A 106878-nucleotide genomic window follows, 5' to 3' on the forward strand; every position below is an offset into this window, starting at 1 on the left:
ACTGAGGGCGCGGGTGAGAGGGACACAGAAGCGTGATGACACCGGTAACCACAGGTGGCACAAGTGACTGTCAGGGGGTGGGGAGACACGGGGGAGGCCACACAACAGGGAGCGGGGTTGCATGGGGGCGTAGGGCCGCGGAGCCTGCCCCCAAGGCCGGAGGGAGGAGCAGGCAGCCCCGGGCGGCCCCGGGCGGTCCCGGGCGAGGGTTTCCACCCTCAACCTGAGCCAATCCGTCGCTGAGCTCTGCTTCTCAGACCCCGCCTGAGGCCCCGCCCACAACAAGGTACGCCCACAGCCCCTGGTCCCGCCCATAAGGCCCTCAGGTTCCGCCCACCATTCCCGTGCTCTCGCTCCTCAGGCCCCGCCCACAAGCCACGGTCCCGCCCGTCTGGCCCCGCCCCCGCAGGCCGCTCAGCTCTTCCTCCTGCTGCTGGCGCGCTGCCGTTGCGGCCTGTTGGTCCCAAGTTCCGAGACCTGGTGGCTGCGTCCCGGCCCGGAGGTCGCGGGTTCGAGTAGTCGCGTCTTCGCCGCGGCCCCGGAGCCCGTGCTCGTTCCACGGGGCGCGACCGTGGCGGGCGGCGCCGTCCCGGCTCGCGCGGCGAATCTGCCGCTGCGAATCGGCGGGCTCGGCGGCGGCGGCCTCGCGAGAGTCTGGGCGGCGCGGACGCGGCTGCGGACGGGCCCGGCGGAGGCGCGGGCCGGCGGGCTGACTGGGACCGGGGCCGGCGGGCGGGGGCCCGGCCCGGAGCCGCCGGCATGACTGGCCGCGTGTGCCGCGGCTGCGGCGGCACCGACATCGAGCTGGACGCGGCGCGCGGCGACGCCGTGTGCACAGGCTGCGGCTCGGTGCTCGAGGACAACATCATCGTGTCCGAGGTGCAGTTCGTGGAGAACAGCGGCGGAGGCTCATCGGCCGTGGGCCAGTTCGTGTCGCTGGACGGTGGGTCCCGACGGGGCTGGCGGGGCGGGGGACCGGGTGGCCCGTGGCCTCCGTGCGTGTGCGGTTCTGGCTTTAGTAACGGAACTTACCGGAACAGGGGACAGGATGCGGCCTGGGGTCGGGGTCGTGGCCCATCCCCCTCAGTCAGCGCAGTCCCTTCGCTCCTTGGGGGGACAGTTGTTTGAATCTGGGGGTCGGGGACGTCAGCGCGTCCCCCCTCTCAGTCATCACAGTCGATTCAGCTCTTTTCGGGTTGCAGTTGTATGAATTTAAACACATTTGGATTCGAGTAACACCACAGCGAGGATAGAGTTCCACAGCCCCACGCCTCCCCGCAGCGGCAGCTGCCCTCCGTCCCTGCAGTCTTGTTTTTCAGGAATGCCGCGTAAATGGAACCAGCCCGTGGGCCACCTTCAGAGACTGGCATCTGTCGCTCAGCCCTGTGCCTTTGGGATTCGCCCAGGCTGTTGCGAGGATCTGGCCTCCTTCCTGTGCACGGCCCACGATTTGCTGAAGGACCTTTGGTTTGTTTCCAGTTGGGGGTGATGATGAATAGAGCTGCTAAAAACTTCGTGGATGGCTTCTTCCGTGGACATAGGTTTTCATTTCTCTAGGGTGGTTACCCAGGAGTGGATGGTAGCTGTATGTTTAACTTTATAACAAACCACTAAACAGATTTTCAATGTGGCTGCACCATTTTGCATTCTCACTAATTGCTTCACCAGAACTTGGTGTTGTCTCTGTATTTATGTGTATTTTGGTTGTGTTTTTAGTGTGTTGTGGTGCCTCATCTCCGTGTTAATGCATTTTCCTAATGCATAGTGATGTTAAACAGCTTTTAATGTGCTTATTTGCCATCCCTTAATCCCCCTTGCTGAAATGTCTGTTCAAGTAGTTTTTTGCTCATTTTTTATTCAGGTTGTTTGTTTTCTTACTGTTGAGTTTTGAGCATTCTTTAAATATTGTAGTTACAAGTCCTTTGTTAGATATGTGATTTGCAGAGCAGAAGTTTAAAATTTTGATTAAAAGTTTTAAAATTTGATGCAGTCCACTTTATTGATTTTTTTTTTCTTTCATAGATTGTGCTTTTGTTGCAGAGCATGGGCTCTAGGCACGTGGGCTTCAGTAGTTGTGGCTCGCGGGCTCTAGAGCACAGGCTCAGTAGTTGTGGCACACGGGCTTAGTTGCTCTGTGGCATGTGGGATCTTCCGGGACCAGGGCTCAAACCCGAGTCCCCTGTATTGGCAGGTGGATTCTTAACCACTGCGCCACCAGGGAGGCACCCTAGAGTGAGTCTTGAAATGAGATGTGATTCCTCCAGCTTTGCTCTTCCTTTTCAGAATTGTTTTAGTTATTGTAGTTCCCTTCCCTTTTCATTCAAGTTTAGAATAAGTTTGTGTATATTTACAAAAAATCTTGCTGGGGCTTTGACTGGAATTGCATTAAATCTCTTGATAAATTTGGAGAGATTTGACATTTTTACTATATTGTGTCTTCCAATCCATGAGCACAGATTTGTCTCTCCATTCATTAGGTTTCCTTTGATCTTCCATCATGATTTGTAGTTTTCAGCATATAGCTCCTGTACATATTTTAGATGTTTACCTAAGACCCAAATAGAGCTATTGTAAATAGTATTTTTCAAAAATTCAGTTTTCAATTGTTCATGGCTGGCATATAGAAATATGGTTGATTTCTGTCATTGGCCTGTTTCCTGTGACCTTGCTAAACTTATTAGTTCTAGGAGTTTTTTTTAAAATAGATTCCTTGGGACTCTTGATGTAGACAATCATATTATCTATAAATAGGGGCTGTTTTCTTTCTTTTGTTTCTGTTTCTTGCTTTTGAGCAGGCATGCTTACCTTCTTCCCAGTCTTAGAGGGAAGCATTCACTCTCCTCCCACTCAATATGATGTTAGCTATAGGTTTTGTTTTTTTTTTAATATTTTATTTATTTATTTATTTATTTATTTATGGCTGTGTTGGGTCTTCGTTTCTGTGTGAGGGCTTTCTCCAGTTGCGGCAAGTGGGGGCCATTCTTCATCGCGGTGCGCGGGCCTCTCACCATCGCGGCCTCTCTTGTTGCGGAGCACAGGCTCCAGACGCGCAGGCTCAGTAATTGTGGCTCACGGGCCCAGTCGCTCCGCGGCATGTGGGATCTTCCCAGACCAGGGCTCGAACCCGCGTCCCCTGCATTGGCAGGCAGATTCTCAACCACTGCGCCACCAGGGAAGCCCTAGCTATAGGTTTTTGATACCTGTTCTTTATCAATAAAGTTGAGGAAGTTCTCTTTCCACTCCTAGTTCGCTGAAAGTTTTTAATCAAGAGTGGGTGATGAGGGCTTCCCTGGTGGCGCAGTGGTTGAGAATCTGCCTGCCAATGGCAGGGGACGCGGGTTCGAGCCCTGGTCTGGGAAGATCCCACATGCCGCGGAGCGACTGGGCCCGTGAGCCACAATTACTGAGCCTGCGCGTCTGGAGCCTGTGCTTCGCAACAAGAGAGGCCGCGATAGTGAGAGGCCCGCGCACCGCGATGAAGAGTGGCCCCCGCTTGCCACAACTAGAGAAAGCCCTAGCACAGAAACGAAGACCCAACACAGCCATAAATAAATAAATAAATAAATTTAAAAAAAAAAAGAGTGGGTGATGAGTTTTGTTTTTCTTCTTTGGTCTGTCAGTGTGGCTGGTTTTTGAATGTTCAACCTGCTTTGCATTCCTGGGGTAAACCCACTTGATCATGGGGTATTATTCTTTGTATGTGTTGCTAAATTAGATTTGTTAATATTTTGTTGGGGATTCTTACATTTATGTTAATGTGGTATATTAGTGTGCAGTTTTCTTGTAATGTCTTTGTCTGGTTTTGATATCAAGGTAATGCGCCTCCTGGAATGAGTTGGGAAATGTTCCCTTCTCTTCCGTTTTCTGGAAGGGATTGTGTAGAATTGGTGTTATTTCTCCCTTGACTGTTTGGTGGAATCTACTAATGTAGCTATCTGGGCCTGGAGGTTTCTTTTTTAGAAGTTTTTAATTACAGGTTCAGTTTCTTTAATAGTTATAGGTTTTATTTATATTTTAGAATATCTCTTTCATGTCGGGTGAGTTTGTCGTTTTGAGGATTTGGTCCATTTGATCTGAGTTGCTGAATTTATGCACGTAGAGCTTTTGGTACTATTCCCTTATTCTTTGGATGTCCGCAGGGTCTGTAGTGGTGTCTCGTTTCCCTTTCAGATATTGGTGTTTTGTGTCTTCTCTCTTTTTCCCTTTGTTTCTCCTGCTGGAAGTTTATCAAATTTTTTGATCTTTCCAAAGAACCAGTTTTGGGTTTCATTGCTTTTTTTCTCCTGTTTTCTGCGTGGCACACGTCTTTGTGTTCTTCCTGGGACTGCTGTGGCGGAGTCTCCCTGGCACTGTGTTTGCAGCTTTGTCACATGTTGCCACACTGCCCCCTCAGTCATCCAAGACTTTGATGCCTGTTGGGAAGAGAGTAACAACGGCAGGAAGAAGGAATAATCATCGTAGCTGACACTTAGGGTTTCCCGTGGGAGGCACCGTGCTGAGTGCACCCCTTGTACCTGATGACAGCCTGTCCTCCCTGCAGACGACAAAGCTGGGTGCAGAGGAGTCCTGGACGTGAGAGATGTGCTGCCACCTGTGGGCAGTGACGTTGGTCCCACTGCCTGTGAGCACAGGCTCAGAGCTGGGTGCCCGTTGGTGGTGTGATTTAAAGGTGGTATGAACCTGGGCTGGCTCTGTCTGGTGGGCTCACTCTCTGGAGGGTCCCCAGGGAAGCGCTGCAGGGGTTGTGGGTTCTCAGCTCCTGTATAGAGGGCGGAGAGGGAGGGGCGCCGCTGCCTCCAGCAGCCCCTCCCTCCCCTGGGTGGGTCCCTCCCAGACTCCTGGCCTCCTCCCTTCCCCGGCACAGCAGCAGCCATCCTGGTTGTCGGCTCTGGCTGCTGTCAGCCTCCCTGGTGCGGAGTGTGTGCCCAGCTGGCCCCCCAGCTCTTCCTTTGCTCCAGCCTCATCCTGGAAGCTGGGCCTGCTCTCTGGGGTGCCCTTGTGCAGGGCCCACGGCCGCTGTCTTTCCTAAGCGTTCTTGCTTACTCTTTGAGAAGGAGTGGTGGATGGCTGGCGCCGCAGTTCACTTGAGAATATGTAAATCAGACGTCAGGGCCCTGTGGCCAGCGGCCCTGTCACCAGCTGGGCTTCTGACTGTGACCCAGGCCCAGGGTCCAGAGGCGAAGGAGCCCAGACCCCTGGGTCCCCTGGTAGATGTTTGAGGACCGGCAAAGTGAGTCCAGCGTCCCAGGCTGGACTCGCAGAGTGGTGGCAGCTAGGGTGGTGCTGGGGACGCCTGGGCTGTGTCTTTCAGTTGATGGGCAGCTGGTGAGGGGATGGGCGTGGCTGAGAGAAGGGGTGGATGTGAGGACTGCAGAATGGCAAGGTGGTGAGCGGAGCCGGGGCAGCTGGGCCTTTGCAGGCCTGAGGAGGGTCCTGCCGGGTCATGGGGGAGGGGCTCACCAGAGCGTCAAGGAGCTCAGGGGCAGAGTAGGGCTTCCTGGCACAGGCCCACGCCAGCATCCTGTCCCTGGTGTCGGTGCTGAAGGTCTCGAGGACAGCAGGTCTTTCCCCTGGGTCTCCCCTGCAGTTGATGGCGCACGGTGAGCCTGCGGGCCCCTCCCAAGAGCTGTACGTGCTGCTCCCCAGGGTGAAGCCCGGAGGCAGAGGGAGCGCCTGCTGCCCTGGGTCCTTCCCTCCCTCTTCTGGGGCGCACCCCTGTGGGTTCCATGACCACAGCTTGTAATCGCTGCAAGCTTTGTCCCTGAAGTCAAGGTGTCTGTAAGTGCTAGTGTTCTCGTAGTTATGAGTAATGAGGTGCTTTCCATGCGTAACACGACGAGGAAGGTTCGGTGCCCAGCTCTGGCGGGGGTGGAGCCTCTCTTGCTCGCTGGGGCAGCTCCCTGGGTCCTAAAGAACAGCAGGCCCACCTGCCCTCTGCCTGGCTTGTGCCCTGCCCGGAGGGGGTTCTCTCAGGCACAGCCTACCAGGTGTCCTGGCCAAGCTCTAGTCCTGGAGTTTCGGAGGTTCTGCATCTCTGTTTCTATCTTGTGGCCCCTCAGAGCCCCACTGAGTTCCTGCTGGAAGGGACCTGCTCTCAGGAAATGGCTGAGTTTTGTCCTGGAGGCACTTGGGTGAGAGAGGACTGTTGTTCCTAAAATGTCATTTGCTGCTTTTATCACCTGCCATGCTGCATGCTGCATGGTTTCCATAATCAGACTTTTAATCGTGACAAAGCAGGCTCTTCAGTAGCTGTGTCTGGTTGAAAGAAGTTTACGCTGCTGCCGCTGTTTAGCTATTGATTCGCCGACGGCAAGAGGTCTGTGTCCAGCCACGTCCCCATGCCCGGGGCTCAGTGTGGACTTGCTGAGTGTCTTTCGGGTGCCTTAGGGGAGTTATGCCCACGTCCGAGCTCAGGTCGAGGGGCCACTGGATTTCTCTTCCGTCCTGGAACCGCCCAGCTGGACCTCGTGCAGTTGTCCCCCCTTAAGAGGAGTTCCACAGCGGTGACAGAAACCCCTCACTTTAAATAAAATGAATACAGACTTAGGAAAGGTTTTGCTTACCCATGTGGGAGGGATCTGTGAGTGAAATGGAGGACGGTGCTGTGTGCTGCTTTTCTGTTTGTGGTCTTGGGGTGTTGGTGTTGCTGGCTTTGTCCTCAGTGCTCAGAGTGGCCGAGAAGCCCCCCCCCCCCCAAGTTGCAGGGGTCAGGCCTTTGCACCTTCTTGCTTTTGCAGCCACAACTGGGAGGGGCACAGGTGCATCTGGGTGGAATTTCCGGCCCCTCCCCTGCTGTCCACAAGGGGGCAGTCTTGGCCCTGCTGCGCTGACAAAAACTGCAACCTTTACTTCTTAGATGTAGCTGGTGTATCTTGTTTGTTACAGGACCTTGTTATAGAAAATATAAAATGTTTTTAGAAGTAGAGGGAATAATATGAAGGGCATCTGAAAGACAAGTACAGCGTGCATTGATGGTTTTGGTCAGAGGTGGTACTCAAGCTTTCTTTCACGCTTCAGGGGACCCTAGCCCCGTGGTGTTAGCTGTTTGAGATTTGCTGAATAAGCACTTTTCATAGGCTCCACCACTGCTTTCCAGATGTTATCTACTGTAACCAAATCCCCAGTGGGTAGTATTTGTTGAATAAAAGAATATGCATCCATTTGGCAAGCAGGCTTTGACCTCCTGCCCCCTCCCTTCCCCCAGCTGGCTGGACCCAGTAAGGCACCTTCCTTGCCAGGACTTAGTCCCTGTTTCTCCTGGGAGCACGTGCGGGACTGAGGCTACGTACGAGGACCTTGGAGAACACCGGGGTGGTGTGTGTGAGTGTGCATGCTGACAGCAGGCATCGGGAGACAGCTCCCAGAGCAGGTGGGGCCGGAGCAGCCCCAGGAAGGGTGACTGGGGCCTTGGGGAGAGACAGGGAAGGACAGCACGGCAGCAGGAAATAGAGGTCCTGGAAGTGCAAGGGGGGCACGTGCAGAGAGTGCGGGGGGTGGGGGAGTGAGGGGAGAGGGTGAGGGGAGGGTGTGACCTCTCAAGGTCTTGCAGTGCATTTCACGCTCACCCAGAACGAGTCTCCACTCTTACTCAGCAGCATCGTTGTGTGACCTGCCCTGGTCGCTTCCCGTCTGTGTCTAAGCAGGGAGAGGTGGCTGGGAGGAAGGCCACCCAGGGTCCTTGTGCCTGGAAGGTGGGGCTTCAGGGGATTTATACCCTTACATTGTCCTTTTTCTAATGCAACATTATTGTAATTGTTTGCTTAGAACACATGCTGATTTCCGTTAAAACAACATGGTGATTTTTTTTCCTTTTTCTCAAATAAAAGTTGGGCAGCACTGGACACAGGTCAAAATGTGGCTGTCCTGGTCAGGTGACTGAGGGATTGAGGCCTTCTTCAGTGGTTCCTATGTCTAAAAGATCGCAAATATAAAAATTCTAAAGTTTATAAAAGCTGCCAGTTTATAAAAGCTGCCACAAAATAGGAGGGTACAAGATGCAGACCCCCAGTCTCAGGCCAGTGAGCCCGTGTCAGGCTTCTGCAGAGTCAGAGGCAACACTGGAGTGTTGGAAGCCCCTCATTTCTGGGCCGGGTGGACAGGTCTCCCCTGGGCCCTGCACTGCTCCCGGCTCCTCTCTAGGCCCCCAGTGTGCCCTGCCTGGCCCTCTCCCTCCCCGCCCTCTATGGCCAGCTTCTTGAAGACGCTAAGTTTGTGGTAACTTGTCAGGGCAGTGATAGAAAACCAACACACCCAGGGTGACAGCAAAACCTTCCCCAGGCACTGCCACCTGCCCCCAGGCTCCACATCCTACTTTGAGAGAGCCATGGGCTCCCTGCCAGTCCCCACTGGGGCCGGCGCTTAGACCCCACTGTCGGACCACAGGAGTTGGTGGGGGACGCTGCCCAGCCCTGGGCCTCAGCCCCAAGGAAGCTGCTGAGGCAGGGACGCTGGGTGCTGGGGCCACCAGCCAGCCAGCCCCCTGCTGTGCGCCCGGCTACTTCCAACTGCTCGTAGCCCACTAACTGCCCAGCCAGGCCTACTTGCTGCTCGTTTCAAAGTTTTCTTAGCCAATCTTATTTCTTTTTTTCCCAGCTGAACTTTAGAATCATTTTGCTGAGATCTTTAAAGAATCTTGTCAGTACTGGTTTGGGATTTGGTTGCAGTCACAGAGAAGCCGAAGGCTGACTTGTTCTCCGCTATCGGTGCTGGTAGCTGGCCTATGGATGACCGAGAGGTCCCTACTGGCCCCAGGGGGTGGGCCACGTGTTTTCCTCGGGGGACCTGTTCTCAGACTTCAGTGATCTGGCTTCCCAGATCCCTGTCACTGCTGAGTTTCCATTTCATCCTCCAGCAGGCCTTGCACCCTTACCTCTGCCACGTGGCTAACAGGGTGAGGTCGTGTCCCCTAACTTCAGGAGCCTCTAAGCCTTTGCTCTGGACTTGGTAACAGACACGCTGGCCTGTGGGATGCGCAGCACTCCCGGCCCCCCCTGCCTGTGCTTGGCCGCCTGCGCCCCTCACTTGAGCGTGGTGCTCGCTTGAAGGTCGCACTTCAGCGCTGGGGTTTGTAAGTCTGGTGAACAATCCGGATGTCCACCTGGCTGTCTTCACAGGGTATCAGGGCAGAAGTCCCCGCCCTGAAGCCCTGCAGAGTAGAGTACGTGAGACGTTCTGGGGAGGCTTGGAGTTGGTGGCAGGTTCAAAACAGAGCGCCTGTAGGTGCAGCTATGGCTACGCGTTGGGTCCAGGGCTCCCTAGGTTGCTGCTCTGTGGGCGGGCAGCACACAGATGGGTAGAGGTGCCAGCGTCTCCTGCAGACTGGCTCCTGCCCTCCGGGAACCCACCTACCCACCCCCCCCAACCCCGGCCCCCCGGGAGATGGATGCGATAATAAATGTGAATGGGCTGGCCCAGGGCCCGCAGAGGGCCAAGGTGAGGGGCCAGGCTGGGCCGGGCCAGGCCTGGGCTGTAGTTTGGAGAGCTGTGTGACAGTCTGTTCTGGGACATGGTTAGAGAATGCAGATGGGCACGGTCCACGCCCTCAGCTCCAGGTCAAGGCCACGACCCTGTTAGCAGGGCAGAGGTGTGAGTGGTGCGGTGGGATGCTTGCTGCTGCCTCCTGCTCTGAATCTTGCTCCAGAGACACTGATGCAACGAAAGGGCTCTTAACACAGATCTCTGCCCAGTTTCGGCTCATGAGTCTGATTTGTGTCTCTAGGTGCTGGCAAAACCCCAACCCTGGGCGGCGGCTTCCACGTGAACCTGGGAAAGGAGTCAAGAGCACAGACCCTGCAGAACGGTATTTCCCGCCATGGGTGCTGCTGGAAGAGGGTGGGCTCCTGAGGCGGGACAGGGATGTGGGATGAAGGATAAGAGTGGACAGCCTGCCGTGATCCCCCATCCTTGTCACCAAGCCAGCGCAGGCCCCACTTCTGGGAGGAATTGTTGGCGGAGTCCCCTCCCCGGGTCGTCAGGACCCTGCCTGGGTGCCCTGCAGTGCCCTGGGCCTCCTGCAGGGGCTCTCTGCCAGGGCTACTCAGTGAGGTCTCTGGACCCTAACGGGCCCACACCTGTCTGTTACAGTTTCAGTCGCGATAAGCACAGCAAAAACAAATTTATAGCAGTTTTGACGTGCAGTAGCATTTTCGTTGTATTTTATAACAGCCCCAGTCCACAGCAGATTGGAGAAATGTCTGTTCAAACCGTGGCCTGTTTTTAATTGGGTTATTTGTCTTCTTACTGAATTGTAAAAATTCTTTATGTGTTTTAGATACAAGTCTTCTCATCAGTTATATGATTTGCAGAAAATTTTCACCCATTCTGTGGTTTGTTTTTTTCACTCTCTTGATGGTGTGCTTTGAAGCACAAAGGTTTTTAATTTTGATGATGTGCGGTTTATTTATTCCTTTGTTGCCTGTGCTTTTTGTGTCATAAGTAAGAAAGATTGCCTGATTCAATCCAAATCACAAAGATTTATGCTTATGTTTCCTTCTGAGTTATGGTTTTAGCTCTTAGGTGGAGGCTTTGATCCACTCTGAGTTAGTTTTTGTGTCTGGTGTAAGGTAAGGGCCCTACTTCACTCTTCTGCATGTGGATATCCAGCTTTCTCAGCATCATTTGCTGAACAGACTGTATTCAGTTGGCACCCTTGTCAAAAGTCAGTTGACCATAAGTGTGAGGGTTTGGATTCTCACCTCTGTTCCATTGGTCTTCGTCTGTCCTGTTGCTGGTATCACACTGTTTTGGTTATTGCATCTTTGTAGCAAGTTTTGAAATCAGGAAGTGTGAGTCCTCCCAATTTGTTCTTCATTTTTAACATTGTTTTGTTGACTATTCTGAGTCTCTTGAATTTACATATGAATTTTAGGTTTGGTTTGTCAGTTTCTGCAAAGCAGCCAACTGGGATTTTAATAGGGATTACATTGACTCTGTAGATCAATTTGCGGAGTATTGCCGTCTTAACAAGATGAAGTCTTCTGAAACCTGAATGTGGAATGTCTTCCCATTGATTTAGGTCTTCCGTAATTTGTTTCAACAATTTTTATGGTTTTCAGAGTATAAGTTGTACATTTCTTTGCTAAATTTATTCCTAAATATTTTATTCTTTTTGGCTATTGTAAATGGAATTGCTTTTTTAATTTCATTTTTTGGTTGTTTGTTGCCAGTGTGTAGAAATATGAGAGGTATTTGTATATTGATCTTGTATCCTGCAGCCCTTGAAAAACCCACATATTATAATAGCTTTTTTAGTGGATTCCTGAGAATTTTCTATATATAAGATCACGACATCTGAAAATAGATATAGCTTTGCTATACTTTCCAATCTAGACACCTTTTAATTTTCTCCCCTGACAGCCCTGGCTAGAACCTCCAGCACCGCAGTGAATCCAGGTGTCTTATTCCTGATTTCAGGGGAAGTGTCCAGTCTCTCACCATTAAGTGTGATGTTGGCTGTGGTCAGCTCAGGCAGGGACACCCTCTGCTGGGACCTCTCAGACACTGTGAGGACGCTGTCAGGAATGTCATGGCACATAAGAGTGCCTCCGTATTGGGTGCGTCCCTAAGCTCCGCGATCTTCACTTGCACGCTGGGAAGATGGGCTTGGTGAGGTCCAGCATCCTTACCTATATGCTGGCCACCTTCTCCTTGGCTCTGGAGGACCCGCCTCCCGTTGCTGCTGTGGATGGGAGTGGCCAGCACAGACCCGGCCAGCAACTCCCCAGTCCAGCAGGGCTGACATCCACGTCGGCCGACTACCGTGAGGGCAGGTGGTGGGCTTCTAATTATGACTCGCATCAAAATGTTTTAAATTTTCCATTGAGCTTTTTCCTTTGACCCCATGGGTTTATTAGTGTTGTTGGCTCTACCAGCTTGGTTCTTCTGTGTTTAGAGCTCATACTCTGTTGGATTTCAGTCTTTTGAAATGATTTGATGCTTGCGTTATGGCCCAACATATGGTCAATTACAGTCAGTTTGGGCACTTGAAAATATTTTTCTGCAGAAAGTGGGGTGTTCTGTACATGTCACTGGGGTCAGATTTCCTCCCAGTGCTCACTGATTTTGGTTCTGTTTGTCTGTCTATCACTGAAAGGGCATATTAAGATCTCCATGATGATTGTGGATTTGTCCAGTTGTACCCATAGTTTTGTTGGTCTTTTGTTTTGCCTGTTTTAAGACTATGTGTATACAAGTTTAGCGCATACAAACTTATTTATTTATTTATTTATTTTGGCTGTGCTGTGCAGCTTGCAGGATCTCAGTTCCCCAACCAGGGATTGAACCCAGGCCACGGCGGTGAAAGCCCGGAATCCTAACCATTAGGCCACTAGGGAGCTCCTTAATGAACACAAATTCACAATTATTCCTGGCGGGTAGCCTGAGCCTCCATTGCCTATATGCTCGCCTTCAATCCCACTTGTATTGGCCTCGTTCCACCTGCTTTCTTCTAGCTGGTGCTATCACATCATCTTTCTTTTTCTCTGTGGCTGACTTTAAGATCTTCTGCACATGAAGAAGTTTATTCCCTATAGAGAATGTATCTATTTCCGGACTTCCCTGGTGGCACAGTGGTTAAGAATCCGCCTGCCAATGCAGGGGACACGGGTTCGAGCCCTGGTCTGGGAATATCCCACATGCCGCAGAGCAGCTAAGCCCGTGCACCACAGCTGCTGAACCTGAGCTCTAGAGCCCGCGAGCCACAACTGCTGAGCCCATGTGCCACAACTGCTGAAGCCCGGGCACCTAGAGCCCGTGCTCGGCAACAAGAGAAGCCACCGCAATGAGAAGCCCACACACCGCAACGAAGAGCAGTCCCCACTCGCCGCAACTAGAGAAAGCCCGCGCGCAGCAACGAGGACCCAACGCAGCCAAAAATAAATAAATAAATAAAAATAAATTTATAAGGGAAAAAAAAAAGAATGTATATATTTCCAAAAACCTAGACTAGGTGGCACATCGGACTCAAATCAGTTGTAGTTGTAAAGAGGAGCGTTCATGCAGACGTATTCATGGCAGTAGAACTGGAAACTAGCAATAAAGAGAGAGAAATAACCCGCCTAATTTAAAAAAAGACTTTAAATAGCCCTTGGTTCAAGTACGAAATCAAAGCGGAACTCGCGGGCTCCTCGGAAAGGGCCCGGTGAGGCCTGAGGCCGAGGTGCAGCCCGCTCCGCTGTTTGGGGAAGCCCAGAGCCCCGGGGAGCACCCCGTCTCGTCCTCCGCACACCTTTCCCGGGGGCTCCTGCCTGGGGTCCGCGCCCAGCGGCCTGGCCCCTGAGGAGGGGCTGGCCCTCCCTCCGCCCACCTTGGCAGGTGTCCCCTCCTGTCTTCGGCTGCCTCCCCCGGTGTTGTCGTCCTGTCTCTGTCTGGGTGGGGGCTGCAGGGACCGAGGGGGGCCATCTCTCCGCAAGGCGCCTCTTTTCTCCGGACCGGACCGGAGCTGGCCTGTTGTCCTCCCCCAGGGAAGACTCCTGTCTTTTCACTTCCCACCACCCGCCCCCAGTCTGTTGGGTTGGGTTGAAATCTATGGATTTAACTTCAGCTGTTACTATTTGTGTTAGGTTTTGGGTGCCTTTCTTAGACAACAAGAGAGTTGGGAGAGAAACAGACGGCTTGGGTTGTGATTCTGTTCACGCGGGAGCCTGTGCCTCCTGGCCCCCCTCCCTCCCTGGAGGTGTGGTGCCCGCGCAGGTCCCTCTCTTGGGCCGTCTCTGGTTTATTGGGAACGTGCTCAGGTCCCAACTGAGGTGCAGCTCAGTGAGAGAGAAGCCCTGGGCTCTGTCTTCCCTCCGGGTGCCTGGGAGGGGCTGGAGCGGGCGCCCCACTTAGCGTGGAAAGGGCATCCTGGGCGCCAGCGAGGGGATTTGGTCCAATCTGAGTTTCCGTCTCACTCTCTTTTTCTTTCCTAACTTGGACCTTTTGGGGTTTTCTCTCTATCTTTGAAGTTCTGAAATGTCTCTAGGCTGGAGCATTGGTCACTGACTTGATGAGCCCTTTCACATGGGAGACATTTCTCAGGGAAACTTCTTATTCTATTCTTTTTGTTGGTCTGTTTTTCTTGGTATAACGTATGTATAGTAAAGTGTGTAAAATGTACCAGCCTTAAGTGAACTGCTTGATTAATGTGTATGACCTAAGGCCTGGGCTCATATCATGGTCGAGCATGTTTCTTGTACCCCAGGAAGCTCCCCACTGTCGATTAGTTTTACTTGGTTTTCTGCTTCAGACAATTAGAATCGCAGAGAATGTCCTTTTGGTGTGTGTATATCAGCAGTTTGTTTGTTGCCACGTAGGATTTCATTTGTGAATATACCACAACTTATCTATCTGCTTTTCCTAGCCACGGACGTTTGGCATCTCCATTTTGGCTGCCAGGTGTGTTCTTTTTTTTTTTAAATAAGCTTTTACATTCATTTAATTTTTTTGGCTGCATTGGGTCTTAGTTGTGGCACGCGGGATCTTTGTTGAGGTGTGCAGGATCTTTCTTTGTGGCGCGTGGGCTCTTTGTTGCGGCGCTGGACTTCTCTCTAGTTGTGGCGCATGGGCTCTGTAGTTTGCGGCACATGGGCTCTCTCGTTGAGGTGCACGAGTTCAGTAGTTGTGGCGTAAGGGCTTAGTTGCCTCACGGCATGTGGTATCTTAATTCTCTGACCAGGGATCTACCCTAGTCCCCTGCATTGGAAGGCAGATTCTTTACCACTGGTTTCCTTTGCTGTGCAAAAGCTTGTAAGTTTGATTAGGTCCCATTTGTTTATTTTTGTTTTTATTTCTATTGCCTTGGGAGACTGACCTAAGAAAACAGTGGTACAATCTATGTCAGAGAATGTTTTGACTATGATCTCTTCTAGGAGTTTTACGGTGTCATGCCTTTTATTTATTTATTTATTTGGTTGTGCCAGGTCTCAGTTGTGGCAGGCAGGCTCCTTAGTTGCAGCTCTCGGGCTCCTTAGTTGCGGCGTGCAGGCTCCTTAGCTGTGGCATGCGAACTCTTAGTTGTGGCATGCATGTGGGATCTAGTTCTCTGACTAGGAATCAAACCCAGGCCCCCTGCATTGGGAGCATGAAGTCTTAACCACTGCGCCACCAGGGAAGTCCCTATGGTGTCATGTCTTATGTTTAAGTCTTTAAGCCATTTTGAGTTTATTTTTGTGTATAGTGTGAGTGTGTGTTCTAACTTCATTGATTTACGTGCATCTGTCCAACTTTCCCAGCACCACTTGCTGAAGAGACTTTTTCCCATTTTGTATTCTTGTCTCCTTTGTTGAAGATTAATTGACTGTAGGTGTGTGGGTTTATTTCTGGGCTCTCTATTGTGCTCCATTGATCTGTAAGTCTGTTTTTGAACCAGTACCACACCATTTTGATTACCATAGCTTTTCAGTATTGTCTGAAGTCTGGGAGAGTTATGCCTCCTGCTGTGTTTTTTTCCCTCAGGATTGCTTTGGCAATTCTGGGTCTTTTATGGTTCCATATAAATTTTTGGATTATTTGTTCTTGTTCTGTGAAAAATGTCATAGGTATTTTGATAGGGATCACATTAGATCTGTAGATTGCTTTGGATAGTATTGCCATTTTAACAATATTAATTCTTCCAATCCAAGAGCATGGGATATCTTTCCATTTCTTTGAATCCTCTTTAATTTCCTTTATTAATGCTTTATAGTTCTCAGCATATAAGTCTTTCACCTCCTTGATCAGGTTTATTCCTAGGTGTATATATGTATATTTTTTGGTGCTATTTCAAAAGGTATTGTTTTTTTACATTCCCTTTCTGATATTTCATGCTGGTGTAAAGAAATGCAGCCAATTTTTGAATGTTGGTCTTGTATCCTGCTACTTTGCTGAATTCATTTATTAGGTCTAGTAGTTTTTGTGTGGAGTCCTTAGGGTTTTCTATATATAGTATCCTGTCATCTGCATGTAGTGACAGTTTTACCTCCTCCCTTCCAATTTGGATACGTTTTATTTCTTTTTCTTGTCTGATTGCTGTGGCTAGGACTTCCAATACTACATTGAATAGAAATGGTGAGAGTGGGCATCCTTGTCTTGTTTGAGATTTCAGCGGGAAGGCTTTTAGCTTTTCACTGTTGAGTATTATATTGGCTGTGGGTTTGTCATAAATGGCTTTTATTATGTTGAGATATGTTCCCTCTATTCCCACTTTGGTAAGAGTTTTTATCATGAATGGATGTTGAATCATGTCAAATGCTTTTTCTGCATCATTTGAGATGACCATGTGGTTTTGGACTTTTCTTTTGTTAATGTGGTGTATTACATTGATTGATTTGCAAATGTTGAACCATCCTTGTGAACTTGGGATGAATCCCACTTTGTCGTGGTGTATGATCTTTTTTATGTGTTATTGGATTCGGTTTGCTAATATTTTGTTGAGAATTTTTGCATCTATATTCATCAAAGATATCGGCCTGTCATTTTCTTTTTTGGTGGTGTCTTTGTCTGGTTTTGGTATCAGGGTGATGGTGGCTTCATAGAATGTCTTTGGGAGTGTTCCCTCCTCTTTATTCTTTTGGAAGAGTTTGAGAAGGATTGGTATAAATTCATCTTTGTATGTTTGGTAGAATTCGCTTGTGAAGCCATCTGGTCCTGGACTTTTGTTTGTAGGGATTTTTTTGGTTTGTTTTGTTTTTTAACAGAGTCTATTTCACTTCTAGTGATTGGTCTGTTCAAGTCATCTATTTCTTCTTGATTCAGTTTTGGTGGGCAGTATGTTTCTAGAAAGTTGTTCATTTCTTCTAGGTTGTCAAATTTGTTGGTGTATAATTGTTCATAGTATTCTCTTAATTTTTTTTTTGTATTTCTGCGGTGTCAGTTGAGATTTCTCCTTTTTCATTTCTTACTATGTTTATCTGGGTTCTCTTTTCTTCTTGGTGAGCCTGGCCAGAGGTTTGCCAATTGTGTTTACCCTTTCAAAGAACCAGCTCTTGGTTTTACTGATTTATTTTTCTATTTTTTAAAATCTCTATCTCGTTTATTTCCTCCATGATCTTTATTATTTCCTTCCTTCTGCTGACTTTAGGTTTTGTTTGTTCTTCTTTTTCTAATTCTTTTAGGTGGTAGGTTAGGTTGTTTACTTGAGATTTTTCTTGTTTTTTGATGAAGGCCTGTATTGCTGTGAACTTCCCTCTAAGAATTGCTTACGCTGTATCCCATAGATTTTGTATGGTTGTGCTTTCATTGTTGTCTGTCTCAAGGTATTTGTAGCATGTTATTTAGTCTTCATGTAGTCTCTTTTTTTTTTTTTTTTCTCATTTCTTTCCTGTGGTTGATTTCTAGTTTCATTGGCATTCTGGTCAGAGAAGATGCTTGAAATAATTCCTGTAGTTTTAAATTTGTTGAAGTTAGTTTTGTGCCCTAATATGTGGTCAATCCTAGAGAATGTTCCATGTACGTTTGAAAAGAATGTGTATTCTGGTCTCTTTTTTTTTGGATGTAATGTCCTGAAAGTATCAATTAAGTCTAACTGTTGTATTATTTAGGACCTCTGTTGCCTTATTGATTCTCTGTCTGGAAGATCTGTCCATTGAGTGAGTAGGATGTTAAAGTCTTCTACTATTATTGTATTCCTCTCCTTGTGTGTCTTTATCTCCGTTAGTATTTGTTTTATGTATTTGGGTGCTCCTATATTAGGTGCATATATGTTGATGAGTGTAAAATCCTTTTCTTGTATTGATCCTTTTATCATTATATAGTGTCCTTTATCTTTCCTTATGGCCTTTGTTTTTTTGTTTTGTTTTGTTTTTATTAATTAATTTATTTATTTTTGGCTGCATTAGGTCTTAGTTGCTGTGCATGGGCTTTCTCTAGTTGTGGAGAGAGGGGGCTACTCAGTAGTTGTGGCTCACGGGCCTAGTTGCCCTGCAACATGTGGGATCTTCCCGGACCAGGGCTTGAACCTACTTCCCCTGCATTGGCAGGCGGATTCTTAACCACTGCGCCACCAGGGAAGTCCTGGCCTTTGTTTTAAAGTCTATTTTGTCTGATACGAATAGTGTGACTCCCGCTTTCTTGTCATTTCAGTTTGCACGAAATATCATCCCCTCACTTTCAATCTGTGTGTGTCCTTTGCCCTAAAGTGGGTCTCTTGTAGGCAGCATGTTATAGGCTCTTGTTTTTTTAAAAAATATATTTATTTATTTATTTTTGGCTGTGTTGGGTCTTTGTTGCTGCGCGCGGGCTTTCTCTAGTTGTGGTGAGCGGGGGCTACTCTTTGTTGCGGTGTATGAGTTTCTCATTTCGGTGGCTTCTCTTGCTGTGGAGCATGGGCTCTAGGCACGTGGGCTTCAGTAGTTGTGGCACATGGGCTCAGTGGTTGTGGCTCGCGGGCTTAGTTGCTCCACGGCATGTGGGATCTTGCCAGACCAGGGCTCGAACCCGTGTCCCCTGCATTGGCAGACGGACTGTCAACCACTCCGCCACCAGGGAAGCCTGGCTCTTGTTTTTTTATCCAGTCTGCCACTCTGTGTCTTTTGATTGGAGCATTCAGTCTATTGACATTTAAGGTAATTATTGATACATATGTATTTATTGCCATTTCAGACCTTGTTTTGCAGTTGATTCTTTGTTTCTTTTTTGTTTCTTTTTGTTTTTCTTTTTGTGGTTTGATGATTTCCTTTTATGCTTGTGTTCTTTTTGGTTTTCGTGAATCTGTTGTATATTTTTGATTTGCAGTTGCCCTGTTTTTCAAGTGTGTCAATGCCTTCTTATATCTGCTTGCTTTAGACTGATAGTCATATAGGCTTAAACATATTCCAAAAAAAAAAGAAAAAGAATCTGCATTTTCTTACTGTCCTTCCCCACATTTTATGATTTTGATGTCCCTTTTTACATCTTCATGTTTATCCTTTTGCTGTTCCTTGTGTTTATCATTGCTTTCACAAATAGGTTTTTTTTTTCTTTCTGATCTGTTTACTGGATAATTTAAGTGACTTACTGTCCAATTGTGATTTCCTCCTTCCTATATCTTCTTGTTTCCTTTATATTTAGAGATGACCTTTCAATATTTCTTTCAGGATAGGTTTAGTAATTGCTGTATTCTTTTCGTTTTTGCTTGTCTGAGAAATTATTTTTCCTATTCTAAATGATAATCTTGCTGGGTAGAGTATTCTACAGTAGGTTGCAGAGTTTTCTCTTTCAAGACTTTGAATGTATTTTACCACTCCCTTCTGACCTGCAGTGTTTCTGCAGAGAAATCAGCTGATAGCCTTATGGGAGTTCCCTTGTAGTTAACTCTTTGTTTTTCTCTTGCTGCCTTTAGAATCCTCTCTTTATCTTTAACATTTGTCATTTTAATTATAATATGTCTTAGTGTAGGTCTGTTTGGGTTCATCTTGTTTGGGACCCTCTATGCTTCCTGTATCTGGATATCTGTTTCCTGCTTTAGGTTTGGGAATTTCTCAGCCGTAATTTCTTCAAACACATTCTCAATCCCATTTTCTCTTTCTTCTCCTTCTGGAATCCCTATTATGTGTAGATTGGCCTGCTTTTTGTTATCCCATATGTCTCTTATATTGCTTTCATTTTTTTCATTTGGCTTTCTGTCTGCTGATTTGATTGGGTAATTTCCATTATTCTGTCCTCCAGGTCACTTATTCTTTCTTCTGCATTATTCATTCTGCTCTTCTGCCTTTAGCTCAGCTTTTGTCTCAGCAAATGCATTTTCTAATTTTTCTCCGCCCTTCTCTATAGTTCTAGTTCCTTTTTACAGTAATTTGCATTTCTGTCAATAGCCTTTCTTAATTCTTTCAGTATTTTCATTACTGACTTTTTGAACTTGGTGTCTGTTAGACTGAAGAGGTTTCATTGTTTGTTCCTTCAGGGGAATTCTCTTGGTCTTTTAACTGAGAGTGCTTCCTCTGCCTCTTCATTTTGCTTATGTTTCTCTTTGTGAGTTTAGGAGAAACAAATATCTACTGTAGTCTCGGAGGGCTGTTTATATGCCAGAACGTCTCTGTGTAGGTTGTGTGGGTTTAATATTTTTTTGGCGTGAGGGCTGTTCTTGGTTTGGATGCTTGCTCTCTCTTTCTTCAGCTTGTGCTGGCCTTTATCCCCTTGATAGGGGCGTGCAGGTGCATGGCCCATGCGCATGCTCCCAGGGAGGCGGGGCAGCGGTTGGCTTCCGGTCATGGGTCCCTGGCAGAGGCAGCTGGCTGCACGTACTCCGGGGAGGTGGGGCAGTGGTTGGCGCCAGGTCGAGGGACGCTTGGCAGTGGTGGGCTGCCCACGCTCCGGGAAGGTGGGGGCAGTGACCTGCACCTGCTCACAGGACCCTCGGCAGTGCTGGCCCGCACTGCCTCTGAAGTCTGAGATGGCAGCAGCGAGTAGCGCCCGCCCCTGGAGCTCTTGCAGGCAGTGCCCTGCCGCGTGAGAGCGTGGAGAAAGAAGCTCATATGGTGGGCCTGCTCCTCTCCTCGCGTGCCCCCCACAGCGGCACCCTGCCTCTCTGGCGGGCCCAGGCTTCTTCCTGGACTCCCTCATTTGTGGCGCACCACACCCCAGCCCCCTCAGACTGTCTTCGTGCAGCCAACCCCAGTCCTCTCCTCAGGGTCTGACCTCCAAAGCCCGAGCCTCAGCACCCAGCCCCCACCAGCCCCAGTGGACGGGCGTCTCAGACTGTGGAGAGCCTGTCGGCACTGACCCTCTGTGCAGGTCTCTCTCTGCTCTGCCCTCCCCTCTGTCCTGACAGATCTCCCCACCAGTGAGGGGACTTCCCATGTGTGGAAAGCTTTCCTCTTTCACAGCTCCCTCCCAGGGCATAGGTCCTGTCCTGATTCCTTTCTCTCTTTTTTTTTTTTCTTTTGTCCTACCCAGTTACGTGGAGATTTTCTTGCCCTTTTGGAGGTCTGAGGTCTTCTGCCAGCATTCAGTAGATGTTCTGTGAGAGTTCCACATGTAGATGTATTTTTTATTTTTTTAAATTTTTTGCCATGCCTCGCAGCATGTGGGATCTCAGTTCCCTGACCAGGGATCGAACCCGTGCCCCCTGCAGTGGAAGCGTGGAGTCTTAACCACTGGACCACCAGGGGAGCCCCTGTAGATGTATTTTTGATGCATCTGTGGGAGGTGAGCTCTGCGTCCTACTCCTCCACCATCTTGATCCGCTCCCTCGAGGTTTGCATTTTTCACTGTGGACATCCAGTTGTTACAACACCATTTATCAAAAAGACCATTCTTTCCTAGTCAATTGCATTGGTCCATTTGCCATAAATAAAGTGACCATAGACGGAGGAGTCAATTCCAGACTCTGGTGAGACACCACAGACACACTCTCTAACTGCTGTCACTTGGTCTGTCTGTCTGTCCTGAGCTAGTACTACATTGTCCTGATTACTGCGCATTCCAGTGAAAACGTGGTAGTGTAAGTTCTCCAGCTTTGTTGTTGTTCTTCGAGATTGTCTTGGCTATTCTAGCTCCTTTGCATTTCAAAATAAATGTTAGAATCAGCTTGTTGGTTTCCAAAAGGAAACTTGCCGGTTTTTTGATTGGGATTGCATTGAATCTATAGAGCAATTTGTGGAGAATTGTTCCATTTACTTATGAAATCTGGTAGTTTATAAATTCTCTCCTTCTTCATTAACACTCATGTGGTCTGGGACTAGACATTATTTCTTCTTCCTTTCCCCTCTTTATGGTGGTCATTTATTTTCAGGGCTTTGTTACATTTTTATTGCTGTGTGTTGCTGCACTCTGCAGTGAGGTGCTGAATAGAATGGTGGGATTGGGTGTTCTTGTCTGGTTCCTGACAGTGATGGGAAGCGGTCAGTATTTCTTTGTTACTGAGAATGATGTTAGCATTTTGTCACATGCTTCTTTGTATTATTGAAATGATTATATATTTTTTCTGTTTATTTTGTTATTGTAATTAATTACACTGATTGATTTTGTGAATGTGAAGCTCACCCCTCATTTCTGGAATAAATCTCACTGGGTCTCGATGCATTGTTCTTTTTTTGTTCTCTGTAAGAGCTATGTGTGATTTACCACTTTCTTTAAATGTGTGGAAGAATTTACTAGCGAAACCATCTGGGCTTTGAGTTTTCCTTGTAAGGAGATTTTAATTACAGATACATTTCTTTAACAGGACAATTTTAAATAGGAGTTTACTGGGACCACTTAGATTTTCTATTTCTTCTTGTCAGTTTTGGTGAGATGTGCTTCTCAATTTAATATCTGTTGCAGTAATTCAAATTCAGATTTGTTGTCGTAGTCTTTCATAATATTCTCTTATGCTTTTAATGTGTTTCCTAGATTTTTAGTGATGTTCTCCTTTTATTCCTGACATTAGTAATTTATGCTTTATCCCTTTTTTTCTTGATCGATCTTGCTAGGAATTTATCAATTTAGCAATTGTGTTACTCTTTTCAAAGAGTGAATTTGGCTTTGTTGATCTTCTGCTGTCTGCTTTCTATTTGATTGGGTTCCGTTCTTTATTATTCCCTTTCTTCCACATCTTCTGTGTAGTTCGTTATTCTTTTTTGGCTTCTTAAGTTGGAAACTTCATCAGTTTTTCAGGCTTTCTTTTTCTAATATTTGCATTTAAGCTGTACATTTCTCTAAGCTTTAGTCTAGCTGTAACCTCCAAGTTTTGAGATAGCTATTTCTTTTTTTGTTTGTTTGTTGTTGTTGTTGTTGAAGTATAGTTGATTTACCATGTTGTGCTAGAGATAGCTATTTCTCCTTTTAGTTCTGTGGGGTTTTTAAAAAGTTTTTATTTAAAATAGTGTCAGACTTGCAGACTTACAGCAGAGTCGCAGATATAGCACCCTGAGCATTCCGGTCCCCAGCTTTCCCTTTAACATAGACATGGTCCATAACCTCGGCACAGTGACCCACACTGAGAAGGTGTGGCACGTGGTACAGGGCTGCTGACGACACTGCACACCTGGCTCCCCGTCCCGGTCTGCCCACTCGTGCCCTCTCTGCTTCAGGGTCCAATCAGGGCTCCCGGGCTGCATGTGGCCTCACCTTCCATAGTCTCCTCCCATCTGTGACAGTTTCTCCCAACCTGGACACATTGGAAGAGTCCTGGGTGGGTGTTTTATAGAAGGCCCTCAGTTTGAGTTTGCTGTGGATTCTGGGGGAGATCCCACAGAGACGTGGCACCTTTCTCTTTGCCCCATAGCAGGGCTACCTCAAGTCATATGACTTGTCACAGGTGATGTTGGCCTAGATCACTGCCAGGGTCCTCCACAAAATGTCTCACATGTTTCTTTTCCATCCTCTGTCCCTTAGAAGCAAGTCACTGAGTCCAGCTGCACTCAAGACAGGGGAGGGAAACTGAGTCCACCTCCCCGGGGAGGGGGGATGTTAATGTGCACACGTTACTGGAAGATTGTAGGGAGGAACTTAGTGGCTGTGCAATACGCTGCTTCTCCTTGAAGTCTTGCCTGCTGCTCCCAGTGGCCCTCAGCAGATCCTTCCTGCAGCAGCGCCTTTTGTGCTAAGGCCCTCATCCCCACACCATTTTAGTCTTCGGAATTCTGTCAGGTAGCATTGTCCCTTTCCTGTTAGTTCTGTCAAGTTTTACTTTGTATGTTTTGAAGGTAAGTTATTAAGTCCATACTGTTGCCCACCTTCAAATAAAACAGCCAGTTACCTTACCAGCAACATGAGTTTACTCGGGAGAGGCAGGGGAATTGCATTTCGGGACCCGCAAGCTATGGCAAACCACAGGCAAGTCCTGCAACAAAGGAGAGGAGCCTTACTTTATGGAGTGGGGGGTGGGGAGGAAGTTGGGCGGGGCTGCTTTGAAGGTTTTCCAGTCTCCATTGGAGGAAAGTGAGAGTTGAGGGTGGTGGCGGTTTCTCATTGGCTGGGCTGTTGCTGGGCCGGGAGAAAATCTTCCTTCCTCTTCCCGGGGCAGCGCACCAGCTTCTTCCTGCCCAGAAGCGCAAAGCAAGCTGGGAAGGAGGGCCTGGTGTGAGAGCGCCCCCTTCAGGGCGTCCCGCCTCCGTTTTACGCGAGGTTGTCCCTTATTAATTTCCACACTGTGTAGGATTGTTATTTCTTCCTGTGGTGTTTGTATGTTCTTATCACATGCCCTCTTTATTTCTAATAATCCTTCTTGCCTAAAAGTCTGCTCCCTGTCTGGAGGGAGAGGCCTGCCCATGTCAGCAGTGAGCCTCCCTCTGTGGTTTGTCACCTGGCCGCTGCCCTTCTCCTTTGGGGCTGCATTCTGGGAGGGTCCCTTCTTCCAACTCCTAGCTCTCTTTTTATTTTTATTGATTTATTTATAAATTTATTTTATTTACGTATTTTTGGCTGCGTTGGATCTTCGTTGCTGCACATGGGCTTTCTCTGTTTGTGGCGAGCGGGGGCTACTCTTCGTTGCGGTGCGTGGGCTTCTCACTGCAGTGGCTTCTCTTGTTGCAGAGCACGGGCTCTAGGCGCCCAGGCTTCAGTAGTTGTGGTGCACGGGCTCAGTAGTTGTGGCTCGCGGGCTCTAGAGCACAGGCTCAGTAGTTGTGGCGCACGGGCTTAGTTGCTCCGCGGCATGTGGGATCTTCCCAGACCAGGGCTCGAACCCGTGTCCCCTGCATTGGTAGGCGGATTCTTAACCACTGTGCCACCAAGGAAGCCCCAGACTGTGTCTTATTAATTACAGCCTATTCATACATTTCTATGAATTGACATCTTTCTAGTATTTTGAGGTTATGATGCGGCTTGCAAAGCTCTCTTCTGTTAGCAGTTGGCTTGTGGAGCTTGGTGTTTCTCTCTCTTCATGTTGGCGTTTTCTACAGATTCTCAGTTGTTAGTTCACATTTATACGAATGTGGGTCTTAAACTGAACTCTTTACATCTATAGCCCACCTGGGGCACCCATTGGCTTCTGAGCGCCCCTGGATGTGATCATGGGAGTGGCTTCTAGTGTGTCGCTGCGTGGGGATGGGTGTGACATGCTAGTGCACCGTGAGTCAGGCCAGCTGCACAGGCCCGGCTGGCACTGTGAAGGTCCTTCCGGCCTGAGGGAGGCTTCTGGGGGAAGCCCTGTGGTGTCATGGCTTAGCTTCTTGAGCTGGGCCAGGTTAGACCCTCCTTCCACATGTTCCCGGGGCACTTGCCTGCCCGCACGCTGCTCTGTGTTCATTCTCGTGCTCTCTGCCATCACCACAGTCCTGGAAGGATGCTGTTTGGCCACCGTCTCAAAGGGAGAAGCAGGCCTTATTTTTACAAAATGTCAAAAATTTGAACACCCTGTGTGCTAGTGCATTGCTTTTTTGCATTCATTTACTATTCCAAGGAGAGGAAGCTGTGGTTAGTTAATCAGGAGTCTGTTTTACATGAGTTTGCATTTGTTAATAACACCTTCGTGCATTTAAAAGCTGCACACACGCCTGAGTCATGTGACTTGTTCAGTCTGCCAGTCGTGCTTGCTGAGCTTGCGTGAATTAAAAACTCATTTGGTGGGGGGGTGGGGAGTAACTGCCAGTGGGTACAGGGTTTCCTTTCGGGTGATGAAAATGTACCGAAGTGTGGTAAGGGTCGCACAACTCGGAACATACTAAACCACTCACCTGAAAACATTTTAAGTGGGTAAGTTTTACAGTATGTGAGTTATATTGCAGTAAAGATGTTATAACGTACTGCAATGACTTCAAGCCCCCCAAGCTGCTGGGGGGCCCTGGCCCGTGGTGTGGGGGGTCGGGTTGGGTCCTGGCCTCTGTGAGCTCCTCTGGGGAGCACCTCTCTCTCACCTTCCGTGGCGGGAGTTCCCAAATGCGCACCGAGGAGCTGGTTGGGAGCGAGCCCCCGGCATTAGCAGGTCTCCCATCGGCCGCCCCGTTTACCTCCGAGCTGGCTGGGCTGTGGCGTGGACCGCGTTTGTCTGTCTGGCGTGTCTGGCGTGAGAGCATGCAGTGCTGACGGGGAGCCAGTGCCCACCCTTCCTGTCTTTCTGTCCAGACGGTCAGTATGTCGGCTGTGCCCTGGCCTTGGCTCTGGCGCGGTGTGATCCCACGTCACTTCAGCCTGACCAGAGGCCTCAGAGCTGTGTGGGCTCCAGGCGAGCTTTGCTGGGGGTCGAGGGAGCAGGGCCACAAAGGGCAGGGACGCTTATGGGACGGGCTGACTGCCTGATGCCATGGTCGTCAGGCCCGACCCTTGGCTGCCAGCCTGCATGCCTGTGGCCAGCTCCCCGGGGCGCTGGCTCCCTGGGTGCCCACCTTTGGCCGGCGGTCAGTGTTGGCGTGTGTGGGGTGTGTGGCCCAGACCGTTAGCAGACGAGGCTGGAGGAGACCTCACAGCCCTCGCTTCCCTGAGCCCATGGTCCTTGTCAAAGAGGGCAGCGGAATCGGCTCTTAGCTCTTTGTGGGAGAAGCAGAGGTCCCTGGCCCAGTGTAGGGCGGCCTTCGCCAGAGGAGAGAGGGTCTCGGGTGCCGAGGACACTGGGTGGAACTGGAGTCTGTGCTGGGACCTGTCTGCCCGCTGTGCCAACACAGCACATGGAGGTGGGCATGGGCTGGGCCTGCAGCAGAGACGTAGGAAGCTGTGGACGCTCCGGCTCACAAGGGCGACGCGCGGCCGCGTGCTGGATGGCCCACCGTGACCCGCTGGCGTGTGGGCAGCACGTCTGCTTCCTCTCTTGCTGCTGCCTTTTGGCCCATAGCTTCTGAGACGGCCTCGCTTCAGGAAGAGGTGTGGACGCAGACTGGGGCCCGGGTCAGCTGACATCCTGGCCGTGCGAGGGCCCGCGCCCCTCCCTCCCCGAATCTGCCTGTGCTGCACGTGGCCTCACCGAGGCTGGCGTGGGGGCCTTAGGGAAGGCTGGGTGGGAGTGACCCACCCCCGGCCATGGGAGCAGGAGGTAGAGCCTGGGGAGCTCAGCCACGGGGAGCCGGCGTTTGAGGTTGAGTGTGTGGAACTTGCAGGCCATGTTGTTTAACGGTGTTCAGCGCCAGGCCGGCTGGCCTGCACAGAGCCCTTTCCAGACACCCTGAGCTCAGGGCCCTTGAGAAGGGCCCTTGCCCCCGGGCCTGGACCTGATGCCACTCCAGCCTGGAGGAGAGCATCTCGCGGCACGTGAAATAATAGGAAATTTGTATCCAGTGTCCATACATAAAATTTTACTGGAACCCATGCAGAAAGTGAACTTAAAAATGTAAAAGGAAAAGGGTAAATCTTTACTCTCCATCTTAAATGGCTGAGGCGGTCGTGTGACCCTTTTATTTTTAACGAAGTTGTCATTTAACGGACAGTTGGGAACCCGCGGTAACGTATCATGTTGTGTCCTAGGGAGGCGTCAGATCCATCATCTGGGGAACCAGCTGCAGCTGAACCAACACTGCCTGGACACAGCCTTCAACTTCTTCAAGATGGCCGTGAGCAAGCACCTGACCCGTGGCCGGAAGATGGCCCACGTGATCGCGGCCTGCCTCTACCTGGTGTGCCGGACGGAAGGCACCCCGCGTATCCTTTGGTTTGGGGACCTCTTGGAGGACCCCGTCTTGTCTCCCGGTCAGCCTCCCTCTGCTGTCGGGCTCTGTGTCCCAGTAGCTTAGTGTTTGTGTTTAATGGGAGCACCTTGTTGGGTTCACCGTCTGGACGGACACGAGACGTCCACAGACTGAGGAGCTGGGCGGCTGGGTGCCCGTCCCCCCTCGGCCCCTGGGGAGGACTCTTCAGCATCCTCCTGCGGTTGGCCAGCTGTAGCCAGGCCGGTGTCCCGCGGGGCTGCTGACCTCGCCCCCTCCTCGCCAGCCTCGCCCTCTCCCAGAGCACGGTGCTCTGCTCTCTCCTTGTGCCTGGACGGTGGGCGCTCTCGGCTGCCCTGCAGGCGTTTGCGTGCATCGGGAATTCTGTCCATTGCGCCTTCCTGAAGAGGGCCTTCTGGGGCTTTCTGGCCCCTCCACTTGGCCTCTGTTCTCGCTGCCTCCTCGTGTCTCTTTTCCCTTCGCCTCTTCTTGCGGGACCCACGCTCCTGGCCCTGTGTCCTCGTCCTTATGTGACAGCGCGTCCCCCGTGGCTTCTGAGACAGGGCGCCTCTGAGCATCTGACCTCCTGTGGTCTTCCTTCTGCCCAAGCTTTGGGGATAGTCTGGCAGGATTCTAGGTTGCAAATTGGTCTCCGCAGCATTTGGACAGTGGTGCCCGTAGTCTTCCTGCGTCCCGTGTGCCTGTGGAACAGTTGGATGCCCTGGTTCTGGGCCCTCTGTGAGGGACGGACGGCTGCGTTGCTCTCCGAGCTGCAGCACCTCCTGTTTGTCTTCAGGCTCAGAGGTCCACGTGCGGTGTCCCCAGCGGCCCTTCCCCCGTGGCCTCCCGTCTCCGGCTTCTGGAGTCACTGTGGCTTCTCCCTTCGTGTCTTCTTTGTTCACTCTGCTGCCCTGCTGACCTGTCTTCTGGTCTCCTTTCCTGTTCCCCACTTACTTACCTTTTGCTTTGGGAGAGTTTATCTTCCAGCCAGGCCTGCGTTTCCGCTTTCATGGTTTGAGCCGGAGCAGCTCCGTGTTCTCCGCACCCTTCCTTGTGAGGCGGTCCTGCGAGGCTCTCGTGGGAGCCGCGGCGTCTGGTCTCTCGTAGGAGCGGTGGCCTCTGAGCTCTCTCCTCTCCTGCTGTTCCCTCCGTGTGCCGCGCAGGCTTTCCCCGATGGCGGGTGGCCTGGCCGTCGCCCCTGTTTGCATGGAGTGCTGGAAGGGTCCTGGAGACAGTGTTCGTGGGTGGGCGATCCTCAATATCAGAATCTTGCATTAAAATGTCTTTCAGTTTTTGAAAGGTACCGTTTCAGCATAAAAGGAGCGTTTGTTGCTGGAAGGGATGAAGCTGCGCGCCCTGGCGGCCCCACGAGGTGGCGCGGTGGAGCTCCGTCCGTGGTCACCGCCGTGCCCCGCGGCGAGGCCTGCCCCGGCCTGGCTCAGGCGGGGTGGGGAGCCGGGGGGCTGCAGGGAGGTGCGGGCGCTCGGGTCAGGGCCCCGCTCTGCCTCCTGAGCGTGGCGCGAGCCGGAGCCGGAGCCGCGGGGGCCGCAGGGGCGGTCGGGGCGCGGACACAGGTGTACGGGCGGGCGGGGCTCTGGAGACCCGGCGCTCCAGTCCCCGCCTCTCGCTCCTCCCGCTCCCCTGGGGCGAAGGGGCGGGCACCTCGTCCAGGGGTCCAGGCCTGGCCCCGCCCCCGGGTGGAGGAGAGTGGGCGGGCCCAGAAGCCCCGCCCCTCCCGCCCACACCCGAGGGGTGGGTGCCTCCCACACGGTGGAGCGGCGTGCCGCCTTTAGAGGAACGTGACCCAAACGTCCAGATGAGGCAGATCCAGACAGAGAGCAGATCCGTGGGTGTCGGGGACTGGGGGTGGTGACTGGGGGATTGGGGGCTTTCTTTTTTTTTTTTTTTTTTAATTTATTTATTTATTTATTTATGGCTGTGTTGGGTCTTCGTTTCTGTGCGAGGGCTTTCTCTAGTTGCGGCAAGCGGGGGCCACTCTTCATCGCGGTGCGCGGGCCTCGCACTATCGCGGCCTCTCTTGTTGCGGAGCACAGGCTCCAGACGCGCAGGCTCAGTAGCTGTGGCTCACGGGCCTAGTTGCTCCGCGGCATGTGGGATCTTCCCAGACCAGGGCTCGAACCCGTGTCCCCTGCATTGGCAGGCAGATTCTCAACCACTGCGCCACCAGGGAAGCCCCTGGGGGGGTTCTTTTTGAGGGATAAAAATGTCCTAAAGTTAGATTATGGTGATGTTTGCATAGCTCTGTAAATAGACTAAGAGCCATTGAACTGTACACCTTGAACAGGTGCATTTGTGGCCCTGACTTTGACCTTGAAAAGCTGTTAAAGATGAGACAGCAGTGTGCGGGGAGTCCAGCGCTCTGGCTGGTGGGCCTGCCGGTGGTCCCCTCAGGATGGCCGTTTGGGGGGTGGCGGGGGGGGCCACAAGTGTGACACGGTCCTCTCCTCTTCTGGTTGACGGCACTCCCCTGCCCCCATCCCCCAGCGGGGGTCCCCAGACTTGTGCTGGCCAGGCCTGGGCTCCCACCCCCCTTCCTGCTCCTTCACCCTCCCGGCCCCCTGGCTTGCTCTGTGTCTGCCACCCTGCCAGTGCCACCTCCTTTTCTTCCACGTAAATTCCAAGCCCCTAGAGCGCATTTGAAGGCTTCATTTACTCTCTTCTCCTTGCCCCAGGCTGCCCTCCTGTCTCTGCTGCCTGGGGCTGCACTGGCCCTGAAGACAGCGCCTCCCTCTCCCCGACCCACAGAGGGTAAAGCCCTCGCTGGGACAGGCTGAGGAGAGACCTGCTCTCGAGACCGTCCGTCCCTGGGTGGGCATTTGGCAGAAACTTTCAGGCTGTGAGCAGACACCCCTGTTGCTGCCGGGCAGGTGACCCGGCCAGCGCGTCTTCCCGAGCTGTGTGTCCAGATTGTTACTGGAGCTTTTTAAAAATTTATTTATTTATGTATTTTAAAATATTTATTTATTATTTATCTGTTTTAGCTGTACCAGGTCTTAGTTGCAGCACGTGGGATCTTCGGTGTGGCACGTGGGATCTTTAGTAGCGTCACACAGACTCTTAGTCATGGCATGCATGCGGGATCTAGTTCCCAGAGCAGGGATCGAACCCGGGCCCCCTGCATTGGGAGCGCAGAGTCTTAACTACTGGACCACCAGGGGAATCCCCCCCCGCTTTTTTTTTTTTTTATTTTAACATAGACCATCTTCAAAATCCCTATTGAATTTTTTACAATATTGCTTCTGTTTTATGTTTTGATTTTTTTGGCCTTGAGGCATGTGGGATCTTAGCTCCCTGACCAGGGATCGAACCCGCACTCCCTGCATTTGAAGGCGAAGTCTTAACCACTGGACTGCCAGGGAATTTATTTATTTATTTATTTATTTATTTATTTATTTATTTGGTTGCACTGGGTCTTAGTTGTGGCAGGCGGGCTCCTTAGTTGCGGCTTGTGGGCTCCTTAGTTGTGGCTTGCCAGTTCCTTAGTTGCAGCACGTGGGCTCCTTAGTTGTGGCATGTGAACGTTTAGTTGCGGCATGCATGTGGGATCTAGTTCCCTGACTGGGGTTCGAACCCAGGCCCCCTGTATTGGGAGCGTGGAGTCTTATCCACTGTGCCACTAGGGAAATCCCACCGCAACTTTTTGTGAAACACATCCATGGGAGGTGTGTTTTTGCCCACAGCTATTTTTTAAGTCTTTGGTATTTACTGGGTTCCAGCCGAGCTGCCAGCAGGCCTGTGTATGAGCAGGTGAGCCCTAGCAATGGTCTAGGCCAGGAGGCTGCTGTCACCTGTCACCCTTTCTGTGTAGAGCGTGCCGATGGCCACAGCCGTGTCCTGCCCACCGCGACCTTCAGATCTTCTTCTCTCCCAGGCTTCAGACACCGGGGGTCTTGTTAACAGCGGTTCAGGTCTGCAGATCTGGGGCGGGGGGGTGGGCTTCCAGACTGAGCTTCTGTCCCTCTCCTCAGGTTCACCTGGGGATCTTCTTTCTTGGAGGGCAGTGCAGCTGGGGACTCCCTTCTCCCCAGCCCACCATTACCTGCTTCCCTCCGCCCCTCCCCCGCTGCTTGCCTCCCCAGGGACAGCCTAAGAATTGAAGAGAATTGTTTATTTAAATAAATTTATTTATTTTATTTATTTATTTTTGGCTGTGTTGGGTCTTCGTTGCTGTGCGTGGGCTTTCTCTAGTTGCGGCAAGTGGGGGCCACTCTTCGTTGCGGTGCGCGGGCCTCTCGTTGCAGTGCCTTCTCTTGTTGCGGAGCACGGGCTCTAGGCATGTGGGCCTCAGTAGTTGTGGCGCACAGGCTTAGCTGCTCCGCGGCATGTGGGATCTTCCCGGACCAGGGCTCGAACCCGTGTCCCCTGCATTGGCAGGCGGATTCTCAACCACTGCGCCACCAGGGAAGCCCTAAATAGACTTTATTTTTAAGAGCAGTTTTAGGTTCACAGCAAAATTGAGAGGAGGGTACAGAGATTTCCCATACCCCCCAGTCCCCACACATGCACAGCGTCGCCCGGGATGGGCATCCCCCAGAGCGGAGCATTGTTACCAGTGGTGAACCCACAGTGATGCCTCATCATCACCCAGAGTCCGTGGTTTACCTTGGGGCTCACTCTTGGTGTAGCACATTATGTGGGTTTGGGCGAACGTATAATATGATGATATGCATCTATCATGATGGTATCATGCAGAGAGTATGTGGTCAAGAGAAGGCCTCAGGGTGGCTGATTAGCGTTTATCAGCAGGCACTCAGCATCACTGGGCATGAGGAAGTTGCAAATTCAAACCCATGCCAGGCAGAGATGGAGAGGACCGCCCAGTGTTGGCCAGCCTCGGGCCTCTGGAGCTCTGTGACCTGCTGGCAAGTGTGTCCTGCCTGCCAGCGTCCAGTGGTGCTGAGCATGGGCACACCCTGGGGTCCAGCAGGCATGTCCTGGGCCGAGGCCGGGGCTGGGCATCTGCGTGGAAGGTAGCCTCCCTGTCCTAGCTGCCCTCCACCTCTCGGCAGTGTCTTTTTTTTTTTTTTTTAATTTTAAATTTTAAATTTTAAATTTTATTTATTTATTTATTTATGGCTGTGTTGGGTCTTCGTTTCTGTGCAAGGGCTTTCTCTAGTTGCGGCAAGTGGGGGCCACTCTTCATCGCGGTGCGTGGGCCTCTCACTGTCACGGCCTCTCTTGTTGCGGAGCACAGGCTCCAGACGCGCAGGCTCAGCAATTGTGGCTCACGGGCCTAGTCGCTCCGTGGCATGTGGGATCTTCCCAGACCCAGGGCTCGAACCTGTGTCCCCTGCATTGGCAGGCAGATTCTCAACCACTGCGCCACCAGGGAAGCCCCTCGGCAGTATCTTTTGATGAACAGAGTTCTTAATTCTAATGAAGTACAATTTATCCGTCTTCTCCTTTGTGATTAATGTTTTTGTGTCCCGTTTAAGAAATCTTTGCCCCAAATCCTGGAAATATTCTCCTGTGTTCCCTTCTGGAAACTTTTGGTTTTACATTTCCCATTGGATTGAGGACTTCTAAGGGGTTGGTCTGTGTGTCTGTTGTGAGGAGATGGTCAGAGTTTGCTGCTTTCCACTGGGTGTCCAGGTGACAAGGTGCCATCTGCTGACAACAATTCCTCCCAGCGCACAGTGGTGGCACCACTGTTTTGAACTTAGGTGGGGGTCTATTGCTGCCGTCTCTGACCCCTTCTGCTGGTCTGTTTGTGCCAATACCAGACTGTTATCGGTATGGCGGGTTTATAACCTGTCTCAGGATCTGTGGCATGAGACCTTGAATCCCAGCTCTTCTTCTGCCTCAGGGGTGTCTGGGCTGTTCGTGGCCCTCTGTTTTTCTGTATAAATTTTTAAATCAGATTGTCCATTTCTGTAAAAAAAACTTCTGGGATTCTGATTGGGGTTTGTGGATCAATTTGGGGAAAATTGACATTCATTTTAACAATACTGAATCTTCCAACCTATCAATATCCCTTCTTTCTTTTTAAATTTATTTATTGTATTTTTTTGGCTGCGTTGGGTCTTGGTTGCTGCGCGCGGGCTTCTCTCTAGCTGCGGCGAGCAGGGGCCACTCTTCCCTGCAGCGTGCGGGCCTCTCATTGCGGCGGCTTCTCCTGTTGTGGAGCATGGGCTCTAGGCGCGCGGGCTTCAGCAGTTGTGGCATGCAGGCTCAGCAGTTGTGGCTTGTGGCTCCAGAGCGCAGGCTCAGCAGTTGTGGCACACGGGCTTAGTTGCTCCGCGGCATGTGGGATCTTCCCAGACCAGGGCTTGAACCCGTGTCCCCTGCATTGGCAGGCGGATTCCCAACCACTGCGCCACCAGGGAAGCCCTCCCTTATTTCTTGAGGTATTCTCTGCTTTCTCTCATTTTTGATGAGGAGGTCTTACACTTTGTTCGTTAGTTTTATTCCTAAGTATTTGTGTTTTGAGCTAAGGTAAATGGTAGCTTTTGTTTCCAGTGTACAGAAGTACAGTTGAGGTATGTTGATGTTATATCTAAAAATACAAAATTCAGTGAGTAATCTTACTAATTGAACTTTGGGATGTCTTGTTTTGTTTTCTTTTTCTTTTTTAAAAATTTCTATTTATTTTTGGCTGTGTTGGGTCTTTGTTGCTGCATGCGAGCTTTCTCTAGTTGCGGCTAGTGGGGGCTGCTCTTCGTCGCGGTGTGTGGGCTGCTGATTGCGGTGGCTTCTCGTTGCAGAGCATGGGCTCTAGGCGCACGGGCTTCAGTAGTTGTGGCACGCGGTCTCAGTAGCTGTGGCTCGCGGGCTCTAGAGTGCAGGCTCAGTAGCTGTGGCGCACGGGCTTAGTTGCCATCTGCACGCCTGTGGTGCCCTGTGGGGTGTGAAGGGGTTGCGGGGGCCGGGGAGGTACATCCTCGGCTCTGTTCTGGCTCCGGAGAGCGTTTCCAGCCCTTTGCCTTAGACGTCTGCTCTAAGATACCTTTATCAGGTAACAGGTTGAAGGTGTTTCCTTTTTCCTAATTGCCAGGAGCTTTTATTGTGAAGGGTGTTGAGTCATCTATGTATGTATTGGTATGATCATCATGTGGGGTTCTTCCCCTTAATCTGTGCCGAGGTGAATTACACTGACTGATTTTTTGTGGGGGGGGGGGTTGCCACGCCACGTGGCTTTCGGGATCTTAGTTCCCCGACCAGGGATCCAACCTGGGCCCCCTGCAGTGGGAGCTCGGAGTCCTAACCATTGGACCACCACACTGCCTGATTTTTAAGGTTAAACCACCCTTGCATACCCAGATGTGGTCATGCCAAGTTACCCTCTCCAGGTATTGCTGATATTTTGGGTGGAGCTGTGCTGGTGGCCTGTCTTCTTGCAGTGTCCTCGTCAACTGGGTGTGTCGCAGTCGTGCTTGCCCCGACACCGCTGGGAGGTGCCCCCTCGTGCTCTGCACCCTGGGCAGTCCAGCGGTGACCAGTACTGTTTCCTCTTGAAATGTTTGGGAAAACTCACAGCGAAGCCATCGGGGCCTTTAGCTTTCTTTGTGGTAAGATCGTACTTGTGGCTTCAATTTCTATAGTAGATGTGGAACTATCCAGCCTTTCTGCTTCTCATTCCAGTTTTGCTAGGTTGTATTTTGCAAAGCCTTTGTCTGTGTCACTTCAGAGACCAGATGTATCAGAGTAAAGTTATCCTTAACATTCCCGGTTTCCCTTTCGTGTCTGTGGCACTTGTAGTGACGACCCCGCTGTCATGTCTTACGTTTGTAATTTTGCCTTTTTTCTCTTTGATCCGTGTTGCTAGGGGTTGCCAGTTTTATTAGTCTTTTCCTTGGTAATGGCTTTGTTGAGATGAAATTCACCCGATATGTTGTGCAAGTCACTGGTTTTCAGTTACATGCACACAAGTGTGCAACCGTCACCACAGTCAACGCTAGAGCACTGTCATCGCCTCGGAAGGGACGTCTCTCATGCCACCAGTCCTAAACGAGCAGCAGCCTGCTTTCTGCCACTCTCTGTTTGCCTGTTCTGGACATTTCATGTAAATGGAATCATATAAGCTATCACTGGAGCTCTGTGTTTAACTCTGTGAGGCACTGCTGGACTGTTTTCCAAAGTAGCTGGACTATTTTGCATTCCTGCCAGCAGTGTAGGAGGGTTCCAGTTTCTCTACAGCCTCACCAGAGCTTTTATCAGCCTTCTTAAAGAACCAGACTTTTGCTTTGTTGTTTATCTGTATTGTACGTTTATTTTATATTTCATTGATTTACTTTTATTATTTCTTTCCTTCTAATTTCTTTCGGTTTAATTTACTATTTTCAGCTTTCTTAGGTTCTTGATTTTCATTTTTTCTGTTTCTCCTAATACAAGCATTTGAGACTATAAATTTCTCTCTAGGCAGGTTTTAGTTACATCACACAGTTTTGATGTGTAACATTTTTACTATGATCAGTTCAAAATATTTTCTAATTTCCATTTTTATTTCCTTTAGATATTAAGTCATTTAGAAGTGTACCACTTGTTTTGAAAACAGTTGGGAGTTTTCTAGTTACCTCTGTATTATCAGTTTCTAGTATAATTCCATTGTGGTCAGAGGACAAACACTGAATGATTTCCCTTTTTTCCCAGTGTGCTGAGATTTGATTTACAGCTCAGCGCATGGTCTATTTTGGTGGCCGCGTCATGTGCACTTCAAAGGAATGGGTATCTGCACCTGTTGGGTGGAGCAGTCTATAAATGTCCATTAGGTCAAGTTGGTTAGTCCCGTTCAAATCATCCTTGCCGATTTTTCAGTCCCCTTGTTCTAAAGAAGAGTGTTAAAATTCCCACTGCAGATGTGGACTTATCTACTTTTCCTTTTATCTTGTTTGTTTCCCATTATATTCTTTTCTTTAAATAAATTTTTTTATTTTATTATTTTATTTTATTTATTTTTTGTTCTTTTTGGCTGCGTTGGGTCTTCGTTGCTGTGCGTGGGCTTTTCTCTAGTTGTGGCGAGCAGGGGCTACTCTTTCTTGTGCACGGGCTTCTCATTGCGGTGGCTTCTCTTGTTGCGGAGCATGGGCTCTAGGCACGTGAGCTTCAGTAGTTGTGGCTCGCGGGTTCTAGAGCGCAGGCTCAGAAGTTGTGGCGCATGGGCTTAGTGTCTCCGCGGCATGTGGGATCTTCCCGGACCACGGGCTCGAACCCGTGTCCCCTGCATTGGCAGGCGGATTCTTAACCACTGTGCCACCAGGGAAGCCCTCCCATTATATTCTGATGCTGTGTTAAGAGGATACAGATTCAGGATTCTGTATCTTCCTGGTGGAAATGACGCTTAACATTATAAAATGTCCCTCTTTATCACCAAACGCTTTTCCCCTTAAATTCTGCTGTGTTGGGTGTTAGTATAACTATACCCGCTTTCTTTTGCTGAGTATGTGCGTGGTCTGTCCTTTCCCATATTTTAAAATTCAATGCTTTGTGATATATTTAAGGTATGTTTCTTATAAGCAGCATATAATTGCTACTGAACCAAACTTAGGTCCACTTGCCCACACACAGTAAAGCCAACCTACTGACACTGGTTGTGGTGAAGGAAAGTGCAGGGTTTATTGCAGGCGCCAAGCAAGGAGTCCAGGCAGCTAATGCTCAAAAGAGCCAAACTCCCCAGAGGCTTTCAGGGAAAGGTTTTTAAAGACAGAGTGGGGGAGGGGGTTGTGGGGGCACGATCAGCTCTTGGACGCTCTTCTGATTGGTTGTTGGTGAGGTAATCGGGAGTCAGCATCCTCAGCCTTCTGGTTCCAACTGGTCTGGGGTCTACAGGCTTGTGGTCACCATGCAGTTAACTTCTTCCACCCGATGGGGGTTTCAGTATCTGCAAAACAGCTCAAAGAGCGTGGCTCAGAATAGTACCTATTGCCCTTGAGGAGGAACTAAAGGTCCTTGCCTTTGTTTAATGGCCAAATTGGTATTATTTTGTCTTGCTTGACTGTTGTCCTTTCCTTCTGCAATTTTTTTCACTGCTCTGGTTAAATTTATTCTTTGACTAAAGTTTTTCTACAGACAAAAGGCAGGTGGAGGGCTTGGGTGAAGTGGAGGAGTCCTGTTCTGGGAAGGCCCCATAGGGTCCTGCTCGGTTACATAATTATGTGTATTTGTCTAATTTTTTTATCTAGTCTTAAAACATTTTTTATTGGAGAATTTCATCCATTTAAATTCAATGTGCTTATTGATATATTTGAATTTAATTCTAATATCTTACTATTTTCTGTTTGTTCTCTGTTTTCCCTTTCTTACAACCTCTTAGAGTAATCAAGTATTTCGTTATTCTGTTTTCCTTCAAATACTTTGTTATTTATTTACTTATTACTGCTTTGGTGGTTACCCTAGAGACTGTGTCCTGTGCCCTTGACCTTAAGTTAGAAGCTGGCCTTTCCTGGCAGGACGCGCTCTCCCGGGCCCTGCTAGGGGCACTGTGGGCACTGCTTCCCCAGCCGTTAGTGTGTTCAGTCACACCTACTTGCTCTGACCCTTTCCATTCCTGTGTTTCTGTGGTTTCATCTGGGATCGTTGTCCTCTGTCTGAAAAACAGTATGCCTGCTAGGAAAAGACTCCTTCAGCTTTTATGTGAAAACATCTTTGTTTTGTCCTCATTTTGAAAGATATTTTCAGTGAGTGTGGAATTCTGGGGCAGCAGGTGTTTCTCCTGGAGCTGTACTGCTGTCGTCCCGCTTCTGCCTTCCGCCTTCCGTGGTGCTGTGGAGTGGGCTTTACATCATCTTGTCACTGTTTGAAGGTTACCGTCTCTTACCACTACCTGCTTTTAAGAAATATCTTTTTCTTTCAGGGGTTTGACTCTGATGTACTTAGATGTGGTTTTCTTTCTATTTGTCCAGCTTGTTATTTGTAGAACTTCTGGAATTTGTGACTTAATGTCTTTTGTCTGTTTTGGGGAAATCTTGGGAGGTATCTTTTCAGACATAGTTTCTCTGCCGTTCTTTCTCTGTTCCCTTTCTAGGATCCCAGTTACACACACGTTAGACCCTTTCCTCATGTCTCAGGTTGTGTTGTGTATTTTCCATTCCGTTTTTTTTATTTTTCCTGTCTCTGTTTCACTCTGAATGTTGTCCAGTGACCTGTCTTGAGTTCTTTCATCCTTTCCTTTGCAGTGTCTAACTGGTTGTTAAACCCATCTATTAACTTCCTAACTTCAATGATGGTTTTACATTAGATTCTTTTATTAGATTCCAGTTCTTTGGTAAAATTCTCCGTCTCTGCAGTTATATGAAAGCCTTTAGTAACTCCAACAGTGGGGTCATTGGTGGTTCTGTTTTTATTGTCTGAGTTTTCTTTTGGTTTTGGTTATTTGGTCCTGTCTGTTGTCATACTTGGTAAGTTTTTATCGAAGTGCTGGATGTAGTGTTTGAAAACCTGTGGCAACTGTGGATAATTTTGCGCCCGCAGGGGACTTCGTTTCCTCTGGCAGGCAGAGAGTTGTGGGGAGCTAGCCCGGGTTCAGTGGAGGCTGGCCCGTCTGGGTCCTCACTGCATATCTTGGGATGTGCTCGGCTCAGGACCTGGGCAGGACCTGGCAGTGCCATCACAGGGGTCCCTGCCCACTTTCTCTTCTCCAAGCTGACTGCCGCTGGCCGTGGCGTTAAGCCTTTGCACCCTTGTGGCCGTGCGGAGCAGGAGCTGACCAGGGCCTGGAGGGAGCCTGAGTGCATGGTGTTTGGCCCACTTCTTGACAGTTGGGTCCCTCGAGGCTGTCTTGTAAGTCCCTGAGTCCTACATTTTATCTTCCCTCGGGTGGGACTCTGTGAGCTCCAGGCTGTGGCCTTGACCTCTGCCTTCTGCTGTGGGGGCAGCCAGTGCCCTGAGGGGGAGCAGGAGCAGCTGGCAGGCCCCCTGGCGCAACAGGAAGCCCTTCCTTTTCCTAGGTGGCTCCTGGCTGCTGCCCAACCCCCCCCACCACGCACCTCCGCGTCCAGGCGCCGCCCTCCCTTGTCACACAGCCCTGTAACTCCCCTTGATGCCTGCTTCCACTCCCGGCCCCTTTGAGGATTGCCTCCGGGACTTGGGTGGTCTCTTCGAGCCTTACATCAGGGCTGCATGTCGCTGTGCAGGTACAGCTGCACTGCCAGGTGATAACCGGTGCAGCAGGACACCAGGGAGAGGTGTCCTGGTGGCCTTTGTCCTTGGTAGGGCGTGGCTGCGAGCTCCTGCTCTAAACAGAGCTGTGGGCCGGCTCGTGAATAACTGCCAGCTGGTGCTGGCTGCCTGGGGAAGGGCTCGCCAGAGCAGGGGGCACCCCGCGGGGTTGGAGGGTGGGTGGGTGCTGGGCAGGTCATCCTTCTCAGGGAGGTCGAGGTTTGGCTCTTTAGTGGTGATGGCACCGTTGTTCCTGGGACTCACCGTCTCGTGTCCGGTACGGCCCCAGGAGGGTGCTGTTGGCTCACGTGGCTGCACCCCTGGCCTCACTGTTCATCCTAAAGTGTGGCGTCCACGCACACACATGACATTTCGGACCTCTGGATGTTCAGGGGCAGTTTTTCACCTGGAGAGACACTGTATCAGAGGCAGCGTAGACGAATATCACGTTCTTTTGACCTTTACTTCTGCCTTATTTAAATCTCTGTAAACTTTTCCTTTGACCAAAAATGAGTCTCAGTTTAAATCGGGTCCTGTCTGTGATTGTTTTCCCAGCAGTGCTGTGTGGGCCCACCAGAGGGTCTCCCATCCCCTCGGGGCGGAGCTACTCCTAGGCCCCAGGGGCAGTGGTGGCCCAGTGTGGGCCGCCGCATGCTTTCTAAACCCACTGGACGCACTCTGGTCTTTGGACCCTCAGGAACGTCCAGGATCTTCTGAAGGTGTTTTATCCGCCACCCTTCTTTGTGCTGATGCACCTCTTCTAGGACAGGCACTGAAGTGGGTGTTCGTTGAGCAGAAGTGCCGCCTGCTAGAACACGACTGGGCCCCAGGAGGATGGGAGGGAGACAGAGAGGCCGACAGAACTACACTCATGCTGAGCCAGGGCTTCACGCAGGCCTCGTCTGTGGGCTTACTTACCGTCCCAGCAGGTTTGGGGGTCTGGGGTCTCTGCACTGAGGTTGGACGCAGCTGCCTAGCAAAAGAGAATGGCTGCTGGGAAGGACACTGGCCCAGGGGCCAGCCAGACAGGAGACTTTTCCAAGCCATAGAACCCCAAACGCCCATCAGTTGGACCCAGTGAGGCCCGGGGGGCGTTGGTGGGCTCTGGCCCAGGATGCGGCCTGAGGGGGGCGCCTCGTTCAGGAAGCACGTAATTCAGATCATCCTGCTCAGAGAGGAACCAGGGCTGTCTAGACATTCCTGTGGACACGGGTCAGGTGTCCTGCCATTGTCATTTCAAGGACAGCAAATGTCATTTCATTGTAACTTGGTTAAAAGTTGAATCCCAATCTCCTTTTTAAAATATACACATTTCCCCCCCCATCATTTTATTATGAAAAATATCAAACACGTGGCAAAGTTGAAAGGATTGATTATGCAGTGGGCGCCCCCCACCCCAGTGGCTCCATCCACACCTTGCTAGTCTATGCTCGGCCCCCTCCCACCCGCCAGCCGTCCCTCAGACTGTCCTTTTTTGGTGTTTTTCAAAGTAGGGTGCAGACATCTATCCAGTGCCCCCAAGCCCTTCAGCAGGCAGATTATTAACTGACTAGATACCAGTATTTGTTTATGGTTCTTATTTCCTTTTAAGGTAAAATTGGCATAAAACGAAATGCACAAGTCTTCATCATGCCATTTGATGAGTTCTGAGGAGTGCACGTGTCTGTGCGACCAGGTCTTCTGTCGGGATGCAGGGCGGCACCAACACCCCACCCCAGAGGCACCCGCTCTCCTGGTGACGCCCGTGGGTTAGTTTTGCTTGTTCTGGAACGCCCTGTCCGGGATGTGGGTGTGTGCTCTTCCTGCAGGTCTGTCGCCTGGCAGGCCTCTGCCGTCTTGTCTCCATGGGGCGAGTGTGTGACAGGTCATCGGTGTCTCTGTCGACGGACACCCGGGCTGTTCCCGGTCTTTGCTCTTGTGCCGGAGCTGCTGTGAACATTCTTTCGTCCTCTCCTCGTGGTCGGAGGCCCTCGAGCAGGGCCGGTGTTCCACTGGGCGCCCTGCCGGCGGGCGTGGCAGCTGCGGTCATCTGTTGCTGTTGTAGGGGTGCTTTAGTTTGCTTTTCTGTGATAGCTGCTGAGTTGGGGGGCTCTTTGCTTCATGAAACATCTGTTCAAAACTTTTGCCCGTTTTTTTTGCATTTATTTTATTAGTATTATTTTAAAAATAGACTTCATTTTTAAGAGCAGTTTTAGATTTATGAAGAAATTGTGCAGAGTTCCGTCTTCTCCACCCAGCACAGAGTTTCCCTATGATCAGCTCATGTTAGTGTGCTGTATGTTACAATTGATGGACCCGTGTTGATACGGTACTGTTAACTGAAGTCCATAGCTGATGTGAGGGCTCACTCTTGGTGGTCCACGCTCCACGCGTTTGACGAGTGAAAGGCCACGTGTCCGCCATCGTGGTGTCATACAAGTGGCTTCGCTGCCCTGAAAATCCCGTGCCCCGCCTGTTCATCCTCCCACCTGACCCTTGGCAACCCCTGACCCTTTCACTGTCTCCAGAGTATTGCCTTTTCCAGAATGTCTTAGAGTTGGAATCTTACGGCATATAGTCTCTTGGTTATGTTAATTTGTTCTGTCGTCACCGATTCCCGCTCATATATTTACGGTGGTCTTCCTTTCATTTCTTGTGATTTCACTTCTCTTTTTTTCAAAGTTCTTCTCACTAGTTTGTTGGTCTGCACTGTGGCATTATCTGTCTTCCTGTGACTACACTCCCTGATGAAACGTCTGCCTTCATACGGAGAAACAAGGTGCCTTTGATTCAAGGACCTTGGAGGCCATGTTCAGACGCTCGCCGCCTGGTGTGAGGCTTTGGCATTGGGACTTCCTTTCTCCTTGCTCTGTTGGGCCCAGGATTTCCTTCTGGACACCTGGTCTGGGCTCTGGTTCAGCATCATGGGGATTTCTTAGTCACTTCTCAAAGCCATAGCACATCCATGAATGACACTAATTTCACTTCATTTGACAAGTTGCCTTTCTCAGTGGCTTGTGCTTTATATTTCTGTGTATGTGTCTGGCTGAGTTTTGAATCGCTTAGGACATATTCTGGTTTCTACTTAACCATCTGCTGAGAGCAAGGACAGGTCCCACGCCAGAGTCCCCACAGCTGCCCCCTCAAGCACCAGTACCGTAGTGGTGCCTGCCGGCCACCAAAGGTGGCCTGGTGTGTGTGTCTGTCCCCCAGGAGCCTTGAGTCCTGGGACAGAGGACACTGCTGGGCACCTGGCAGCCACTCAGTGGATGCTCGTGAGACGCAGTGAGTGTGGTCACGCACTTCTTGGGCAGGCCGGGGCAGGAGGCCCCCTCGGAGCAGGGGACTCCTGGCTGGGCAGGGCCCACACAGATGCGGGGCCGTCCTGCAAAGGCAGTTGCACTCCAAGAACCGTGTTGCAGGCCCCCACCCCAGCTCCACTCCCCCTTGTCCGGTAGTGACTCGGAGGTCTCCCAGAAGGTGAGCCCTGATGCGGCTGCCTCACTCTGCCCTCATGGTCCAGTGCTGAGCTTAGGTCTGCAGCCAGGCTCTGCCTCCTGGAAGTTGTCGGGTGGCCGGAGCCTGTGGGCCTGGGCACTGCTCCTTGACTCCCCTTGCAGACATGCTCCTTGACCTCAGCGACCTGCTCCAGGTAGATGCATTTCCTTTCTCAGTCCCTTTCCTGCCCCGGTTGGGAGGGTCCACAGGCGAAGGACACACAGGGTGTGGGTCTCTGTTTGGAAACTGGCAAACAGAGTGGGTAGGGAGACAGTGGACACAGGGTGATGGTGTTGTCCCGGGGGCTGGGCAGCCCTGGCCTTAGAGCCAATGGAGAGACCCAGGTGAACTTTGTCCAAGGCAAGGGAGATTCTTTAAAAGAAAAAAAAAATGGACTCACATGCATACGTTTTAAACAATATAAAAACTTACATTTACAGTCTATTTAGAGAAACTTGCTTTCTGAGTTCCAGGAAGGCACCTCTCATTTCCAAATGCCTGACGGTAATGGGAAGACCCAACAAGAGGGACACCTGTGTGGATGGGACACTCACGGGGTGGGAGCAGCGCTGGGGCGGAGCCGCTGCAACTCCGCACTTGTCCCTGGTGGTGGCGCTGGGGCTGGGGTGAGCTTGGCCCCGTGCCCTGGAGCTGGGCTCTGTGGCGATCATTCCACTGAGGGCTCGGAAGGAGAACTAATGTCGTGGAAAGCAGCCGTGACCGCAGTGTGAGGACTCATGCAGGACTCGCAGGAATCCCACGGCCCCGGGGAAGCTTCCTCGCGAGCCTGGCGCTGTGCTGCCCGGGTGCTGGGCCTTCAGTGCCCTCGGTGCCGGCACACAGACCTTCACTGAACTCAGATGCCGCCTGCATTTGTGTTCTCTCAGGTGCCTTTATAAATGGCATCTCTCAGGAGCCCTGTTGAAACATTCAGGGGTCACGCTAAACATAATCCCTTGGAATCGTGAAAATCCAGCACTCCATGTGCCGTGTTTGGTCAGGGCAAGGCCACGTGGCCTGGTTTCCATCCTGGTGACTCCCCAGGAAGGACAGGAGTGAGGGCTCGCACAGGACAGCGCTCCAGAAGTGCTTGGGCGCCGCTTGGGAGGGAGAGGGAGGTGTTCCAGTACTTTCTTGCTTCACACATTGGGAAGCGGGACACCAGTCAGGGTTCAGGTGGGAGAGGGTGACAGAGTAGATGCTCCCACTCACCTGGGGCTGGATCAGGGCCCAGCGGAGAGTCACCGTGCTGGCCAGTGAGACCCCGTACGTTCAGGCTGGAGCCACACAGACAGTTTTAACACCTCAGGTGGAAGGGTGAGCCTCGGGCCCCCTGGTCTTGGGCAGAGCCCAGCCTGGGCACTGGGAAGGTGGGAGGTGACCTGGCCCCGCCCTGGAGGGGCTGGGACAGGCTCAGCGCTCACAGGACACACGTGTCTGCAGCTGATGTGGACGTGGAGCACGCGTGTCGGGCGAGGGTCCCACTCGGGGGCTTGCACTGCCGAGGGCTGGGCGCTCGGAGGGCGTGAGCAGAAGACCCAGGGCTCTCTCCGTTCTCGCTCACACGCACGCCCAGGGCCCCCTCCGTCCTCGCTCACACGCACGCCCAGGGCCCCCTCTGTCCTCGCTCACACGCACACCCAGGCAGGCTTCCTCCCGGCTTCAGCTCACAGCCAGCACTCTCTGCGCCCTGAGGGTCCTGGCGGGACGTCCCTTTGTGCCCCCTTATAGTGAGGCTGACACAGAGGCACTCACGTGCCTGGGCCACGGCCCCTCAGAGGCAGAGCCGGGAGCCCTCAGGGTCTGCGGAGCCTGCCCGCCATGTGCTAGGGGCCAGGGAGGGCTGGCCACCCACACACAGCCGCGGACACGGGAGAGTGACCGTCAAAGCATCTCTGGCAATAACCACGCATTTTACAGGCATATCCTTTTTAAAATTTGATTTTCCACTTGAAGTTGTTCAGAGAACGCTTTCCTGCAGCATTCAGGCTTCGTCTGCCTAGGTCCCGGGGTTGGGGTGGTGGGGGTCACGGCGTGGGCAGGCAGAATCGGGATGTGCTGCGGGGAAGGCGGAGACGGCACACCGGGTGGCAGGTCCGTTCTGCTCTGGTCTCAGCGGAGGGTGAGGCAGGAGGGTCGGGATGCAGGAGCCTGGTGGGAACCCAGCGGAGGGAGGTGCACACCGACACGCGCACTTTGGTGGCAGGCACCCCGGGAGCCCCCAGCCCTTGGGATGGGGATCTTGGAGGAGGGCAGAGTGACTGCCAGTGGGGTGGGGGGTGCCCTCTGCTGCCTGGACAGGGAGGCCTGGCCCCCGCTGGGAAGGCCCCAGGCTACCTGGTGCCCACAGGTACCCTCATCTCCTCCCCTGGGGAGACTCAATGTTGTACCATTCCTTAGCACCCTGGTCCCCTGGTGGCAGCAGGCGCCCGTGTGCCATCTGCAAGCCCCGTGATGGATATGGCACACAACAAGGTCTTCACTCTTCCTCAGCACCTTTTCTGGTGCCCTCTTGGGTGCTGGGCCAAGGGGCTCACAGGCCAGGCTTGATCGGGTGAGGGAGCTCTCTGAGGCAGTCAGAGGCAGAGGGCCAGAGCCAGCCCTCCTGCGAGGCCCGAGTCCTGTGGGCAGAGCTGGGGTGAAGACAGGTGGCCAGGGGTTTCTCCAGCTCCGGCTGGGACGGCGAAGCCCACAGCTCGGGCCTGGGGCGAGAGCCTGGGCTCTTCTCGGATCTGCGCGCCATCCACGCCTCCCCTGCGCCGCTCCTGCCGTCACTCCGCTCAGCAGCGCCCTCCCCGCGAGCTGCCCAGCCCTCGGCCAGCGCCAGGCAGGCTGGGAGGACAGTGCCTGGCCAGGCCCCGGGCTCAGTCGCGCCCGGGGAGGTTCTGGAAGATGACTGGGTCAGGGGCAGGCTCCACGGTGGATCTGGACCTGAGGTGGGAGCGGTGGAGGATCACTGAGGCCTGCAGAGCCCCACAGCCAGGACTGAGCTGGCCCGTGGGGACAGAAGAGGATGCCCCCGTGAGCCCCTGGGAACGGGGGAGAGGAGTGGCCGTGGCCCCCGCAGTCGTGGCGCCTTGCGCACTGGATGATTCTGCTCGGCCAGCTACTCTTGAGGCAGTTTTTCTTAGCAAGTTCAGTCGTTGCTGAGATAGTGGTAGAGTCTAAAAAAGCCACCTGGGAGAGGGAAGGAGTGCCCTGGGCTGCTCTGGGGGCTCGTGTGGGGCAGCAGGGGGGCTCTTAAAGACTGAACGATGAAAAAAAAAAAAAGCAAACACTTCCTGCACACGAACGCCCTTCTTAGTTGTGGTGTCTTCACGACAGGTGAACGTTTACGTGCTGGGGAAGACGTTCCTTCTTTTGGCGAGAGAGCTCTGCATCAACGCACCAGCAATAGGTACTGTGGGGCTCACGGGGGGCGCTGCCGGTGCTCTGGGTGGGAGGGTGGTGCGTGCAAGGGCAAGGGCCTCGCAGGGAACAAGCGTCGCCTGGAGGCTGCCAGGAGCCCAGCAGCCTGGGGGGTTATTTCCGGTTTAAAACCAGAACGCTGTGGTCAGTGCCCGCAGGTAGGGATGGAGTGAGACGAAAGTGCTGCGTGGATGGGGGCCTGTCTCTCCACCTCTCGAGGAGCACCCCTGGCAGCACGGTGCCTCGGGGTGGGCAGGCCCCCTGCGGACGGAGCTGGGCCTTTCCCAGCCACGGTTGGTCGGCCTTTATGGCAGCTTTACCGTGAGGACTGTTTGCACGGTTGGCTTGGAAGGGCTGCTCCCTCCTTCGCCCATCAGCGTCTAGAGGCACATCTCCTTGTACTAAGGAGGTGGTGTGTGGGGCCAGGGAGGGTGGGCAGGGCGTGCAGTCCTGGGTCACCCACAGGGTGGTCCCCTGGGGCCGGAAGGCACGGTCCAGCAGGGTGGGCCCGTAGGAGGAGGGCCGCAGGCACAGGGAGACCTGGGGCTGGGGGCTGTATCCCTGTGCCGCGTGACACGGTCCCTCCCTCCAGGGGTCATGCGGAGGTTTTTCAGAAACAAAGCAAATGCCCAAGGAGTTTGCAGCAAGGGAGGATAGAGGCAAGAGGCTCAGCGAGCCTGCCTGACGCCACGGCACGCGCGTGCAGGCTGCTTGGGAGCCCGAGGTGGGAGTCCGCTCTCGGGGGCAGGAGCCCTGGGCCCGGCAGAGCACCCCCCACACCCCCACCCAGTCGAAATCAAACAGTAGGATTTTGAGCAGCTAGTGACACTCCAGGAAGTAGACACAACCTGACACCTGGCTTTTTCTAGAGCGGTCTGGCTGCAGCCCGGAGAGCAAGCCCTCCCAGATGGCGGAGGCCCGGGCTGCCGGCAGAGGGCAAACTCGGGGACGGGTGGGCCTCTTGGGAGTACCCGCTAAGCACTGTTAGGGCAATTTGAGACTCGCAGTCGTTTATCTACGTGCGGCTCTCATTTTGTTAAAACTTTATTATGAAAATCCACTTAAACAGGTGAACTGCTTTAAGTGACTTTCCCATTTTGGATTTGAACTGAAGATCTTAAGCTTAGAACCACTTAGAATAGAATCCAAGAGGATGCGAGAGACGGCAAAGCCCTCAAAGCAGGCGGTGTGGGTGCCCCTTGGAGGGAATCTGGAGCCTGCCTTGTGCCCCCCAAATCTGCCCTCCACCTGGGACGTGCGCCCCAACGTACAAGAGATGCAGAGACCGAGGCTCTGGCTGTGCAGGAAAGTGTCTTGTGTCACAGCTTCAGGCTCCAGCCGACCACTTGCAGAGGAGGCACGCCGCGAGCGCAACCTTTGAGGTGGCGGGTCACGGGCTGCCTGTAGAGAAAGGGCCTGCCACTCGCCGTGCACCCCTGCCACCCCACAGCGCCTCAGGCGTAGAAGATGAGCTCGGGGATCTGGCCGCCCTGGACCCCGGTCCCGTTGGTGCTGTCGGAAGAGCACTGGAACTGGAAGGTCACCTTCCCGCACTGCACCTCGGTCATGCCCTCCTGCCCGAAGTAGCTGAGCTCGCTGCCATCCAGGACGGCGCTGGCGGTGTAGAAGGTGTCCTGCTCCACCTGCACGGGGTGTTCAAACCAGACTGAGAAGGTGCTGCTGGAGCCGTCGGAAACAAACGTGGTCAGGTTCTGCGCCAGGACCACCCCCAGCCGCTTGAGTTCAATCTTCACGCTGTACTCGGCTCTCCCGGAGCTAGAGCCGTACAAGCCCAGCCCCGCGATAAACACTCTCCTGTCCACGGCAAACTGGATGCTGTCGCAGCGCCCGCGGTAGCGCCACTGGTTGCTGCGGTAGGCGGAGGACTGGAAGCGGTGGCACGTCTGCGGGGCGAGGCCCTTCCTCTTGGTCAGGGGGAATTCGAGGAGGGGCTTGTTGGCCGCCGTGTACCACAGGAAGATGTTGTGGGTCTCCTCCAGCGTCAGGATGTCCGACTGGGCGGCGCCGTTGGCGAACTCCTCCAGGGTCATGGTTGGAATTCGGACCAGGTAGAGGGCTGGCCCCAAAACATGCCTCTTGTTGCGCGGGGTGACCGGCAGGCCCTGCCGCTTGCACTCTGCCTCGGCCCAGCTCAGGACTGCCTCGAAGACCACAGCCTCCTTGGTGTTGAGGGCCTCCCGCGTCACGATGATCTCCAGCGTCTGCCAGTCAATTTCACAGAAGCCTTCGGACCTCAGGGCCATCTCAGCCTGAGCATCGATGACCTCCCAGCAGCGCTGGGTCAGCTCGGGCTCCTCAAACAGCCGGCTCTGGGACAGCAGCACACAGGCGTTTTTGGCTTCCAGACTTGTCTCCAGGAAGTTGACACAGGCTTTTGCTAACGCGGGGACAATGTACTTCTTGGCGGCATACAGAGTGGCCAGCACCGTGTCAGCTTCCAGGTCAATCTCGTCACTGTACATGTACCTAGGCAGGACGGGGCCAAGTCACAGGCTGCGTGGGGCACGCCGCGCACCCAGGGCCTGGGACAGGAGCCCTCCGTCCCTGTGGAATTCAGGAAGCTGCAGGCAGCTGGCTGGCGGAACCAGGCAGCGAGGAACCGCCCCATCCTTGCACCCTGAGGAGGCAGACTTACTTCAACAAGATGAGAAAAGCTGTAGGTTCCACGTCAGGGATGTGGATTTCTGACTTGACTTCTGCCAGGTCCCCGTAAAACATGGCATAAAAGACAGAGCTACCCACGGCCAAGACATACTGTGGATGAGAGAGAGAGAGAGCTGCCCTGAGCCCTGGGCCCTCCCTGCCCCCAGCGGCTGCCACACCCGGGAAGAGGACCGTCCATACTCGGGAGGCGGCCGGTCGCCTTTGGGAGCTCAAAGGGCCGAGCCTCTACCAACCTTGTGGGCAGGCACCCTCCGGGCCGCACCCGGGGGCCCCACGACGAAGTGCACGTCGGCCATGAGCTCGTTGTTGAACATCAGCGCGTTCCTGCAAAGGGCAGAGGCACAGGACACGGCTCGGGGCTCGCGTCGGCGCGGGGCGCGGGCAGGGGCGGGGGCGCAGGCCCCGGGCTCACCTCTCGCGCAGGGTCGGGTGGAAGGACTGCCAGTTGGGGCTCTCCAAGTTGTTGTTGTCGAGTGCGGGCGGCGCGGGCGCGGGCGGTGGCAGGGCGGGCAGCGGGGCGCTGGGCCGTCCCTTCCTGCCCGCGGCGGCGGCGGCGGCGTTGCTGTTGGCGATGTCCGTGGCGGTGGCGGCCGCGGCTGCGGCGCCGGCGGGCGCATAGAGCTCCGCGGCCATCTTCGCGGGCAGGGCGGCCTCCGCGCGCGGGGGCGGCGCGCCGTGCGCCCTCGCGCCGCGCCGGGGCCTCGGGGGCGGCTCTGCGAGCACCAGGAGCGCGGTGAGGCACTGCGCCACCCGGCCGTGCAGGCAGGCCAGGGGCAGCAGCATGGGGCCGTGGCGGCCCTGCGCGCGGGGGGCCGGCCTGCCCGGGGCGGCGGGCGCTGCTCCCTCGCGCCGCCCCGCCCGCCGGCCGGAGCCTCCAGCCCGCCCGCCCTCGCCCGCACCGCCGCGGCGCCCGCGCGTCACGCCGCGGCGCGGCCCCGCCCCGCGCGGTCGACGTGCTCGCCTGTGGCTCCGCCCCCTGCCCGGCTGCGCCCCGCGCGGCGACGTGCTCGCCCAAAGGCCCCGCCCCTTGTCCGGCCCCGCCCCGCGCGGGCGCTTGCTGGAATCCGGCAGCGGAGGTGGGTGCGGGAGGGACCGTGTGGGCGCGGGCCCGCGGCGGGGCGGCCGGCGGCGGCTTTGGTGGTTCTGGCGTGGTCCGAGCTCTGCGCGGGACCCCGACGTAGGGGCTGCCCCTCTTCGAGGCCCACTCTGCAGCCTGCGCGCCTGTGCTGTCCGGAGTCCACGGGGCTGTCGGGCGGAAGGGACGGGATGAACTCCCGGAGAGACGACCCCCTGGGCGGCCGTCCTAACTAACAGGTGAGGTGCTGTCTCGCAGGGGGTTTGAGTTCCTCACGGTCAGTGATGTGGAGCACCGCGTCAGGTACTTGTTGGTCACCTCTGTGTCTCTGGAGAGAAGTCTCTTGTACTCCTTTGCCTCTTTTTGAATCGGGTTGGTTTTGTCATTGCTGAGATTTAGGCGTATTCTACGTATTCTGGAGATTTATCCCTTACCGGATGCATGATTTGCAAGTACTTCCTCCCATTTTGTAGGTGGCATTTTTCACCCTGTTGACTGTTTCCTTTGCTGCACGGAGGGTGTTAAGTTTGGTGTAGTCCCATTTGTCTGTTTTTGCTTTTGTTGCCTGTGCTTTTGGTGTCATATTCAAGAAGTCATTGCACATTCCAATGTCATGCTCTTCCCCTACGTTTTCTTGTAGGAGTTTTACAGTTTCATGTCCTACGGTTAGGTCTTTAATTCATTTGGAGTTGATTTTTGTATATGATGTGTGAGATAAGGGTCCATCTTTTTTCTCTTGTATGTGAGTGTCCAGTTTTCCAGCACCATCTGTTGAAGACGTTACCCTGTCCCAATTGTGTAGTCTTGGCACCCTTATCAGAGATCATGTGACCATGCATGTGTGAGTTTGTTTCTGAGCTCTCTATTCTGTTCCATTGGTCTATATATGTCTTTGTACCAGCACCATAGTGTTTTTGGTTTTATCTTCTAAAATTCTTTTCCTGGTGAAAGTAATTTATTTATATATATATATTTTTTTATTACTCCTTTTTTCCTGTATTAATATTTTTTCCTAAGATGGAGGTTTTTAACCTTTTTTTTTAATGTTTCATTTGGCTTTAGAATATTTCCATTTCCCCTTTTTTAGCCCTCTTTGCAACACTCATATAATCTTTTTTTAATTAACTTTTTTTGAAGTATAGTTATTTACAATATCGTGTTCGTTTCAGGTGTACAGCGCTGTGATTCAATTATACATAGGTACATATGTATATACATATATATGTATACTTTTTCAGATTCTGTTCCCTTATAGGTAATTACAAAATATTGAGCATAGTTCCCTGTGCTTTACAGTAGGTCCTTACTGGTTATGTATTTTATATATAACGGTGTATATGTGTTAATCCCCACCTCCTAATTTATCCATCCCCCCCCCTTCCCCTTTGGTAACCATAAGTTTTCTATGGCTGTGAGTCTTTCTGTTTTGTAAATAAGTTTGTTTGTACATCTTTAATATTCCACATATAAGCAATATCATATGATATTTGTTTTTCTCTGGTTTACTTCATTTAGTATGATAATCTCTATGTCCAACCATGTTGCTGCAAGTGGCATTATTTCCTTCTTTTTTAAAAAATTTTTGGCTGCGTTGGGTCTTCATTGCTGCGCGCGGGCTTTCTCTAGCTGCGGGAGAAGGGGCTTCTCATTGCGGTGGCTTCTCTTGTTGCGGAGCACGGGCTCTAGGCGCGTGGGCTTCAGTAGTTGCATCACACGGGCTCAGTAGTTGTGGCTCGCGGGCTCTAGAGCGCAGGCTCAGTAGTTGTGGCGCACGGGCTTAGTTGCTCCGTGGCATGTGGGATCTTCCCAGACCAGAGATCGAACCCATGTCCCCTGCATTGGCAGGTGGATTCTTTTTTTTTTTTTTTTTTTTATAAGCAGTTTACTTATATGTGTTTTTTTTTTTATTTAATTAATTTATTTAGTTTTGGCTGTGTTGGGTCTTCGTTTCTGTGCGAGGGCTTTCTCTAGTTGCGGCAAGCGGGGGCCACTCTTCATCGCGGTGCGCGGGCCTCTCACTGTTGTGGCCTCTCTTGTCGCGGAGCACAGGCTCCAGACGCGCAGGCTCAGTAGTTGTGGCTCACGGGTCCAGTCGCTCCGCGGCATGTGGGATCTTCCCAGACCAGGGCTCGAACCCGTGTCCCCTGCATTGGCAGGCAGATTCTCAACCACTGCGCCACCAGGGAAGCCCCTGGCAGGTGGATTCTTAACCACTGTGCCACCAGGGAAGTCCCTCCTTTTTTATGGCTGAGTAATATTCCGTTGTATACGTGTAGCACATCTTCTTCATCCACTCCTCTCTCAATGGACATCTTGTCTACTGTGAATAGTGCTGCTGTGAACGTCGAAGTGCATGTATCTTTTCCTGATATATGCACAGGATTGTGATTGCTGGGTCATATGGTAACTCTATTTTTAGTTTTTTAAGGAACCTCCATACTGTTCTCCATAGTGGCTGTACCAATTTACATTCCCACCAACAGGGTAGGAGGGTTCCCTTTTCTCTACACCCTCTCCAGCATTTATTATTCGTAAATTTTTTTTTGTTGATGGCCATTCTGAGTGTTATGAGGTGGTACCTCGTTGGAGTTTTTTCATTTCTGTAATAATTAGTGATGTTGAGCAGTTTCTCATGTGCCAGTTGGCCATCTGTATGTCGTCTTTGTAGAAATGCCTATTTAAGTCTTCTTTTTTGCCTGTTTTAAATATTTCACTTTGTTAGTTTTTTATTTAACTACTTAGTTCATTATTTTGTCCTTACCTAAGCACTTAAGTCTATTAAGTTACCTAGAAAATTGTTCTTTAATTTCCTAATAGTTTGTCTGGAGGTGAGGGGGCTGTGTACCCTTGTCTTGCTAATTTTTAGTTTTCTTGCCCTTGAGGTCAAAGGGCACATCCTGTGATATTTCTGTTCTCTGGGATGTAGGGAGGGTTTCTTTGTTCTTTAATACTCGGTCAATTTTCATAACCGTTCCACAGACTTTGGAAAAGAATGATTACTTTTTGTAAGGTATTGACTTTAAAACATTTGTTAAATTGAGCCTATGGTGATGGCATCCAGTTCCCCATTTGGTCTTTTTTTCCCCCAAGCCAGTCTGTCAAATTTGAGGGAATTGTGTTAAAAACCTCATACCATTGTGGTTATGTTAAAATCTCATATCAAGTGTGGAAATTTGTTTGCAACACTTTTTGCTTTATTTAATGCTTTCTCCTTCCCCGTGCGTCTACAGATTTGTGACTGTTCTGTCTTCTTTAGGATTATCTTGTCCTTTCCATCCTAAGAAGCATCTGTCTGTGTCCCTTTAAGATTATCTTGTCCTTTCCATCCTAAGAAGCATCTGTCTGTGTCCCTTTAAGATTATCTTGTCCTTTCCATCCTAAGAAGCATCTGTCTGTGTCCCTTTCAGGGGTCCCTTGCCCTGGGTCCCGTGTTGCTGCTCCCTTCACGGCTGCCCTTTTCCTCCTGGTGACCTGCTTCGTGGGCCCAGCAGGGCCTTTGGATCGTCACCTTTTTGCATTATTTTTAAGTGTCTCTTGTAAACACCGTATCCTGGTTTTAGCGCTTTGGTGCAAGCCGATTAGGGAATTTAACTTAACGTTTTGTGACCTATACTTGCGGTTTGTTATTTTCTCCTAGTTTTTTTTTTTTTTCTTCTTCTCCCTGCTTTAGATGCCCCAGTCCATTCCACACCGATCGCAGACTGCTGGCACGTTTGCCTTGAAATTTTTACCAGTACCACAGTTTTCTATTTCAAGAACTAATCAGCGTCCAAGTCCCACCCAAATCAGGATGAGATCTTTTAACGTGCTTTTAACTTAATCCCCAGTTCTGATGGGTTTTGTTTTATTGTAAATAATTAGAAACCTTAGCAATTATATTTTTAAAATATCTTTTTAAGCAACCAAATAACCCCCCCCAAACCCCAAACCAACCCAAAACAAAACACCCACAGTGGAAGTAGGTGTAGCTCCAGACTGCCTAGGCTCAAATGACACTGCCCTATCTTGGGCACCTTGTCGTCTCTGAAAGGGGGTTAAGTGGTAGTAGCTGCCTGTTGTCAACCTAAAACAGCCAATTACGTTACCAGCAACATGAGTTTACTCGGGAGAGGCAGGGGAATTGCGTCTCGGGACCCGCCCGCAGGCCATGGCAAGCCACAGGCAAGTCCTGCAACAAAGGAGAGGAGCCTTACTTTATGGGGCGGGGGGGGCGGGGGGAGGAAGTTGGGCGGGGCTGCTTTGAAGGTTTTCCAGTCTCCATTGGAGGAAAGTGAGAGTTGAGGGTGGTGGCGGTTTCTCATTGGCTGGGCTGTTGCTGGGCCGGGAGAAAATCTTCCTTCCTCTTCCCGGGGCAGCGCACCAGCTTCTTCCTGCCCAGAAGCGCAGAGCAAGCTGGGAAGGAGGGTCTGGTGTGAGAGCGCCCCCTTCAGGGCGTCCCGCCTCCGTTTTACGCGAGGGTTACCCTTATTAATTTCCACACTGTGTTGGCTGGGCTGAGCTGGGTGGCTGTTAGGGTCCAGCTGGCATAAGGCAACCAAGAGGCACTGCTCCCTACGCCACCACAGCCTCCTCGGTCAGTGCAGGGGAGTGTCCGCCTGAATCCATGTGGTCCCTGGACGACCCAGCCTGCTTCAGGGGCGGCTGCCAATCTCTGTGGCCTCAGAAACCTTCCCTGGGTCCTTTATGTGAGCCAAGGCTGGCAGGGGTGGAAGAGGTGCTCGTAGGATCTATGGGGCTTCCAGGGGCCAGAGCTCAGTCATGAATGCCCTGTAGATGTAGGGAGGCCAGGAGAAGTGGGCAGGCTGGGGCCCAGAAGGTCGGTGCTGGGTGTTGGTAAACAGCTGGGGTCTCTGACACGCCTGCTTGCGCTGCTGTTGGAGGTGTCAGAGATGAGCTGACCAGTCCCCTTCCCTCCTGTGCCTCCCAGGGTCTTCCCGATCTGCCCTTCATCCTCCTCCGTCTGCCTGTACACACCTGCTTCCGGGCCAGCCCGTCCCCTCCTGGAACCCCCTCCTCGGGCCTCCGCCCCGGCCCCCTGAGCACAGCCTTCCTGGATGATCTTGTCCAAAGGAGGTCTCGCCCCGCTATTCTCTGTCTTAGGGCTCTGCAGGGTGCCTTCAGTTGCCTATGGCAATCCAGACGCTTAGCTGAATTGAGTAAATTACTTGGTGGTTTTTGCCCGCTCTGTGAAGCTTCTAGCCCAAAGCCGCGTGAGGGAGTGCTGGTAAGGAGGGAGAGGGTGTGTGTGCAGGCGGCTCCGGTCCCTCCTGAGCCGGGCTGACGCCCCCTTAGTGAGAGAGGCGTTCATCTGAAGAGGTGCACACGCCCGTAGACAGGAGGGCAGACGATGGAAGCTGGCATTACACAAGAGTAAGTGCAGAAAATAAGTACGTAAAAACTTGGCTGACTCACAGCAGTCCATGGAATGCCAAATGAAGCAACGGGGTTTTGTGCATGCGTCTGCAGGAGCGTGTGTGATGCGTACGCAGGCTTGGGGCCCCCACGTCCCGTGGCAGGGCACGCACGTCCTGCCCACCGGCTCCACTCTGGGTGCAGCAGCCGCCCGGCCGCAGTGTCTGCAGCTGCTCCGGGAGGCTGCGTGTCCAGGAGGGGGGCTCGTGTCGGAGGAAGGGGGCCCTGGGGAGCCTGTGCGGTGGAAGGACGGGTGAGGGTGGCCCGAGGGGGGGCGCGGGGGAGCACTTGTCACACCAGCTGGGTTTCTGTGTGCTGCCAGATGTGGAGCGCACGCCCCGCAGGGCCTCCTGGCACTGCACACTCCTGTTCCAGGGCGCGTACGGCTGGCTGAGGTGCGTGTCTTCCGCAGACCCCTGCCTGTACATCCCGCGCTTCGCCCACCTGCTGGAGTTCGGTGACAAGAACCACGAGGTGTCCATGACGGCCCTGAGGCTCCTGCAGAGGATGAAGAGGGACTGGATGCACACGGGCCGGCGCCCTTCGGGCCTCTGTGGGGCAGGTGAGGCGGCCTTGGAGTCATGCTGGCTGGGTCCCGCTGCCAGTGTGCGGGTGCTCTGTGTCCCGGCCCTTCAGCAGGCCGAGCCGGTAGGTGGTGGGTTGCCTCCAGAGCTGCCTGCTGGCCTCCCTGGCCCAGTCCGAACCCAGCCCTCAGGGACTTCCGCCTGCTGCCTCTTGACCTCACCTCTGTCTTGGAGGACAGGCAGGACCCTCAGAGGCCAAGGGGACTGCCGAGCTTCCTGGCCTTGACCCCAGGCTTGAATGTTGAGGTGCAGCCGTGCTGAGTCGTTGCTGCAGAGGGCACCCCGGGCTGTCGGGCTAGCGCCCCGTTCCCCAAAGGACAGTTGTCTCGTCTCCCCTCCAGGTGGCAGCAGCCCACAGACGGCCCTCCTGCTCTGTTCCTGACACTCCCTGGACCTGGAGCCCCTCCCCAGGAGGGCCGTTACCCTTCCTCTTAGCCTCTTACCCTGCCCCACAAGGTCGAGTCCCCTCCTTTCCAGAGCGCTCAGCAACCAGCAGGATCAGTGCTTCCTGAGATGCATTTTCCATCGCCAAGCCTGACTCCCGAGTTTGCAGTCCAGAATCTGGGCCTCTCCCAGGATCCAGCCAGTTGTGGTCGGCAGCACAGCACACCTGGGCCCACTCCCTCCCTCCCCGATTCCTGGCTTGTCCATCCCCAGGCAGCGTTTCCCATACAGGTCACCTCAGAGTTCACTCGTTTGCTTTGAGAGGTTACACAAAGTTCTCAGAAAGTGTATTTTAATTTTTCTTGCGTTTAAAGAAGGAACGTGTGATGCAGTACTTCTTACGTTTTTAAAAGTTACTGTATAATTGCCTGCAAAGCGGTTTGTGGATCTCAGGTGTTCTGACAGTCGTGCAGACCGTGCAGCACCGCCCGCAGGAAGGTGAGGAGGGCGGTGTCGCCCCGGGGCTCCCAGAGCACCCTCTGGCGCTGTCTCTCCAGCTGGTCGCACTGTGGGGTCATCAGCCCTCTGCCCACAGGATCGGTCCTGGGTTTGGCAGGAGCATCCTGTTTCTGAATTCCCCATTGTATTCCTTTCCAGCACTTCTGGTTGCAGCCAGGATGCACGATTTCCGGAGAACCGTCAAGGAGGTCATCAGCGTGGTCAAGGTGTGCGAATCCACGCTGCGCAAGAGGTGGGTCGCTCTTATCGCAGCCGGGGGCTTGGCCAGGCTTCCCTGCACAGCCTCTCAGTCCGTCCAAGCGGTGGCCCCTCTCTTCCACCCTGTGTTGAGGTGGACAGTGGTTTGTAAAGTCACTCGACTCACAGGTCAGGAAACAGGTACCGAGAGTGGCCTCGTCTGTCTCCTGGCTGGTGCAGCCTGAGTGACCGGTCTCCCTGGGGGAAGCCAGGCTCAAGCAGAGGGCCACTGTGTCCCTGTAACGGAGTGGTCGGGCGAGCCCCTGCTTTGGATACTGTGTTCACAGGGTCGTTGCGGCAGCTCCAGCAGGAGCTCCACGTAGACTGTGACGAGAGAGTCACCAGCCCAGAGTCGCTGGCACAGCCGTCAGCGCAGGGTATTTACCCCGAGTCTGGAGCTCTTGATGGCTGTCTTTCTACTGAGATCATATCCTATGGCAGTTTTCAAAGGCAGAGGGAAATTTATTTTGCTTATTTGAACTCTGGTTCTCTTTAAAAATTTTTCTGTTGAACATTTTAAAGATGGTATAAAATGTAGGAAATGGACAAGAATTAATTATGGCTGGGCACACTGCAGTACAGGAGCCCTGCCTGCCTGGGACTGGTGGCTCGGCCTCCTTCCTTCTGGGGCCTTCTTGAGTCTACCTGGGGGAGCAATGAGAGTGCCGTGCCTTTTTCTCCCAGGGGCCCAAGCTATCGGCAGGATAGAGTAGGGGCTGAGAGGCTGCCGGACAGCCCCCGGGCCTGTGCTCACAGCTGTGTGTGGCAGGGTGCTGGGCCTGGGAACCAGCACCCCTGAGGGACTGTTTTGTAAACGGAGTGCTGTTTTTTTTTACATTTATTTTATTTATTTTTTGGCTGTGTTGGATCTTTGCTGCACGTGGGCTTTCTCTAGTTGGGGCGAGCGGGGGCTACTCTTCGTTGCGGTGCGCGGGCTTCTCATCGCGGTGGCTTCTCTTGTTGCAGAGCGCGGACCCTAGGTGTGCAGGCTTCAGTAGTTGTGGCTCGCGGGCTCTAGAGCGCAGGCTCAGTAGTTGTGGCACGTGGGCTTAGTGGCTCCGCGACATGTGGGATTTTCCCGGACCAGGGCTTGAACCCTTGTCCCCTGCGTTGGCAGGCGGATTCCCAACCCCTTTGCCAGCAGGGAAGCCCTGGGTGCTGGTTTGAGCGCTGTTCTCGGGCACCAGGTTCCCTTTCAAACATCTGTTTCAGGCTCACAGAGTTTGAAGATACCCCCACCAGTCAGCTGACCGTGGACGAGTTCATGAAGGTCGACCTGGAGGAGGAGTGCGACCCCCCGTCCTACACAGCTGGGCAGAGGAAGCTGCGGATGAAGCAGGTGGGCCCCCCGCACACCCAACCCGTTTCCTGCTCTTGCTTCACAGCACTGGCGTAGCTGCGAAGACTGAAGCGGGGGCGGGGTGCTGAGCCCGGGCGGGGCCGGGGTGGGCCACACGGAGCACAGTCCCTCCTGGGCCCCGAGCCATCTCGTCTGCTGTTGGGGTCTCCCTAGACCCCCCTCAGTGCATCCCGTACAGTTTCTGGGGCGAGCCGCCTCCCTGAGGGCGCTGGTGCTCATGTCTCTGGGGGCCTGAAGCCCGAGTCCCTCTCGTCAGGCTGGGGACCTGCGCTGGGGTCGAGAGGCCGCCGGGTGCTGGCAGGCACCACTCTTGCTCCTTTCGCTAAACGCATTCGTCCTCTTCCTTTTCAGCTGGAACAAGTCCTGTCAAAGCAGCTGGAGGAAGTGGAAGGTAACCAGCCTATCTTAATGTACGGGTGCTTCAGGTCCTTACAGGAACGGATTGTGTGCTTGCTTTTTTTTTTTAAACATTTTATTTAGTTCGTTAGTTAGTTAGTTTGTTCCCGCCGGGTCTTCGTTGCGGTACACGGGCTCCTTAGTTGCGGCTCACGGGCTCCTTAGTTGCGGCACGTGAACTCTTAGTTGCGGCACGCGTGTGGGATCTAGTTCCCCGACCAGGGATCGAACCCAGGCCCCCTGCACTGGGAGCGCAGAGTCTTAGCCACTGGACCACCAGGGAAGTCCCCTGTGCTTATTTTTTGCTGTTAATTTATTGCTTCAGGTGAAATATCCAGCTACCAGGACGCAATTGAGATTGAACTAGAAAACAGCCGGCCAAAGGCAAAGGGGGCCCTTGCCAGCCTGACAAAAGATGGTGAGTCCAGCCACGTCTCCTCACCTGCTGGCTCAGTTCACCCGTGTCCGGCACTTGCCCCGCCGCCGAGCTTCGCTGCCCCTCCTGCTGCCCCCACCGTGGCCGTGCGTCCTGCCTCTTGGCTCCACCCCTGCCCCAGGCCTCCGCGCACCGAGCTGGGCATCCGCTGCTCCCAGGACACCCCGAGCCACCCTGTGTCCCCAGCAGCTCCGGGGCGGCCGAGTCTTCCAGACCAGTCTCCTGCCCCCGCTGCCCTCAGGCTACTCACTCACTGGCAGACGCTGCCTGTGGGAAAGAGCTCACCCTGCGCCCACGGCCCACACAGCCCTCCCCGCTGCCGCCTCTCCCCGCGTCCCATCGCAGCTCGTGCGCGACCCCGTTTCTGGTTTGGAGCCTTGCGAAGCTGCCGTGAGCCCCCTCGGACAGATCTCTTTGTGCATGTGTGGTTTTCATTTCTCCCACGTTGCCTCCCTTGCCGTGCTCCGGGGACACCCCGGCTGGTTCGGGGCGCCCCCTCCGCTCACGCTCTGCGGGTCGGCGGCCGGCGCCCTCCCACCCCCTCTCTGGCTCACAGGACAGGGCCGGGTGCTGAGTAAGCGTTGGTTCCGTCAGTCATCCAGTCTGGAAGGCGAGCACCTGCTCACCGCTCTCCCCTGGGGCTCTGTAGCTGCCCCCCTCGTTCACTTCCTCGTCCCATCTTCAGAGTCATCCTGGCCGCCGCCCGCCCCAGCGCAGCTCTCCGCTCGGTCCATCACCTGGAGCAGGTTGGCGCCATCCTCCCCCCGAGAGCGAGAGCGGGGTGTCTCCCTCCCGGGGGTCTTCTTCTGAGTCTGAGGCCTTGCCTCAGGTGCTTTGGGTCCCAGCTGCACTGACTTCTCTGTTGCTGCCATAAGTGGCGTCTTCAACTGCTGTGTTTGTGGAAGATACTGATTTCTAGGTGGTGCTTTCGTGCTCTTGTATGTTAGGGATTCTGTCACTGCTTTGAGTACTTCTCAGTTCATCATCGGATTATTCAGGTAATTGGTGAGTTAGGTCGTCTACAGACAGATAGTGGTATTTTACTGCCCTTCACGATTTTTAGGCCCCTGCTTTCTTGCTCTTGCCTAGTCCATTGCTTGACCCTTAAAGACCATGCTGAGTCTTGGCTGTGACAACGGGCATGTCATCCGGCTTCCCCACAAGGCCTCCGTGCTGCCCGGGACACACGGTACAGGCTTTGGGCTGAAATACCACGTTGTCCCGTAAAGGAAACACCCACCGCCGTTTTCACTGAGCCGTCCAATCTCAGCCGTCAGGGAGTGTTTCTGATGTCTGCAGGCTCTGCGGAGAGAACACAGGGTTTTCTTGGGTCAATGAATGTGATCCATCACTTCCACAGTGTCCCATGGTTCTGGGAAGGCCTTGCCTGGCCAGACGGTGAACCTCTCTGTTCTTAGGCTGCCACGGCGTCCCATCCAGGCACAGATTTGAACAAACTTGTATCTAACAATACTTTTGACTTTATTGTTTCTCTGGTTGTTTTCATTTTTATCCTTTCTTATTCTGCGTAGTTTGTTCCTGTGTTTTTTTGGTTTTTTTTAACCTAGCTAGGTTGTTGATTTCCCGTTCAACCAGCTCTCGCACTGATTTATGAACCCTGCTGCCTTCCTGTACACTGTTGCTGATTTCCGCTTCCCTCTGCTCTGTCCTCCTCGCAGCTTCTCTCCTTGTTTTAAACCGAGGTCACTGCCTGGCTGGTTTCCTGTGACACACTCACGCAGGGCAGGGCCCGAGTGTCGTTTGAGCTGCGATCCGCTGTCCTGGTATCAGACGCTTTGCGCTGCTCACGGTCTCAGATGATATTTGTCTTTGGTGCTAAGAGTCAAGTGAGGGAGTTAAGAGTTGGGGCGGGGGCTTTTGTTTTCTGATTTTGTTGTTAACTTCCACACTTACTGCGTTGTGACCGAGTGTGTTGCTGGCCCTGTCCCTCCCTTGTGCCATCAACTCTTGTGGCCACAGGTCCGCTGGTTGGAGACGCCAGTGGTGCTTGGGAGGAGGCCCCCTCTGCTCCCGTCCAGCTGGGCTGGGCTCTGTGTCTGTCGGGGCATCTCACTGGTCACGTCGTCAGCTTTGAGGTCCTCTTGCAGACAGAGGTGGCCGCCGTGTTCCAGCTGAGGCTGGCTTGTTTTTGGTGCCTGGCGCCCTCCACGGCCGGGGGGCATGCCTGGTGGTCTCTGCTCTGCCTGCCCCGCCTGTTCCGTCCGTGTCCTCCTCTTCTAGACAGCAGAGAATTGAGCTCTGCTTTCTGATCCAGCCTGAGAGCTTTTTCTCTTTCAACAGTGGAAGCGAGCTCTTTTATGTCTGCTTATGTGCCTTTCTGCTTGGTGTTTTCTGGACCTTGGGAAGGTCTGGGTTTTGTCCCAGTGGTCTCCTTCACGTGGTTTCTTCAGTCCTCCGTTTCTCGGGCAGCACCTGTTTGCACCTGCCCAGCAGTGGGGCGGACACGGGCTCGCTCTCCTGCCCCCGCCCGGCTGTCACGCTTACCAGGCGCTGTGGAGGGGCCGCTCGTCTCCTGCTCCAGTTCCAGCTTTTCACACGCTTCCCTTCTGGGGAGACCGTCGGGGACGTGTCCTCTTCCACGCCCCTGCCGTTTGGTTATCTGGACCATTTCCACGTTTCATCCGTTGTGTCAAGAATGAAGGGACGGGCCTGGCCCGCCTTGGCCGTGGGTCGCTCCTCGGATCCATTGCCTCCTCGTGAACCAGCCCCTGAGCCTCCCAGTCCCGGCAAGGAAGCCGCAGCTCCCGCGTCCCCTCCTCTGCGGCGAGGACGGAGGCTGGGCTGGAGGAGGGGTGGAGGAGGACGCGGGCCACGGACGCAGGTATGAGTCCTTCCCTCCGGAGGACGTGTCGCATGCGTGCAGGGCACTGGGCCCTGGGACCCCACGGCGGACAGAGCGGACCGACCGATGTCCTCCCTCTGCTGGCCCTCCTGCGGGATGTCCGGTGACACACACGGTAATGGCGTGGGCTTCCAAGCAAGGGGCCGAGAGGGCGTGAGGGAGCTGTGCGCGTGGTCGGGGGTGTGTATTCCAGGCCCAGGGCCCGGCGAGTGCCCACCCCGGTGTGCAGCTGCCTCCTATGGCTGGAAATTAGTCGTGTTGTTTACGTACGTGGGATCGTGTAGTGTGTACCCTGTTTCTCCTCTGGCTTTTTCACTCGGTGTAGTTGTTGTGAGCCGTCCGTCGCTAGATCAGCCCTCTTTGTGGAGTAGTGGTGCCCGAGTGCACCCAGTCTGGGGTGGAAGGACCCCGGGATTATTTCCAGTCTTGGACCGTTGCACGTAACCCGCTGTGAACATTCGTGTAACTGACTTTGTTTTTTTAATTAATTAATTAATTTATTTATTTATTTTTGGGTGCGTTGCGTCTTCGTTGCTGCACGCAGGCTTTCTCTAGTTGCAGCGAGCGGGGGCTACTCTTTGTTGCGGTGCATGGGCTTCTCTTGCTGCTGAGCATGGGCTCTAGGTGCGCGGGCTCAGTAGTTGTGGCTCGCGGGCTCTGGAGCACAGGCTCAGTAGTTGTGGCCCACGGGCTTCATTGCTCCACAGCATGTGGGATCTTCCCGGACCAGGGCTTGAACCCGTGTCCCCTGCATTGGCAGGCGGATTCTTAACCACTGTGCCACTGGGAAAGTCCATCATGTAACTGTCTTTATTTCCTTTTCCCTTGGGTAAATGCTGAGGAGTGGAATCGCTGGGTCAGGGGGAGACGTGTTTTGAGTCTTTAAGAAAGCATCTGACTGTTTTCCAACGTGGTGGCACCGGGAGTGTGGCGTCCATCCCTCCGTGCCCCTCGCACTGGTGTGGCTGTGCGAGGGGGCGGGGCATGCAGGCTTGCAGGTCCGTCGTGACAGCATGACGCATGCCTGTTTATCACCCACGTCGCCACTGCTGGAGTCTCTGGTCAAACCTTTCGCCCATTTTTTATTGGGTGGTGTGTTTTCAGAGTTGTTTACACATTCTAGAGACAAGTGCTTTGTCAGATGTGTGATTTGCAGGTAAGTCTGCAGCTTGTTTTTTTGTCTTAACAGTGTCTTTCAAAGGTAGAGCTCTCAATTTTGATGAAATCCGACTTATCAGTGCTTTATTGATTCTGCTTTCAGCGTCACGTATAAGAAGTTCCGGTTTAATTCACAGTCACCTATCTTCCCATTGTTTCTCTGAAATGTTTACGGTTTTAGCTGTTAGGTTCACATCTGATCCATTTTGAGTTAATCTTTGCGTCACGTGTGAGGTGTGGGCTGAGGCCCGTTCACGGGCGGGTGGGTGTTGGGCGCCCTTGGGACAAGGCACATCTTTTGGAATAAGTGCCTTTTGCAGCTGGGCGGAAACGCTCCTCTTCACCAAGCGGGCTCTCTGGCTTCCTGCCTGGGTAACAGGTTGTGCGTGAAATTGTGTCCCTAGGCTCCGTTGAGGACACCACGTCCAGCTTGTTTGGTGAGGAGGACGCCGAGGATGAAGAGCTGGAGGCCGCGGCCAGCCACCTGAACAAGGACTTCTACCAGGAGCTCCTTGGGGGAGGCATTCCTGGCAGCTCGGAGGCGGCAGGAGGCCCTGAGGGAGGCGGCAGGCCCCCCGCCCTGGAGTCCCTGCTCGGCCCTCTGCCCACCGCGGCCAGTCTGGGCATCTCGGACTCCATCCGAGAGTGCATCTCCTTGCAGAGCCGGGACCCCAGTGAGCGCCCAGGGGCTGGGGGAGCGGGGGCGGGGGGGGTGGAGAGACGGCGGGGGGCTCCTCCGGGCGGGTGGGCTGGGGTTTCCAGGCCTGGGTCGTCGTCCCCGTCGTCCCCCCCCCCCCCCCCCCCCCGCCTGTGGGAGTTGGAGGTGCTGCTTCTGAGGGGCCTCCGAGAAGGGTGGGCTTGGGAGGGGCCCTGCCAGCTCCGCTGCAGGCTGTGTGAGCAATCAGTGACCCCAGCTGTGCTGACGCCCGAATGCCGCAGGGCTTGTCAGCATCTCCGGGACCCTCCTCCGCTGACCAGAGCCCTCAGTTTGGTCGGGCTGTGGCTGGAGGCTCCTTCCTGCCCCTGTGCAGCTCGGGAGGCCTCAGTGCAGAGGCCACATGCTACAGAGGGGCCACAGGGACAGACTGGCATCCCCTGCCCGCGCCTCTGCATCTAACCTGGTGGGAAAGTGTCGGCCAAAGGCGGCATCTCCACTGGTCGGACGGATGTCACTTGCTGGGCTCCAGTGCCTGCAGTGCCGGGGCGCCTGCGCAGGGGCCCAGCTGCTCCTCCCTCGGGGGGGCCTGGCGTGCAGGCAGCTCCAGGAGGGCGGCGGGTTTGGTCTTGTCGCAGTTTCACCGTAAGGTGGGCCCTGCCTCCTCTGGGCGCCAAGGGCTTGGCCTCTGTGTGCGAGGAGCCTCTGTGAGGGGGACGCTGCTCAGATGTTCCTCCCGTGCCCTGTGGCTGGGCGTGGCGATGGGCGGTCGTGCGCCTACTGTGGTGGCGTTGGTGGTCTAGAGGGGAGAGGGATGTGACACAGACCCAGCCCATCAGTTAGGTACAGGTGGGTTGTACCCCAAAGGGGCTGCCGTATGAGTGGAACCCGGAGCAGGTCCCACAGCTCACTGAGCAGAGGGCATGTGCAAAGGCCCTGAGGCCGCTGGGGGCACTGCGACCTGGACAGAAAGAGGCCAAGCTGGCTGGAGCTGAGAGAGCAAGGGGAGCGAGGCTGACCGCAGAGGGGCGTGGGGGTGTGTCTGAGCGCCCAGCCTCTGCCGTGGAGCGGCAACGTGACAGGAGAGCATTCCCAGTTCCCGTCGGGCTGGAACCAACAGGACGGGGCAGAGAACCGTTGGATGACGAGCGGCGGCCCACAGGAGGGGCGGCCCACAGGAGGGCCGGCCCCGGTTTCTGGGCCGTGCAGGTTGTGCTGTTGACCAGCTGGGGCAGGAGGGTGGTGGCCGACAGGTTTTGGGGGTGTCCTGAGCGTGGTCACGGAAGGCTGCCCGAGGCCCCCTCTCCTGGGCCTGTTGATCTGAAAAGCTTTCTGTACAGGAGAGCGTGAGGTCTGGGAGGTCTTCCAAGTTAGCATCCTGCTGCTTCCACTCGGCGCTGGGATGTAAGCCTTGCCCCCTGCGCCCTGCACTCGCAGGGATGGGGCCGGGACCGGCTGGCGGCCGGGAGGAAGCGGCTGCTTAGAAGCCCTTGGCCGCACCCCCGAGTCCTGAGATGGCCCAGGTGATGTATGCGCTCGTTTAACTGGACGTTGACCCTAAATGCCAGGCTATGCTTCCCTCTAGAAGATGCTTCCGGGGACGGTGAGCTAGACCTCAGCGGCATCGATGACCTCGAGATCGACAGAGTAAGCGCCGTGAGCTCTCAGTGGCCTTCCCGGGGGGTGTTGGTTGGGGTCCGTGGAGTGCCAGGCTGCGCCCCATTGGGAAGCTCCTGTGGGCTGGGGGCACAGCTCCATATCCCCCTGGGCCTGCCGTCGTTCGGACGGGCTCTTAGCAGTTTGTCCAGCAATGCTTGTTCTCTGGCAGGCGGGAAGCCTTTCCCCTGATTTGTCACCAATCACCTTGTGCCTGAGGCCACCTGCGTGTTCTTAAGTTGGCGTCTTGGCCCTCACCTCAGTTCCTTCTCCGGGACCCACGTCCCTGCGCTCTGGCTGGCCTGGCTCCTGTGCCCCGGGGGACCACAAACTGCCAAGAGTGGGGGGGCGTTTGCTGCGGGGTTGGTTCATGGATGCGGCCCTCACGCTGGCCTGGAAAGGCTGGAGGACACCAGGGTGTTAGGCGGCTCTCCACACACGTTCCCTCTTGGGTCGGAGGCTTGCTTCCTGGCCCGCGTGTATGAAGGGGCGCACGTTGGCAGAGCTGAGCTCTGGGCGTGCCCTCTGATGGTGACGCTGCGTTCTGCCCCAGTACATCCTGAACGAGGCCGAAGCCCGCGTGAAGGCCGAGCTGTGGATGCGGGAGAATGCTGAGTACCTGCGGGAGCAGAGGGGTGAGTGCCCGCCCAGGCGCCCTGGAACGCGGGCCTCGCGGACCCCCACCCGCCCAGGTGCCCTGGGGCGCCAGCCTTGCTGACCCCGCTCCTTGACCTTTCAGAGAAAGAGGCGAGAATCGCGAAGGAGAGGGAGCTCGGCATCTACAAGGAGCACAAGGTAGGGCGCCGCCTCTTCCTCAGGGACCCGAGAGCTCCCGGCCGCCCACCCTGCGCTGTGCTGGCCTCCCACTGGCAGATGCCCGGCCAGCCCCCGCCCCCGCCCTGTGACCTGGGGAAGCCCGCTTGGGGCCCAGCCCGGCCGGGGCTCTGCACGGTGGGCTGTAGGCAGATTGCAGCTGCCCAGTGGCTCCTCCAGCACTGGACTGCCCTGTGCCCCACTCTCCAGGGAGAGTAAGACTCCCCAGCCGACCCTGATTGCTTGAGCCCCGCTCCCACGTCCTGAGTGGCACCTGGCAGGTTCATAGGACCAAGACCTACAGGAAGCGTAATGTTGTGTTTCCATCGAGCCCAAGAAGTCTTGCAAGCGACGGGAGCCGATCCAGGCTAGCACGGCCGGGGAGGCCATCGAGAAGATGCTGGAGCAGAAGAAGATCTCCAGCAAGATCAACTACAGCGTGCTCCGGGACCTCGACAGCAAGGGCGGGGGCGGCCCACACAAGGAGGACGCCCGGCCTCAGGAGAGGGCTGGAGCCAGGAAGCTGTCTCGGCGGAAGACGCCAGCCAGCAGGAGCGGGGCTGATCCCGTGGCCAGCGTGGGGAAAAGGTACCGTGCCAGGCGGGCTGGGTGTCGGGCAGGCGCAGGGCTGCGGGGCGTTCCCCACCTGTGTGCTGGGAACCAGTGTCGGTGTCCAGCGTGGCCCCCGCTGCCCTGGCCAGGAGCTGAGCAGGGCTTCAGCCCTGGAAGGGGTCCTGCGGCATCGGGGTCTGTTCTGTTTGAAGAGACTTGTGGGCCGGGCCCATTCTCCACCCCAGGGGTCCGTTCTCCCGGGAGGGCCCCCCGCCATGCTCTGCGCACTGCCTGCCTGTCCCCCATCCCCCTGCTCTCTCCGCCGAGGGAGAGCAAACCACTGATGGGGCAAGTGGGATAGGGTGGGGAAGACACCAGCGCGACCACAGGGCCCTCCTGATGGCGGCTGGTGGGGCCAGGTCCAGGCAGCTTTGCAGTGCCCCCCGCCCCAGGCCGAGAGCCCCTGCCGCGGCCGAGGCTGGTCGGTGTGCCCGCAGCCTGGCCCCCAGCTGTGCTCGCGGGGGGATTCCAGAGGGGAGGGCCCTCTGGGGCTGCACTCCCACCACCTGACCCCCTCTTCTCTGGCGCTACCGTTTTCTCGTCCTGACTCATCTGAGAAGTTAAAGATGTTCTGATTTGCATTTCTGTTCTCTAAAGTGGGAGTAATCATTTTTCGCAGTTTTTGCGACACTTCTCCTGTAATTTGGTGACCCCGCTCCCTTGTTCCTCGAGACCCCACGCCCCCAAGTCCCCAAGCGCCCAGTACAGCCTGTCAGTGTCCGGACAGCTGGTCCTGGTCCTGTTGGGTGTCCCCGTGCTCCCTTCTGATGACAGGCACAAGAGCGGGCACTGCGGGAGGCCCGCCCGCCGCTCTCCTGGAGCCTGGGAAGCGCCCCGCCCGGACACGGTGTGGTTGGTGCCTGTGCTCCCGGGTCGTGGCAGGCAGCCTCGTCCTTTGGCGAGGGGGCGCCTCACCCCCAAGCTCGGCATCCCCTGCTCCCATCACCGTGCACGGGGGTGACGGGGGCTTGCTTTCCCAGAGCTCAGGTTCAGCCTGTGTTTGTCAGTGCAAAGCGCTGTGGCCGAGCCCCGTCGCACGGTCCAGCTGTGCCCTCGTGGATGTGGTGTTCGCTGTCCGTCTGTGAGCATTTTGGCGGCTGGCACCCGCGGTGCATTTGCAGAAGCGGTGGGGCAGCGGCCCTGTGGGGCAGCCACGGGCCCTCCAGGCCACCGGCTGGGCGGGGCCGCGGGCGGAGGGGAGGAGCGTGTGCCCAGGTGCCCGCAGACCCCCCCCCCCCCCCAGAGGCCCAGCCAGTCACCGGCTGCCGGCGCGCTTCGAGAGGAGGGCCCAAGACCCAGACCCGCCTCCTGCCGGCCCTCACGTCAGGAGCCGTTCTCACCCCGTCCGCTGACGGCGGGCTCCCCCGGCCGGGCTGGCCTCGGTCGGTAGGGAGCGTGCCACCGGCTCCCGCCTCCTGGGTTCTGGGGACTCTGGACTTCTCTGCTGGGCCTCGGGTTGTTGCGGCTGTGGCTCCAAGCTCACGCCTCCCCAGGTGACAGGTGGGGACCCGGAGAGCCGTCCGTGTGGGAGGGGCTTCCTCCGAGCTTGGGCACAGCCTTGCGTGAGCCGCCGCCTTGTCCCCTCCAGGCTGCAGCCCCAGACCGTGTAGAGCGAGGGCTTCCTGTGAGACCCCGGAGCCACTGCTGCCGAGGCCCTCACGGGGCGGGCTGCCCACACCTGGCCTGACAGGCCAGACCCCCGCCGTCAGGTGTCCGCTGTCAGAGGCTGTTACGGGGTCCATTCCCCGTGTGCCCAGCGTTCATTGGCACGTCACAGCAGGGCTGGGCCAGATAGCCAGGAGGGTCCAGGGTAGCGGACTGTGCGGGGCTGGGGCCGCCGTGGGTGCAGCTTGATCACCTGCGCCCCCTCCCTGCCCCCGCACATCTTCCTTCAAGCCATGCCCTGGAGGGAGCGGCTGCAGTGTGGGCTCTGCCCCTGCCCTGGCCACCCTGCACAGGTCTGGTGGGGGGGGGGGTCCCTGGGTCTGGATGGCTCCCGCGGCCAGGGCTGGGAGGAGGACCTGCCTCATCTCCCGTGGGAGTCCCGCCGTCGCCCTTGGGCAGGTCAGCAGCATCCGGGGAGCCTTGGTGTGCGCCCCCAGCCCCTTGCAGTGGTTTTGTGTAGAAAGCGCCTTGCGTTTTGTGTTTGGAGGGTCCGAGGGAGGAAGAACAAGCCCATTGGAAGGGGTGCTGTTAGCAGAAGTGGGTGCCCGGTGCCTTGGGCCTGGTGGGGTGGAGCGGGCAACCAAGGCTCTCAGGCTGGGAGGGGAGGGGAGGGGAGGGGAGGGGCGGGGCGGGGCGGGGCGGGCTTGGGTCTTAGAACGTGCCTCTCGCCCTCCTCCTCTTCCAGCAACAGGGAAACTCAGGAGGGACCAGTGGGAGGACTGAACGGGTCTCCCACAGCAGCTGCTGCCCACGGCCTCCACACGCTCTCCTGGAAGTATGGGGGTGGCAGGGGGCAGATGGCCCAGGACCGCTTCAGAAAACAGCTGACCTGGGGGGCCTGGAGTGCCTGGTGGCAGGGCAGTGTGATTCCAGTTTTTATCCTTCATCAAGTATCGATCAATACATGGGGGTTCTGTCCAGAGGGACCTTCTGTCGCCCTGCAGAGTGGCTTCAATGAAATTTGAATTTGCTGCCAACATTTAAAAAGGAGCTTTCATACAAAAATCCAGACTTCCGGCTGCTTCTGGCTCCCCGCGCCCCCATCCCCAGCACCCTGGCCCTGCCCTGCCTGTGGGTGCAGTGCTCACCCAGGCCCCGGGGGAATAATCTTGCCTGCGCCATGTCTGTCGGGTAGATGTGAAGAGGCCCAGCCCCCTGCCCAGCCGGTGGGGTGGGGGGAAGGACAGTGCAGGGGCGGGGCGGGCTGCCGGGCCTGGGTGGAGGAGGTGACAGGGCAGCGCTCAGGGCCCAGGCGCAGCCACTGGGCGGACAAGACCCAGTCAGGGTGGTGCCACGGGAGCCTCAGTACACCGTCGTCCTTTACATTTGGCCAGATGCCGCCGTCAGAGAACGGGCCTTCCAGCGGGGCCCGTGTCCTCGTGGCCGATGGTGCAGCCTGGGCTGAGGCCACCGTACTGTGCTCTCTTCCAGGTTGAGGCCGATGGTGTCGACGCAGCCAGCTAATAAGAAGGTGGCCGTGGGAGAGGTGCGTTGTGTGGACATAGCCGGGGGACAGGGATCCTTGGGAAACAGCAGACGCCCGGCACCGTGTCTGTGAGCGCCTGTCAGGGAGGGAGTGCCAGCAGCCCAGCCCAGCCCAGCCCAGCCCAGCCAGAGGGAGGCCCAGGGGCGGCCCGGGGCCTGAAAGCCTGAGCCCACCAGTGTGTGCCAGCCCACAGCCATCGCGACCCTCCGTGTGGGAAGCCAGGCCCAGGTCCCAGGGTCCAGCGCAGTCAGCGGCCTTCCCTCTTCCCTTGTCTTGGGGTTCAGGGGTCTTCCCTTCTTATTGTTGGGGTCCTGGTCTGGCCTAGGAAACAGAAGGGAGAAGCAGGGAGGCAGGGCCCCTGAGGGGTCCCAGGGCAGCTGCAGGGGCAGGCTCGGGGGATCGGGGTGTCCTCGCTGACCACTCTTGAAGGGTGGGGAGTACCCCCCCACCCCAGAGAGCACTCCCCTGCGGTGGCCTGGGAGCCACGCTCTGTCCCCAGCTCACCCCCTCGCCGGCAGGCCTTGCTCCCGAGTCCCCCCTCCCTGGGCGCCGAGCCCGTCAGGCCCACGGCGGTCGTGGTGGAGAGTGGGCCTGTGTCGTACCACCCAGAGGAGGACGCGGACGAGGAGGAGCCCGATGAGGAGGACGGGGAGCCCTGTGTCAGCGCCCTGCAGATGATGGGCGGCGACGGTGAGATGATGGGCGGCAGCTCCGCAAGCGGGTGGGGCGGGGCGGGGGCTTCCGGGGAAAGGGGCACAAACCCCTGACTGCACCTTGGAAGGGAATTTGAACTGGCGTCTTACGATTGGCCGTATTGGCTTTGAGGCCAGGGCTGCTAGAAGGAGCTGGCCGGGACCCGCTTGCTGTGCAGACTGGGGGCTCTGGAGAAAGGTTCCCACCCCCGCACTGCTCACACGGGCGCTTTCCCCCGGGACCTGCAGAGATGAAGGGGCCGACGCAGCGGTCCCCATCAGTGGTGGTGGGGCCCGTGCAGCCTGGCCTGGGGTGCCGCTCACGGGGTGGGCGGTGGCGGGTGCAGCGTGCTTGACCACGCAGCGCCCCCTCAGTGTCCGTGACTCTTTTGTGCTTTGCAGATTACGGCTGTGACGGTGACGATGACGATGGCTACTGAGGCGTGACCTTGCTGCCGGCAGTGTCCTGCTGGTGGACCCCCCGGCATCTCCTGAGGGGTCAGATGGGGCCTCTGGGGCCAGCCCACAGGCATGAGCGCCGAGACTTGGTGACAAGATGGGTGCCGGCCCGCCTGCCCCGCCGCCCTCATCCACAGCCACACGTGGCCTCTGTGGCACTTGCTGTTTGTTGCGACCATGTTTTGAGCGACGTAAGGAGTGTTTCTGCCCAGCAAGGGGGGCCGGACCAGCTTCTGCATCTGGTCAGAGGTGGGTCTCACGGCCCAAGAGCCCTGGCAGGCGGCAATGTCATGTCCCACGGAAGGAAACTAAGGCACAGGGAGCCCCGGCCGCTTGTCCAAGTGCGTGGAGGGCTGGGCGGGCTCCAGGACCCTCCTCTGCCTGTGTGGAGCTGGGTTCCCCGCGCCCCTCACCTTCTTGCCACGTCTGAGAAGCACTTTGTGTCCCGCTGGTCCAGAATTGATCGTGTATCTCCAGCCGAAGTCCCCAGCCAGGCCCTCGCGCCTCCCTGCCACTGCCTGGGCCCTGGGGACCCCACAGATCTGCACCCAAGAGCCCAGAGGCCGCTTGGCCAGCCGGCACCACTCAGCAGACATGTGCACAGCCAGCCGGGTAGCCTGCGCGGCCGGCCTGGGTGAGAGAGCTACAGGTGCTTCGTGCCTGAGCTGCGATCGGGCTCACCGTCCACAGAGGCGTGGCCGGCAGAGGGGCCTCGAGCTTGGCAGCCCTGCTCCGGATGGTTCCTGCCACCCAGAACCCCCCGGGCCAGGCCTCCTCATTGGAAGGCCCAGAGACCACTCTCGGTCTGGCTTGGGCACCGCTGCCCGGGAGGTGTCCTCGGGGGGAGGGCAGATGCTTCTGCCCCACCCAGGGCCCAGCCCCCCCGCCCCTGGGGTGGGCAGATCCCTCCCGGAGTGCACACTCCCGGAGTGCACCAGAGATTGCAGGGGGTGGATTTTGAGGCCATTGGCTGTGCCCCTCGGCCTGTACCATGCAGCCAGCCTGGACTCCAGGGCTCCTGGAAGGCTGGAGTGGAGGGTTGGCTTGGTGAAACAGAAAGATCGTTCCTTAAGCAGAAAGCCACTGAGTCTGTGGTCTACAATTCCCTGTCTGCTCCCTGGAGGAGTGCGGCTGAGGCAGGGGTACCTGTCCTCCAAGCTCCATGCTCCTGGCCTTGACTGATGGGGAACCATCAGTGACATGTCCACCCTCACCGGAAGTCCCCGTGCCACTCTTCCCAGCTGTGGGCCGTCCTGGCCCTGGGCCCCTCTTGGGGCTAGGAGAGCTTGCTTGGCTGCAGGGGCTCTTAGAGGAGCCTCGTGGGCTGGGGGCTCATTGCACTGCGCAGGGAGCAGGTGGTGGGCCGGACCAGAGGCGACCGGGGAGGGGGGTGCTCGGGGAACCTCCCGGCGGGGCTGAGCTGGCGGCTGGGGAGGGCGGAGGGGTGCGCGCTGGCTGTGCCTGTGCGGGGCTGGCTCTCCAGACAGAGCTGTGGCTGGATGGTTCCCCTGGGAGGCTGGGCAAGAAGGGGGTCCGGGGGGAGGCATGGGAGGCTGGGTGGGAGGGGCCGGGTGGGAGGGGCCGGTGCTGCCCAGCCCCGTAAGGTGAGGCCAGGGTGAGGCTCAGGTCTGCGAGTGGGTGTCCGCGTGCAGAGGAGAGGCTGCTGAGGCCGGGAGCGGAGGCGGGCAGGAGGTGGAGGAGGTTTGAGGGGCGAGCCGAGGCCCAGAGTTGAAGTGAGGCTGCTTCCCCAGCTGGGCCTCGTCCACCCCCGGGGACGGGAGGCTGCGAGGCAGGGCGCTGCTGGAAGGGGAGGTCTGGGGGCACGTGGTGGTGACCGGGTGTGGCGTCTGGTTGGAGGAGTCAAGCCCCAGGGTGGCTGGGGGTGCCCCTGGGCCACGGCCCACGCCCTGCGGGCCGGCCACCACTGCCACGTGCTGGCCCAAGGGGGACGTGCAGGCCCGTGTGCACCTGCGTCGCACATCTGCATGCCATCCTCCCACCCCAAAGAACGACCTGTTCGTCTGACCCCAGGATGGAGGGAGGGGAGGCCAGGAGACAGGGCCCCGGAACTCACACTGCCTGGCGTCTGCCTGAAGCCGGGGCCTTCCAGCCGCTGGCCCAGAGCCCTCTCCCAGGTGCAGGCCTCCACACCTGCAGGTACGCACCTGTGCGCACAGACATACACGTACAGCTCGTACACGTCTGCGCCCATCCGTGAACACGCGCATCTGTGCACACATTTATCCATTTGTGCCTCTGGACCACCCTTCAGGGTGCTGGGTGCTGGGCTCTGACAGGACCCAGATCCACACCCCAGTGGTGGCCGAGCTCAGGTGCCCGTGGGCCTGATGGTGCCTCTCGCTGCAGGGCACGTGTGACAGGGCTGCCCACTGCCCAGAGAGGACGTGGCATCTGCTTGTCACCCAGCCCACACCGTGCCCATTCCTGCCCCTCTCTGAGCCACAGACTTGGGACCACAGGTAACCTTCCTGGTAGGGCTGGGTGGGCCCCGGTGACGTGCCACTCACTGCCTCAGGCTCCTCTAAGAATGGGGGGCAGGCCTGAGGGCCCGGCCCCCACCTCCCCCCGGCCAGGGCCCTCAGGTGGGAATGGGCCACATCCTGAGCCAGCCTGCTCTGTGCTGCCCTAGCTGGAGCCTTAGCACCTTGGTCCCAGGTGCCCTGAGCCAGCAGTGGGAACCCGGGGGTGGGGGTCAGGGGTCAGGCAGAAGGAGGGCTGGGATGATGGCAGCGCCCCTCTGCATCCACCTCCCAAGAACTGTCTACAGTGGATGGCATCTATGCAGTCTTTCAAAGAGCTCACAGCCTCAGCCCTTCCTACCCTGTGCCCCGCTGCCACCGGTCACTTAAAGGTCACACCAGCTCGCTCAGCCTCAGGCCGTGTGTGCTCTGGGCCCGGGCCCACACACCTGCCTCTTCCCAGCTGCTCCCCATGAGCCCCCGTGTGGCCCCGCAGTGGTTTCTGGTTTGGCTAGGCAGGCAGCGGACCGAGGGCCACCCACTGCCGCCAAGGCCACGTGTGGGCAGGGGGAGGGCCTCTCTGAGGGAGGGGCAGGTGCTGGGTGGCCCCTGAGAACGAAGGTCCGCTGACACCTTCGCCTCAAGGAGCCCAGCCTGAGCCCCCCACTGCGCCCTTCCCACCGGCAGCCCCATAAACGCTGCTCCCACCAGCTCGGCACCATATGGCAAGTTCCAGACCGCACCTCCCTCCGTCTCACCATCCCGGGGCCGGTGCCCCGTCCCCCATCCATCCCTTGCTCTCCCCCCAGCCCCTCTGCTGTCCTCTACACCCTGCCTCTCCGTCCGCTTCTCAGTAGGCTGGAAAAGCGGCAGAGCGAGGGCTGGGGTGGGCCCAGGGGTGGGGGCCTCTCGTCACTGGCCAGCTCCGGGCCAGGTGCCCACTCCTGCGTTGAGTGGGGCCCCGGGAGGGGTGTAGATGGACCCGTCACCCCCTGCAAGGCTGGGGATCGCCGTACGGATTGTCCAGCAGGCGTGCTGAGAGCACGGCTCCCGGGGTCACAGCAGGACAGACTCAACGGACCCACCGAGAGCGTGGAGGGTACGGTACGCAGGGATCTATGGTTGCGGGTCCCCTCGCGCGGCCGTGACCACGTCGGGAGAAGCCGGGGCCTCGCCCCCATCCAGCACTGGCTGAGTCAGGGCCTGGTTGCCCCCCAGCCCCATAGCCGCGGCCACACGGCTGCCCAGGCCAGTCCACCTGGCTTCCAGGCCACAACGGGGGTTCAACAGAGACCGTGGCCCCCACACCCCGAGGACACCCCGTTCCCTGAATAATAAAGGCTACCCTCAAAGCCACGGGGCTCGGTTCAGGGCCTTTGTTCGCTGTCACCGCTGGGCCCGGGACCGCGCTGCCCACCGAAACCCCAGCGCAGCGCCGCTCCCGCCCTGCACGGGCATCCAAGAAGGCTCGCTGTCCCCCACACGCCCACCCGGTTCCCTTCCTGGGACTGAAGACCCCCTCGCCCAGCAAGACGGTGAAGACTAGCGTGGCGAGAAAGCAGCCCGAGCTGCAGCCCTGGGTCCGAGCGTCACCCCAGGCCCCTGCTGCCCGGGCTCTGGCCACCCCTCCACTTGCGGCCACGGTGCCCAGCGGACCACCCGAGCTCTCAGAGCCTGTGGCCAGCTGGACGCCTCACCCCAGCTGCCTGTGACCTGAGGGGGCCCCAGACTGTGCCCCACCTACAGCACTGGCCCCAGCTATGCAGCCACACCCCAGGCAGCAGGGGGCGCCCCAGGACCAGCTGGGCTTGGTGGGGAGGCCTGGCCTAGCTGGGGCAGGCCGTCTGCCTGTCCCCTGTCCTGCAAGGGGACTGATGCCCTCCTTACGGCCTTGGGTTCTGGGCCCCTACTCCCCAGGGCCAGCCCAGGTGTCCTGCCAACACTCTCCCAGGCCCCAAGCTGCCATGTCCGTAGGACACACAGCCACCCTGCACACACACCCTGGCCCCTTGGGGGACATGGGGGCCAATTGCTTCCTGAGGGTAGGAGCTCCTGAGTGACGGCCGCGTTTGGGGCTGTACCTGCGTGTGGCCGGCAGCTCCCCTGACTGGGCAGTGCCCACCTATGCTGTCCTGTGCCTACGTGCCTGCAGGGTTGGCCGGTCCCCGGGGAGGCCTGGGCCCCGGCCAGGCTGGCAAGGGGTGGGGGCCGAGGAACTGGCTCCAAGGCTGCAGGCCTCGCGCTGGCCGCCCAGGCCCTTCAAAGGGGCCGTGGGCGGTGGCAAAGTGGAGGCTTGATGGCTTTCCTGCTGGGAGAGGAACCTGGCTCAGGAAGCCATTGTCGCCACACAATGGGCCCTGCGAGGGCAGGGGCCCCAGATTGGTAGGACCTGACCCTGACCTCAACCCTGACCCCAGCCCTCAACACAACCTTGACCCTGATCCACTGCCAACCCAGTGGGAGGCCATGATGGGGGCACATCGTGGGATGGCCCCACGGGGCCGTGGTGGAGCAGGGAGGGTCATCACACGTCACAGGGAGCAAACTGCTGAGGCCACGCAGACTTCGCTGGAGCCCAGGGGCCCTGGCTGACCAGAGGCAACGCTGCTCTGCCAGACAGCGTGGGGACTATCCTCCCCTTGGCGACGAGGGGCCTTCACACTGACCAGACTGAGTAATCGCTCCTCCCATCTGGAGGTCACAGTGAATAAGGACATCGTCTGCCAGGTGCCCGCCTCGGTGGGGGCCTGGGAAAACGACCGTCGGGTGCTTCACAGGGCGATGGCACCGTGGCCCTGGCCTCCAGCCTCAGCGGCGGTGTGGAGCTGAGCTGGCAGCTGGGGGGACGCCCCTCGGGCGGGAGGGCTTGGGTCAGCGAGGGCCAAGCCGGCAGGACCCGCGCTGTCCGGGCAGGGCCTGCCTGCAGAGGGAGGTGGGCCCCCTGGGATCGGCAGCTGCAGCTGCACGTGCCACGTCACGTCGAGTGATGGGAAACGGAGATGTTAGTGTCTGCCTCTGTGTCCGTCCCACCCCCCAGGTCTCCCTGAGGTCTCACCACCTCTGGGTTTCCCTCCGCACCAAAGCCCCTTACCAGGATACTCCTTCCAGCCACACACAGGACTCTGGAAAGTACGTATTTCCCACTCAAGACCTCAGCAGGCCTTGGCAAAGCCTCGTGGCGAAGCTCTGAGGTTCTGAGGCTGGCCGTGGGGCCGGGGACACGGCGGGGAGGGAACAGCCTCCGTGCTGTGGGGAAATGCAGCAGGCAGGGCACAGAGGGTGAGCAGTCGTGTGCGCCGGAGGGCGGCGCAGAGGTTCGAGGCCCGCCAGAGGGAGGGGGAGCCAGGCAGGGTCTGCGCAGGAGGCCCCTGTGGTTGTCACTGGGGGATGGGGGCCGTGGGTTCGGGGGCCTGCTGGGTGTGCGGGGCAGCGGATGGAAGCGCCTGAAGTGACGGAAAGGCCACACAAGGGGTGGAAATCCGGAGCACACCAGCCTGCGGATGGCATTCAATCCCCCGCCCCCGTTGGTGCACCCCCAGCCTGGCCCTGGGCAGGACTGCTGCTATTCAGAGACAGATTTTCCAAACGACCGTCACTGACCCCGGCCTGGGAATGTGAATGTTGTAGAGGTGGCATGGGGGTCACAGGCCCCAGGCCACAGGGTGCAAAGGAGTGCCCACGCACACATGGGCACATGCCGTGCGAAGCACCCACTTCCTAGCCCCGCAGGCTCGGCAAGCAGAAGGGGGTCCTGCTTGGTCAGCCAGCAGGCGGTGCTACAGGACTCCCGGGTGGGCCTGAGTGGGCCGGCTGGGTGTGCACGATGAGGACCCTCTTGCAGGTTTTGTGTGTGCGTGTGCACACATGTGCTTGTGCATGTGTGTGGGTCAGTCCCACAAGGAGTCCTGCTCCAGGGAGGGGTTGGCACTTCTCCTTTGGGAAGGGGCCCACCCAGACAGCTGGTTCCTTTGCCATTTACATCTGCCCCAGACCTGGGGAGCGGCGCCCTGCGAGTTCAGACCAAGACGAGCTTCCCAGGGCCCTCTCTGCCCCGTCCCCAACTTCAGTTCCCGTCCTGACCCACGCAGCGTCGCCGGGCGTGCTGGGCAAGGGGTGCACTGGGGCGAGGGTGGGAGGTGGGTTCTGCCAGTGAGCAGCAGACTCTGGGTTCCCGCCGAGGGTCCAATAAAGCTCAGAGACGAGCTCCATGGACTGGAGACATCCATGGGAGGCCCCAGGGTGGGAGGATTGTAGGGGTTAGACCAGGAAGGCTTCCTGGAGGAAGAGGGGTCCACACTGAGACCAGAAGGAGAAGGAACTGGTCAGGCCGTGATGGGGCACAGAGGAGGTAGATGGGCTGCCAACCTGGGGTTGGGTGGCAGGGTGTGGGGAGAAGCAGTGAGAGCTGAGGGTGGGAGGGGTCAGGGTCCCTGGAAGGTGTGGTGTGGTGCGCCTTGCAGAGCTGGGGGACAGCAGAGCCCGTGGGTAGGGAGCAAACTTGTGGCCGCCTAGGTGGGCAAAGCAAGGAGCTTGTGCTCAGCCCTGGTGGGCCCTGCAGCCCCGGCTGCCCACCCTACTGGCTATGAGCACTTGGGACTGGGGGGGGCACAAAGAGGTGGGGCACCTCAGCCCTGCTTGTCGGGGATGGGGAAGGGAGGGCAGGGCTAAAAGATGGGGAAGATGCTGGTGGGTGGAGAATGGTGGGAGGACCGGGGAATGGGGGCTCAGGGTGGCCCTGCCAGCCAGGTGTGGGCCAGGGTGAGGGCAGGAGTTCTCAGGAGGCAGGGGGTGTGGGCCAGGGTGTCCCCAGGCCGGGCCCTCGGTGAGTCACTGCTGACCTGGTGTCCCGGCGCCACGGGGCCCGGGCCTCGCTGGCCGCAGGAAGCGTCGTGGGCTGATAAAGGGTGGGAGTCAGAAGCCGCCGGGCCTCCCATTTCCTGCAGCCCGAGCAGCAGGGCCCGGTGCTGGGCAGAGGACGGGCAGGTATCTACTCATGCAGGCCCGGGTGTCTGTGGCTTGGCCTGGACGGCTCACAAAACGCAAATGTGACCCATGACCACCTGGCTGTGCTTGCGGAGGCCGTAGCGGGGGACATCGTGGTGGGCGCAGGGAGTGCCATGTGGCTGCTGGCAGGAAGGGCAGCCGCAGTTTTGAGGCTTTGGATCAAAGGGTGAAGTGGAGAAGGTGGTCAGGGTGAGGACACGGCCGGGGCCAAGGTGGGGTGGATGGCGGGCCAAGGTTGCTGTTAGTCAGGCTGTGGGTCAGAGGGTCAGGCTGTGTCCGCCGGAGGGTTGGACTGCATCCACCTGAAGGTCAGGTGTGTCCACCTGCCCAGGCCACTGAGGCGTCACGGTTACCTAGGTTACTCAGGAGATGGGGTACTCACAGCACATGGGAGGGGCAGGAAGAGTTGGCAGGGGACACCTTGTTCCTTGGAGGGCACGACCCCAGGCCACTGAGTGGAAGCCTGGGCAGCCTCTCCGAGGCACCTGGAGCCACGTGGGCTGCCCTACGGCACCACCCCCAGTGACCGCAGCCCCAGCACTCTGCCATGCCGCCACGCCCGTGGCCGCAACCTGCCAGCCCACCAGCAGGACCACCACCGTCAGCCAGATGGTGCTCACCACCACCGCCACCAGGCTGGACCTGCATCTCCGGGGCCACAGCCCGCACCCTCTACGCAGCACCGCTGCCACCATCACTCCCGGCCCAGCCTAGCCCCTGGGACCTTGACAGAGCCACCGTGCAAACACTCTCCTTCCGATGGCCACCTTCTCCACAGGCCCAAGGGGCAGCTGTGTCAGGGCGATGCCTGGGGCCTGGACACACCGCCGGCGCCCTGGCTGCTCCACCTGCGCTCCTGGACCCCTTGCCCTTCTCCAAAGGCCTGGCTCCTCCTTGACTCCAGCCTGTGTCTGGGCCACTCCCTCTCCTGGTGGGTCTATCCCGCCCTGCCCTGGCAAATGCAACACAAGTGTCACCTCCCCCAAGAAGCCTTCCGATGGCTGGGTCAGAGCCCTCTCCTGGGCCCTGCAGCCTGCGAGTGTCCCTGTGCCTTGACTTTGCCCACCCTGTATCACCCCTATCCTGGGGAAGGCTCCCACCAGCGCAGGGGCTTGCTGAAGGCGGGGCTTGCAGGCTGGTGATGCCAGGAAGTAATGGCAGAGCTGCGGGCTGGACACACAGAACAGGAGGCTGCCGTGGGCCCAAGCTCCCAGGATCCCTGCTCTGCCTGGGGGCTGCCAGGCTCAGAAGGGGGCCACCTCATCCTGCCAGGAAGAAAGAGCCTGTCTCAGTTCTCCCAAACCTCTAGGCTTGCCCCTCTCAGCCCCCCTCCTCCTCCTCCTGCAGGTGGCCAGGCTTCTTCCGGAAGACGCTGTGACCCCCTTCCCAGACGTACACGCACCCCGCCACATTCCCTGCCTACAGTTCTGTGCCTGCCTCTTCGCAGAGCCTCCCAGACTAGGGGTGATGACCTGGTGCACCCGGGCCCTCCAGAGCCAGCGCAGGGCTGACTCCCGACCTCAGCTCCAGGGCTCAGGCCTGGGCAGGGGCCCCCGCTCGTCTCTGGGAGCTGGCTCTCAGCGCCGGGCCTCCGCACACAGAGCTGCACCATGTTCACCATGGGTCCTGGCGCCCCCGGAGGAGGAGTGCCTCAGGCAGGCGGGAGGACCAGGCTGCCCCCGGAGCACAGCGAGCCGCCCGCGACCCTCGCAGAGAGCCAGGGAGCGCGGGGAAAGCCGGCCGGGCCGCCCTCCCGGACTGTTGCACCCAAAGCAGGCGGAGGAAGCGCAGCGAGGCGCCGACTTCCGACGCTGTTAGAGTGGAAAAACTCTCCAGAGCGTGGCTTCGTTGGCCCGCCCAGGGTGCAGCCGGGCGGGCGCGCCGGGTCGGGCCGGGCCGGGGGCGGGGCCAGAGCCGTTTGGAGGGGCGGGGATGCTCTCCGGTGAGTTCCCGGATTGGTCCCCGAGCGGCCGGCGGGGCGCGCCGTCTCCCCATTGGCCCCCAGTCCGCGGGGCGGGGCCGCGCCAGCCCTGAGCTCCTGCCGCGGAGCCCGGAGCCGGTCAAGCCTGCGAAGCCGTCTTATCAGTGCGGGCAGCTGGTGGCCTGTCCGTGCGCGAGCGCCCCGGCCCAATTCAATGGCCATTGTCCGCCGGCCTCTTTGTTCAGGAGGCGGCCACTTCCTGAGGGGCTGGGCTGGGGCTGGCGGGCAGGAAACGCTCTGAGCTGAGGCCCAGACACAGAGGCCGTCCGGGCCCGGGGTCAGAGGCGACGGCCACCTGCCCAGAGCCGCCCTGGGCTCGCTGTCGGGGGCTCCGAGCCGGACCAGGGGACGAAGCTGGGCTCAGCTCAGCCCTTTCCTCTGGGTCTCAGTCTGCCCGTCTGCAGGGTGGGTGGATGAGCCAGAACGTCCCCTCCTGGGGAAGACTTGGCGGGGGCTGGGCTCGTGAATCAGACCCGGTAGAGCTGGGGGAGGGGCATGGGAAGGCGGAGAGAGACCCGCTGGCGGAGGGGTGCTCCTCTCAGGTCCGGGCTCTTCCTCTGACCCCTGGCAGGGGTTGCAGGCCTGAAGAGGTTAAGAACAGCATCAGGCGGGACTCAGGTTCCAGAGGGTGGAAACCCAGCTCCCACCGCTCCCCTACAGAAGGGGAGGAGGAGCCCCCCGGGACTCCAGGCTGGGAAGCGGGACCGTGGCCTGGCAGGGGAGTGAGGGAAACAGGGGCCCCCCGTGCTTCCCCACCTGGGCCAGGCCTCCCCTCCCTCCTTCACCCGGGCTCTGCCATGCAGTCCTGCCCATCGTGGACAGGCTGTCCACTTGGGGCCACACCAGGCCTCCACTTCCATCGTGCCCTCTGCCCCAAGGTTGCCCATTCACCAGGCCCCGTCAGTCAGCCCAGCGCAGCTCTCTGGCTGGGCCTCAGTCACATGCTCACCCACAGCTGAGAGTGGGGTCTGGGAGGGGATGGGAGACGGAGCTGGCCCCAGAGGCACGACGCCCCGTCCTCACCATGCCAGCCAAGGCGCACATGGCCCAACTTCTGCCCGCTTTCCCACCACACAGAGCGGACCTCTCTGGGCCAGCCCCCAAGCCCACCCCTCTCCCCAGTGCCCCGGAACCTGCTGCAGTTCCTTCCTCTGAACCCCACTGTGGCCCATCCTGCAAAACCCTCCCCGACTCTGTCCAACCCAACCAGAAAAAAACACTGCGGGTATTTCAAATGGCGGGATTTAACATGAGGAGTTGGTCCCAGAGGTCTTGGCTGCCTGAGGCCAGAGGAGCCCAGGGAACAGTTGTCACCCAAAGCCCACCATGGCTGTGTCCCCGCGGTGCTGGGCTGCTGGCCGAGCCCCTCTGCAGCCTCGGGCAAGCCTCAACTCCCTCTGAGCTCAGCTGTAACACCGGGGTTTGCGCAGAGACTTGAGGTGTCAGATGGAGAACGCCCAGCGCAGTGCCAGGACATCGTAGGTGCTGTACAAAGGGCAGCGAGCGTTCGCAAAGGGCCTGAGCACCCACCAGGGAAAGCGGGGAGCCGTGCCACCCTGGAGGCTTGGCCTGAGGTGACCTCCTTGGCTGGAGGTCACAAGGTCCAGGAGGGGCGGCGGCGGCTTGAACTTGATCCCATCTGAGAGGCCAAGTGGGGAGCTGATGTGGAAGAGATCTGGGGGGAAACACCTGTGAAGGATCAAGGGGGGGGGGCCGGAGGAGTGGGGTGCCAGACCCCATGCAGGGAGCCTGCCCCCAGGGAAAGCAGGAGAGGCAGGAGGCCCGGCAGGAGGGGCCTCAGGCTGCCGTGTGGCTGCAGGAAGGGGGCCTCTGCACCCCTGCCGCGCTCCATCTCTCCCTCGTGGGCAGGCGGCAGCCGTGGGCAGTGAGGCCTTGGCGCCAAGGCCCCGCGCATCCGGAGGGCAGAAGCCGGGCCACCGTCCACCAGCCTCACAGCGGGATGTCCTAGTGAAGCCTCATCTCAGCCACACTGGCCCGCCCCGCAGTGCTGTCATCGATGCCTGCAGAGAAGGGCCGTGTGTCCCCAAAGCAGGGCGGTCGGTCCCACCATCTCTGTGTTTTGGGCCTTGAAGGGGAGGAAAGTATGAACCGGGAGCGGCCCCAGAGCTCCAGGGAGAGGGTCTGGCCGTGGTGGGGTTTGGGTGTGGGAGTGGCAGAAACCTCAGGAGAAGGCACGAGGGTGGTCCCTGTGCCCTGGGGACAGAGAAAGGTTGAAACATGGAAGTCAGGGGAGGGCCCGACAGGCTGAGTGCCCTGGAGGACGCATCAGAGCTGGGAAGCAAGGGGAAGGGGGGACCAACAGGCAGCCCTGTCCTCAAGCGTAGAGCTGGGTGGAGACAGCGTCCTTATCACACGGCCCAGAGGACTCCTCAGTGTGAGCCTGGGCCCGGTGCTCTGTCCCAGATGCCGGTGCTCTGCTCTGCGCCTCCCCCGTGCCCCACAGTGGGGTGCAGGGGTCAAACCCCCTCCACCGAGGCCCTGCCTGCAAACCTCTTCTTGAGAAGGGAAAGACCCCAGGAGTGCCCTCAGGATCCTGTCCCCACCCCCCGAGCAGGTCAGACATCCCTGAGCTCTGACCACCCGGGCCATCCAGGGCTGCGCATCACCCAGGACCTGTGGGTGGGCTCCTGGCACCTTCAGCCTCAGTCCCTGGTGTCCCTCGTCGGTCATTAACCGCTAAGCTTCCCCATATCCAGGAATGCCCCCCAGGCCACCCCACCCTCTTCACCCAGAATATGGAAGGAGCCCAGGCACTGCTGCTGCTACCCCTTCCTGGAACCTGCTCCCCTCCACCCAGTACCGTGGCCTGCCCTCACCGTGGCACCCCATCTGCTCTGCCCCTGGACCCTCTGTCCCCTGAGCAGCTCTCTTCATGGCCCTCCTGGCTGGCTCCTGCTTAGCTGTTAGCGCTCTGTCTGAGCTCCCCTCCTCCAGGAAGCCCCCCACGTCCTCCCCCAGCCCTGCTGCTGCCTGAACAGCTCCGGCGCCTCTGAACATATCCAAGCTGCTGGGGTTGGAGCTGAAGCTCGGGAGGGCAGGGGCTTGGAGGACGGCGGGTGGAACCTCGCCTGGCCCTCGGGCCCCCAGGGGTGCAGGGCCCTTGGGGCACCTAGCCCTGGCTGACTTGGCTAGAAGCTCCTCTTTGTGGGAGGTCTTGTGTGAATCACCCCTCAGTCGAAGGCACAAATGCAGGAAATCGCCATTCTATTAAACTCTATTTTCTCCCACAGAGGGGAAAGTCTGTCACACGAAGGGCATTGTTCCCGGGCTCGTGCTTTCCGGGCGGGCTCGGCTGCGGTGGGGCTTGTGCGTTCCCGGGGCTCCTGGCTGAGCTGTTTCCCTTCGAGACCCAGGGGCGCCTAGAGGTTGGGAATGTGGGGCCTTGGTGCAGCCACCGGCGCAGGGCGACGCCGGCACGTCCACAGGACGGTGCACGTCCAGGAGCCGGCACTGTGCGGGGGCCAGAGCGAGGTCAGAGCTGGGGTCCCGCACGCCGCCGCCGCCGCACTCTCCGCCTGCCTGTGGGCCTCGGGGTCCAGCCCAGGCCCTGCCCCAACTCCCCCTGCCTCCCCAGAAGGGCCCCCAGCCGCGCCCTGCACCCCCCGCAACCTCTGAGACCGGCCAGGGGACTCTGGCCAGTGGGCCTGGTGCTGTCCCACGGCCCCAGCTCAGCTCGTCTCTGGCCTGCACGGGCCACTCTGTCCCGGGGAGACCCTGCCACGGCTGGGGGTCTGAGAGTCCACCCTACGCCGTGCCCCAGGGGGCAGCGGGGGGAGGGGGCAGGCAGCCCTCACGTGACCACATCCCCACCCCGGGGCCACATCGAGTCCCACCCGGGTGCGTGGGCCACGGTGTAGTAAAGGAGCAGTGGTGTCGCCTGCACGTCGGCTCAGCTGTACGCGGGGAATGGCCGGTGACCCCAGTGAGGAGTCTGGGCACCTGGGGATGCAGGTGTAGGGCCGCCCCCAGCACTGAGCCCCAGATTAGCGCCGGCACGGGGGGATGGGCACCTGGGGATGCAGGTGTAGGGCGCCCCCAGCGCGGAGCCCCAGATTAGCGCCGGCACGGGGGGGATGGGCACCTGGGGATGCAGGTGTAGGGCCACCCCCAGCACTGAGCCCCAGATTAGCGCCGGCACGGGGGGATGGGCACCTGGGGATGCAGGTGTAGGGCGCCCCCAGCGCGGAGCCCCAGATTAGCGCCGGCACCGGGGTGGGGGGTGGGGGTGGGGGATGGGCAGGGGCTGAGGCTGGAGGGCGCGGGGGCTTTGGGGGCTTAGGATGGGTGGAGGCAAGCAGGAGCGGCTGCGCTGCTGGTCAAGGCCCTGGTGGGCCCTGCGGGCGGGGTAGGGAGAGGCCCCCACCCCTGGTCCCGAGCACCTCTCCCCGCTCCGCAAGCTCTGTGGCGGAGCCCGGGCGTCCAGGCCGAGGCCACAGGGCCCGGCTGTTCTGGGCGGAATGGCTGACCGGAGGGGGCTTCACAGAGAAGCCCAAAGGGTGGGTGCTCAGGAAGCCGGAGGCAGGAGCCAGGGCTCAGAGAGAACCAAGAAGAGGCACGGACTCGGGAGGGATGAAGGGCCACCCTGACGACACAGCGGAGGATGGAGAAGGATGGGGAAACAGCAGGTTCGCGATTCCCAGAAGGAGAACAGAGTGGAGGCGGGGACTCTTCGGAGACACAAAGTCTGAGGATTTGCCTTTATTACAGATGAGGACTCGGGGGACTTCCCTGGCGGTCCAGTGGTTAAGACTCTGCGCGTCCACTGCAGGGGGCGAGGGTTCAATCCCTGGTCAGGGAACTAGATCCCGCGTGCCATGAGGTGTGGCAAAAAAAAAAAAAAAAAAAAAAGATGAGGACTCGGTGGGGAGGTCCATGGGGCACAGGGAGGAGGTCCCGTGATGTGTTTCCACACTGCCCCCTCGCGCCCGCCCTGCACGTCCCCGGGTCACCTAGACCCCCCCTCCCCGTCCCTCTCGCCCCCTCGCACGCCTCCTCCAACCTGGTTGTGCTGAGCAGATCCCAGGCGTCACTTTGTACTTCAGCTGTATTCCCAGAATGTACCCGTAATGCCGTCAGCACGCTGAGAACCTCTCAGGGTTCCGGGCTCCTGGTCGCTGTTAGGAACGGCGTCTGTACAGTTGCCCTGATGAAGACGCACACGAGGCCCACGCGCTGTGACCGCCGGCACGCGTCCTGAACCTCTTCATCCTCAGGTTCTCCCGCCGGCTGTCGTGAGTTTGCCCCGACCGTGCATCTTCTGTGGACCAGGGCTGGAGTGCGGTCCCTGCGGAGGTGGTCGCTCATCAGTGGTTCTTCAGTCAAGAGGAACAAGGTTCTCTGCTTGTCTTGTTTTGCGTATTTTTTTTTTTCTGGTGGTTATTATACCTAACATAAAATTGACCGTTTTAACCATTTTAAATTAGGAGACAGCAGGATCCAATATTTGTGAGATAAACAGCAGATCAAAAACATACAACATGTATGCAACTAAAAACATAACCTCAGGGGCTTCCCTGGTGGCACAGTGGTTAAGACTCTGCGCTCCCAACGCAGGGGGCCCGGGTTCGATCCCTGGTCAGGGAACTAGATCCCACATGCCACAACTAAGGACCTGATGAGTCGCAACTAAGGAACCCGCCTGCCACAACTAAGATCCGGTGCAACCAAACAAATAAATTAAATAAATATTTTTTAAAACCCCCCAAAAAAAAAAAATAGCCTCAGAAGACAGAAAACAATAGGTGACAACTGACCCAAGAACGGTGGTTGGAGATGGAAACCCTCCAACTCCCGTCTCAGACACTGACAGCTCAAGCATCACAAGCAAAGTTGCAGACTGTGTGGGTAACACAAGAAATAGAAAGAGGCGCGCACTCTTTTCTAGTACAAATGGGACGTTCTCCAAATTAATATATATTATCAGGTCCCCAAAGAGGCCTCAGAATGGCTTGAGAAGTGAAAGCAGCCACCCTGGAGGTAAGCGGACAAGGAATCAGTACCTACAAAGTGCTGGAGGAAAGTGATTTCCAACCTAGAATTCTATACCTGCCCGAGCTATCATTCAAGTGTGAGGGTTTAATAAAAACTTCTGAGACGTGCAAGGTGTTAAAATGCATCTTCCACGCATGCACTGTGTCTCAAGCAGCTACTGAAGGATGTGCTCCGTCAAAAGGAGAGTAAACCAAGAAATAGACCAGGCAAACGGACCTCCAGCATCTAACTCAGGAGCCGGGGGGAGATGAGTGCACAGGGGGTTCTGAAGGGAGAAGTCTGCAGGACAACCGTGCCCCTGGGACTGTCAGCCATCCAGGTCAGACAGTGTGACACAAGAGATGGCACCTCGGGGGTAGCTGAGGATGGGGCTTCCCCAGGAGTGTCTCCTTTGGCCCATCTGACCTGTGCCGGAGGACTGGGAGACAGCCCTGGTGGGTTCAGAAGCAGAAATACAGGACAGCCCAACCCCCAGCCAGATGCCCCGACTGTGGGGGGCCTGGATATCCCTAGGTCATCTGTGTCCCTGCCCACTGATGGCCCCAGAACAGTTCCTAAAAACCCTCAGGGAGGCTGAGGCCAGACCTGGACCCCGTGGCTCTGCTCGGCTTCTCTTCTCCTGGTGCCTCCAGGTGAGCAGTTTGTCAAAACAAGAGAGACTATAGCTCGGGGGACACACACCGAATGCTGACAGGTTCAGAAGAGGCAGCGGACAGTCTACGTTGTCTGGAGGAAGTTACTTTGCTGGGGGCAGGGTCCTCCCCCTGCAGCTTCCAGGGCACCAGAAATGTGCTATATTCCGTGACCTGGCTCCTGCGTGTCTGTTTTACTATTATTCTCTAAACTGTACTTTATACAAAGACGTTTTTCATGCTCTTCTGCATGTACACATTTCACGTTTCAGTGTTTGTAAATCAGTGGCGCCCCTTCCCATGGCAGTAAGCCAGCAGAATCCTGACAGAAAGCAGGGCAGTGTTCCCAGTAGGAGGGAAACTATGCAGGAGTGGGTCAGCCGGCAGAGAGGAAGTCTGGACGCAGGCGATCCGGAGAAACGAGGAGATCTGCTCCGTCTGGGCACATGGGGAGCCGTGCAGACCCTGAGTCTCTCCCAGGTGACTGCAGACCCGATGCCACCCCAATTCACCTTCCTGCCATTGGTTTTGTCACACTTATTCTAACGTTTGTAAGGAAGAAAGGTCAATGATAAGTAAGTTAATTCTGAAAAAAAAGCAAAAAAGCCTGTAGAACCAGGTATGAAGATGCACTCAAAACCACAGCAATGATGGACTTCCCTGGTGGTCCAGTGGTTAAGACTCTGCACTTCCAATGCAGGGGGCCTGGGTCTGATCCCTGGTCGGGGGACTAAGATCCCACATGCCACACAGTGAGGCAAAAAAAAAAAAAAAAAAAAAAAAAGCCAAACCAGAGCGATGAAACAGGCTGATGCTGGTGCAGCAGTCTATGGAGGGTAGCGGGGTGGAGAAGGAAGCTTGAAGACAGACCCCCACCGGGCGTCCGCAGGTCACTCTGCTCTGTGCCCAGGCCGGGGGCCCAGGGCTCCCCTTTGGAGACAGACACCAAGAGGCCCACAGAAAGGACCCCCAGGCACTGAAACCTGGGGGCCCCACCAGGGGGCTGGTTCGACAGTTTGCAGCGCGGCCCCCCCCAGTTGACAACACACCCACCCAGACACAGACGGGGTACCCCCAGCCCCCGAATTAAAGGAAACAGAGAGAGTGAGTGTGGGCCAGAAAAACCCAACTGTACCCACACTCGGGGGGAAGACACGGAAGCGGGAGAGAGAACAGCCCCCATCAGGTTAAAAATACAACGGGAGACATATGGAAAAGATAGATGGACTGAAAGATAAAACTGAGAAACTCTCCTGTAAAGACAAAGACACATAAATAAAGAGGAAAATTAAGAAAATTAGGGGCTCGTTCACGTAATCGAACATCCAACTAACCAGAGTTCTAGACAGAAGAGAGAAAATGGAAGGAAAAAATGATCAAAGAAACAATATGAAGATTTCCCAAACGGAAGGGCACCTGTTTCCAGACTGAAATGGTCACTGCCTACTTGGCCAAGGATTGAGAAACCCAGGATATTACGGAAGCTGGGGACCCAAATGGCTGCAGAGGGAAAGGAGTTCCCCGCAAATGGTCAGGGACTAGAAAGGCACGGCGGCTCAGTGGTCAGCCTGGTGCTGGAAGCTTCGTCGTGGGAAAATGACACTCCTACTAGAATTACCCATCTGGTCAGGCATCCATCAGGGTGAGGGGCTGGTGACATTTCCACACACGTGAAGGTCCTCACTGATCAGCTTTCACGCGGCATTTCGAGGACGAGGAGGATGTGCACCAGCGAAATGCGGAAGGAAACGAGGGAAGGGGAAGGCGTGGGGCCAGCGACCCGGGGATGCAGCTCATCTGGGAGACAGGAGACCCCCGGGTCCTGCAGGAGGAAGCACCAGCCCAGGGCGAAAGGAGGAGGGCCCCGGGGAGCTGCCACCCAGACAGACCAATTGCAGGACAACCGGGGCATTGACCTTGGCGGGGGCGACAGGTTCTCCAGAGAAACAGAACACATATGTGAGTATGTGTTATATATAGAAGTGTAAAGTAGGACGGATATATATACCCATTTATTATGAGGAACTGGCTCATGCACAGTTATGGAGGCTGACAAGTCCCCAGGTCTGCAGCCGGCCAGCTGGAGACCCAGGGGAGCCGGAGGTGTGAGGTCCTGCCTGAGTCTGTGTCCAAAGGCAGGAGACCGCTGTCCGAGCTGGAGACCGTCGGGCAGGGAGAGTGGATTCTGCATCACTCACTTCCGCTCTGTTGAGGCCTCCAGGACTGGACGAGGCCCAGCCGCAAGGGGAGGGCACCTGCTTGACTCAGACCACCCGTTCAGATGTTACTCTCAACCAGAGACACCCAGAAGAAAGTCCCACCAAATACCTGGGCACCCGTGGCCCAGCCAAGTCCATACATAAAATTAAACATCACAGAAGGAAAGGAGGAAAAGGCAGGGGTTAAATCAGAAAATCAGAATTACCTGTGGCAGGAAGGGTAACCAGAATGCACTTCAGATGCTACGGGGTGCACCCTCTCCTCAAGGACAGTGACACCCAGCCCTGACTCAGCTGGCGGTCCTGAGGGGGACGCACTGGGAGAGAAGGCAGGGGACGTGCGGGTGTGGAACCCTCCAGGGCCGCGAGCCTGAGGCAGTGGACGCCTCTCCCATGTCCACTCCCTCCCACTTCACCTCCTCTTCACAGTACTAGCCTGGGGTTGGGGGCGTTCACCCTCCCTGGGGTGTGCTCAGGGAAGGCACTGTGCCCCCCACACCCTGGCCCAGATCTTAGAGGTGAATGGTCACTGGTCCTCACAATGGGGGCTTCTGGGCAAGCGTTTCCTCCTTATTTGCAAAGAGACTGTCCTCCCCTTTACTGATGCCACTGAGTCTGTAGGTGATGCCTAGGCCACAGCAGCCATGTTGAGATCATGAGGTTGAGTAGGGGCTGACCTGCTGTGCCAGTGGGACGTGCTCTGTGGAAGGCTTTGGGGCCTCCTCCTTCTAGACTTCTCGTGGGAGACTGCCGACCCCACGCTGTTGGAGCTATTCTGGTGGCTCTCCTGGTTGCCTGTGGCTGAGCTGGCCTGACCAAGGCAGTCAGAGGAAAATGCCCACAACCAATAAATCAAGAAATGGCCACGTGAGCAGAGACACTTGGAGGGGAAACATCAAAAGAATCAGCCTGAAGGGTTGACAGTGGCCGCCTCTGGGGGGTCAAACTGTGGAGAGGGGTGGGCTGGGGACTGGTAGTTTTGTGTATGAGTCTTGCACTAATATTTAACGTTTTTCTTTTTCCTTTTGCTGTGTATGTGCATCACTTTGGAAAACAATTAACTTAAAAAAGAGCAAAACACTCAAACCAAATGAAACTAAAAATCCACCACAAACATGAAACACTTAACCATCACTAAAACTCCCTAACTCAGGTGAAAAGAAAAGGCTTCTTGGGACTTCCCTGGCGGTCCAGTGGTTAGGACTCGGTGCTCTCACTGCCGTGGCCCAGGTTCAATCCCTGGTCGGGGAACTAAGATGCTGCAAGTAGCGCGGCACGGCCATAAAAAAAAAAAGAAAAGGCTTGTCCAGGTGCCCAGAAAGATCAGGGGTTTTGCACGGCCCCTGCTTTCTGTTGCTGCCCCTGGTGCCCCCCTGAGGACCTCAAAAGGTGAGACCTTTAGCCCCAGAAGGTAGGCTTACTGCGCCTGGGCCCTCAGCCCCTTTGCTTGGCATGGCAGACCCACTGGTGCCCAGCCTGGATGCCCTTTGCTCCTGGCTGCAGAGATGCAGAGGGTAGGGCGCTGCCCCTGCAAACACACACTTGCGGGCAGCTCGTCATCAGTAACCAGGTGGCGTGAACCCAGCCCCCTGCCAGCTGCCCCAGGCCCTCTCCTCCTCTGCCCACTCCCTGCTTTCGGGGTATCACTATCCTCTGGACCTGGTGTCCGCTACACCCCTACAGCTCGCCAGTGTCACCCCTGGAGCCCCGCCCAACCCCTCACTCGGGCCCTGGCCTCAGGCTTCCTCTGCGCCCACTTCTGCCGCCAGCCAGCAGGTCCCACGCCCACGCCCCTGACCTTGACCCTCCCCGACTGCCCTCTGGCTCAGCCTGCGTCCAGGCTTGAGTTCTGCGCCTGTTTTGGACGCCCAGCCCGACTCCCCTGCTTCCCGCTGCCCGCCAGCCCCTCCGGTCCTCACCACCCTCCATCCCTGGGGTTTGTCACATCAGGAACTCCCTGACCAGTCTCCTCACCTCTCTGGACCCACAGGCTGCCCGTCACCCCCTCTGGGAAAAGGCTGAGCCCTGGAGGAAGCCGATGTCCACCTGTCCACTTGCCCAGGCTGCTGGGCGCCGTCCGAGGGCCTCCTCCAGCCTTGTGCCAGCAGGAAGCCCCACTCACCAGGCGACCGCGACTCCAGGCCCCCGACCCCATGGGGACCACGTGCAGCCACCCTCTCCGCCCACCCCACTCTTGGTAGATGACCTCGTCCCTGCCTCTTACAGAGGAAGGGGAGGCGGCGGCCAGCAGGAGTTTCCCCCAGTCCTGCCAGGGCCCAGCAGACTGAATCCCACCCAGGACCCCGCCCTGGCTCTTGCGTCCACACCGTACTCCCAGAACCCTCGAACGGGGAACCTTACACGGCAAAGACGCGGTTAAGTGAAGGACCCTGAGGTAGGGGGATCCAGGATCATAGGGGAGGCCGGGGTCGTCACAGGGTCCTCGTGGGGGACGGCAGGGGGGGTCAGAGTAGAGATGTGACAGCAGGAGGTAGAGCCCTAGAGAGAACAGGACTGCCGGCCGCTGGCCGGGAAGGTGGAGGAGGGGCCAGGAGCCAAGGCGTGCGGCCGCTTCTAGAAGCTGGAAGAAGCCAGGAAGGGGTTCTCCCCTGGAGCCCCCGGAAGGCAGCCCTGCCTGTGCCTCGGCTTCAGCCCAGGGAGGCCCGCTAGGGCTTCCGCCTTCACAGCTGTAGGATAACCAGTCTGTGCCGTTTCAAGCCACCAAGCTCGCGGTGGCCTGTCCCGGCAGCCCTGGGGCGCTGACGCTCAGGGTGAGGGTCTCCACGCGCGCCGGCCCGCGCTCACCCCGGCCGCACCCGAGCGCCTCTGAACGCGGCTCGGCGGGATCTCCAAAGCCCCCTCATTCCCAAACCCACAGGCGGGTTTTCAGAGGCTCCTCGTGGCTCGGGCCCCGCCCCCCCGAGCTGTCCGCCACCCAGACACCTCCTCCTGCACCTGCTCCCACGGGGTCCAAGGCCACCCACCTGCACGCCCCCGCTCTGGACAACGGCCGAAGTCCCTCCCACTGGCCTCCTGCTCCCCCTGCCGGGCGGCCACAGCAACCTTCCAGAGGCAGAGGCTGACCACCGTGCCCCTGTCTGGAACCTTCCACGGCTCCCAGTGCCCTCTGAGGGGTCCAGCACAGCCCGGCTGGCGGCCCCGTGGGCCGTGGCACCCTCTTCCATCCCGTCCTCCTCCTCCTCCTGGATCCTCGGGTCTCTGCGAACAGCGCCTTGTCAGCGAGCCACCCCGCAGCCCGGCCCCCCTCGACCGCGCCGTGTTCTTGTCCTAACGCCCTCCGAGCCCCAGTTGCGCGCTGCCCGCCCGCGGCGAGCCCTCCGGACACACGGCTGAACTCCCTCTGCCTTTCTGGCCTCCCGCCTCTGAGCAACGCCCCGCCAGGCCTCGCTGCAGACCCCCACCGTGCCCCCTGTCCCCAGGCCCGTGGCTAGGCCGCAGGGGCCTGGTCCTGACCTGCCACAAAGGGCCCCGGGAGTGCGGCCGACGGGGCTGGGTGTCCACGGCCAGCGTGGAATGCTCCGGAACGGTCTCACTGGTGTAGTTTTCCTTCTTTAAAAAAAAGTGAACTGAAATTCACATCACATTAACCGTCTTACCTTGTACGCTTCGGCAGCGTTTAGCACACTCACAGTGTTGTGTAACTCACAGTGTTTGTTGTGTAACCACCAGGCTCCCTAGTTCCACAACATTCTCATCGGCCGGAAAGGAAACTCTGCCCCATTAAGCACTCACTCCCCGTTCTCCCCTCCCCCGGCTCCTGGCAACCCCTAATCTGCTTTCCGTCCCTATGGATTTACCTATTCTGGGCGTTTCATGTAAACGGATCATATAACATGGGACCTTATGTCTGCCTTCTTTCACTCAGCATGACGTCTTCAAGGCTCCTCACTGTGGTAGCACGTGTCAGAATTTCATGCCTTTTTTAAAAAAAATTTTATTGAAGCATACTTGATTTACAGTGTTGTGTTACTTTCAGGTGTACAGCAAAGTGATTCAGTTACACATATACATATATCCACTCTATTAGATTCTTTCCCATATAGGTCATTACAGAGTATTGAGTAGAGTTCCCTGTACTATACAGTCGGTCCTTATTAGTTATCTATTTTATAAACAGTAGTGTGTATATGTCAGTCCCAATCTCCCAATTTATCCCTCCTCCCGATTCCCCCTGGTAACCATAAGTTTGCTTTCTACATCTGTGATTCTATTTGTTTTGTAAATAAGTTCATTTGTACCTTTTTTTTTTTTGGCTGCATTGGGTCTTCGTTGCTGCACGCGGGCTTTTCTCTAGTTGAGGTGAGCGGGGGCTACTCTTCGTTGCGGTGCGCGGGCTTCTCGTTGCAGTGGCTTCTCTTGCTGCAGAGCACGGGCTCTAGGCATGTGGGCTTCAGTAGTTGTGGCTCGCGGGCTCTAGAGCGCAGGCTCAGTAGTTGTGGTGCATGGGCTTAGTTGCTCTGCGGCATGTAGGATCTTCCCGGACCAGGGCTCAAACCCATGTCCCCTGCACCGGTAGGCAGATTCCCAACCACTGAGCCACCAGGGAAGTCCCTGTACTATTTTTTAGATTCCACACATAAGTGATACCATATGGTATTTGTCTTTCTCTTTCTGACTTACTTCACTTAGTATGATCATCTCTAGGTCTATTCATGTTGCTGCAAATGGCATTATTTCCTTCTTTTTTATGGCTGAGTAATATTCCACCATACATAGGTACCAACCTTCTTTATCCACTTTTCTGTCAATGGACATTTAGGTGCTTCCATGTCTTGGCTATTTTAAATAGTGCTGCAATGAAAAGTTTCATTCCTCTTTATGGCTGAGTCACATTCTCCTGTGTGGCTAGACCACACTGTTTATCTGGTCATCAGTTGATGGACACGGCTTGCTCTGACCTTTTGCTATTGTGAATACTGCCAGTATCTGTCTGAGTCCGTTTCGAAGCCTTGGATAGACACCCGGGAGCAGAAGTGCTGGGTCACCCAGTAACTCGATGTCTAACTGCCTGAGGCACTGCCAGGCTGCATCCTGCAGGGGTGGCACCTTGCTGACATTCTGAAGGCACACGTGTTCTGCAATCTACACTGCACGCTGTCTCGGCCTGCATCAATGTCAGATGCTACTTCCCCCGCAACGTGAGCACAACGATGCTCTGTGGAGATGTTACTTCGTCCCTGCACCTGAGCCGCAGCTTCTGGGGACCAGCCCAGCCAGCGGGCGGAGGGGCTGGGAGCGGGGCTCCTCCTTGGTCTGGGCCGCAGCTGTGCAGGCTCTGTGGTTTGTTCTCATTTTCACACAAACACAGGAGGAAATGGCCTGTGTTCGAGGGAGGGAGCACACCCTGGGTCCCGCGTGTGTGGAGGAAGAGGCCCGCCGGGCTGCTGGGCAGGACGGGACCAGCTTCTAGGATGGGCTCTCTGGCGGACGCTCACTCTGGCCTCCAGGACACTATGTGGCCAGGCCAAGGCTGGGAAGCGCACTGCCCTACAGAGTTATGGGGGTGATGGCTAGTCTCTTACGATGGCCCTTATAAACCATGTGTCCCAGGTCTCCTACCCTCGGGAAGTAACCCCCCCCCCCTGGAATCTGGGGTGGCCAGGACTTACTTTCTGGCCCATAGGACGCAGTGGAAATGATGCTGTCAGACATCCCGGGCTGGGTCGTGAGGAGCTTGGCCCCGTGACTGAGGACTGGGGAGCTGCCATGGAATAATCCCACTACTCTGAGACCGCCATGCTCCCAGGAAGCCCAAGCCGGCCACACTGAGAGGCCACGCTCAGGGAGACGGCCAGCCAGCCACACAGCTAGGGCACCAGACATCCTGGACGTGCATCCCTTCAGAAGATCCCCCCCCAGCTGCTCCCTGACCACACTGCAGAGAAGCCCCAAGGGGGAGCCGCCCAGCTGAGCCAGGGCCATCCACAGACCAAGACAGAGAGGAACAAAGGGGGGCTTTAAGCCACGAATTTTGGGGGTGCTTTGTTACACAGCAATGGATAACGGGGACATGGGAGTCAATTTCAAGCCCACCTGGGCTGTCCCCCCTGGGGCCATAGTTCAGAGAGCAGGTGCAGGTCAGGGCTCAGCTGCCCCACCCCACCATTTGTGCCTGTCCCTGGGGAGGCAGCGGTTGCATTTGAAGCAGGTCCTTGGGATCCACATCCAAGCAAGGAGGGGGCCCTTCCTCAGCAGGGAGGGCCTTCTTGGGGGAGGGAAGAGCAGTTAGTTGCCGGCTGAGGTGGAAGAGGGGCAGCCCCGGAGACAGCGAGCGGCAGCTCCTCTCGGTGGGGCAGGGGGGGCAGGGGGACAGTCGGGCCCAGGCCAGCTCCCCGCCAGCCCGCCGGAGCCCCGCGGGGAGGGCCTGGCTCTGCCTAGACCCTGGTCCCTCTCCCTTCCCCACTCAGGCTCCTCTCACCTTGCCCTCTTTCCAGAGCCTTCTCTCCCTCCACCCAGGGGCCCCTAGAGGTGTAGACACTCTCTCCCCACCACGGCGCACGCAGGACCCCGTGCGCAGCCCCCAATCCACCTCTGCCTTCCTCCTCTCGGGCTCGGCGGCGAGGCAGCTGTGACCGCCAGCTTCTCTCTTCAGGGCCTAGTCGCTCCTTCCCTGGAGGCCCGCCCCGCCCCCGACGACCCAGTCTCGGGGTTTGGTCAGCCCCACCGGGGGAGGCATCCGCTCGGCTCATCCCCCCTTCCCCCAGAGCTGCGCTGCGTCTCTCTCCCCCCAACCAGGACGCCCAAGTCACCCCCCCGCTCCAGCACCGGCGATCACCTCTCAGACCGTCCCCTCCAGTTGCGCCCGTCCCGCCCTGCCGCACACTCGGCTGACCCCCCCCCCTGTCGCGGGGCCCACCTGGCGAGCCCCCGGCGGTCGCGAGCCCCCGACCTGCACGGGGACCGGGGCAGGTGCTACCTGCGCGCTGGGCCCGCCCTCCCTGCTCGGCGCCGCCCCGCGCCGCCCCGCGCCGCCCCGCCCCGCGCGCACCGGGCATGCGCAGAGCCCGGTCACACGCCCGCCCGCTCGAGTCCTGAGCGGACTCTGCCCGCGTCCGCCCCGGGCCCGCGCTACGCCGCGCGCCGCCATGGAGCGCATCGAGGGGGCGGCCGTGGGCCGCTGCGCAGCCTCGCCCTACCTGCTGCCGCTCACGCTGCACTACCGCCAGGTGAACCCGCCTTCCGCGCCTTCCGCGGCCCGACGCCGGCCCCGGACCCCGCCCCCGCGCCCATGGCCCCGCCCATGGCCTCGTGCCCCCGCCCCGCGGGCCCCGCCTCTCCGCCGAGCGCTCTGCCCGTGAGTCCGGCTTCGCAGACCGGTTGAGCGAGCGCCCGGCTCTGGGCAGGGACACCTCGGGGGACCACTCATTCCTCCAAGGAGGCTTTGCTGGGCCCCGGCCCTTTTTTGCGGTGGGACGTATCGGGCGCCCCGGGGATCAGGGAAAGCTTCCCGGTGGTGGTGGTCTCCGTTCTGGACAGAGGAGGCCGGCGAGGGAGCTGGTGAGCACTGGAGAGCCTCTCCAGGTGGGCTGCCTGCCGGGGCGTCACCTCCTCCTGCCGGCCCGGGGAGGGAGCGCAGGACCACACCGCCTCCCCTGGCGCCGTGCAAGTAGTAGGCTCACAGGAAACACTTGTTTGTCCAGTCGGGCCCCCGCCTTCCGCTTGCCGCTGCACCGAGTTCCTCCACGCCGTCCAGGTGAGGACTGCACTCCTCCGAGTCTGGTGCAGGCCCTCCCTGGTCCTCAGTTAGGACCGGTAGTGCAGGTCTTTGGTGCCCCTCTGCCGGGCCGTCCCCGGCCTGCAGCAGCCTGTGCCTCCGCTCCTCCCCAGGCCCCTTGCTCTCACTAACCTGTGAAGCCCTCTTGACGCCCAGCCTGAGAGAGGCTGCACTCCCCTCCCCCCTCCTTTGTCGCTGCTGTCCCGTTGGCTCTAGGGGACAGGGAATTCCTATCCCCAGGATGGACCCAAGTTGGCAGCACCGGCCTGGGGCAGAAGCCGGGGTTGGTTGAGGGGCAGAGTGCAGGGACACGGAGGTTGCTGCCCTTTCTCTGGTGTTGGCCTGGGGCGGGGATGCCTGATTGTGGCCGCACAGCCTCCAGGGGCTGGGGCTCTGGGGGCAGCAGGTGGGCGCAGGGTGGTCCAGGCACGTAACCGCTGTGGCACGTGTGGTCCAGGCACGTGGCCTATGGCTGTGGCACCCTCCCCCACTTCCTGTGGAGTGTGGATGGGTGCTGGTAACCAAAGCTGAGCCCACGCGGGTGGTAGGCTGCGATGGACACAGGCTGGGGGCCGGGGTGGTGTTTCCCAGGGGCCATGGGACACTGGGCTGGGTGGTAAATGTCACTGAGGGGCATCTGCAGCCTTTGGTCAGTAGCCGCCCATGGCCAGGGGAGATCTGGTGGATGGACAGACAGACCAACCAGAGGCAGGGCACCCGCATGGCTCTGGGGGGGGGGGCTGTGTTTAAACTCCAGTCTTGTTCCTCCCTCCCAGGGCCCTGGAAGATGAGCCAGGCCTGGGTCCTGACCCTCTGGGAGGGGCTGGCTGGTCCTCAGTGGGCCCCTCTGGACCTTCCCCTGCACCCTGCCTTGGCTGGACCTGAGGGTCTGACAGATGTTTTGATCTTGATCCGAGAGGGTACCTGAAACCAGCACGAGGTGACACTTACCCTGAGGGAGGCAGGGGACACAGCTGGCACATGGCAGACTCGGGGGCAGGCCTTCCCCAGAGCTCGTCCTGGGGGGTGGCTGGCCCTGGGGTGGCCAGATTGCAGGCAGGCCCAGGCTTGCCTCTTGGGGTGGTGCCTCACAACGGCCTCCCGGGCAGCCCGACCTGCACAGGACAGGACATCGGCTCTGCTTCCCGCTTGGAAGCCGAGGCTACTGCCCGTCCGGAGCACCTCTGCCTTCAGGCCCAGCTCAGACCAGTTTTCCCAGCTCCCCTCAGACCAGCACGTGGGCCTCTGCCTTCAGGCCCAGCTCAGACCAGTTTTCCCAGCTCCCCTCAGACCAGCGCGTGGGCCTCTGCCTTCAGGCCCAGCTCAGACCAGTGTTCCCAGCTCCCCTCAGACCAGCACGTGGGCCTCTGCCTTCAGGCCCAGCTCAGACCAGTGTTCCCAGCTCCCCTCAGACCAGCACGTGGGCCTCTGCCTTCAGGCCCAGCTCAGACCAGTTTTCCCAGCTCCCCTCAGACCAGCACGTGGGCCTCTGCCTTCAGGCCCAGCTCAGACCAGTTTTCCCAGCTCCCCTCAGACCAGCACGTGGGCCTCTGCCTTCAGGCCCAGCTCAGACCAGTTTTCCCAGCTCCCCTCAGACCAGCACGTGGGCCTCTGCCTGTCAGGGCCCACTGCTGGGAATGCTCTTTCTTTTCTGTGGGGCCTGGTGCAGTGTCACCTCCTCCAGGAGGTCCTCACACAGGCTGTTCCTTAGTGTCCTCGCTCTTTTGCAGCCCTGGTTGCACTTTCGGTGTCTCTGGTGCTCAGATCCATGTCTGTTTCGTGGCTCGGACGGGGCCCCAAGTGTGGGGTCAGGAGCTCGCCAGGGCGCAGGGCTGACCCAGTGGCTGAGCGGCAGTGGGCTAAGCAAGCCGGTGGTGGGCGTCCACAGGGCTGGGCTCTAGGGCCCCAGGGCCAGCCCCGTCCTCAGAGACCCCTTGGGGAGGGGTCAGGGCCAGGCGGAACAGCCCGGAGGACGGGAGCCTGCCTCGCTTAGTGGTGTCCAGCTGGCAGGGTTCTGGCCCCTCATGCCCCCTGCCGGCTGGAACCCCGCTAGCATCGGTTCTGGCCGCCCCCGGCGGTGCTGGCCCAGGCCCTGGCCCCCCGCACTGCCTTTTGTTCACTGAATGCTGCTCAGAGCCCTGGGAGCTGCTGGGCAGGGTGTCCAGGGTCGGGGAGCAGGAGGGTGGCAGGAAGTGACAGAGCAGCAGGACCACAGGACACAGGAGAGACAGCCCAGGACAGAAGCCGGGCCGGGGAGAGGGCCGTCCACTGTCCGGTCGTCATCACTGAATCATCACGTCCTGCGGGCTGAGCTCCTGCCCGGCGCAGGCACACCCTTCCCCAGCTGCTCCCGGGGCTGCTGCGCTCTCAGGAGGCCCGCCTGCCCCTGCTGCCCTCCTGTCACCCTTTGTCCAGTGGCCCAAGGGAGCTTCAGCAATGAAAACCTGATCTCTGCTCTACCCACTTGGGACCCCTCCTGCCCCTCGCCCTGACTGTGAGGACACGTCATGCCTGCCTCTCCCCCACACCCCCATGGTCCTTCCCACACTTGGTGACAGCCTACATCTCTCTGCAGCTTCTCATGCTCAGCTTGTGCTGGGTGGCGGCTCATGCTGTGCCTGGGACACCTTCCCACCCTTTGCCCCGGTTTTCTGCCTCACCCCTTGAGAGCATCTGGCTGTCCTTGACTTCCCTGCCCACCCTGGCGGCTACCCCCTCCCCCCCACTGCAGCTCCTCGCTCCCGATGGGCCCGGGCCGTGACTGGCCTGGTGCAGTGGGTCTGTGTGGCCTTCTCACTCCCTGGAGCACCTCCACCCGCGCTGCCAGCCCTTCAGCCCTCCCTGACCGCTGCCCTGCCTCTTGCAGAATGGTACCCAGAAGTCGTGGGACTTCATGAAGACCCATGACAGGTGAGGGCCCAGCCTGGCTGGCCGCCGGGGAAGCCCCAGGCTGATGTCTGCAGGGACACCGGGCCCAGGGGCACAGAGCCCCACCCGCCTCTGCGTGTCTGAAGTCCCCACTTTCCCTGTCCTCTCACTGAGGGGTCAGCCCGAGGCCTGGAGCCCGAGCTGGGTCCCAGCTCAGGCCACCTGGACCATGGTGGTGGGCAGGCCCTCTTGGACCTGAGGGAGGCTGCCCAGGCGCCCTTGCCCCCGAGCGTTGGGAGTATGGGCCGGATGGCAGCGTGGCTTCAGGAGTGTGGCTGGCGGCAGCTGGCCAGCAGGGGCCACGTGTCCCGTCAGTCACCCGCCCTCAGCTGCTTCTACCCCCGGCCTGCCCAGCTGCCCAGTATGTCCTTCCCACCCCCCGGTCCCCGTCCTGCCAGCTGGAATACAGGAGGCCTGGGTCCTAGCCTGACTGTGTGACCCTGGCAAGCTGTGACCCAGCCTGGGCCTCAGTCTGCCCATCTGAGCAAGGGACACCACCTTCCTGGGCTGTGGAGGAGAGGAGGTGGGCTGGGCCCCCAGGGGGGGGTGAGGTGAGGGGGCTGCTTCTATGCTGAGCTGGGGCTCTCCCCCTGCAGTGTGACCATTCTCATGTTCAACTCTTCTCGAAGGAGCCTGGTGTTGGTGAAGCAATTCCGGCCAGGTGAGGTGGCCCGAGAGGGGTATGGGGGGAGGGGAGGCTGGCACGCTCACGTTCAGGCCCCTGGGGTCCTAGGGTCAGAGTGCAGACGTGGGGAGAGGGCTCTAGAGGAAACTGAGGCCCGGCAAGGGGGTCCGGCCAGAGCGCGTCACGTGGAGCTGGCCACCACAGGGCGGTGACCGCGGTCTGCCTTCCCCCGACCAGCTGTGTACGCTGGCGAGGTGGAGCGCCTCTTCCCGGGGTCCCTGGCTGCCGTGGACCAGGACGGGCCCCGGGAGCTGCGGCCCGCGCTGCCGGGCTCGGCAGGGGTGACGTTCGAGCTGTGCGCCGGCCTCGTGGACGAGCCCGGGCTCTCGCTGGAGGAGGTGGCCTGCAAGGAAGCGTGGGAGGAGTGCGGCTACCACCTGGCCCCCTCCGACCTGCGCCGGGTCGCCACGTACAAGTGAGTGGGGCTGGGCCCGTGGGCCTGCGGGGCTGGGGAAGGGCCGTCTGCTGCCAGCGCAGCCCAGGGGATGGGACGAGCTGCCTGGGAGGTGGTGAGCACCCGGTTCCCAGGGGTGTGCAAGCAGGGCGATTGCTCCTTGTTTTTCAACCTTCCCACACTGGGGGAAGGTTGGACTGAACGCACCTCAGGGCGTGATCTGGGCTGGAACCCGGGGCCCTCAGGGCTAGTCCTGCAGCGTGCTTGGCCCCGTGCCCTCCACCGCGGCGGGGCTGGCTCGGCTCCGGCTCTGGGTGGCAGCTGCTGCTGACAGATGCCTCTACTTCCTGTGGGATTAAGCGCCGAGCGCTGGGGGTGGGGGTGAGTCACAGGTCTGCTCTGACAGCGGCTCAGGGGCGAGGGAAAGGCCGAGTCCTGGGCCGGGGTTGGGGGGCGAAGTGCGGCCCGCCCTCGCCAAAGCCCAGGTGCCCGCCTGCCCCTCATTCCCCCCGTGAGGCCGGCAGCTGGGGCCGTCTTCCCAGGGCAGGATGTCGGGGTGAAGCCCACCCTTGGCCTGCGGATGCCGCGATGGGTCCCTGACCTTGGTCAAGTCTGGGAGCAGGAGGAGGGTCTCATGGTGTCGCCCTGATGCTGAGCCCCTGGCGGCCTTCTCCAGGGGTGGAGGGGCCCTCCTCAGTCCAGCAAGGGGCCGCTCAGTGTTGGGCCTGGGCCCCCTCGGCGACACCCAGGGCCTCGTCCGGGCGCCCCCGGCCTGGGAGTTGGGGGGGGGGAAGTTGACCTTTAGTCCCGGGAACTTAAACGTAGGGTTTCTACACCAAAGAGCCAGACATCTTGGTGTGAGGGGCCTCAGTTATCTGCAGGCATCCTCCGCGTGGCTGGCCAGTGGCCACTTGGCCTCTGAGCCTTTGGGCTGGCGGTCCGGGGGGTCGGGAGAATCCAAGGGGCCTGACCTCGGGTAGGGGTTGAGCCAGTGGGCAGGCCAGGAGGAAGGCAGGTGGAGGTGCCCTGGAGGGTTGGGGTCCCCCGAGCAGGTGAGTCTGGGTGGAGTCCTGGCCGAGGGGCTGCATGGCAAAGGCTCAGGGGCAAGGGGACAAGCGGCCCTGGCCTCTGGGCCACGGCCTGATCCTGAGGGTACTGGGGAGCCAAGGAGGGTTCTGGGCAGCGAGTGGCCTGCTCAGACTGCATTTGAGAGATGAGGATGGCTGGCTGTGGGGAGGCAGGACCGGACGGGGCTGGAGTGGGGGCCAGGGCAGCTCTCCCCGGGAGCCCGACGGCGGGCTGCATGAGCAGGAGCTCGTGCTGCCCTGTGGTAGGGCCCACGGCTTCCTTCCGTGGCCCCGGGGGTGAGCCAGGCCACTCACCTGCCCGTCCCAGGTGACAAGGCCCAGCGCTTGTCTGAGATCCCCCAGCTGAGGACGTGATTGAGTGAGCAGGGAGAGGCAGTGCCCGGCCTGGCCGGGCACATTCTTCTCGGCGCCGGTGTCCGTCACACGCCGGCGGAAACTGGGACTGGAAACCCCACAGACCGCTGCTTCCATCAAAGGCGCAGGCTGTAGCTGCCGGCGGAAATGGGCTGTCAGGAAGGGTCCGAGGGAGATAAGGGGCCGGAGGGCGGAGGAAGCAGCTGGGTGAGGTCAGTCTGGGTGGGGCCCCGCCTGGGGGTGGGAGGCTTGAAGCTCCTCCAGCTCTGCTCCTTGCCCCACGTGCGGGGCGCACCTCTGGGGCCGCTTCCAGCTGCAGGCCCCGGCTGGCCTCAGCTAACCTCCCGGGGTGGCCTGGGGTCTCCCTTATCCCCTGGACGTCTCCCCAGACACCCTCTGGCTCCCCTCTCCCCCTGCAAACCATGCTCAGCCCTTCCCCTCCGGTCTGTCACCCCGTCCTCATGGCCAGCAGTCACCACGGCTGTGCACTCCTGACCTCCACCGGCACCAGTCTGGGCCCCTGCCCTCTGCCTGGGTGCCTGTCCCCCTCCTGGTGGCCAGAAGCCCCCTCCCGGCCACCACCTAGGGAGGGAGGGGACTCCTTGACACCTCCCTCCAGCCTGTGAACCCTGGTCCTGGCCCTGGGGACCTCGCCCCACCCCGCCGTGAGCCCCAGCCCCCCACCCAGCCCAGAACAGGCGTCCTGCAGGTGCCCACATGGCAGTGCTCGCAGACCCAGGCTGCACTGGCCAGAGCCCGGGTGCGAACCGGGGCGCGCTGTGTGGGGAGAGGCCTGGCTGAGGCCCGGCGTGAGCAGAGTGCTGGTGCCGCAGAACCACCTGCCGGACTCAACAGCTTTCAGCGACCCCCGTGTACAACCTCACGGTTGCTGTGGGTCAGCAGTCTGCTTGCTGGGGACTTGGCCCCCTGCTCGGGGTCTCGCAGCCTGACCGCCAAGCTGCGGTCAGGCGTTGGCCAGGCTGAGGTCTAATCTGGGGCTGAGGGTTGTCTTCCCAGCTCCTCGTGGCCGTGACTGAGGGCTCTGTCTCCCGCTGGCTGTCCGCCGGGGGCCCATGGTCGGCTCCTAGCCCATAGGCCCTGGCGCGTGGCCCTCTTGCAGCATGGTGGCTTACCTTGTCTTCAGGTGTCTCTCTGACGCTTTCCATCTCTGACCCCTGAACTGGCAATGAAGAGTTCGCCTGATTACGTCAGGCCCACCCAGGATGATCTCCCTTTGTGATGAACTTGAAGTCACCTGGTTAGGGCCCTTAATTACATCTGCAGGATTCCGCCTTCATCGCCTGACCTAACCTCATCACGTGGGAGCCTATTCACGGTGGGAGGTCACAGCCAACGTGTTCCTAGGTTTCCTCCACACTTGAAGGGAGGGGATTACATGGAGTGTGTACACCACAGGGGGGAATCTGGGGGGCCAGGGGGCATCCTGGAGCACGCCTACCAGGGGCTGGAAGGAGCGGACGAGAGAGGGCTGTGGAAGGGGCAGGGGTGGCCAGCGGGGCCTGTGTGGCTGCCTCAGCAGATGCTGTCTCAACCCGTAGGTCTGGTGTGGGAGTGACCGGCTCCAGCCAGACCATGTTCTACGCAGAGGTGACAGATGCCCAGCGGGGTGGCCCAGGCGGGGGCCTGGCCGAGGAGGGTGAGCTCATTGAGGTTGTGCACCTGCCGCTGGATGGCGCCCGGGCCTTCGCAGATGACCCGGATGTTCCCAAGACCCTCGGCGTCATCTTTGGTATCTCGTGGTTCCTTAGCCGCGTGGCCCCTGGCCTGGGTCCCCAGTGAAACTCCAGGGTGTCTGGACGAGCCCAGTTCTGGACACTTGCCCTGCAAACCCAATAAAGGCTGGTGTAGCTCTAGCCTGTGTCTACTGACTCCGAGCTGTGACCGGGGTGGGCTGGGGGGCAGGGGAGGGTGCGGGCTACGTGAAAGCCCCTCAGCTCCACCGGAGCAGAAGCCTTGGCTGCAGGTTGTGCAGGGGGCAATTGGGAGTTGGCGGCTGGCAGGGGGCTAGGCCAGGCCCTGGGTAGTGCCACAGGCTGAGTGCCGTGCAGTGCCACTTCTGCGGGTAGGAGAGGTTGGGGACGGGCTCAGCCACGTCAAGCGCTCAGGGCCCACTGGGTACTGGGCGATGGATGGAGCTATGGCCTCAGGAGTGGTGGCTGAGCCAGCCACGTCAGGAGAGGATGCGGACAGGCCCACAAGGCACGTGCTCCCTGCTTCTGGGGCCAGTGAGGGGTCCCCTCCCTGACTGGGGCTCTCAGTAGCCCTGTGTCCCCTGTGTTGGTGATGAGGTCTCACCCCACCTGCCAACCTGTGTGTGGTGTAGCCTGAAAGCCCCATAGGACCCCTGCCTTGCACGCTGGCACCACTTGGGGCCGCAGGAGGGCTGGATGTCTGCTCGGCCAGGCACCGACTAAGATCTCTGTACATAACGGGTGGGCTGGAGCCCACCGTGAAGAATGTGTGCTGGTCACCATGGTCATGGGCATTTGTGGGCGTGGCTGGGCCATCAGTTGGGGATGAGGGCCCAGCCTGAGGGCCAGGCAGGCTTCTTGGAGGGAAGGCCGGCCTGACCCCTTCTGAGGGTGGTGACCTGGCCTGGCCTTTTCCCAGAGGCCCCCAAACCCTCTGGTCAGCCCCTTGGGCAGTGCCCTAGGGGATGGGATGGGGGCAGCCTGGGTCATGGTCCACTGACCCTGGAGAGGGCAAGGTGTCCAGGGCATGCTGCCCGACAGGCAGGTGAGCCAGCCACGTGGGAGCTGGAGTGACCAGGAGCTTTGCCGTGAACCTGACTTTGTGCCCTGTGCCCAGTGTCCCCTGGGACTGGACCCTGGGCTGGAATGGTAGAAGATGCCAAGGCAGGACATGCTGCCCTGGCTTCTGCTGAGACCCTGCTGTCAGGTGGGGGCACTTCCCTGGGGCTGAGGTCCCCCTACCCTCCTGTGCCCCCCTGCCCCGCCCCAGGCCCACCCCAGGCAGGCAGGCAGGCACTTTCCTTCCCGCTGGCCTTCCCGCCGGGAGTGGCTCAGTGCCAACAGCCCCCGGAGCCTGGCGTTCGAGGCTGCCTTGGGACAGCTGCACCCAAGGGGCCCACTCAAGCAGCATCACCTGTATGCAAATGCCGGCTGTGACCCAGGTGGGGCCACCCAGGTGGGGCCTCCTGGGAGCCCAGCCAGGCAGTGACACGCTGCTGGGGAGGGGCACTCAGGCGTGGGTGTGCGTCCAGGGGGCCGGCAGGGTCGCGCCGCACTGGGGTCTTGAGCAGCCCAGCTCCGCCCCATCCAGAGGAGGCCTAGTGGGCCGCCCCGGGCCCCAGGACACCTGGAGAATTCCCAGGGCAGCAGCTCTGCCCAGCCTAGAGCCGCCCCACCCTGCCTGCGTCTTGTGGACTGCCTGATGCCCACCTCCTGAGCTCTGCTGGTCTTCTGGGCTGGGCTGCAGGCGCTGCCCACCATCTCAGAGGGGCCCCTAGTGGGTACTGGCTGGGGCTGGGGGCTCTCTGTGCCCTGGGGAGCATGCCGGGCTCCAGCCTGGCGGGGCGGGGGGTGGGGGCAGGGCCCCGGACTTGGGTGCAGTCCAGCCCCGCACTCTGCTTGGCAGCCCGATGGGGCGGGTCAGCAGGCACCACCGCCGGACCTAATGGAGCTGGCATTGATTTCCCGGCACAGGGCTGGGGGGGCTGTAACCGGAAACTCCCCTCCCTGGCCGCTATATTTAGCACCGCAGAACACGGGCGGAAGCGCAGCTCACTCCTGAGCCCCGCCGGCTCCGTCCAGA

The 106878-nt window shown here is 57.5% G+C and overlaps 3 protein-coding genes across 10 annotated transcripts; 2 read left to right on the plus strand and 1 right to left on the minus strand.

Annotated features, from left to right (window-relative positions):
- Window positions 1-698: 698 nt before the first annotated feature.
- Window positions 699-72650, plus strand: BRF1 (BRF1 RNA polymerase III transcription initiation factor subunit). 6 transcript variants are annotated; one of them, XM_068539393.1, is made up of 18 exons: window positions 699-943; window positions 9719-9799; window positions 27247-27420; window positions 43139-43170; window positions 46341-46413; window positions 56009-56158; window positions 57222-57315; window positions 58533-58659; window positions 59032-59071; window positions 59402-59494; window positions 63938-64207; window positions 65774-65835; window positions 66398-66479; window positions 66584-66639; window positions 66989-67245; window positions 70366-70420; window positions 70939-71110; window positions 71515-72650. In XM_068539393.1, exons 1-18 carry the CDS (start codon window positions 760-762, stop codon window positions 71550-71552), a joined length of 2040 nt encoding a protein of 679 aa, XP_068395494.1. In that variant the 5' UTR covers window positions 699-759; the 3' UTR covers window positions 71553-72650. The 6 variants fall into 6 exon arrangements, with proteins under 6 accessions (XP_068395494.1, XP_068395503.1, XP_068395512.1 ...); XM_068539402.1 differs by having other exon boundaries at window positions 65777-65835; XM_068539411.1 differs by lacking the exons at window positions 27247-27420; window positions 43139-43170; window positions 46341-46413 and having other exon boundaries at window positions 700-943.
- Window positions 47435-49954, minus strand: BTBD6 (BTB domain containing 6). The gene is made up of 4 exons (XM_068539452.1): window positions 49522-49954; window positions 49343-49433; window positions 49081-49199; window positions 47435-48911 (listed from the first exon to the last, which is right to left on the minus strand). The coding sequence occupies exons 1-4, from the start codon at window positions 49890-49892 to the stop codon at window positions 47879-47881; spliced, it is 1614 nt and encodes a 537-aa protein (XP_068395553.1). The 5' UTR covers window positions 49893-49954; the 3' UTR covers window positions 47435-47878.
- A 24284-nt stretch (window positions 72651-96934) lies between the features above and the next one.
- Window positions 96935-104957, plus strand: NUDT14 (nudix hydrolase 14). Of its 3 annotated transcripts, none has more exons than XM_068545860.1 (5): window positions 96935-97086; window positions 100501-100544; window positions 101159-101223; window positions 101425-101662; window positions 104643-104957. In XM_068545860.1, exons 1-5 carry the CDS (start codon window positions 97006-97008, stop codon window positions 104881-104883), a joined length of 669 nt encoding a protein of 222 aa, XP_068401961.1. In that variant the 5' UTR covers window positions 96935-97005; the 3' UTR covers window positions 104884-104957. The 3 variants fall into 3 exon arrangements, with proteins under 3 accessions (XP_068401961.1, XP_068402144.1, XP_068402051.1); XM_068546043.1 differs by having other exon boundaries at window positions 104690-104957; XM_068545950.1 differs by having other exon boundaries at window positions 101192-101223.
- Window positions 104958-106878: the final 1921 nt, after the last annotated feature.

Source organism: Eschrichtius robustus, chromosome 1 (assembly GCF_028021215.1).
Source record: "Eschrichtius robustus isolate mEscRob2 chromosome 1, mEscRob2.pri, whole genome shotgun sequence".
Lineage (NCBI taxonomy): Eukaryota > Metazoa > Chordata > Mammalia > Artiodactyla > Eschrichtiidae > Eschrichtius > Eschrichtius robustus.

Coding starts and splice junctions, on each gene's coding strand:
- NUDT14 (XM_068545860.1), top strand. CDS start 97,006: ATGGAGCGCATCGAGGGGGCGGCCGTGGGCCGCTGCGCAGCCTCGCCC. Junction 100,545..101,158: donor TTCATGAAGACCCATGACAG/GTGAGGGCCCAG, acceptor CTCCCCCTGCAG/TGTGACCATTCTCATGTTCA. Junction 101,663..104,642: donor CGCCGGGTCGCCACGTACAA/GTGAGTGGGGCT, acceptor CTCAACCCGTAG/GTCTGGTGTGGGAGTGACCG.
- BRF1 (XM_068539393.1), top strand. CDS start 760: ATGACTGGCCGCGTGTGCCGCGGCTGCGGCGGCACCGACATCGAGCTG. Junction 27,421..43,138: donor CCGGACGGAAGGCACCCCGC/GTATCCTTTGGT, acceptor CTCCCCTTGCAG/ACATGCTCCTTGACCTCAGC. Junction 70,421..70,938: donor AGAAGGTGGCCGTGGGAGAG/GTGCGTTGTGTG, acceptor CCTCGCCGGCAG/GCCTTGCTCCCGAGTCCCCC.
- BTBD6 (XM_068539452.1), bottom strand. CDS start 49,892: ATGCTGCTGCCCCTGGCCTGCCTGCACGGCCGGGTGGCGCAGTGCCTC. Junction 49,434..49,521: donor CACCCGACCCTGCGCGAGAG/GTGAGCCCGGGG, acceptor TGCCCTTTGCAG/GAACGCGCTGATGTTCAACA. Junction 49,200..49,342: donor GGAGGGTGCCTGCCCACAAG/GTTGGTAGAGGC, acceptor TCTCATCCACAG/TATGTCTTGGCCGTGGGTAG.